The 107,927-nt window shown below is 37.4% G+C and overlaps 5 protein-coding genes and 1 non-coding gene across 14 annotated transcripts; 2 read left to right on the forward strand and 4 right to left on the reverse strand.

Moving 5' to 3' along the window:
* Positions 1 to 3,195: 3,195 nt before the first annotated feature.
* On the forward strand, positions 3,196 to 7,968 carry LOC130727892 (catalase-4). Its single transcript, XM_057579169.1, has 8 exons — positions 3,196 to 3,356; positions 3,620 to 3,716; positions 4,383 to 4,660; positions 5,508 to 6,284; positions 6,517 to 6,606; positions 7,293 to 7,360; positions 7,451 to 7,544; positions 7,650 to 7,968. The coding sequence occupies exons 1-8, from the start codon at positions 3,342 to 3,344 to the stop codon at positions 7,707 to 7,709; spliced, it is 1,479 nt and encodes a 492-aa protein (XP_057435152.1). The 5' UTR covers positions 3,196 to 3,341; the 3' UTR covers positions 7,710 to 7,968.
* Positions 7,969 to 19,644: 11,676 nt separating this feature from the next.
* Positions 19,645 to 25,168, forward strand: LOC130727893 (protein NLP4-like). Of its 6 annotated transcripts, XM_057579172.1 has the most exons (6): positions 19,647 to 19,802; positions 19,914 to 20,066; positions 20,584 to 21,743; positions 22,490 to 22,537; positions 22,618 to 23,524; positions 24,194 to 25,168. In XM_057579172.1, exons 3-6 carry the CDS (start codon positions 20,847 to 20,849, stop codon positions 25,054 to 25,056), a joined length of 2,715 nt encoding a protein of 904 aa, XP_057435155.1. In that variant the 5' UTR covers positions 19,647 to 19,802; positions 19,914 to 20,066; positions 20,584 to 20,846; the 3' UTR covers positions 25,057 to 25,168. The 6 variants fall into 6 exon arrangements, with proteins under 6 accessions (XP_057435153.1, XP_057435154.1, XP_057435157.1 ...); XM_057579170.1 differs by having other exon boundaries at positions 19,645 to 20,066; XM_057579171.1 differs by having other exon boundaries at positions 19,645 to 19,934.
* A 1,007-nt stretch (positions 25,169 to 26,175) lies between these two features.
* LOC130727894 (uncharacterized) lies at positions 26,176 to 46,150 on the reverse strand. Of its 2 annotated transcripts, XM_057579176.1 has the most exons (39): positions 45,984 to 46,149; positions 45,505 to 45,584; positions 45,074 to 45,173; positions 44,839 to 44,946; positions 44,143 to 44,259; positions 43,733 to 43,883; positions 42,935 to 43,182; positions 42,616 to 42,804; positions 42,396 to 42,472; positions 42,196 to 42,313; positions 41,364 to 41,447; positions 40,803 to 40,898; positions 40,631 to 40,732; positions 40,454 to 40,522; positions 39,700 to 39,795; positions 39,509 to 39,616; positions 38,968 to 39,081; positions 38,724 to 38,807; positions 33,369 to 33,497; positions 32,979 to 33,177; positions 32,466 to 32,609; positions 32,230 to 32,273; positions 31,735 to 31,818; positions 31,537 to 31,605; positions 31,378 to 31,454; positions 30,378 to 30,447; positions 29,948 to 30,097; positions 29,401 to 29,463; positions 29,152 to 29,296; positions 28,976 to 29,040; positions 28,833 to 28,898; positions 28,505 to 28,598; positions 28,213 to 28,249; positions 28,012 to 28,069; positions 27,728 to 27,838; positions 27,303 to 27,370; positions 26,883 to 26,949; positions 26,738 to 26,806; positions 26,176 to 26,559 (listed from the first exon to the last, which is right to left on the reverse strand). In XM_057579176.1, exons 1-39 carry the CDS (start codon positions 46,029 to 46,031, stop codon positions 26,479 to 26,481), a joined length of 3,879 nt encoding a protein of 1,292 aa, XP_057435159.1. In that variant the 5' UTR covers positions 46,032 to 46,149; the 3' UTR covers positions 26,176 to 26,478. The 2 variants fall into 2 exon arrangements, with proteins under 2 accessions (XP_057435159.1, XP_057435160.1); XM_057579177.1 differs by lacking the exon at positions 38,724 to 38,807 and having other exon boundaries at positions 45,984 to 46,150.
* Positions 46,151 to 60,168: 14,018 nt separating this feature from the next.
* On the reverse strand, positions 60,169 to 63,429 carry LOC130727895 (probable serine/threonine-protein kinase PIX13). Of its 2 annotated transcripts, none has more exons than XM_057579179.1 (6): positions 63,112 to 63,429; positions 62,543 to 62,817; positions 61,712 to 61,847; positions 61,486 to 61,625; positions 61,134 to 61,257; positions 60,169 to 60,893 (listed from the first exon to the last, which is right to left on the reverse strand). In XM_057579179.1, exons 1-6 carry the CDS (start codon positions 63,203 to 63,205, stop codon positions 60,487 to 60,489), a joined length of 1,176 nt encoding a protein of 391 aa, XP_057435162.1. In that variant the 5' UTR covers positions 63,206 to 63,429; the 3' UTR covers positions 60,169 to 60,486. The 2 variants fall into 2 exon arrangements, with proteins under 2 accessions (XP_057435162.1, XP_057435161.1); XM_057579178.1 differs by having other exon boundaries at positions 62,543 to 62,826; positions 63,112 to 63,427.
* Positions 63,430 to 67,331: 3,902 nt separating this feature from the next.
* Positions 67,332 to 71,349, reverse strand: LOC130727896 (probable serine/threonine-protein kinase PBL21). 2 transcript variants are annotated; one of them, XM_057579181.1, is made up of 6 exons: positions 70,844 to 71,349; positions 70,708 to 70,743; positions 70,397 to 70,593; positions 69,524 to 69,713; positions 68,057 to 68,448; positions 67,332 to 67,826 (listed from the first exon to the last, which is right to left on the reverse strand). In XM_057579181.1, exons 1-6 carry the CDS (start codon positions 70,932 to 70,934, stop codon positions 67,575 to 67,577), a joined length of 1,158 nt encoding a protein of 385 aa, XP_057435164.1. In that variant the 5' UTR covers positions 70,935 to 71,349; the 3' UTR covers positions 67,332 to 67,574. The 2 variants fall into 2 exon arrangements, with proteins under 2 accessions (XP_057435164.1, XP_057435163.1); XM_057579180.1 differs by having other exon boundaries at positions 70,397 to 70,611.
* Positions 71,350 to 79,933: 8,584 nt separating this feature from the next.
* LOC130734846 (small nucleolar RNA R71) lies at positions 79,934 to 80,040 on the reverse strand. The gene has a single exon (XR_009018185.1). It is a non-coding gene; the product is annotated as a small nucleolar RNA R71 (small nucleolar RNA).
* Positions 80,041 to 107,927: the final 27,887 nt, after the last annotated feature.

Consider the following 107,927-nt stretch of genomic DNA (forward strand, 5'->3'; position numbering starts at 1 on the left):
GACTTCGTGAAAGCAGAAACTTCACTGAGGCGGGAGACTTTGTGGAGACGGGAACCTTCGCTGAAGCGGGAGACTTTGCGGAGGCGTGAAACTTCACTGAAGCGTGAGACTTCGTGAAGATGTGAAACTTCATTGAAGCGGGAGACTTCATGAAGGCGCGAAACTTCACTGAAGCGTGAGACTTCATGAATGCGTGAAACTTCACTGAAGCGTGAGACTTCGTGAATGTGTGAGATTTCACTGAAGCGTGAGACTTCGTGAAAGCGTAAGACTTCATTGAAGCGTGAGACTTCATGGAAACGTGAGATTTCATCGTCGTTTACCCTAGGGCAAACGACAGGGAACATTTGTTTAGTTAGACACTTGTGCGTTGGGAGGACGATACATTGTTTGACTAACCTTATCACCTAACTTCATATGTTGAGATTTTGATGATTTGATATTGGTGAACGTCGTCAGGTTATTTGTTGAATTGTTGAGATATTGAATATTGTGTTGTTACTAAAGATTCGATAACATGCCATGTATATACCTTAGGGTAGGCAATGCAGAACTTATATGTATATATACAACATATATATACCCCCTTATTCTTCACATGTTGCTTGTATTATCTATCATATTCTGTGAGTTGACCCTCGCGCCTTGGCTTTGTGTTCATGTTTGTGTTTGGGCGGTCGGCCTGCTGCCAGACGTTCAACAGCTGATTCGTGATAGTTTGTCGTTCGGGGAGGACCCGAAGCGAAATGACTACTACTGAGCCTTCGACGTGGAACCGGACTTCATGCAGGATCGGATGAGGGTCAATGTTAGGGGTGTAGTATATCGGGTGTCGTTGTCATAGCTCTGATTGTCATTTCTTATTTTGGGGCAGGGTAGGTCCCCGACTATTAGCTTGTTGTGTGGTTCTCTTCCATGAGAATCACAGGGAGTTTGTCGGACGTAGGAGGTCTTTTGGAGGCCGTTATGGGCTGACTTACTTTCTTGGAGGACTGTATTTATAAAGGTTATGACTCTGACTATGGGTCACACTTATTTTCCTGCGGGCACCACTTTCAGTTACTTTCCGTCACTTGAGGACACTCGTGACGATGTTTTTAGTTGCAGCGAGGGCTGTACTTATATTGTATGTTAGTCGCTGTTAATCGCGATTGGGTTGAGTCTTTATTTCGACATGTCTTTTTATTTAAACAAAACGAAAAAAAATATACCAGCTTTTCCGCTTTATTTGATTTTTGGTTACTAAAGTAACGCCACCGAAATCGGGGTGTTACATGGTTGGTGACTATTGCCAAGGTGGCGCACAGAGGATGAGAGAGGGGTCGCGATGCTTGCAGGGGCATAGGTCACAAAGCCTACCCAGGCGAGGGTTCACAAAACATCTTGAGGAGAGGTGGACGATGAAGCGACCAATGGAGGGTGGCGGGGATGGCCAAAACATAGGAGAAAGAAAGAAATTAAAACTCACTTATTTCGGCAATAAACCACTATACTCACCTCACCTAATTTTTTTTGGGGGGGGGGGGGGGCTAAATAAGTAGGAGTGGAACCTCTTAGCGGAGGAAGAGAACTCGCTGGGGAGGTGGCAACATTGTTGTTTTTGAAGAGTCCTAGCAGAGGTGCGAAAAGAGTAACATATCCCAACTAGAAATAAGAGCATTATACATTTTTCTTTTATCCTTAAAAATTGACAGTTTTTTTATAGGCAAATGTTAGTTGTTAATTGTTAGAAAATTAATTCATTCACAAAGGTTTGGATTTTTAACCTTGCCCTTCATATCTCGTAACTCACCAAGTGAGATACCCATCTCACCCCAAAAGAAATTGACAACCTAAATATGCTTTGTTAAATTTAGGCAAGCCCAATGAAACAGTTGTAAAAAGCCCAAATAGCTTAACAATTACATCTAATTTCATTGTTATTTTCACAATCCTATAATTTTTTTTATTAGATTTTTTCACTTGTAAGTTTTTTATTGAGTGTGTCATTGAAGAACTCAATTTTCATAAGTAGAAAATTTGTGAAGTAAAATCGCTCATTTTAAAACTTGTATCAGTTTCAAATCACACAATTACAATGATGATGGACAAAAAATACAATCAAACATATGGATTCACATAGATATCCAAGTTAAAAACGAACACATGAATTCGGTTGAAATTTAGATGCCTCACTAATAGAAGGACTCAATTTTCATAGGTAACAAATTTTGGAAGTAAAATTGCTCATTTTGAACATGAGTTTTAAATCACATAATTGGAATAGATGGTGGATGAAAAATATGATTAACCCTATAAAAAAAAATGAAGCGTTTTTAATAGCTTCAACGTATGTACATGAATAATCATCATATCGTATACAGGTTTAGATGCAAGTAAGAGTATTTTTCTATGGACATAAAATCTCCAAAATGCTACTAGATCCACAAATTATCATTTCTTTTGTCATCATCATTATCACCCTATTTTCTAAACCAGCCGGGAAAATGGAAAATCATTCAGCAAATTAGATATCTCGATCGAACTCCAGTTAAGCTCCCATCAGTCCACATTATGTTGCCTTTGATTTCTTTTTTGTTCACAGTATGTTCAAAGATTATTTTTACATAGATAGGAGATCAGCTTATGGTGGGATAGCAAATGATATGTATGGCTCTATCGCATCCACTAATACTACCATCAGAATTTGTCTTTTACAATATCGCCATTCAAATTCATGAAAAACGCACAGGTGTCTGCTGGGGTTACCGCAAACTGATCATGAATATTTGTGATTACCAAAATGAGTTATTTTCTTCCCAATGTGAACAGAAAGATTCGACTATCAATCGTGAAGGTGCACACTGAGTAGCTGATCCTCATCTGAAAGGGCATGTAGTACCAAATAGGGAGGGAGGGAGGGCACACGTTTCTAGGACTTTAGTTTGCGTGACATGGTCATGCTGTACCAACAACAACCAATTGACTCTGGCCACGTAGTGAAGAAAACTCCAAAAACAAGATAAGGAACCATGAATGCATGACGTTCTCATATATTATAACGATTGTTTTTCTCAACTTAATCCATTCACTTCTCTTCTTATCTATCCATTTTATGCCCACCATAAATAAAATTAAATACTAACTTTATACTACCCTTTAATTAGTAATAAAAAAATATATACGAAAAAAGGATAAGCATTAAAAAAATAGGAAGAGAGAGAACGGAGGGAGTGGAGTGAGATTCTCTATAAATGATAAGGCGGTAATACTCAGGTCTCGCCTCGTGTTTATTCAATTCCCCTTTCTCTTCTCTTCAATTTCCATCTCTCTCAGTCTTCACCTTCACCATCACCATCACCATGGATCCCTACAAGGTAAGCTCCCATCGCTCTTCTCTCATCGCTCTCTGTATCTGATTTTGCATTTCATCGATTCCGTTCAACTCTATCTGTTTTTTTTTATAGATTTTTTTTGTTATCGTTGAAATTGTGTGTGTTTGAATTTTGAATTTGAATCTGATGAATCACGGTGATTTGAAATCTGAGCTTGATGGAGTTGCAATTGCGGTGTGGATCTATAACGAAACCGTGTTTGCTGACTAGTTTTGTTTTTTATTTTGTGTGTGATGATGATGCAGCACCGGCCATCTAGCGCCTTCAACTCTCCCTTCTGGACAACCAATTCCGGTGCTCCTGTATGGAACAACAACAACTCTATGACTGTTGGAGTTAGAGGTATATATCATCTTAACCATCTTTCTCTAATTCCAGGGTCTTGGTTGTGTAGGGAAGGATTTGAACTGTGATGATGTTGTTCTACTTTCTATTGGGATGAGCTTGCTATTTAACGTAATTTGATATGAATTTGGAGGGATATCATTTTGTTAATCAGCTATCACTGTTGTTAATTATTATAACCTGCTGAATGTTCAGATTGTAAAACCAAGCGGCACATTTATATTTTGTTGCTTCACTCATATTAGAGAAAAATATATATGTTCATGCATACTTTGGTCTTTTCTTCCATTTATCTATGATAAGCAGTGTTGTGCGGATACCGCGGTATAGCATAGCGCCCTTAGCGTTCTAAGGGCTCATTGCTACCGTCTGCGGTAACTGTTGTTTGATGCTATTTTCTGCTCTAAGGGCTAGACATAACAGATTTTTGTTTTTCCACGATCCGCGATTAACAAACTGGTGATAAGCAGAAAATAAAAACCCTTTTCTGAGCTTGTGTGAGAGAGGAGTATCTTGGTCAATTTGGTTTCCTTTTGTTGTTACCTTGGATTTTTTTGGTGCTGGAGGGGAGGGGCTTTTCTGTCTGTCTCTTGTAAAGTTCAGAGTGAGTGGGTGAATACTATTTAATCAGAAGTTTTATATTATTTTACCTCCTTTTGGCAGGTCCTATTCTCCTTGAGGATTATCATCTTGTGGAAAAGCTTGCAAACTTTGATAGGGAAAGGATCCCAGAACGTGTTGTCCATGCTAGGGGAGCTAGTGCAAAGGGTTTCTTTGAAGTCACACATGATGTTTCTCACCTGACATGTGCAGATTTCCTTCGAGCCCCTGGAGTTCAGACACCTATCATTCTCCGTTTCTCGACTGTCATTCATGAGCGTGGTAGCCCTGAAACCTTGAGGGATCCTCGTGGTTTTGCTGTGAAGTTTTACACCAGAGAGGTAGACATTTATAACTACATAGCATTAGCTTCTGGTGACTGAGTACAATTTCTGTTTTATTCTGTTTTAGTTGCTGAAATGCTGGCTTTTATTTTTCTAGTTTCAACACAAACCATACAAGTCTAAAATTCCTAATTCCTATTACAATTTAACTCCAAATATAGCATGTACAGCAAACAATTTTGTCTAGATATTGAGTTATAGCCTTATAGGATTACCTGGGAAGGATGAAGAAGATACATCCACTATTTGGTTGAGTCTAGCACATTCTAGTGAGGGAGAGAAGCTACCTCATTCCACAACAGTTTCTCTGTGTAAATATAATATTATGGACTATATGGACTAATCTCTCATCATAGTAAGCTCATACACATAACCAATAATATTGATTACTTAAGTTGGTCTGAACAAAATCAACTATATGTTTTAATTTGACATCTTGTTAATCTGGATTTTATAAATGTTATATGAATTATACTAGCTCATATAACAAATTTAACAATTCAGACCTCTGTCACTGTTTCTTGACTTCCATTCATGAGCACGGTATCCCTGAAACCTTGAGGACCTTTGACGTTTTTATCTGAAGTTTTGCACCAGAGAGATGAAGATTTGTGAGGCATATAGCATAATTTAAAATTATCTTCCTGTGACTGAATACAGTTACTGACTTACTGTATTAGTTTAAAGTTGTCTTTTATCTCTTCTAAAGTGGTTCCCACTGTAACTGAGGATGCTCATTAAGTTGCTGAAATGTTAATAATTTATTTAAAAAAAAAGAGGTGATTATGGTAGTGGTTGCAGTCTAGTGCTGTACATGATTCCCGTTTTTACATTGTGAACACAGGGTAACTTTGACCTTGTGGGAAACAACTTCCCTGTCTTCTTCGTACGTGATGGCATGAAATTTCCAGATATGGTCCATGCTCTGAAGCCCAATCCCAAGTCTCACATCCAGGAGAATTGGAGAATCCTTGACTTCTTCTCCCACTTTCCAGAAAGCCTTCATATGTTCACCTTTCTATTTGATGATGTGGGTGTTCCACAAGATTATAGGCACATGGATGGTTTTGGAGTTAATACATATACCCTGATCAACAAGGCTGGGAAAGTAGTGTACGTGAAATTTCACTGGAAGCCCACATGTGGTGTTAAGTGTCTATTGGAGGAAGAGGCCATTAAGGTGGGAGGATCCAACCACAGCCATGCCACTCAAGACCTTTATGAGTCAATTGCTGCTGGTAACTATCCTGAGTGGAAACTGTTCATTCAAACCATAGATCCTGATCATGAAGACAGATTTGATTTTGACCCACTTGATGTAACTAAGACTTGGCCTGAGGACATTATACCCCTGCAGCCCGTTGGTCGCATGGTCTTGAATAAGAACATAGATAATTTCTTTGCTGAGAATGAACAACTTGCATTTTGCCCTGCCATTGTGGTACCTGGTATATCTTACTCAGATGATAAGATGCTTCAAACCAGGATTTTCTCTTATGCTGATTCACAGAGGCACAGACTTGGACCAAATTATCTGCAACTTCCTGCCAATGCTCCCAAGTGTGCTCACCACAACAATCACCATGAGGGTTTCATGAATTTCATGCACAGGGATGAAGAGGTAAATCAAAGTTTTCATTCTTTTATTTTCATGTTGATGTTTTGTATAATAAGCTGGTTGTCATGATAACTACCTAGTGCTGTTGAATTATTTATACACATGCTGACTTGGTCTTAATCCTGAGTATGGAATTGCATGCTATACTCTAGTTGGAACTTTCTATTTAGCAATGTACTTTAGTTGGAACTTGGAAATATTTTTTTCCTTTTGACTGAGTGCTGCCTATTTATAGGTCAATTACTTCCCTTCGAGGTATGATCCTGTTCGACATGCAGAAAGGTACCCCATTCCTCCTGCAATCTGCACTGGAAGCCGCGAACGGGTTAGTTCTGTTGAATAGCTTAATATGAAAATGCTTAATATAGTGTGACTAAATCTTCCAGCCCTCAGCTTCAATTTAGATTGCATTACTTCATTTCAATGGTTATTTGTCTCAGAAACCTCTGCATTTTAGAATTCTAAACAAATTTTCTTGAAGATTCAATGAGAGCATTAGATAAAACATATATTTATTGATGATGGGTAATTGGTGTTTTAAAACTTCTGCCATCATAGTAAACTCCAACCATTTTTGCAGAGGCTCCCCTTCTTAAAAGCATATCTTTCTTTGACATTCTTTTCTAATCTATTTAGTAAGATAAAAAAATTAAGCAAGTACAGTTGAAAGACGTTGTCCCGCAATTAGTAAAACATTCTTTTCTAATCTATTTAATGAGAGTATTAGATAAAACATACATTTATTGACATGATCTATACGGGAGCAAAGACATTGTCCCGCTACATCAGTTAAATATTTCCTAGTTGTTAATGAAGTTAGGCAGCATTTAGTACAAAGTTTAAGTAGTTATAATTTTTAACATCAATTTTGGATAGAAGAGATAGATTCATCATTAAATCGGTTATAAAACAAATGTATAAGATTTTAAAAAACAGTAAATAGCAGAAAAATATATGAAATGCTGCCTGTATTAGGGAAGTAATGTGTCAATGTCTCTTCTCTAAATGCAGTGTGCAATTGAGAAGGAGAACAACTTCAAGCAGCCTGGAGAGAGATACCGATCTTTTGCGCCTGACAGGTTCCTTTATGAACTACTGATATGATCAATATGAATATGTATGGGATGTCTAACGTTGGTTCTCTCTTCTGTTTCTTGACTTATTTGCAGGCAAGATAGATTTGTCCGCCGATGGGTTGATGCTTTATCTGACCCACGTGTCACCCATGAAATCCGCTCCACCTGGATATCATACTGGTCTCAGGTAAGATTTGGACATGCTATTTTATCACTACAAGAACTATAGTATCTAGTGTAAATGAATCTGCTCTTGTGTGCTAATATGTTCTTTGTTGGCGTTGCTACGCAGGCTGATCGTTCTCTTGGGCAAAAGATAGCATCTCATTTGAACTTGAGGCCAAGCATTTAAGGTTTGTTGCCAACTTCAGAATGATCACAAAGTTGCAAATGTGCAAGAGTATAAGGATATCTTCTTTATTTTTATTTTTGGGGGGGATCATTTGAAAGGAATAATGCATTTGTTGCAGTGTTATACAGTGTACCCTAAACCATGCATGCATCTGGTTGAGCTGTCTCAATAAATGTTTGTATGTGTTAGTATTTAACTATTTGTTTACACTGTTTCCATCTGCTGGTGCTGTTATAGAATTTGGAACTATTGTCTCAAATGTTTACTGTAGACCAGTTGGTTGCATTGGTCAGTGTTAAGTGGTTTGTGTTTAAAAGCCAGGGGTGTTGATCTTATCAACAATAAGACGCAGCGATCAATTTGTTGCTGCCACACCATTCTACTATTGAGGATAATAATCTTCTGCCCCAAATGATGCATCTCTTATCTTGGGAAATTAGAATCTTATGCCTTCCCCGTCACTCAATCTACTCTTCATGCTCTATCCATTACGTTTTATGACACACTTTGGCCGTGTGTTCATTTTCATTTCCGCTAAGCAAAGTAGCACATCCAGTTCTTTCAATTGTGTTTTCAATCTTAGTTGGCTAAATTCATGCCATCATTACCTTCCCATTTGCTTACCAAAACCCTTTGAGTTGAGAGAGTCCAGATTTGCATCAAGTGTATCTTGAGCGAGTGTTTTTATTATTTGGAACTGTGACTATTCACTTTAACATAGTCGATTATGAGGGTTTCTAATAAAAAAAGGACGGGAGAGTGATGAAGGAATGAAAGAGAAGGAAATATGTTTGCATTTGAAGGGACTAGGGAGTGTACAATGTGAGTTTACTCCAAGCAAAAGTAATTTTGATATTCTAATCTTGAACTAATTTAACCTCCAAATCCACCTTTTATTAAATATGAAGTGATAAAATGCAGCCTTTTTGTGTTAGTTTGAAAAATGTACACAAATTTCACAACCTTTCTTTTAAAAGCGAGAACATTCACACACTAAATATTTCAATTCAAGCATGTTACCCCATATAAAAATATAAAACGTGATTTTAAAATTTAATTACATTATTTAATTTTTTTTGACAGGATACATTATTTAATTGTTTAACCTTTTTTAACCTCATCGAATATTTATATTGGGAAACTTACCGTCACCTCCTTGCAGTTTATTATTGTTACACTAACAATCCACCTGTTTTTTAATAAAATACTAACACATTTGTTTTATTGAGAACATCGCGCTAAGTTGTCATGAAATTTATCATTGTTGCATTGATTTCCTAAAAAATTTACTATCATAATACTACTCAGGCACAGGGGATGTGAATGGAATCTCCCTTATGTTCGGTGCATCACACGCCACAAATGTGAGATAAGACTAATCAATGGTGAATATTCAATCGGGCCGGGCCCTCCAAATTACATAGTGCATGGTCCATTCATAAAAAAGTACATTTGCCAAAAAAGTACATCTTTATTGACAAAAATAATGTATCACATTCTTTAGTTTGTTTGGTCTCATGTTGCATCAGCAGTAGATTGTAGAGAACTAGCAGAGGAAAAATAACACGGTACGTGAAGAACTAGAGAAGTTACCCTGAAACAAGTAAACGAACCCTGGATGTCGTATACAACCAAACCATACCCTACATAACATACATATAAATATTATTGCTGCAAATGTTCTAAAAACAATTAGTGTTTCCCTTCTTTTGGTCTGAGCATTACTATTTTGATTCTGACGTCATGTTTATTTCCAGCAAAGAGAAAGAGACACTTGTTTTTTATATTGAGTGATTTGGGTTTGCCGTATGAGACCGAATATTGTACTCCCTCCGTCCCTAATTATAAGCTAAAGTTGTAAAAATCACACTTATTAAGAAAGCCTTAATTGATGCATTGGTTTTCAAAAAAAATGTACAACTTTCTATGTTTACCCCTATTTATGATAACACTTTTTCATCATTGTACTACTAATGGTGGTGCTCCACTACCAATAAATGCAAGGGTGAATATGGAAAGAAATATTAACTTTTGCAAGGTTAGCTTATATTTAGTGACACAAAAAAAGTCTCAATGTTAGCTTATAATTAGGGACGGAGGGAGTAGTTAATTATCAGATTTGTTGTGGTGGAAGGTGAATCTCCTTCGTTAGTGCCCTCATCACCTTTTGATTTTTTATCACGATCTCATATTTTAAGCGAAATCTCACAGGGAATATATGAAATATGTTCAAATGTACACACATTCTTACCTCTAAATAATTAATTATAATCAGTTTAATTACTGTGCACTGATCAACAAGGGCAGAGATAAACTGATATGAGATTATTTTAGCTTAATTAGCGGTCTTGGGTTCCAATCTCTATGAGTGTAATTGTGTTAAATATTGACAAACAGAGTTTTGTCGTCCATAGTGATCATATCAGCTTCGAATGTGATTAAAAATAAAATAAAATTGAGAAATGTGATTTGGTATGTTATCTACTACTTCTTAATCTTCCACTACTGTAGCTAAATAACATCCAATTACGTTCTGACACGTGTCCTGCTTTGACTCAATTTTAGTTTTGTTTTTTTTCCCTCGCCAGTTCCACATACGACGTCGTTTGCACTTCGACACTGTTCATCACCATCTCTCATCAACCCATTGTTTTCGCGTGTTCCTCTCCCTCTCTACCCACTCCGTCGTACCAGTTGTCACCCTCTGATTTCGTGAATTCTCTTCCACAGCCTTCTTTTTCTTCACATCAATCCGAAACCTTAGCACTGATTCTGTGTTTTCGTTCCTCTTTCCACCCACTCCTCACCAATCCATCAATTCTGTCTTCTCCGATTGCACTGCTGCGCCGATTCGGTGGCTCCATTCATGGTCCAACACCTCCATGGATCTACTGTTGCTTGCTCATCCTTCTCTCTGTATTGGAGATTTCATTACAGTTCCAAGGAGTAAATCCTGGCTGAATCAGTAAGTAGTCTAATTCACCATAAATTTCCTTTGATTCTTTCGTACCTTCATTCATCTGTATTTGAATTCCCTTCATTTTTTGTTTTAAATTGCATTTTTTAAGACACATGTTATAGACTCAAGTACCTACAACTGATAGAGTTGTAGTTCTGCCAGCAAATTTGTTCAATTTTGCTATAAATACTCCATGTTGTGAACCCATCATTCATCTGCTTTCCCATATCCCATTTGCCCTTCTCTTAAACCATCCCTTATTTCCACTGATTTCCCCAATGTTTGCACCTTATAATTCAATTTGAAGCTTATGCCTTGGGAGAGAAGCATGGAATATCAGAGCAAGGTTTATTATGAAGTGGGAGATGTTTCTAATGGTGAACTTACTAAACCATATGCCTTGCAACCTGTCCTCATTGATTCTAAGGTTATTTGTTGTTCTCTCAATGTTTTGTACATGTGCTTATCAATATCAAGTTGTAGTAGATTGTAACAAAAGCATGCCAAATCTCTTTAATCTTGAATTAAGTACATTTATTTCACAGGATGATTCTAAGATTTGCTAAGCTTGAGCACAAACAAGTTCTTTTTAAGATGGCTGTCAGTTTTTGTTTTATGTCATCATTTCACTCCTCAAGTTCATCAAGGTCACTGATTTTGCCGCTATGTATCTCGCTTGCTGGAACCAATATATAATGAATTACTCTCATGGTAAAATGGCAGCCTTCATCCTCACCGATAAGCATGATAAATAACTAAAATATTGTGTTTTATGTAGTTTTTAAACTTCAATCCCTTTTGCAATCAGGGGTAAATAATGATAAGTAGGAAATTCTAATTTGGTTTTATGCTGAACATGATTAGATTTGTCATTGAACTTCACTTCTTTTCCTTGCTTTCCAGGTTCTGTGACTACTTTGTGTTTTTTCTATCCAACAAATTACTCTTACCTAAAAGTTTCAATTTTTTTCTCAATTGGTCTCAGGCTTCGGTGATCATGGAATTCGAGTACTTGGCAAATTAGATTTTGAGGGGTTCTGTATAGCTGCAAAGGTAAGTTAATGAAAAAGAAGATCATGATTTAAAGAAACTTTGGAGATGGAAATGTGATTTCGGATTGATGCGAGAATGAAATTTGCTTCTTCCAAAGCAAAGTTTTGAAAGCTACTTCTTCTATGCCATGCTAGAGGTCAGAAGTTTGTTTCTTTCCAAGACTGCCTGATGCCAAATATCAGGTTTTCTCCGTCATGATAAAACCCTCTCAAACCCTCGAGCGTATCAGGTTTTAAGATGCTTTTGTTTCTTTCGTTGGTTTCCAATCTCTATATTTTACTACCTCTATTCATGATGTATGTTCCACAGTTTATCTATTTAGTTTAATTTATGTACAACTATTTGCTAATGTGTTTCACCTTTCAAGGACAGTTCTTTGAAGCTGCTGTTTCTAATGCACAAACTCTGTTTTCTGGAATTCATTTTTAGCGTACATTTTTCTTCTGCGATTTTGATTCTCTTTGCACCTTTTTTCACAAGACTTATTAGCATACTTTTTCACTACGTGAAATAAAAAATCATATGTAAATTAACTTGAAGGGCTGTTTTGTCCTGGATTATTATGTTAAGTGTGTTTGATTATGCTATGCTCTATAAATTTGTGTTCATCATTTTGTATCTGGCTTGTGGTGTAGGAAAAAGACATCATTGAATCCTCTACCATTCTATTATTCATTGACTATTAAAATTTTGGATTTCATTTTGTTTGTGGTCTTTAGCTAGGAAGTGCAGCTACTAACTCCTAAACATGTAACTAACACCAATAAGACCACTAAAAGCTACATCATATTCTCCTACAAAATTGAGCAAATATTTGTAACATTAATATATACATTTTCAGATTCTTAAGGTTAACAACTATTAAACTAATATATTTTATTGAAAGTATATTAAATTGATTTAAAAATATTTGAGTTTTCCCTCTGTCTACATCCTGTTCATGATGTTTTTTAATGAGATTTTTCCTCCATATTTTTGTGAGTATAGCATAGCTGATTTTATGCGTGGGAAAGCATGGAATGTATCACTACGGTACCTAAGTTGAACTGCTTTTAGTGCAGAATTTTGTAAGGCTGAACTGCTTTTAGTACCTAAAATTTATGCAAGATCAGTGTTCTAAATTTATGGTATTTGTCCTCTTTTGACCTGTAGTGCAGAGGAGCATAATTGGAATAGAGGGCTCTTGGGCAGATTTTGTTGATTATTTTGCAACTTCCGGAAGATCTCAAGCTGGTAGAGGTGAATTCAAACTCATGGTAGCTACTACTCTTATTACTCCTACTCTTTGCTTCCTTCTTTTGAAACTTTTTAAAGCAACAGTATTACAGGGTATGTTATTTATGAAGACATTTAGTTGCTAAAGTGTGTAACCATAGCCTTATTTATTTCTTATTTTCAAACATACACTATCTAATCCATGAGACTCTTTGGGCTGAGGAAATTGATGAATTGTGACCTTGGCATTGTCCATGAGACTCTTAAAGTGATCTCTTTTTAATTTAACACGAAACTGGTTTGAACTGTTTAATTTGAAGATGCTTACTCCCTACTTTTTAAATTATTTAATTATTTAAGAGTATTTTATCCTGATATAAGTGAGCATTGTAAAAATCATGGAACCTGATACACACAGTTCACGTTCTCTTTATGAGTTACAATATATCATTTATGTGCTTTCATTATTTAATTGTGAAACTTACAGAGTAGGTTTGTTGATCTTGAACAAATCTTAGTAGTAACTGGAATTACTGAAATTGCAGATTTCATGCAATATGATTGTAATAATGTAATGTACTTTTTGGCAATACAAAGCTAAACAAGAATGTTGATACTTTTTTGGCAGATTTCATGCAATATGATTGTTGATCATTCTTATCTTATACAAATTTTCAGGTGACAGGTCTTTTGGAGGTCCTTGGCTATTGTGGGTTTTGCTTCCTCTTGAGGGCAAGTATGTTGATATGCTTCACTGCCTCAACGATGCATTTGCAAGGTTTGACAATGTTTTTTCATCTGTTTTTCCTACCAGAACCCCAAGACATGCCCTTATGTGTTGTTTGTTAACTCAAGTTTTCTCCTTTTTCTTCTTTTTTTCTCCTTTTGAACTCAATACAGTAGTAATTTTCTGTTTTAACATTGAACAAATTGACAAATTTCATTTTAGGATGTGATGACTTCTCCTATTTACTTTCATCAAGACTTTAAAATTGGTAAAAATTATGATTTGCATAATGACCCTTGCTCTGTTTTAGGGTAAGTCCTCATTTGAATACCCCCCTGTGATTATGGACTTAGGCCCAGTTTGGAAGAGCTTATTTGAGCTTATCTAACAGCATAAGCTCTTATGCCAGTGTTTGGGAGAGCTTATGCAAACAGCTTATGACCTGTCATAAGCTATTTTCAGCTTATTTTCATAAGCTACTCAGGATAGCTTATGAAAAACAGCTTATGCTTATATACAGCTTATTTTTAATTTATTTCAATAAATTTTCAAAAATAGCTTATGAATAAGCGCTTATGACATAAGCGCTTATGACCATAAGTGCTTAATTAAGCTGTTTTTCCAAACGGGGCCTTAGTTGGTTGGGAGCTGTTATTCAAGGCTGAGAAGGCAGCTGATCATGGTGTACGATTTGATGATTCTTTCCGCGTCAAAAAAATATGTGATCATTTTAGCATCATTGGAGCATTTAAGGACAAGGCCAAGGTTCAGACTCCATAGAAGGTTTGCAATATCTACATTGTATAATTCTCATATGTTAATTTTATCTAATGTGCCTACTTTTTTTCAGCTTAATTTTATCCAAGGATGGTGATATGTCTGATTTAAATTGTGAAAGTTCTGCCAACCTTTCTGAAATGAGCCCACATGTTCCATCCCTAGATGATATTTCACCACATGAACGCTCCGCTGTTTTCTCATCGATTGGTAGTATTAACAGTGGAGAAACAATCAGCAGCTCAAGGACTTTAAAAAGGCTGAAAATAAGGAGTGTTAAGTTAGATAGGTAGTATTTGTATATTTATACCAGAATGACTGGGACCTGGTCTGATTTTGTCACAGCTTTGTGTAAGGTGTTAATTTTGTTGTGCTATTGTTGTCATGTTAAGTAATTATTGGGATATCTGGGCTATGGTCAGTGCTACCAGATTCAAGATTTTATTTTCCTTTTGCTTATGTGGGTTTGTCATGCCCTTTATGTTGGAGTCTATTTTAAATGTACTCTATGTTTGTCTCAATTGTATGTTACATTACATATATTGTGTTAAATTATGAGCATGACTTTTGGACAGTCATTTCAAATTACAAGAATCTTATTTATTCACATTATTTTGGTTCACACAGTCATCTCAAATTACGACCAGAATCTTTCTGTCATCTTTAATTATGAGTGTATCTTCATTCTCTCAATCAGATTTTAATTCACCCAATTGACTCTTGGTTAATTTTTCTTTGTTGAGTCAAATATAATTATCTTCCATTCATGTCTAATGACGGAGAAACATGATAGTAGTTTGAACTATATATGTCAAGTGATGTGAACTTGATCTGAGAGTGTGGCCACTGAGAGTGAACCCTGGTCCCTCTGGGTGATACGAACCATAAGCATTAAGCTTTTTATGATACTATAAAGAATTTTACATAGATATTGAATTATTATTTGTTTGGTACATCGAAAAGATAAATTGCACCCGCCAGGAATCGATCCCTGGACCTCGCCCTACCCAACCCATATATCCTCCAGCTCATATTACTGATGTACTTTCTTTATAACCTACTTTGATAAAAACCAAAACACCCTAATTTTTCAGGGACATGGAACATATTTAACTTTTAATTACATTAAAGTTACAGTATAAAAAACTCTCATGGGTCGGGGTTTGCACTACAGAAGACATTGAGATAGTGTCAAACACAGTGAACATTTGAAACTCATCTAATTTATACTATAACATATAAATATTTAAAAAATTAAAATAAGATAACAACAGTTGAGGTCGTAATAAATTATATCACTTATATCACTCCATAAAGATCAAATATCCAATAATTGTAATTAACAGTTGAGTTCGTAATAAATTATCCGTGCACGGACAAACGGGTACTATACTTGTATATGTAAAACTTATTATCCTGATCATGAAAATAAATTAAATTCTTTAATTGTATTAAAAAATCATCAATTTAAATTCAATACAGATAAAGTGTAAGTTGATTTCAAAAAGAAAAAAAGTACAAATTTTGTTTACCTAAACATCTAATTATTTTCAGGTAAATTAAAAAATAATAGGTTATTTTTATTAAGTTAAATAAATGCAACTGTTGTTCTTGTGTGACATACATAGCTCACACGACATAGCTGAATGTCACTGTAAAGCTATTTTAAATGTGGTTGTCTAAATTATCTTTGATAAAATTTAGGTTGAATTATTCTAGTTCTAAGTATATCATTGATATTTAAGATAAGTGAGACATGAATGTCACCTTTTATCACTTATCTTAAATAGTATTGATTTACATGAGATTATAGTGATTTAACTCAGACTTTGTTTAGGGTAATTTCAACTATCGCATTTATCTAAATAACATAGATAAAATTTGAGCTGTGCTTGGGACTGTTGGTTGTCTAAAGTTGTCAATCGTCGGAAGCGATTCCCTCGTTGCGGTCAATTTGATTAATGAGGGTTGTTCAAACCTTCACCCTCGTGGCTCTATAGTGTTTCAGAGTAGATACTTAATGCAGAAAGTCTGAGAGACTCTTTATGTTCATGTTCATCATAAGGCTGATCAAGTGGCAAATTGTCTAGTAATATAGCTCATGAGTTAGCCTTGGGGTCTCATGTGTTCTGAGAGACTTAGCTCCTGGTTCTTGTTTTCTGACTGTTTGAAAACTTCTTTCCCAAATTTTGTCTGTGTGTAGTTATGTTTTTGGGCTTACTTCCTTCCAATAAAACAAATATCATATAGGAAAATGAATTAAATTTTTAAATATGATGTTAATCTTTTATGTTTTTTTTTTGAACAAATCTTTTATGTTAATCAAAGTTATACTCTATGTATATTTTTTATATTAAATAATTCTTTTTAAATAAACTTAAACTCGAATTAACAAGCTAATAATAGACGCATGTCAGTTTGACTCCAACATAACTTCTGTCAATTAAACATGTACTTTTTAAATGAATTAACACAACATTAGCCACCGAAAAAAGTTTATTGTGGTACCGTATGCATGTCTCGTAAGTTTGTTGATTTACAAAGGAAATAAACGGTGGATTAAGGATAAAAAAAGAGATTCATGGCAAAAAAAAAATATTGAGATATTTATGTAATCTTGAAATTTTCTATAATCACACGTCATAATCGACAAATCAAACAACTTTTATTAATTCTTGAGTTCTTTCAATTTGTATAGTGCATGACTGAGTCAGTGTAGGCTAGAAGGCTCTCTCACGTCATTGACAAAGCGAAATTGTTATTTTTATGATGATATGATAATGATACAGAGAGAGGAACTTATATGAATACTATTAGTTTTGATGATCTAATCAAATAAACAATTTTTTAACATGTTAAGTATAAAGTTAGATATTATTTAATTAATTTGGACTTGCACTAGCTATCTTTGGCTCTTGAATCTGCCTCTATATTCTTCTCTTTAGTAGACAGCATAGCTATATTCCAACCTACCAACTAATTAGTGGTCATAAACTTACACATGGTTGGCTTTTAAAGAGCCTATTTTAAATATGAGCGCCATATAAACAAGTGTTTTTACTTTTTAGTGAGATAAGCAGATGCAACTAATCTAAACTTATTTTATTTTCTTAAGTTGTTTAAATTAATTTATTAATAAATGCTTCTATGTACTTATAATTAATTTTGAGCTTATTTTAATAAATTTATTAAAGCTTACATAATTATAATGTACCGTTTAACCTAGTTTTTATTTTATAATTTTTTAAAGCTTAAAATAAGAGTCTTTTTTTTCTGATACATTGGAAAGATAAATTGCACCCGTCAGGGATCGAACCCTGGACCTTTCCATACCCAATCCATATGTCCTCAACTCCTACCACTTTAGCTATTTTACGAGGACTTAAAATATATAAGAGCTTAAAATAAGAGCTTTAAAACAAAAAAATAAAGTTGTTTGTCAGTGTTTTTTATTTGTTATCCCAGAGCCTCCGCCATCTATAAAAAAATTACTAATCTCATCACCGTAAGTGTTTGTATTAAGCGGCGAACGACTAACCACTAACTACACTCATGAATGATGATCGAACCTCATCCTTATGATAAAGAAACAAAAAGAGCTAACCTAAATAGTATTTAATTAATTAAGTAAACACACCTTATATCAAATAATCGTGAAATCATACTCCTTTCAGTTTCTCGCATTCATATTTTTACAACTTACAATTATCCAGAAAAGTTGACCTGTAAATTCATTACAGTAAATTTTCCAAACATACTTCACATCATTACTTGTGTTGTGCGTGCATTAACAATAACACACCCTAAGAAAATGTCAAGAGAGTTGAGGTCAGATTCTATAAACAAAAGTCAAAAACAAAAAGCCTCGGGTCCCATACCAACGTGAGCCAAGAGTTTATTTATTACTTATTAATTATTTTATTTTTTTGAAAGGAGTTTATTTATTTATTTTTTTGAAATGTTATTTATTTTCAATTACATTAACAAGTTTGTAAGTGAGACTTACGCACTCTCCTAACTTTCTTTTCAATATATTTTTATAATCATTCTACTTTTAAATATTTTTAAAATAAATATTTGAAAAACAAAACCAACCATAAATATATATAATTAGAGTAATTTTTTGTTTTGGAAAATGTTACTAACCTTAATTTTTGTTTTGTATAATTTTGTCCTCTTATGACATTTTGGGCCTTTGAGCTGGAACGGTGGGCCACCGAAATAAAACAAAAACAAAAAAAAGGAACAGGTATCCGCAAATTGCCAATTAAAGCGTATATGGTGGCAAACGTGGAACGATGCAACATAAACATTTTAAAATTCCACTTGCAAGGATTCTGATTCCACCGAATATAGTTTTATAATATTTTTTACTATCAAAATGAGAACAGGAGCAGAAGCTAATACAAAAAATATATAGAAAAACTATATTATTAACTTTTAGTTTGGTGGGTTTGTTTTTTTTCTTTGTTTTGTGTTTTATTTCACTTCTAAAAAACCTTCTTTGTTTTGTTGTTTGTTCACTTCTAGAAAAACACCCTAGTTAAGTGTTTAAGATAATTATTACTTATTGCATAAGCATTTATTTATAAGTTAGTTTAATTTTTTTATTGAAATATGCTGAAAATATATTATGAATAAATATAAGTTAACATAAATAACTTATAAAAGTAAGCTTATTTCTATTCCAACCTCTAGAAGTTTCGCCATGGACGTCCTCCCCCTCCTTCCTTTCCCATTGCCATTCATTCCACCACTGTCATTGCTAGCAATCTCTGGTAATATGGATTGTTAAACCAAAGTCATGGAGTATACAAGATGCATTTTGATGTTTTTTAATATTTTTTTCATATTTCCATATTTCATATTATTTTAATAGAGACCCGATCATCTGAACTAATACAACCCGAAGTTCATTAATTTGATTTGAGTTTGAAGAGAACTATAGGTAAAATCTAATCCAAACAAACCCGAACAGTTTTGATTAATTCAACTTTATTTTTGTTGAAAATTCATCCAATTCAACCTATGAGCCCCGGACATGTCTGAATATTTACAATTATAATATTTTTTCTATCGGTTCCTATAGGAATTGATCTATGAACTTTTTCATCTCCAACATATATATATCTCATAAATCTTACTAATTAAGCATTAAGAGATTCCATCTATAAAATGTCATACACGAAAACAAACTATAAGAAATGAAGTGTGCCGGATGGAATAAAATAAGAGAGGATGATGAATCATAGATAGAGATAGAGGTTTATATTGGTATATGGTGAGGTTTGCTTAGCTTGTGGTTTGACTTTACCGGGAGAACGAGACTTACAAAGCCTCACATAGAGTTTTGTGGTGTGGGGTAGGAATCCTCATCAGTATCTTCTTTTTCCCTTTTGCTTAGATTGGAATCATCATCATTATCATTCTCTGCCTCCTTCTACTAACAACACTGTCCCCCTGCCTCCTACAGAAAGAGCTTCTTCACTTCTTGGTTGCTACTGCTACTTGCTCAACTTCTTTCTAATTATGAGTATCACTATCATCACGAACCTTTCATGTTTCTTTTAATTATTGCTTGCTACTTGCTCAAATTCAGAGTTTCTGGCCTTTATTTTCCTTGGAGGTTAGCTTGAATTATTATTATTATTATTATTTTGGTGGATTGGATTAGCATGAACATGAATGAACTGGAACATTATAAAACAGTTCAAAGTTCAAACAACAAAAAAATTAAAAAATAATAAAACCCATACTTGGTATCTTCAAGAATCTTTTACATGAGGAGGAGCTATCCATATTCTTTTTCTCCTCACCTTTACCAGTCCAAGTTTGATTCCACATGCAAAAAGATTAATTGCTTTCATCCACTAGAACTATCATTTCCTGTAAAGTGTGTATGAGGGTATCTTTCTGGTCCAACTCTCTTTCTTTTTGTTGGATTGAGACTTTGTAGTCATCCAATTTTTTCATGGAATATATTCTATTTCTGTGTGGGAGTGAAAATTTGAGTCCGTTCAGCAAAAATCACATCTTTTCCTATTTTGAAGATCTAATATAATCATCATCATGTTGTTGTTTCTCTGTTTCTTATTCTTCCTCCAATATCATTACTTACTGACATCATTGACAACTTTGGACAGACAACAACGTTTGGAGACTGAAGACTGAAAGGTTCCTCACCCTTTTTGACAAGGTTTTTCAGATCTGTTTGGTAGCTGAAACATGGGCTTAAAGATTCTAGAAGCAACTGTGTGAGTTTAAGGGTTGAGAAAGAAGTAGAAGCAACCATCATGGCAGGTTTCTAAATTGCGGTTGGCAATTGCAATTGCGGTCGTTTCAACCTGCATTTGTCCGCAATTCCACGACGCAGCAGTGACAACAAGTGCAATTTAAAACCCTGATTATGGGGGATGGTGCTGTGACAACAACATCTGCAGCCATGATGGAAGCTCCAACAAATGAAACCTCGATGGATTTTGAATACATGAGTGATCTTCTCTTAGATGGTTGCTGGTTGGAAGCTTCTGCTGATGGATCAAATTTCTTGCTGCAGCAAAGTCCTCCTTTTTCAAGTCCTCTATTTGACCCTTCATTCTCATGGCCTGCTTTAGAAACCAATGAGCCAACCCATGTTGAGGATCAACATGAATCACAAGAAGCTCCTCTTGGCAACACCCAATTAGTGAGCCAGAGCCAGAACATGGTTAATGTTGTTGATGGTAGGTATAATAATCAGTCTGAAACTGAAACTCATTCAGTTGTAGAAGGTACTTCTGATGGGGTTAAGAGGTGGTGGATTGCACCTACATGTAGTCCTGGACTTGGACCTTCCATAATGGAGAAGCTGATAAGGGCCCTGAAATGGATCAAACAATTCAATTGGAACAAAGACATGCTCATACAAATTTGGGTGCCAGTTCCTCGAGGTGATAGGCCTATTCTATCAGCTAACAATCTTCCATTTTCACTTGATTCTGGGTCTGAAAACCTTGCAAGGTACCGAGAAATCTCTGAGGGGTTTCAGTTTTCAGCAGAGGAGGACTCCAAGGAGTTGGTGCCGGGATTGCCGGGTCGAGTTTTCCGGGACAAGGTTCCTGAGTGGACTCCTGATGTGAGGTTCTTCAGGAGTGATGAGTACCCGCGTGTCGAACATGCTCGAGAGTTTGACATATGTGGAACATTAGCAGTGCCAATCTTTGAGCAAGGTAGCAGGACTTGCTTGGGTGTTATTGAGGTTGTGATGACTACACAGCAGATCAATTATGTCCCTCAACTTGAGAGTGTTTGCAAGGCACTTGAGGTATTTCTCCTAGCTTTTTTTTGCATAAATTTCTGTTGTGATGTTACCATCTTTAGAATAAAGAGAATTTTGGGTTTTAAAACAGTGGAATTTTAGGATGCTTTCAATATATGCTTGGTTTCGCGTTGCTCATCCACAGAAACACTTCTAATCTTCTTTGACGTGGTTTTTCATCAGAACATGTTTAGGTGAAATTCTTAGAAGCATTTCAGGCTAAACAAAAACATGATGGGACCAAAGCAAAAAGACCAAGATTTTGAGTTAACATGATGATTTTAGTTATTCTCACAATAGATTCCTATTATTTTCCTGTTAAAATCACTTTTACAGTAAATGTACCCAAAAATAAATCACATCAACTTCTACTCACTTTTACCATGATCAATTTTTCTGAGAATCATTTATATCCAAACTTACTTCTCCTGACGCTAAACCAAACATGTACTTAATGTGCTATTTGCTGTTTCTGAAGGGGTAGTAAACTGCATTTCTTCCTTATGGCTCAAAGCATTTTCTTACTACATCACTTTTGTACCTTAAAACCCTCAGCCCCCTGCAAAATATCCTCTTTTTCTGTTTGTCAATCCATATTTTTTGCAATAATCTTATGTTTTTCTCTCTTGTAATTGAATTGTTTTATCTGTATAAATGCTTATGGCAACGAATGGTTTAATATGTCAAATATGAAGCTCATCAAAACTCATCTATTTTAGTTTAATAATCGGGGGAAGATTTTTACCTTGCAGGTTGTTGATCTTACAAGCTTGAAACATTCAAGTATTCAGAATGCAAAGGTAAATGGAAAATCACCTCAGAGGAAGATTTTAGTGAACTTAAGTTCTCAATTTCCTCATGACTACTGGTTTTATTTTAGCAGGCACGTGACAAGTCGTATGAAGCTGCACTACCCGAGATTCAAGAGGTGCTGAGATCTGCATGTCATATGCACAAATTACCTTTAGCTCAAACTTGGGTCTCGTGCTTTCAACAAGGCAAAGATGGGTGCCGGCATTCTGAAGATAATTACTTACACTGCATATCTCCTGTGGAGCAAGCTTGCTATGTTGGTGATCCCTCTGTTAGGTTCTTTCATGAGGCTTGCATGGAGCATCACTTGTTAAAAGGTCAAGGTGTTGCTGGGAAAGCTTTCATGATAAATCAACCATTCTTCTCAACCGACATAACTATGTTAAGCAAGACAGACTATCCACTGTCTCATCATGCCAGATTGTTCGGATTGCGCGCTGCAGTTGCCATACGCCTCCGAAGCATCTATAGTAGTGCAGATGACTATGTTCTAGAGTTCTTCTTGCCTGTGAATTGCAATGACAGTGAAGAACAGAAAAACATGCTTATATCATTGTCCATAATTATACAAAGGTGTTGCCGCAGCTTGCGGGTTATAACAGATAAGGAATTGGAGAGAACTAGCTCATCAGTTGAAGTGATGGCCCTTGAAGATAGTGGATTTGCTAGGACTGTGAAATGGTCAGAACCCCAACACATAACAAGTGTTGCCTCATTGGAACCTGAAGAAAAATCAAGTGAAACAGTGGGTGGAAAATTCTCTGATCTAAGGGAACATCAAGAAGATTCTATTTTAAAAGGAAACATTGAGTGTGATAGGGAGTGTTCTCCTTTTGTTGAAGGTAACTTATCAAGTGTGGGAATAAGTAAAACCGGAGAGAAAAGGCGAGCCAAAGCAGATAAAACTATCACTCTGGAAGTTCTTAGGCAATATTTTCCTGGAAGCCTAAAAGATGCTGCAAAGAATATTGGTGGTAAGCCTAATACTACACGAGCATATCTTCATGTTATGTTTTTGTATGCAAACACTAAGGTAGCTTTTGGCACACCCGAATAAATATGAAAGATTCTGTCATGTTCTCCTTGCTTCCACCCTTTTTAGCAGAACTAAGATGTACAATTTTCTTTTTTACCTTATCTCTTGTTTTGTTCTATTTTTTAAATCAATCAAACATAAAGTAAAACCTTATGATTTGTTGTGTCCATTGACTTCATTCTAACACATCTATCAAATACAGTGTAGTTTGAGAGACTTGCATTTCTATGTCAATACTATGTTTCTTATAGCTCAGTTTTCTTACGTTAATTTCATACAAGTAAGATTATTTAGTTCTACCTATATGGCCAACAAAGAAAAAAGCTTTGGTTACGGTTGCACAAGTATCTTATATGTTGGATTAGGATTCTCTTATGTCACTTGACAATGTGATGTGAAATGTGGTGTTTATCTCTCTTCATAAACTTTTAGAGTTCCACATGTTTTATTCATATAAAGAGAGATACACACAAAATTTTAACATGGCAAGGTCATGTGAAGTTTAACATGAGAGCATTCTGATCCCATATATGTTAGTTGTTTCATTGCATATCTATTACTATTTGAAAGTCTTTCATTAAACCATCTTTTGGATTAAATTTTGCAGTTTGTACTACAACTTTGAAAAGGGTATGCCGACAACATGGGATAAAGCGTTGGCCTTCTAGAAAGATCAAGAAGGTTGGTCACTCCTTACAGAAACTCCAACTTGTCATTGACTCAGTTCAAGGTGCCTCTGGTGCATCATTTAAAATTGATTCCTTCTATTCGAACTTCCCGGATCTAGCTTCTCCAAATTTATCAGGAGCCAGCCTGGTCTCAGCTCTGAATCAAAGTGAAAATCCAAACTCATTAAGCATACAACCTGATCTTGGCCCGTTGAGCCCAGAAGGTGCAACCAAATCACTCTCTTCCTCATGCAGCCAGGGTTCCCTTTCAAGCCATTCCTGTTCCAGCATGCCAGAGCAACAACCTCACACAAGTGATGTTGCTTGTAACAAAGATCCTGTGGTTGGTAAAGACTCTGCTGATGTTGTGTTGAAGAGGATCAGAAGTGAAGCAGAGCTTAAAAGCCACAGTGAAAATAAAGCAAAACTCTTCCCCAGATCTCTAAGCCAGGAAACACTTGGTGAACACACTAAAACCGAGTATCAAAGTTACTTATTAAAAACCTGTCACAAAGCAACTCCAAAGGAGGATGCTCACAGAGTAAAAGTTACATATGGAGATGAAAAAACCCGGTTTCGGATGCCAAAGAGTTGGAGCTATGAACATCTTTTGCAGGAAATTGCTAGGAGATTTAATGTGAGTGATATGAGCAAATTTGATGTTAAATATTTGGATGATGACTTAGAATGGGTATTACTAACTTGTGATGCTGATTTAGAGGAGTGCATTGATGTTTGTCTATCTTCTGAGAGTAGTACCATTAAACTTTGCATACAAGCTTCTAGTGGTATGAGAAGTTAATAGAATTTAGGTAACACTGGCCTTTTAAGATTGTATATTACTAAGTTTAAGATAAGATCCTTTGTATGTATATGAAAATCATTCTTATCAAGTTTGTAGTTTGAAGACACAATTCTTTTGTTTATCATATATACTCAAAGCAATAACCAGGTTTTCTTTATTATAAGTTTCTAACAGTTAAGCCTCAGTCTGAGTTTGTCCTATTCAAGTGTTGCGCAACATTCTAAATGTAAATAATCTTTATTTAAATAAGTTTTGTTGAGGGATATGATACTTTGAGTTTGGGGTTTCATTTGGAAAAGCTAGCCAAATGCAAACATTAATCATCATTTATTTTAACTGAAACTCAATTAGATTCGATAATTGTTGTTTCCAAGGTTGCAGTCATGTGCCTGTGGTTTCCATTACTTGTCTCCCTAAGACTTATCTAGATCCAAGATGCACATACTTTTTTTTTTTTTGGTTACATACGAAATATCCAAGATGCACTTACTATGGATTAGGGATTCTACGCAACAAATTAATTAATTATTAAATTCAATATGTTTAATTAACTTAACTATCGTAGTGCATTATTATAGGCACAAGTGCGCAACTATCATATTATAAATGTTATTCATTTTTGTTTATAGATGCATGCATCACTTGTAAATTCGTGGCTGCTGACTAGTATTGTATTGTCTTTGTCTAGATGTGGAGTTTTTTTAATATCTTATCTTAAATTAGCGATTGTAAAGTCCAGTCGTACATCTTTACGTCATGGAATCTACTGGACCTTCTATCCCTTTTTAAAGGGTGGAAATGGCTTCAAGTTTGACAAAGAAAGCAAAGATGAAAATGACTACGAGTAATTCAAACCACTTATCCTTGTTATCGTCTTCATTAACAAAAAAAAGGTGCGTGAAAACATTAAGGCCAAATATTGCATACATTAAGTATAGGAACATAACTAAGGTGTGAAAAAACATTAGACGAAATTGGTGGTTCACTCTTAAAACATTCATAGGTATGTTATCAATACAAAAGGCTATATTTACTCGATCACAATCATAAAGTTAAATAGCAGTACATCATTATTTTCCTCCTGTAACTAAAAAAAATAGCAGTACATTATAGAAATAAAGGAAAGATAACTTGTTAAAATGAAAATATCAATTATACTTAATACATGTTAAATATTTGACTGTAATAACTAATAATTACACTAACGTGTTACAGAACTTTCTTTTTCTTCCACAGTCCTACGATTTAAATTTGTATTTCATGAACTTTCACCGTAGCCTTACAAGCAAGAGATTACTAAATGGATTCCAAAGGGTCATATATATAAGTTTCGTAGCGAACATGTCAAAACTGGTATGCTTCCTATCTTCTTTTCCGCCTAAAGCATCCTGTACTTTACAGATGATTGAAAGTTTATAGCTATGAAGAAGTTGATGAACGATTTTCCTCTTGTTCAATGATAGTACATCTTGAAGGTGGACCAAAGATGCTTAATACCACCTGCAGCAAAAAAAAAAGAGTATAATATTATGCTTTCAGCCACTAGAACAAAGTTCAAAGATGGAAACCCAACACATATTAAACAGTGCAACTCAGCTGCAATTCTTCAGCATTGTATCTTCTACTTGATGCATTTTCATATATAAAAAACGAATTATACGAAGGAAATGTCACTGACCGGCAAGAAAACAAGTCCGTGCAGAAAACCAAGAAGTACTAACGACAAGTACATCTGAAAGTAATAAATCTGCAAAACACAGGCTAGTTATCACAAACATATATGATGTATTAGTCTGATCATAAACTAAGGATGAGTTCAATACCACAAAAACTTCTGTTCTTGAGAAGTAAAGAACAATAACTCCAACCAATTTTGTTAGTGTGATACCACTGCAATCGCATAAAAAAGAATGTATTGTTTAGGAAAGATATGATACATAAATATAAGACAAAATAATATGTGGATGCGCAGATGCAGATGTGGCACAAAAACCATGAAATGTGTTGAAAATTAAACTGGAGGGAATAAATTCCCCATAGTTTTGTAAGGTGGTCAAGAAAGATCATGTATGCTCCTTCATGAGTTCATATCTAAAAATTGATTGTCCATCAATTCCTTCAGAGAATTAGTAGCTACACCAAAGAGTAGCTTGGAGAATATTGCTTCTACATTGCTGCTTCCATGCAAGTGTGCAAGTCAAGAAACCGAACACTATATTTTTTCTAGGCTATCACAAAATCACCTGAAGACTGAAGCACCCATTGTACCCAGAGCCTCCTTAACACGTTGATCTTTGTCCCCACTTGCTACCTGTAGCAAGATTTGGCCATGTGAAATTGACAGAAACTAGTTCATAAATAAATCAAGATAGTGACATGTCTTTCAAATATTTTGCAGATTTATAACTTTTTTTTGTTTTTTTTTATAGGCGCAGATTTATAACTTGAAAGTGCACCAATAAACAAGTAGTCATTTTCAGCATTTATTTTGTCACCAGAAACTATAACACCAATTCAAGTTTTATGGGAAGTTTTTACAAAGATAATACAAGATAGAGAATGACAAAAATATACAAAGATATATTTCTCACTAAATTTCACCTAAATCAAGAAGGGAAGAAGTGATAGATCTAAAATTTTAAACAAGAAATATAGGTATTATACTGACAGTGAAAGAATGGGTGATGTGCACACAAAACTCGACAGCAATGCCCACTGACATAACTAGGTTGACCACCGAGACAGCATTCAACTGGATATTAAGAATGGCCATCACACCCTACAAAGCATAATAGTGCTGGTAAACAAATTAACTAGATAATTTGATAATTGATATTCTAAATATCAAGAACCAATAAAAATATGGAACTACATGTCAAAGAGCTATTTTATGTATTTTCAATCAGAAAGAAAGTGAAAGGTCTAGTAACAGTTAAAAAGAAGGAAAAATACCAGAAGATCAACAACAATCATAGCCAAAACCAACAAAATGATTGCTGAACTCCACAAACTGCATAGAGGTTAAAGCAAAGGAGGATTGAACCAAGAACAGATTGATTCATAAGACAATAACGCATTAATGCTTCTATATAATTCAGGAAGTTAGAAGGAAGAAAAAGCTTAAACCATGTTCTTAAATAAGCTCATCCTTACCTGCATGTGATAACCAAGCACACAATAAATACTGCACCTGTTACATCATTGTTAGATTGTGTTAATATTTTACAGGCTCAACATCAACAGGCATAATGAATAAATTGTAGAATGTAATCATTAAACATTTAAATGAGTGATTCAAATTTTGCTCAAAATTTCCCAATATCACCCATTCACCCTCACTTCCCCCTCAAGCTAAAAGTCTTTTCCATGACATTGATCATGCATTTTCCCCATGAAATTAACAATGTATAATAAAATACACAGAATTCTAAGTCTCAATACTGACCAATAGCTATAGCAAGAGTGACCAGTGCAGTCTTCCATATATTAAGGTATTGCTCAAAAAACATATAGAACACTGAATATGGGAAAATCTCAATCTGCGGCAGAAAAGGATTGTTAGTTTGGATATAATAAATGTGGTAAAAGCATAGTCACCTACTTCATTCTTTTAAACTGTAATAATTGCAAGAGAATGATATATTTCATGGAGTGCAAGAAACAAGCAAGTCAACCCTTTCACCTCTAATTAGTATATTATCATTTGTTTCTACATTTTATATCTAATGACTAAAAAAAACTGAATCAGCAAGTAGGACTGAAAGATACATTACCTTCAAAGAATCAGAAACTTTTGAACTGAACTCTCGAGCAGCCCTCATGGAATTAACATAGTCAACCTAAAATAGTTTCACAGTTAAACCTGGAGCCCTTTGATATGATTGTAATCATTAAACAAACAATACAGAAATACAACCTGCTTGTTGAGTGGGGTGTGATATGTACGGAACGATGATGCTTGAATAATGCCACTGTCATAGCCTGGCAACCATCACATATTCAATATCCTTACCAAAGTCAGATGATACAAAAAAAATTGAACAGGACTTAAAGGTGAATATACAAAAAAAAAGTGTGCTTAGATCAAAGAACCTTTCAAATCAACACTGCTGGTGTACGCCCCATGACCACCTTTTGCACAATCAGCAGATGGCAAAGCACTAAGAAACCATGGGAGTTTGTCCCTAAATTGCATTGTAGATGTACGATCATTACGAAGATCTGAGTGACGGAAACACTGCAAAACTTGCAAAGTGTTTGATTAAGGCCTTAGAACAGTAACAAGAAATTATTCAAAGTGAAACAGAGTGAGGAATGCTGAAAAAACATTTGTTTAATTACCGTTGTGCAATCTTTACATGCTCCAGAAACACAAGAGTCATCTTCAGGAGCACAACATGGAGGCTGGAACGAACCAATAAAGCTCCATCAAGAACTCATAAGCTTGAATACAGAAAAATCATATCCTCCATCTTATTTTCTCTCATAAATTTTTTACAGAAAGAAATTTATCAAGGAAGAAGAGACTTCTCTTTCATAAATTCCATATACCAATAAAACAAAATTCATTCTCTTGGCAATCATTCCATTTTCTATGCTATTAATTAATTCTTTTATAAAATAATCCTAGATTATACAACTAATAACAAAGATAAAATAAAGTAACTACATGAAAATCTTAGGTACAACACATCATAAAGTAAATTGATAAATCCTAGCAATGATCATTAATTTTCTTGTATTATTGAGTATATTCTCCATGGTCGTATAATTTTCGATTAAGTCAGCTTAAAAGTATAAATGTAAGAATGCTAACATAAAACACAAATTAGGAATACATTAAAACAGAATTGAGATTTAATACATAAAACAGTATTGTGCACCAGACCTGATCATCAGGAGGGCAATAACTCCCATTTGTGAACTTCCTGCAGCATCCAAATGCTTCTGGAGATATCCACACAAGAAAATCATCAAGCCACGAGGCAGCTGGCTTGGCAATATAACTCGTCTCTGGTACTAGAGACGCCTTAGATATCTACAAGGTAAAGAGACAGAATCCATAACAAGGAGTATCCAAGTTATCACGAATATGTAGGGAAAAGAAAATTACTAACTAATGCAAAGAAGCTGATGAATAGTATGGACTATAGAGTACCTCCTTAAGACATGAAAAATAACTATGGAAAGTAAATGGATGTCTTATTAAGAAATGATAGATTTGTAAGGTCAAATATTCCACAAATTACCAAACTGCATGTTTGGTAGCATTCATATATAGATCACTCAGCCAAAAAAGCCTACTGCTAATGGTTTACCTCATTTAAAAGAGAGTCTGAATTGCATTGGCTAATGGAGCAAAGCTGATTTGTATGAGTTGATTCTGAGCTGAGGAAAGGAAATAACATTAGAATAAATCATCCCTAACATCAGAAGTACTACGACAAGGTTTCACATTTCCTTTCTAAAAATATATGCACTATGAAAAAAATTCCAGTCCCCCTATACTGTATGTAACTCCTGCACCCCCTCAGCTAAAACAAGTAAAATGAAACAATCTATTTGTTATTTATCTTCTTTTTTTAGAGGTTAGTGGAAGGAGAGTCAAATTGTGGGTAGATATTTTTTGTGGGAGTAGATACTACAGGAATACTGAAAATCCTCATTGCATCATATATTATGACTTATGTAGCTGAAAAACAAGCAGATCTTTAGAAAGTGAAGAATTCACAACTAGCTTTAGTGAACTTTAGTCAGATAAACAACTTGAGATCAATCCCACCTCAAAACCAAGGAGGATGTATTTGTTTTTTCGAGGTAAAGGAGGATGTATTTAGTTAAGCACAAGTTAATATGATCATGTTGAAACTTGACAGTAGTTTGTTTTATATCCGTTCATATGCCTATGAGCAAGAAAGATTACAAAGAAAAGGGTAGTAACCAATAATATCAATAGAATATGACAAATAGTATTATGACTAGATGTGGAGGTTCAATAAATTACATTATATCATGGTTTAAGAAATTTATCCTTTAGTAGTTCTGGACCACAACTGGCATTGACAACAAAAATTCAAAAAATAGCATAAAAAAATTTACCATAAAAAATACTAAAACATAAAACATTATATTTTGGTGCATATTGCATATATGCATAACCGGACTGTTTTGGATGTCACTAAACTACAAGATGCACTAATGTTCCTAACACTAACACATGCACTGCACTAATTCATCCCTGCAAATTTAAAAACTCAGTAAAAATAAATTCTCAAACATAAAGGTGGATTGCAGAAAAAAAATGATAAACAAAAATACCTGTAGTTATAGTTCTTTACAACAAAATACAAAGGTGGTCCAATTCTAAGATATTCTGAAACATTATTGAAATAGCCCTGCAGTAAGACATATACTTAGTTTGAACCCTAGCACGTGGATAAAAGAAAACATGAACGATGCAGAGACAAAATATTAAACCTGAAGATACGAATCTCGGGGAAGAACAATCTCCTGCTCTAAACCAGGTTCAATTCTAGTGCTCAATGCCTTTGTGGTTAAAATTAAGGCAAAATAAAACGGGGGAAAGAGAAAAAGAAAGAAAACAATGCATTAGAAGCACAAACAGCTACAGTTGAACTAATGACACAGCCATAGAAACAAATCCAAAAAACGTACAATGCTAGCCAATGCAAATGCCACAAAAATAGCGATGACAACTATTTTTACTCCCCAAATACTAAGAATGGGAGCATGAACCTCCTGAAAGGGAAAATAAAACAGCATTATCAGAAACCAAGTAAAGCCGATGAAATAATGAAGTCAACAACAAAAGTTGGATAAAAGATGTTAATGAATGAAAAAGAATGCAAAGATAACTAAACAAACACAAAATGTTAGCAGAAATAGAAATAGAAAGACCTAAACTTTAAAGATACATAAAATTGTCTGCTGAGTGCTTGACACAGAACTGTACCCTCCATTACTAGATTACAACAAGGTTAGCATACTAATTTCTCTCTTTTTATAACAGTACAGCAATTTTGGCTAGATTAAACTTTGAGTACTTCATAAAAGGGGCTTTGCAAAATAGTAAACAATGTTGGATATGCTGTCCTCTATTAGGTATCAGCAAACAGTTTTACTAAAAAGGATAGTGCTAATTAGTATTACCTTCATATATCGAGCCAATAAACCAGGTTTCCTTTGTCTAATACCTGAGAAGTTATGAAAAGACAAACTTCAACAGAAATCATCAAAGCTTTCAATATTTTTGAGTAAATAACTCTTTTGGTCAACCAAGATATAGTTATTAAAAAGGAACAAGGTAAAAGCTTACAATCAATTTGAGAAAAAAATGCAGTGATAAAGTGTGGAAGTTTCATGTCAGAATAAAATTTTACTTATACCTTTATCAGGGTCTGCATGAAATGAATGCACTTTTATGCATGGAAAACAATCAACTCTCTTATCCTCTGCTCGCTGAGAGTCAAGAACTATCAGAGCTACAAAAGCAGTAACTTGCAGGACAAAATCCAAAAGAACTGCCAATGCTGTGAAATAAAGTGTGAAGGGAAAGCTGTTAGGAACCCAGTAGTGAGAATTGAAATAAGAGAATAGGAGAGAAATCTCCTCCAAGGGTTACCCTTTTACAACTGAGTCATTGCTCTGTTTTCCCAAGTATACAACTGAATCCATACTCTCCAATCTCACACACCCATATTTATGTATCTAACTAATCCCCTCCTAATAAATACTACCCCTAAGTACTACAACTGCCCCTAACTACTATAAAAGCCTCTAACAGTCAAACTAATTTTCCCTGCTTTTACATCCTAACAGAAGCTAAGGATTAGAAATTGACACAAGAAATAACCAAGACTATAGCAAAGGTATAAAATTCTGAAAGCATATAAACTTACCAGCAAACATGGAAAAGACACGGCATGCAGGCATGGAAATAAAGCTTCCAACTGCAAAAGCTAACACCTCTGACAGACTAGCCAGTGTTATTGATGGTCCAACTTCCACAAGCGCATTGCTTATTCTTCCTTCTAAAGGCAATTCCAGCGGTTGCCTTTTCACAGCATGAACTAGGATGCACATATTATCCACCCCAACCTATGATAATCAAAATTAACCGTAATATGATCTTGTCTTTTATTGTTTCTTAAAATAAAATAAAATAAAATGGTCAATCTAATTTCCTTATCTTTCTTCTCCATCTATTCCAAATATTCTACCACCAGCATTACAATTATATATATCACTGATAGCTATCATCTCAACTTTATAATCAAAAGCAAACTTACAGCTAGAACAAGAAATGGGATAACTTCCATAATGATCAGAGTAGATTTTACACCAAGGGCACTAAAAATGGCAACTGATCCAAGGACAGACAGCATAACGAGAATTACTCCTGAAAGACCAAGCAATACCTGAAATCCAAACTTGTAAGATTAGATATTTATGTACATGATAAATATCTATCTCCATAATATTAACTGCTTAAATCAAAACATAATTCCCTGGTAGTAATGAAGGATTAGGGAGGAGGGAAGATAAAGAAAAAAGGAAATGGGTAAGAAAGATATTTTCTGATAGGACAGAAGGTTGAAGAAGAAGAAGAGATGAAGAGAGAAAGAGAAAGAAACCAGAGAGAAGGAGAGAAAGTTTATTCACTATTCAACATGATTACAATTGATTAGTTAACACCCTTTATACTAACCTCAACCGTCTAACAAACTAACCAACTCAGCTTAACAAACTAACCAACTCAGCTTAACCAACTAACAACCCAGCTAACAGTAAACATCTGTAACATATCCCTCCCCTTAACAATTTCCTTGTCCTCAAGGAATAACCCGAGAATTCTCAGGGACAACAACAGTAGTATCAAATGTAGGGTACTTCAGTTTGAGGTTATACAGAACCTCCCAAGTAGCTTCTTCCTCCATTTCACCTAGCCACTGAACCAGCACCTCAGTGACTGCCTTGTGCCTGCGCTGAACCATTCGTCTCTTGAGGATCTTAAAAGGAGCCGTTGGCTGATCCAAATTACCCCACTCTAAAGGAAGTGGTACATGTGGCATAGCCGGTGAAGGGCATGGCTTCAGCAGAGAAACATGGAATGTAGGATGGATCTTGGACTCAGGGGGAAGGGCCAGAGTGTAAGCAACCTTGCCAACACGGTGAAGCACCTGATAGGGTCCAAAAAATCGTGGAGATAGTTTTTCAGAAGCCCTGTGTTGAGTGGAACTCTGCCTATAAGGCTGGAGTTTTAACAAAACCCAATCTCCCACAGAAAATTCCCTATCTGTTCTATGCTTGTCAGCCTGTATTTTCATTCTGGCTTGAGCCCTCATGAGATTGGCATGAAGCTTCTGAATCATTTGCTCCCTAGCTGTAAAGCTCCTGTCCACCGCTTCCACAATAGTGCTCTGAGGACAATAAGGAAGATGGATTGCTGGTGGCTGACCATACACCACCTCATAGGGAGTAGTCTGGATAGCTGAATGATAAGTGGTGTTATACCACCACTCAGCTAGTGGCAACCAGGTGACCCATTCCTTAGGTCTTTGCCAAGTCATGGCTCTAAGGTAATGTTCTAAACACCTATTCAGAACCTCACTCTGACCATCAGATTGTGGGTGATAAGCAGTGGTGAGGCTTTGAGAAATGCCCAGCTGCTGTAAGAAAGCAGTCCAAAATGTACTGGTAAACAGAGGGTCCCTATCACTGACAATGTTGGAGGGAGCACCATGAAGCCTATAAACCTCTTTGATGAAAATCTCAGCCAAAGTAGAAGCTGTATAAGGATGAGTGAGGGGAATGAAGTGAGCATACTTGCTCAACCTATCAATGACAACCCAGATAGCATCCTTTCCATGAGACTTAGGCAATTTGTCAATAAAGTCCATAGCAATGCTCTGCCAAACGCCAGCAGGTATGGGGAGTGGTTGAAGTAAACCTGGACTAGCAACTCTCTCATACTTACACCGAAGACAAGTCTCACACTTTTGGATAAAATCAGCAACATCCTTACTGAGTCCCTTCCAGAAAAATAAGGACTTAATCCTAACAACAGTAGCCCTTATACCAGAGTGCCCACCCTGATGAGAAGAATGCAGCCATTCCAAAATCAATGTTCTGACTTGAGAATTATTAGGAATCATCAACCTATGTTTCCTAAACAAGAAACCATCCACTACAGAATAGTGAGCATGCAGTTGAGGTTGGGCTAGGACTTGAGAGATGAGCTGCTGTAGAGCCTCATCAGCTGCATAAGCTTGAGTGAGTAAACCCCATAATTCTGAGGAAATGGAAGAAACTGAGAGCTGGAACAACTCTCCATGTGAAGCTCGAGAGAGAGCATCAGCCACCACATTCTCTTTACCCCTTTTGTACTGAATCACATAAGACAAGCCCATCAACTTAGTGACCCATCTGTATTGAGCTGGTGTGGATAATCTCTGCTCCAACAAAAACTTCAAACTTTGCTGATCAGTAAGAATAGTAAACTGCTGAATAGCCAAATACTGGTGCCATTTAGTAACTGCATGGACCAAAGCCAATAGCTCTCTATCATAAACTGATAAGAGTCTATTTCTGGGAGATAGGACCTTACTAATAAAGGCCACGGGATGCTTGTCCTGTAGAAGAACAGCACCAATTCCAGTACTAGAAGCATCAGTTTCCACTGTAAAAGGCTTCTGCAAATCTGGAATAGCAAGCACAGGAGCTTGGACCAAAGCATTTTTGAGCTGGAGAAAAGCTGCTGATGCTGCAGCTGACCAATGGAAACCATCTTTCCTCAAAAGATCTGTCAATGGGGAAGCCAGAATGCTATACCCTTTGATAAATCTTCTATAGTAGCCTGTAAGCCCTAAAAACCCTCTCAGCTGCTTAATAGTCACAGGTTCTGGCCAATCCTGAATAGCTTTGATCTTTGTGGAATCTGTAGAAACCCCTGAAGCTGAAATAAAATGGCCTAAGTACTCAATCACAGGAGTAAAGAAAGCACATTTGCTCCTTTTGACATAAAAGGAATGCTTCCTAAGGACAGCAAACACCTCTCTTAGATGCTGCAAATGAGCCTCAACTGTAGCACTATACACTAAGATATCATCAAAAAATATGAGCACACTCTTTCTTAGAAATGGAGCAAAGATAGCATTCATAGCTCCTTGGAACGTTGAAGGAGCATTTGTGAGTCCAAAGGGCATAACAACATACTCATATTGCCCTGAATGTGTTTGGAAAGCTGTTTTTTCCACATCCTCAGGCCTCATCCTCAATTGATGATAGCCAGCTCTTAGGTCCAGCTTAGAAAAAATTTTAGCTCCACCCAGTTCATCCAATAAATCTTCCACCAATGGGATTGGGAACTTTGCCTTCACAGTCATGTCATTAAGTTTTCTGTAATCTACACACATCCTCCAACTTCCATCCTTCTTTTTGACCAAGACAATTGGTGAGGCAAAAGGAGAAGAGCTAGGCTGAATGACCCCTGATTCCAGCAGTTCCTTCACCATTTTGTCAATGACATCTTTCTGTGCAGGGGGATATCTATATGGCCTGAGAGAGACAGGATTTGACCCATCTTTAAGGATGATCTTATGATCATGAATGCCCCTAAAAGGTGGCAGCTGAGCAGGTTCCTCAAACACATCACTGTAGTCCTGCAAAATTGCTTCTTTATGAGCCTGCAACTCCTCATTCCCTCCTTCTGAAGATAGTCCAGAATTCCCTGATTCAGTGGCCTTGATGGTACAGCAAGCCACTTCCTGAAAACAAGGAAGAATCTGTAGTAGGAAGCTAAACTTATCTTCCCCAACCATATGGTGTAGTTTGGCAGCAGTGACCAACTTGTTCTCTTTTTCCTCCATGGCCTGCAATCTGACCATCTCTGTTCCCACAGCAAACTCCATAATCAAGTTGGTAAAATCCCATGATATTTTGCCCCTTTGTCTAAGCCATTGCATACCCAAAATGAGGTCACAACTACTTAGAGGAATAGCAATTGCATTATCAGTAAAAGTGTAACCCTGCATTTTCCATGAAATTCCCTCACACCAACCAGTGCCTTGTATGATTCCCCCATCTGCCACTGTTATTTTTACTGGTTGCAAACACTTAATCTTGCTCAACCCCTCATGGCATAATTTTTGGTTAATAAAATTGTGTGTACTTCCTGTATCTATCAACACAAAAATTCTCTTCTTGCCTAGCCAACCAGTCAATCTCATCATAGGATATTCTGAATCACCATCCAAAGCATCTAAAGAAATTGAATCACCATGCAAAGCATTAAGAGAGACTTTAGGAACATTTACCTCAGGTCGAGATTCTTGTTCCACCTCCTCCAAAAGCTCTTCTGACTCAAGACCATCTACTGCCATAAAGAAGACCTGAGACTTCTTTCTTTGGGGACAATCATGCCCTGGAGTGTACTTTTCATGGCAAAAGAAGCACAGATTCTGAGTACGATGTTCATCCATCTCCTTAGGAGTGAGTTTCTTCTGGAATGTGTAATTTGGCTTGCCCAGAATACCTTCCTGGTTGTTTTCCCTAACAGTTTTCCTCTCAATCGCCTTCTTCTCCACTGTTACAGGTGCTACTCCCTTCCTTTCACTCCAATTGCTGTAGGTTTTGGTCACTGAATTAGATTTCTTATGCAACAATTCCAAACTTCTCTCTTGCAATTTAGCAATTCTCATTGCTTCCAGCAGAGTGCGAGGACCAAACATCTTCACCCCAGTACATAGCTCAGGATTGAGGCCTCCAAGATAACACTGAAGCTTCAACGACTCAGAAAGCTCTGTTCTACATGCAAGATTGTCAAAAGCTTCATGATATTCCTCAAGATTTCCCTGTTGCACCAATCGTTTGAGCTCCTCCATCGGCGACTCAAATTCAACCCCAAATCGTGTTCGCAGCGCCGCCGCAAACTCCGGCCAAGTCACTCTTCCCACCGTACCTTGCTCCAATCCCTGAAACCACCTGAACGAGCTCTCGTCCATGGCGATACTGGCAACAGCGACACGCTCGCCTTCAGGAGTGCCATCCAACGCAAAAAACCTCTCGCACTTAGCGATCCAAGAATCGACATCGTCCTTGCTGAATTTCGGAAAATCCAACCTCGTGAGGCGAGTTGGCATCCTGTGATCTCCATCGCCTGGTGTTCTGCTACGTCGTGCAGAAGCCAAGTCGGTGACCTGCAAACCAATTCCACGCATAGCTTCCTGGAAACCATTGAATTGCGTCTCGAACCGAAGTTCCAGTTCACGCATGTGGCGGGCGATGCAAGGATCCATCGCTGCCATGATTCGCTCCTCCGCTTCACGAATCGAACTCTGAAACCTTGTTGCTTCAGCCATGGCGGTTCCGTGAATCTTAGGGCTCTGATACCAATGATAGGACAGAAGGTTGAAGAAGAAGAAGAGATGAAGAGAGAAAGAGAAAGAAACCAGAGAGAAGGAGAGAAAGTTTATTCACTATTCAACATGATTACAATTGATTAGTTAACACCCTTTATACTAACCTCAACCGTCTAACAAACTAACCAACTCAGCTTAACAAACTAACCAACTCAGCTTAACCAACTAACAACCCAGCTAACAGTAAACATCTGTAACATTTTCAGAATACAATTGAGACTGCACCTTTGAAGAAATATAGAAAGAAGAAGGATGGGGTGTATCTCCTAAAGTAAGAGATATATAAGCAAACATCACAAGGTAGCTAACCTGCAATAGAACCCGGTACAGGGATTAAACCACAAACAGAAGATATTGAAAAAAGTTTGGAATACATGGCATAGAATCATAATAACATAATCATGCCTTAAAAAATATTGAAGCATTATTGAAAACACACGTTTTAACATAACAAAGAAGGGGATATTACCAATATAGTAATAGCATCAGCAGTACTTTCTCTTTTCAACTCTTCCTCAATGGAGCTTTCAGACGAAAAAGCAAGCGTCAAATTCCTTGATTGCGCCATTGGTAACAGTTCATCCTGTGGCAGAAAAAACAGTAAATACAGGAAATTATGAAAACTAACAGAATGATAGGAAAGGTAATGGGCTTGTTCCAGGATACTTGATCACATCACATTATATAGGACAAAGCAAATACCAGCTTGAGATATTGTACGACATCTTTTTATTGCTCTTTGTATAAGGCAGGACCCTAGACCTAATTATGGGATGAGAACATTAAGCTGAGTATGAGTACTAAGACTCATTGGGAATCAACCAGGTGTCAAGTACTTCCTAGGGATGCATGAAACTGCAGCAACCTTTACACCGTTCTTTTCTACGAAAGCAAAGTAGTTGCTACAGGTTATAATATAAAGTTGACTAACTATACAGGACAAGTATCTAAGCTGTGGCTCATACCCAGATAAAAGACTGAAGTCAAAAGTATAAATACAAGATACAAACCTTCACCAACTGAATAAAGGCCTTCTCCCAAGCAACTGCTTTTGCTGTTTCATTACCTTCTTCATCAATAGCATTATTTACCGGATAAGTTACAATAAAAGCGGATGCCTGTCTTGCATAAATCACATTATAGTTATCATGTGCTCCACAAAATACAATTCATTCACAACCTAAAAGAATAGAGAAAGTACCCCAGAATAGTCTTTCCCAGAAAAACCTCCTAACACGGTGCTAGGATCAAGAGGAGCTTTAAATGCGCTCATGCATTGATCTGCTGAGGAATATTGCTGAATAAACAAAACATTAGAAAATAAATAGGTCGTTTTGAAACTATGCACATCACCATTATTGGGTGTCATGAATGAAGTTTCATATTGATTCTTCTAGATAGTTAAGAATGGGAAAACACCATATAACCGATACCAAGAAAAGGGATAAAGTCTTTCCCCCAAGCTATAAATCTAAAATCTCTTTACAAAAATTTGATGAGATGATGGAAATGAAGTACAAGTCAGAAACTTCCCTCAATGCCATCTACACCCTTTTCTCAACTCCCCTATGATATAGAAAATCCAGTAACATTCAAGAGAATTTTGACCAAGATGATATCCTTCTAAATGCATTTATCAAACATTCATATCAACCACTTGATACAATGATACATATGTTTTGAACAGAGAGTTTTGCTGTATCATCTTAGAATACAGAAGAGACGCATCCAAGCCGGTATTCCACATAGGATGATCCAAAACTTTAATTGTTTCATGCAAGAAAATAAAGCTAGCAGAAAATGACATCATTGATCATTGGATATAAGTGTATACTGTAGTGTGGCAGGAGATCTTGGGCATTTTTTTTCATATCAATAAACATACAAAACAACAGCAGAATTAAGAAAATCTAAAGCTACAATCAACTTCAAGATGTAAACTTAAAATTTGGTACCTGGAAACAGTAATTGAGATGCTCAACTGCCCCACTATCATCAAAATTTCTAGGGTCCATTTTGAAGTACTGTCAATCAGGAGAGGAAAATTGTAAATTCAAAAGAAGCTAATACCATGCAAATTTACAATAACAACAATGAATTAAAATTCTCTGCCTGCAAATAAATAACTATACCTGCAGGACACTTTGAGTGGCACAATCTTTGTCTAGTGGCTTCATACAGATGTCTTGGAGAGATACCATTAAGCCAGAATAATTAGCACGAATTGCGTCAACCTGACAGAAACTCCTTCAATTTAACATAGCCATCAAAATATTTTAGTAGTACTGTAGATGGAACACTCACCTTCTTTTGTACTTCGAACAGAAATCTGATGTTGTCCGCAGATACAATTCTTGGTGATGTGCTATTCATATGATCTGGGACTGTTGCCAGTATGAGCTGTAAAAGAAAGATGACTGTTTGTCATTCATCAAGATAAGTGAGCAAAAAAGCTTGCCTGAAGAATATTACAAATTGACACGCCTTGCAAAATGCATAGTGGAGTTGACTTATCAGGGAGATCAAATAATATTAACCTTAACACTAATTTATACAAGAAAAGTTGACAAGAAAACTTTGTGTGGATTACAATTACAACTATACTACTTTATTGCTTCCTGTTATTTTCTACAAAAAAAGTTTGTCTTTTGGTACATTATATGTTCTGAAGAATCAAGCAGGGAAGCCAAAGCAAGAGAAAGAAGAAAATCCTTTTTTATTTAAGATGAGGAAAGAAATCACTGAATCAAATAAAAAATGAGATTCATAAGCCAGAGTTTTTGCAGAGATTATACCAATTATGAACTTGAAAAGTTGATCTGTCTTATGGGGAGAAAACAAAAATAAATTGGACAAGGCAAGAACCTGTTCAATTCTGTAAAATGGAGCAAGATGGCTATCAAAAAACTGCTTCTCTTGTGCTGCTTTACTCCCAGGTCCAACCCAGAGCTGAAAAGTAGGAAATTAGTTTCACAAACTCAACTAATGTACAGAACTGTATCAAGAGAAGATAAGAAAAGAAAATGTTCAGAAGTCAAGCATCCTAGACATAAAATCACTAAAGCACGACAACAGAATATTAAAGCTTATTATTCCTGGCCCAAGAACTTACTTATTCCATTAGATTTCAAAATTGTAATGGTTCATTGTACTTCTTGATACTCTAATCAGACAATTTGTCAACAAACAAATTTCTCCCATTAAAAACAATTCTCAAATAGTGTCACCAACCTTACTTTCATTCATCCATAAAATGATAAGTACAGAATACAATGGGATCTTCAAAACAAAACCAAACTTATGCAAATTATGTCCACAAACACAAAAAAGGCCAGTCTCTTAAAGTAAAGTAACCCATCTCTAGAAGCTGATAATGGCAATAAAGTGAGAAGTCAAGTGCGTGGAGGTATCAACAGTGAAAAGATCAGAAAGAAAAACCCACACTGCATACACCAAGAGCAATGGAAGTCAATGAACAAAATTAGACTCTAAAATTTTTAACCCAGGGGTACAGCCAATTGCTGAAGTTTCAGAAGTGAGATGAAAATTTTATATCATATGTCAAAATTAAATACACCTGTATCACGTACAGAACAAAATTCTTATTTACAGGTGGATACTTGTTCAGAAAGATTAAAAGATAATAGAATTAAACAGAGCATTTTAAACAATAGAGTAAATACTGTGTGATACTTACTTTCTCAGGCCGTGTCTCAACCTTGAATCGAATTAGACCAAGACAAAGTAAAAGAACTATAGCCAGAGTTAAAGCCAAGACGTTAATTGGATGTCTAGCTACAAGTGATCCATATTTCCTGATCATAATTGTTAATATGAGGTCAGATATTGTTCTGTGAGTTGATATACATGTAACAAGTTGATAGCATAGATAGTGACCTGTAAAAATTTGACATGTATCCTTGCACAACTGAGAGCCGGACTCCATTTCTGTTTTGTGGAACATCTTCAATCATCTTATAATCATCAACATCAGTCGAAACAAAGTCAGAACTAGACAAGCATGCATAAGAAAGGAAATGAAGAAATTTTTTAATTAAAAAAGGGAAGACAGTTCTCAAACATGTTTAAAATAAAGATATAGCATACTATAATGAACCTGCATTGGGAGGTTTTCATCCTTCTCCTGATTACGAGCATACAACACACCACCACTAATGACATTGGACACTGGTTCTGTTCGATAGGTCATCTTTCTTTCCCTTATACGATGATACAGTGCCCAACCCAAGAACACACAAATTAGTATTATGTATAAGACTGCCAAAATAAAGTCAACGCACTTCACCTACGGAAGTCAAAAGGTAAAAGCATGTTAGTTAGAGAATACACAGAAGGCTTAAATCAAATTTTGTTCATCATGAAAGTAAATAAATGTACATGGTTAGTATTAAAATCATTATCATATGCTCCCTTACCGTTAAACTCCCCACTTTTATGGAGCAGGAATTCGCCTTATTGATGGTAGTTGAAGCTGAATTAGAGCATACTGAAGATGAAGGACAGTCACCACAAGAACAGCCAAGAGAAGTATCACTGCATGAATAAGCTGAAACATTCATAGGTTTCATCCCAGATGACTTGGTTGCATTAGGCCGGAACATAATCGCATATGGTGAACCGGGACTATTAGGGGCTGCTTTTCTACCAATAAAAGCAAACCACTCTGCCAAAAGCAATCTCAGTATAAGTATCAAACTTTCAAGCAATTCAATAAAGAATAATCTTATAAAGAAACCCCTATCACAATGAACCTTTATGTTTAAAATGTTAATACTGTATGGAGTGTTAGTTAAATTACCAAATGGCAGCAACAATGGTTTCTTGAACAGAGAGGGGAAATCGAGCAATGACACCATGAAAATAAATATAACAGATTATATGTCTGACAGAACCAATTGTGTTCTACTCAAAAATTAAAATGCAAGGTTTATTTTTATCATTGCATGCATTCTAATTTCCTAGAGCTAAAAACAAGCAAACAAAATATTCATAAACCAAGATTTCGATGCACCCATCTACTTCCCACTTCATGCTGACATACACTACATATTAAAATTGCTATTTCAGTGACAGGCTTTACCATAAAAATCTGAAGAGATAATTTTAAATGTGTTTCTAACATTCTATAATTCACCACCGCACCATGAAATCATAGATAAAAGACATGAGAAGGAGGATGCGTATTTGGTTGAAGATTTAAAAGTACGATTTACCTTTAAAATTTTGAGCACCGGCACCAATAAATTGTATAGCTCGAGAGTTCATGCTGCCAAACTTCACATCCTTGCAGGACTCATATAACCCTTCACCAAAAGCATCACTTACAAAATAATCAATCCCACCCACTGTCGAATTACCACCAGCCTGAACATTGTATTAATTGGAGTAAATAATTGTATTGTAAAAGTAATAGAGTAGCAAATAACCAGAGGACTTGCATGCGCATCTAAAAATACCAAAGAAGAAAATCTTAATATCTTATTCTTGTGGCAACTAAGACATATATTAAAATAAATGTCTTGATGTTTTAATGAATGATAAATAACAAAACTGCATATAGAAAATTATAATATTATAGGCAACATGATTAAATATAAAATGAACGAATTATGCTCGATCTTACCTTGTCAACTGAAGTCACATTGATGAATAAACTCTGATTTGGAGAGCATGTAAGCTCACAGAACAGATTCAAGAAGTTTCTTAAGCAAGCTGGACAACCTACAAGAAAAGGAATTGCCTGCCAGAATGTACAATGAGTTAAAGGCATATTCAGTAGACTTTCAAAAGGCTGGTAATATTGATTGAAGAGCAAGATGTAGAGACCCATAAAGGCCAACCATTACTAGTCAGTATGTGATATAAAAAGACCTCCAATTAGGAGGGTCTATGAGATGAAACAGAGGGGAGCTGTAGGGAATCCAATCCTTTAGATGTCATCGTCAATGCAAAGCTAACTAACTAACAGTTGCTGTGAAAGAGAGAGGCAGCTGGAGGAAAAAATAGAGGGTGATTTTTTAGACTGAGAGGTATTTGAATCGTCATTTGGATTGGTAGTAGGAAGGGATGAAGCTCTCGAATTCCTAAGGACCTCATTGTATTCTTTTTTTTACCCTTATATGGGGCCTGTCTTCCATGGAACAGATTTGGGCTTACGCAATAAAAGTCATTCTTTCTCTTACTTTTGTTGAGAGTTTCTGTCACTATGTTAGTATCCATAAGAAGGACAGAATGAGGAAAGGAGGGGAAAACCTGAGGATCAACTGAAATTTTAAGTTGCAGAATGCATCAATAATATAAAAATCGATAAACGATTTACCTGTTGCACTTGTGTCTGCAATGTGTCAAATTGAGCTTTTGTACAGCAAACGTTCCCAGTAATTGTTGGACACATACTTTGGATCTTAGACGAAAGCAAATCATCTGGCTGGGAAAAGAAAGAGTTCACGAGATCATGACAACCTTTATACATTTAGAAGTTCAAACTAGAAGATGTGATGCACCAATTCTGCTTAAATGAGCTAACAAATAATGATAAATTCCCTCAAATATACCTTTACAGCTGGGGAACCAAATGGACAGTTCAATACTTTACCATCGCTGCGTGTTCCACAAATGTCATACATTGCACAATAATCCTCAGAATGTCTTTCCCTGTGTGTTTAAAAAAATGGAGCTAAAATTTTCAGTTTTCCAGATCGGAACACAGACATTCAATTTCTATCCAGTATGTACTACTAATACAGGCATGGAAATTTCCTTATCACTGTAGATATATACATTACCAAAATTTTCGGTTTTCCAGATCGGTGCACAGACATTCAATTTCTATCCAGTATGTACTATTACTACTCATACAGGCATGAAAATTTTCTTAGCGCTGTAAATATATACATTACCAAACATAGCTGTGCATGAATCAATTGATTTTCACTTTTCAGCAAGAGACTAACACCTAACATTTTAAGGTATAAAGAAGACTTACCCTGGCGTTTCGGCATTGGATGCCAAAAGAAGCCTTGTGGATGAATCGTCAGCTTCTACAGAAGATAAAATTAGCCAAACCTGCAAAATATGAACCGCAAAAATCATCAACAAATTTGAAGAATCATGAAGCTGAATTTAGTAACCAGCAAAAAATCATCAACAATTTGAAGTCCTTGATCCTCCTCCACCGTTTCCAACTCTCAGAAAACTGAAATTGAAATTTCACTTTACTAAATTGCTCTCTCTGCTGTCACTTTCTCAGTCTCTTCCCCTTCCATTTTCGCGGTAAACCGAACAGATAAGAAAGAAAAATAGAGAAAACAGTCAAAACACCAAAAACAACTTGCATCCTCTGAATCTGACGAATGATGATGAGTACTCGTGCATAGAATTCGAATTGGAGTGAAGCTGAACAGAGCAAACTGAGAATTGTGTGTGTGTGTGTGTGTGTGTGTGAGAGAGAGAGAGAGTCATTGCCTGTAATAGAGAGAGCGAGGTGAGAAACCCTAGCCGGAGAAGGTCCATTGCGACGGCGAGAGCTTTCGGTTACGGTGGAAACGGTTGTGGTTGCTGAGAGGAGTGTTGTGGTGTGTGCGCCACAAAGAGAAAACCGTTTGCGGTTGAGTATTGTGATAGTCAAAACTGCATTTTATAGTCACAGCTCACATGACTCATCACTCATATCGAGCATGAGAAACATTGCTTTCGGGAGTGACGTAACCACCCTTCGCGAGGTAACGTTTTCATTCCGACCGAAAAAATTAATACGAGTTAAAGTTGACTTTTATTGCAGAATCCATAATTAATACTATACCAGAATTTTTTTTTATGTATTTTCAAGTTTACCAATTACTGTGAAAAGTTGTTTTTGTTTATTTTAATATATATAATATTATTATGTAGAAAATTTATTAGGGAGTGTTATATTAAGTATTTTAGTCCTCCTCAACTTATTTTGAATAGTTCAAGTCCCTTGTTTTTTTTTTAAATGTAAGCTATTGTAGTCATTCCCAATTACATTAGAGCTGTTTTTATATAAGTAATAAATGTTTTTAATGATGCATTATTGGGTTGTCTGATTTTCAGTTGTAAGTCATATTCGGCATAGAAAAATTTGAGAATGTGCATTATCAGGTCTTATAATGCATGAAATGTGAAAACAATTTTGGATTTTCTTTTATAAGGCCTTAGACGTTTGGATTTAACTTAAAATCAAACATGCACTTTTTTTTTTATACAAAAGCAAAGAAAGAAAAAAGAGAAAGGAGGTTAGACCCTCATGAACGAAGTACCCATGAGATCAGCCCTCAACAAATCAGCTACACCATTCACAGGCTCATCCCAAACCAAGCTAGCTGAAGTAGACGACGCTCCGAGCTTGGCTAAGAAATCCGCCACAGCATTCCCTTCCCGGAGAAGGTGATGTCTATGAACAATCCAATCTCGACGGAGTAAGCATTTAATCTGATTAATGATAGCTGCATAGGAGTGGAAGACCAGTGGGTCCTTAGACAGCAGACTCAACGCCAAAGTAGAATCCGAGAACAAATCAACACGTCGAAAACCACGATCCCAACAAAGGCGCAAACCATGAAAAATAGCCAACAGCTCCGCCCGGAGACAATCCGAGATACCAATAAAACCAGCAAACCCAAAAAGCCAAAGGCCATGTTGGGACCGCACGACACCACCATAACCAGAGGGTCCTGGGTTTCCCAAGGAGCTCCCATCCGTATTCAAAGCGACAAAACCCTCCTGTGGTGGTTGCCAACGAACCCAACGCTCAACCGTCTGAGAAGAAGGGCGATGATACACGCTAGCTATAAGGACCCATAGTGACCGAGCCTCCCGAACCACCTGATGCACAACCTGCACCTTCTCTGTGAAAATGAACCGACAACGGGCCTTCCAGATTATCCAAGTTGTTGCTAGCACAATGACTAAGCTAAAGCCATGGAACATAGACAGTACATCACTGAACTGAGGCATCAAGAAGAACTGAGGAGGGAGAACGAAGCCGATGGCGTGCCAAACCCGACGTGCTTCAGGACAATCACGAATGGTATGTAAGAGAGTCTCGTCGGCTCCATGACAGCGAACACAACGACCATCATGGCCTGGGAGGTGGCGGCGCGCCAGGAGTGCCTCAGTTGGCAAAGAATTATGAAGGACCTGCCACATAAAATACCGAATGTTCTCAGGAATCTGTAGACGCCAAATCGTTGCCCAGTCATGCAAAGGATCTACTGGTGGACCTGGTTGCGCTGCGTTCTGAGTATCCCGCAGCCAAGCATAGCCCCCTCTAACAGTGTACAACCCATCCAGAGTATGGCTCCAAATCAAACAATCTGGTGTAGATTCATCAAGGAAAATATTCGTGAAACTGAGCAAGTAATGGGCCACCACCTCTGGAAGAACTGTGTACAAAAGCTGTAAATTAAACCGTCCATCAGAGATCAACTCCCTTATGATGAAACAAGTATCGTGGATATCAACATAAGATACCAAATCACAGAGCCTACCCATAGGAGACCAACTATCATACCAAAAAGAGGAGCTCCCATTGCCAAATCTCACTGCAAACCCACCTTTTAATATACTCTTAGCTTTCATAATTGATCGCCAAAAATAAGACCCACCCGCATTTTCACAAGTGAGAATGGAATGTCCAGCCACATGGTGATGATCCTCGATAATCTGAACCCAAAATTTATCCTCATTTTGCAACAGACTCCAGAGCTGTTTCCCCAACATAGCCACATTGGTCATACGAGCACTACGGACGCCAAGACCTCCCTGACTTTTTGGCCTAGTGATCATGTCCCATCCCACCAAAGGAATACCTCTGTTGTTCCCATTCCCCCATAGAAACCGTCGAACAACAACATCAAGCTGGTCACAAACACTCTGAGGGAGCCAGTTAAGCTGCATTACATACACCGGAATGGCCGATAAGACTGATTTAGCAAGCGTGAGACGTGCAGGCTTGGTCAACAAATTAGCCTTCCAAGAGGCTAGTTTAGCAGTCACTCGGTCAATGATAAAAGTGAAATCCTCCCTCCTGACCCTGCTTTGGTGTATTGGGAACCCCAAGTACCTCCCAATATTATCTGTAAAAGGAATGGATGTAATGGAAGTAATACGTTCTTTCAATGCACCATCCACACACCAAGAAGCAAATGCCCTTGATTTTGCCACATTAATCTTCAGACCCGAAGCCCCACAGAACTCCTCCAATACACGATGAATAATCCTGATCTGCGAGACCTCGGCCTTGGCGAATAAAAGGACATCATCTGCAAAAAACAAATGAGATATACCTGGCCCCCCTTGCGAGATCTGAACCGGCTTCCAACGACCATCGTTAACCTCATGGTGAATCATATGGGCAAGACGCTCCATACAAAGCACAAATAAATAAGGGGAGAGGGGGTCTCCCTGCCGAAGGCCTCTCGTGGCACCAAAAGGAGGAAGGCGGGCCCTGTTCCAAATAATAGAGAGGGATGAAGAGGACACACAGTGCATAATCAGGGTGACAATAGAAGGGGGAAAACCAAACTCCACCAAAGTATCTCGGAGAAAAGTCCAATCCACCCGATCATAAGCTTTTTCCAGATCCAGCTTAAACACTACATTTCTACTCCGCCGCCTTTTGTTACGCATAAAATGTGCCACCTCTTGGAAAATTATTGCATTATCGGAGGTCCCTCTCCCAGGGATAAAGCTACTCTGCAACGGCCCCACAATATCCTGCAGGCAAGGTCGAAGGCGAAGGACCAACACCTTTGTAATGATTTTATAGAGGACATTACAAAGGCTAATGGGGCGTAGCTCACGAAAAAATGAAGGGACATCTACCTTGGGAATAAGAGCTACCAGAGTGTCCGAAATAGACCTATCAAAGCTCCCTGTTGCAAAAGCGTCTCTCACCAAATGCCAAACACTATCTCCAATAATGTGCCAACAAGATTTAAAGAAGATAGCCTGGAAGCCATCTGGACCAGGCGCCTTGAAAGACCCCATAGTGGAAACAGCCTCCCAAACCTCCTGCTTAGTCACATGATCCGCAAGCCGAGCAACATGATCAGCACCCATCTTAGGACAAATGTATCTGGAAGCATCCAAAGGACACGTGGTAGAAGAAGAGCAGAACAGGTCCTTGAAGAAACGAATCGCCTCTCGCTGCAAAAGCTGGTCATCTCTGCACATCTCTCCAGAAGGTAAAGCAAGTGCATGAATCCTATTCCTCCTCCGTCGAATGAGAGTTTTGGTATGGAAATATCTTGTATTCCGACTCCCATAGAGAGCTTGTTGCTCCCTAGACTTCTGAAACCAATGCACCTCCTCTTGAGCAAGGGTATGCTCTAGCTCCACCTGAAGCTGATTATGCAACAAGGAGAGAGAAGCGGAATCCACCCTATCCAACCGAAGTTGGATCCCCCGAATACGTGCCTGAAGGATTCTCTTCCGCTTCATAATATGCCCAAACACGTCAGTATTGAAAGCTAAAGAACGCTCCTGGACCATGCGAAGGTTGGTAGGGAGGGCCTCCTGCTGGGACCAAGCACTAGCCACAACCTGCTCATAATCCGAATGAGACAGCCAAGCCGCTTCAAACCTGAACGGACGCAATCCTGTAAAAAGAGGAGGGCCCCCACACCTAACCAACACCGGAGAGTGGTCAGAATGGAAACGAGTAAGGTTTTCAGCAACAACATCAGGGAAGAGAATAGTCCAATCAGGATCCCCAAGGCACCAATCCAGCTTTTTATGCATGACAGGGATACCACCCCGTTTTTTAATCCAGGTGTACTTGAGCCCAATGGTGTGAACAGGAACTAAATTGCAGGTTTGTAACATACCAGCAAACAAATTAGCCCTAGCCTGAGAAAAGATACCGCCACGCTGATCAGTGCTCAGCAACGAATCGTTAAAATCACCAACCAACATCCAAGCCTGATTCACTTGCTGCCGAAGAGAAGCAAGATAATCCCAGCAAGTTACACGAGATGAGGGAATCGGGCTAGCATAAACTCCCGTGCAAACCCAAGAAGATCGACATGAGCGCACTTGCACCGTGATTGTATCCTCCGAGGAAGCTATCATGGTAAATTGAGAGGCATTCTGAATTGGCACAAGACACCATAGGCCACCGGAGTGACCCCGTGCTTCAACGACGTGAACCGCCACAAAACCCAAGTCATCCCAAAAGCTCTTGACACTCTGAAACTGGACATGAGTTTCCATTATAAACACTAAATTTGGTTTAAATTTCTGAAGAAGACTGCATATATGCCGCTTCACTCTAGCACTCGCCGCACCACGAGTATTCCACGCCAAAATAGAGAAGTCGGTGTCAAACATCATGGAACACATTAAAGGAGTGGGTGCGGGCAAAGAGCCCTTCACTGTTGCTGTTGTGCATCCGGAGGCTCATCCAAAGGAACCTCCCCATCCTCCAATTCTGGTACCGCACCCAACCCATGCTGCGGGACAGCGACATCGGCGACGGAACTCACCGCTTTGAATGCAAACTCATGTCCCTGTTTAACATGGAACAAGCCACGAACAGCTTGTGTCTTGCCTCTTGTTGTAGCCTTCGTGAACGACTTCTTCGAACCTGATTTCTCTGCAGCAGACGAAGACTTAATTGTCACCGGCGTGCCTGCGTCCCCACGGCGGCGCTTGAGTGGTGTTTGAGGTGGGGATTTGTCGGTTTCAAAAGCTGCACTAAAAGGATTAGTTTCAATGGTTTGCTGACCTGGATTAGTTGTGCTTACCTAGCCATCATTGATCACAATTCCCTTACTTTTCTCAACAAACTTTGCTGTCCCTGAATTAACGTTATATATATTCCCATTTAAACCAGATTTTTTCTGATTTTTCAATTTTGAATTCTTTCCTTTTACAACCGTCCAGCCATCATTGCTCTCAACGACATCCTTGCCATGATTTGCGCGAACGTTCCCCTTCTTTCCCTCATCGGCGGCTGGATGTGAATGGCTAGGGTTTGCATGTGCTTGCTCGTGCACGGCGGCCGTCACCGCCGCTGCATTGTGTTCACAGTTCCTTGCGAGATGCCCGAAACATCCACACTTACTGCAAATCATGTGGCATCCTTCGTACGTCACAGTTATCCACTGTTCTCGAAACCAAATCTTGGTGGTAGCTGGCTTGCAAACGTTCACCTCGACGCACACACGTGCATATCGCCCACGGTGCAGCCGTAACGTGTTGGCATCCACCTTCACCGGTGTTCCTACCGCCGAAGCAATAGCCATGAGAAAGTTCGCCTCATAGAACGCCGGGTTGAGTCCGGGGAAGCACAGCCAAACCAAGGACTTCAAGGTAGAGGATGTGGAAGGCACAAACTCAGGGTTCCATTGTGCCACAGCAACACAGTGATCAAATATCATCCATGGTCCCCCCTGCAACACCTTGTCTTTGTCCTCCTTGCTATCAAACTTCACCATGTAAAACCCATTATCAATGATGATAATATCAAAGCCTCCCACAGGCTTCCAAAGGGCCTTCAGTTTTGCTTTCATGATGTTGTACCCTAGGTTCTTTCCAATGAGCTTTACCACCAAAGCATCCTTCCAAGGCCTGCTTAGCTCTTCCACAATAGAATCCGCTGCATAAATCTTGGGGAAGCCTCCATCATCATGTTCAATGCGGACAAGTTTGTGAGCAATCAAGTCCACCGATGCCTTGTTCCCATCCCCCGCTGATTGCCCGAGAACCATATCCCAGAATGAACGTCGTTTGCCATCCCATGCCCCTTGTTTCGCCGTCGTGTCCGTCCCCGGAGCTTGGACCGGAGAGGACGTCATCACAAAAGAGAGAAAACTTATCAAAACAAGAACTTAATATGCTGATTGAGGAAAAAAAAAACATGCACTTAATTAAATATGAAAGGAAAATTTCCCAAATGAAAAAAAAAAATAGTTGGGGGTGCAACTCCCAAGTTTTGTGAGTGAGGAAAAAAAAATTATTGGCTAACCCCGATATCACTTAATATGCTGATTGTGGGGCGGGAGATTAATCTCACAACTATCAATTATAAAGACACATTGGTTAAGATAAATATTTAATTCAGAAGTTATTACACATGAAAACTCTAAATTTTATCTAATGCTTTTTAAAATAATTACTCACATGGATTGCTCAATTGGCAACACAAAGGAGAGCTTGTGTGAATAATTGTGATAAAGGAAACATTGATCTATTGGTGTAACTTGTGTCTTGTTTGATAGGCCCAAGAGAAAGAGTTCTCTTCTTATTTGATAAGAATTAAATGGTAACGCATTGTTAGTGTAAACATTTTTTTTACGCAGACAGTCAATGATGGGCTGCCAAATTAAAATATAAGCTTTAAATTTAATTAAAATAAAAAGGAACATAAATGCTTTTAAACACGTAACATTCAATTATTAGACGTCTGTGTAAAAATATTTTACGCTGATAGTGCACGATCATTAAACTCATCTTGATAAATAGTTCTCTAAAAGGATCCATATAATAGAATTGTGTCACAATCATCCTTAATTAAGAGTTAGCCCTAACAATAAACAATGATACCAAAAGTTTCAAATGAAATACCACAAAAAGTTGAGCATGAGTTTTTATTTTTCTAGTTTGAGGTTCTTGATATGATGAGAACTTTCTACCAAACACTCGTGTTCGGTCCACATACAATACACTCGGGGAGGGATAGAGAACATTAATTATGACTAAATTTTGAATCTAAAATAGTCGAGATCTGAAGAATGATCAGATATTGGATGATTAGTTTAGGCCGTTATTGACACGTCAAAATAAAGGATAGACTGGGTTGACCTAATTTACCATTTGGATTGAAAATCTCAACTCAACCAACATTTTAGCGGACTAACAAGATAGCCAACTTAAAGAATATAGCATAAAAAAGGTTTGCAATGAGAAAAAAAAAATAAAAAAGTGAGAGATGTAGACTAACACCAAGTTAATTAGCAACACTATGACACTCACACCAAATAAACAAACATAATTCAATCACTTCAAAGTATTATAAAACTTTCAATATCATAATATTACAAAATTAACCCTTATAATTTCGTGATTAACTTTAACTCCAAATGCATAAAGAAAAGAACTTTGAAGGAAAATCACAACAAACTTTCATTTATATTGCATACCTTCCATTTTCAATTTCCTATTAAACATTTTTCCAAAAGCTAATTTTATTACAAACGTTTGCTTAATTAACTGAAGCTCGAAGGCATGTAGTTAATAACAAGGGATTCAAGAGGTTTGAATTGAGAAATTTACTGCATATCGGGAATTAAAAAATAATATGGATTAGTAAAAACACTTGGAGTATGATAAATTGAGAATATTTGGTCTTTAAAATAAAAAATTGTAGAAAATAAAAAGACAAGGCTCGGCCGGCCAATCCGACCCAACCCGTTAAATGGCAGGCTCAAATGGTGTGAGTTATGTCAGGTAATGGGTCAATACCCCTAATCTAACCCGCCTAAATGTGTTGGTTGAGCGGACAAACCCGACAATTATCACTTATAGATTTCTTACCGTTCTTCTAATAAAATTTCAAATGGATATCACTTCCCAATTCCTATGGATTTTTCTTACTGTTTTTGCTATGAATTTCTACCACAGATTTTATAGGGAGTTTAATTTATTCACAAATTAATATTCCTATATTATCAGTTCCTCCCCTTTTTAAAAATGTTATTTTAAGAGTAAAAAACCATCAATTGATAAGAAAAAAATGTGCTGATCTTTCACTAGTGAAAATTTGTTCCCCATGAACATAGACATTAGACAGTGCGATTTGCATTTTGGAAGTGCAGTAGGTGAGGGAAAATGACATATCTTAAACAGAGGCAGGAAAAAAAATTAAAATAAGATCAGATAATAGAAAGACATACGTGTGAGATTTCTTCCTTATTAAACACCAGCTGCCAACTGACAACACTAACACTCTAGCACGACAAATTATGTTTTTCCGTTAATTGATAGAAGGAGAGGTCAAGGATTGGAAGTTTCTTTTATTAACTAGTAACGATTTTGGAAATTATATTTGAGCAAGTAATTTAGTGCTAATACTATCCTCCAAAACTATTTGAAATCAAGATGTTAAATATTTTCGATCGATGATAAGACATCTCCGTTTTAATTGAAAAAGAAATGTATAACATAAACATAACACTTATAGACTATTTGCAATACATTAGTGATATGTTAGGTAAGTCGGTAAAGACTAAAGACTCACTCTTAAGTAAGAGCGTCAGATGATCTTTCTGAAAAATGTCAACCATCAATTAAAATTTCACTAAACACAAAGGAATTCAAATCCACTATTCAATACTTTATGTTGAAGAGTTCTTAAAATGAAATTCACATCAATTGTTTTGGAACATCACATTTATACCTATATCCACGGTGGGAATCACTATATATTTTCAAAAAAAAAAATCCGTAATCATTTATAAGACCATTTTAAGATAATTATGATTATTAAGAAATTATGCAATGAAATTAATTAATATATTAATTTTTAAAAAATGTATCCAAATTTCTTTTGTTTTCCGATGAATCAAAAAAAGTTTATCCAATCTTTTATATTTATCCTTAATTAATGTATCAAGTACACACAAGGACAAAACATATGGAACTTGATCTCTTTTTTATCAGAGAGAAAGTTCAAGCTAAACAACTACATGTTAAACATGTTCCAGCTCAAGATCAACTAGCTGATGCTCTTACAAAACTCTTGTCTTCTTCTCAGTTTCAAGAGCTTAGACACAAGCTCACTATGCATGATCTCCACAGATGAGCTTGTGGGGGGAGTATTAGAGTACTATAGAGCAGGTTCACACTATTATTGTGGGCCTGAGTGTAGGCTAGCTAGTCTTTCTAGCTAGGCAGTTAGTTAGTGAGCTTTCTATATGTCGAGCTGTCACATGCAGTTATAGAATTAGTACTATATAAGGTAAATCAACCAATTGTAACAGTTACCCGAAAACATAATTATCAGAGTCAGTTTTCTCTCTCTTCTTTGGGTTCGCTCACTTTAAGTGGTAGTCAAAATTTAAGAATTACAAAAGCTAAATAAATATAGGGTATATTATATGGTAGAAAATACTAATAAATATTTCTAAAATCTAGTAGGAGATCTTATATTAAGGACATCAACAAAGTTTTTAAGAGTCTGAATTATAAAAAAGTGTCAATGGAGTAAGTGAGAATTAATATAATAAACTAGAAATAATACCCGTGCGTTGCACGGGTTGATTTATAATATTTTTAAAATTATATATAATTATTATAGTTTTAATAAATATAAATATAAAATATGTTTAATTATAAAATATGACAAATTAAATAATAATGGAGGTGAGACATTCATTAAATAGAATTAGAGTTCTCTAGATCTAAATAATTAATATTACTCAAATTAATAATTGATATTTAAAAAAATATTGAAACGCAATAAAAATGAGAACAATCTTCTCATTTAGATAATTACATTGGATCACAACAAACCCTATCTGTTGTTCTCTACCACACCCTTAATTTACCAAAAAGTTCGTCATAGTGTTTCCCTCACGCAATACATGCACCACACCAACACACTGAATTACAATTTCCATGACCTCCTATCTCCCCTAGACACTCACCCAACCACTAAGGAGGAATCACTCTCAACCACCACATTTGAAAATTTAAATTGCTGGAAAAATAACAAAGCATGTAACACTACTTGAACCTTCGTCAAAAGCTCACAACATTCCAGTTCCTTTTGCAAAGTAACCTAACACCTCCTCCTTAATCCCACAAAACCCCGCCAATACCACTTACCATTGGGTTCCCTTTCGTCGCCTCATCCACATTAAACTTCAAAATAGTGGCTGGCGGTTGCTCCCAACACACTGTTCGTGGCATCTTTTGTTTTCGTGGTCATTCGATACGCTCAAAGCCTCTAGCAAACTGTTCCAAATCATATGGACAATCATTCCACTTCCCCTTGACCCACCAAACACACAAACCAAGCAATAGTCTCATATATGTTCAACACAAACAACTTTATTATTAAATACGCATGCATTTCTCTGTAGTAATTGATATTAAATAATTAGCATTGAAGTAGACTTAAAATTTTATTCATTTAAAAAATATAGAAAATCATTATGTGAATTTGAAATATATGAAATCAAGTAATAAATTTTAATATCGTAAATAATTTATAAAGACATATTTTTTACACATTATATCCACAATAAATTAATTTTAACTTTTAAAATTATAATAAGAAATAATTTTATTAGTGTAAAGAATTATTTATTAAATTTAAACTTATTCAACTTTAGTCATAGTTATTTTACTCCGTTATTCTTTTTCAAGTAATTTCTACTAATATATAATAGATCAAATATTATATTTAAAGAATTTTTTCAATGAAGACACACATATTATAGTTAATGGTAAATACCTATAGAGCGCCACTTTTTTATTTAAAGACAACATTTTCTTAATTATTTTTTAATAAATATTATTTTATTATAATTAATTTTAACTCTCAATATTTTTTTGTGTATCAAGATATTACATAGTTGTATTTTAACTTTCTACCCTTCAATTTATGATTGATAATTAGTATTCTAACATTTTTTAATTAATACTTATAAATATTTTTTTATAAGTAACTGAAATTTATAATTAATAGTTAATACAATTAATTAAAACGGGAGTTTTTTATTATTTAATATATTTTCTATTTTTACTATTTAATATATAGTACTGCCATATGATTTAATGTAGTTTTTTTACAGTTGATGATTGTTTTCTTGAAATAATGAAATAATAAATGGGTAATGTAAAAAAAAACTCAAAATCTAGTTTATAATTTTATTATTTAGTATAGGTAGCTAAATTAATATTTATATTTAATTTATTTAATAAAAAATTATTGCATAATTTAATTCAAAGGTTACATTATATTGGCATGTGTAAAGTCAAAAAATAAAAAGATTGACATGTTTCAAAAGTTACATTATATTGAATGTTAAACAGAAATTTAATTTGATTAACTTCATTGTTTAATGTATTTAATACTTATAGCTCAAGTGAGCTTTATATATATATAAATTCACCTGCTGTGGCTGGAACCGATAGAGATTCACAAAAAATTCACTTCTACCAAGAATTTAATTATCGGTTCAAGTCAATCCATATAGTACTCCCTAGTACCTCCAGACTCATTAGTATTGTTGAATGTTGAGGCTATCAATAATTATATCGTATATATTGACTTTGGCTGTGTATGAATGGGTTGACTAATCGTTTGTGTGACATTAATTTGATCAAGTAGGGTTATATGCATGGTTATCCATCGAACTTACTTCAATTCCCTTACTAGGTACAGTCATTCAAGTATATATTAACTATAGATCAATCCCTTCCACAATAACTAGAGTAGTAGTGGCTAGTGGGTATGTAAGCGCTGTTAGATTTTGTGATGAAAGGAAGCCGAAGACCCCATCATGAAAAATCGATTACCATAATGAAATGGACCAGCCTGGTTTATCTTTAACACATTATGAACCTGAAATTCAAAATAATTTTGTGTAAGTAACATGCACGGCGCGCATGCAAGATTCCAAAACTTTATATTTAAATAATATTGCAAATGAATTAGTTCATTTATTACTAACAAGGCATGTGGAGTGTTAATTATATGGAGTACTTTTTATTTTTAATCAATATTCCATCATCTAAGGGTCCTGCAGGAAGGGGATGAATAAATGTTTATGAAGAAGGGAATGGTCAAAGCAAAACGGCTACAATGTGTGATGATGAGCTATTATGCTGTGTTCTGTACTACTGATATATGAAAAATGGACAAGTTGGTAAAAGAACAGGAAGAGAGGGAGTTTGAGAACAGACCTTTCAATCATTAAGAAGTGTTGTTAGAAGTTGAGAGGCGAGTGAGTGGGATTCATGATGATGCCTAGTGTGAAAGTGGATCCAGGCGGTGTAGGACCTTACACACTGACCCAAAATGGTGGGATTAGTGAACTCAATTTAATTTTCTTTTTTGAACTAAAACTCAATTTAATTTGGAAGAGAGGTTTTGGCGTTTGGTAAACACTTTTGATATATTTAATTACACCTCTTTTTTCTATTTCATTTTTATATATTTTCTTTTTTCTTTTTTATCGTCTCATACATCACTCATTTTTTTTCCTACTTTCACTAAGTAGAAGTGAATAGAGTGCGTAAAAATACAATTTTCTCGCAAGAAACTTGGTGGGTGTTGATTTCTTTACTTTTTTTCTCCATGTTGATTCATGTACCGCTATTATGTTTATTTAGATACTCAACACCTCTAATTTGTGACGTTTATTAACCAAATCACCGTAAATTGCAAAACTTATATTATTATTATTTCAGTAAAACACCTAACATTTATAATTTGCGGCTGTTCCTAAGTTCCACAAATTGCTGAGTTTATTTTTTCTAACACTCTATAAATTGTAGCGGTTAGAAACCATCTCAAATTGCAAGTGTCACAGCTTTAAAACAAATTGTAGTTCTCAAATCATTTTTGATTTTCTTTTACAGTTAACCGCTATTGTCAGGATTCGATAGTGGTAAAATTAATGTTTTGTCCCGCTGTCAGTCAACTTAATGATCAGAGATTGACCAATAAATTTTTTCTCTTTCACAAAAGTTGATATTCGAACTATTAATCACCTAAGAAATTGAGTGTTAAACAACTGTGTACACATTTGATTCCCCAATTTGTTTAGTGTGAAAAGGTGAATTGTGTGTGTAGTTGAGGTTTACCATAGTGGGCCAATTGGTTTAAGTAGGAATGATCATTGGGTTTCATACTTTCATATGACGTTGTGATTTCCGCTGAAAAGCTACACGCCTCCATCGATCATGCAATTTAGCTACACGCCTCAGAGGCGCATACGCACACAACACAACCGATCGAAGCCACGCCTCAATGGAAAAGCAGATTCTAGCTCTCTCGATCTCATAGCGTGATGAAGTCCTCAAAAGTCAAAAGTGGGTCTTGTGCCAGTTAGATTTGTCCCTAACATTTTCATTACCTAATCTAGCTAGTTGTGCAATTTAAAAAAAAAAAATACACCATTTTGATAGTAAGATCAAATCATGGAAGTTGGTCCCATTACAAGAGTAAGCGTCCTTATATATCTAGACAAGGAAAATAAATGGACTGAAATCTTAGGTTAACTGAATCCCAATAAAGTCACCAACCAACTTTCCATTAAGGATCCAAAGGTAAGTAGGAACCAATGAAAATGACTTTGGGAAAGTTGGACAAGTAATAGTACTCTTATACTTGAGAGATTCAAGAATATGCACACAAAAGATAAGAACCTTCTTATTTAATAATGGGAGACTGACTTGGAAAATAGCCCAAGAGCGTACAGGTGTGGCCTTTTAGAAGGATTATGTGGAGCACTTAATAAACCATAATGTCTACCATACCTCTATATAGACTAAAAATTCCTATCTTAATCTATAACTATAAGGATTGCTTTGAGTGGAGTGGAGACACATGAATAAGTGTTAAATTGTTTTGTTGTTTCATTTATCAGGTGAATAAAAAGAAAATTGTGCCACATGCGACAAAATAAGCTATCTAAACATTAATTCTAAGAGAGTTTACATCTAATATAACAATTATATGTGCACATATAGTAAAGTGCAATTCAGGGGATGGATTGGAACTCATGTATTACTAATTAACAACATATAATGGTTAATTAAAGAAGACCTGTGGTAACTTTAGAGAGATCATCTGGCGCACCTACGCAAGAGTGAACTTTTATTGATCTCCTTAGCATGTCACTAATGTCCTGTCCTATAGTCTAGATGTGTGTTCTTTCTATTCTACCATATTCTTAACAAAAGAAAACCACATGTGGTACATAGTAGATTACTATTGAGGGGAGTGAGTTCTTGATTTGGAGTAACCATTGCTGTAATGAATTGGTTTGGGCTGCTCCTTATTTAGTGCTTTCTTCACTTTGGGCTTATGTTTGATGCTTTGGGCCTTCTCTAAGGTACTCAAAACATCCTCCATAGAAGGCCTGTTCTTTGGGTCAGATTCCAAACATGTGAGTATAAGCTGAGCTATTAGAAGTGCTGCTTTTATTGAATACTGTTGGTCCATCTTTGGGTCCATTATCTTTTTTAGACTCTTTTTGTCACTTAGAGATGGCATCGCGTAACCCACCAAATTCTGCTCATACGTGGGCCGGTTTTTGTCCAGTGCTATTAGGCCCGTTAATATTTCCAGCAGAACCACACCAAATCCGTACACGTCACTTTTCACGTAGAGATGACCTGTCAATTTCAGATGTATATTTATGAGTCATTATCTATGCTAGCTTTTCTGAAAGTTCCATTGTTGTTGAGGAATTCTTCATGAATAAGTCAACAAACTAGTTTTGCAACAAAATAATTATCAAGTCCACCAATGATCTATAGACTTTTTCAATTTCAAACACACATCAAAGGTGTAAGGAATCAATTTAGCGCATGTTTAGATATACGGTGAAAAATCACAGTAAGTATGGTGTGTACCTGTGGCCATGTACTCAGGGGCTGCATATCCATAGGTGCCCATGACCCGCGTGGTTATGTGAGATCTTCCATTGATAGGGCCAAGCTTTGCCAACCCAAAATCGGAAAGCTTTGCATTGAAATCCTAATCATGAAAAGTTATAGCAACAAGAAATTGCTACACAGTTAATGATGAACATTCTCTTGGACAAAGAGTTTTACAACTTGCTCAGAATTCAAGTCACATTTATTTAGAAGTTAAAACTTGTAGCTTCTAATCTCAAGTAACTTTGGACTCTGAAGCATTTCACCGTAGAACCAAACACGTTATTGTTGTCTCTATTCAAAGAATTGAACATCATTAATTACATACCCTATCAAGTAAAATGTTGGAGGACTTGAAATCTCTGTAGATGACAGATTTTTCTGAATTGTGCAAGAAAGCAAGGCCTCTAGCAGCTCCTATGGCTATCTTGAGCCTTATATCCCAAGAAAGGGGTTCTGGACCTTCTTCTGCAATTGCAACAACAATATTATCATATAGACAAAAAAGTCTTAAATGTCACAAATCACAACACACAGTTACTGCAGTTTCCTACTTCTGAATAGGTGGCTTTCCAAGCTCCCCTTCTGCATGTACTCATACACAAGCAAGAAACAACTTTCCTCCCAGCAGTATCCTAGTAGTTTAACCAGGTTTGGATGAGAGAACTTCCCCAAAAATTTCACTTCACTCTGCAGGCACACAAAAACATTGTAAAACCAATCTTCATTTGAACCATTCAAACTAACAGTAAAACAGTGAGTCAAGCACTAGCTAGCTCAATTAACAAAATTTCACTTCACTCTGTTCCACATGATTCTTAATTGACATTTATTAAAGCTTTGAAATACATTACCCTCTATGTTAAGCAAATTACACACGCATTCATATTGTTAGGCTTATACTAATTAAAAATGCACCTGTCATATATCAGATATCATTGATTGTTTATCAGTACTATAAGTAATATCCATCCATACACAAATGACAAATCCAGTAATGTTAAATATGTATTTATAATTTCTTATATAGTATATTCAGCATTCGGCAAGAAATCTTTCTAGAATCACTTTAAATAGATATACACTATGCAATGAAAATCGAAGAAGTTGATTAAAATGAAACTCTAAATGGATGAGATTAATTAGTGCCAACTTCAATCATGTCTTTTTCTTTTTGGTCACATATACATTGAAACTTGAAAGTAACAATGACACAAGAACTGCCAAACGCATAAATCAACTGGAGTTGGGATGCTTCTAACTTAAGCAGGTATGTTGGCTTTGCCGTCCATAGTGACTCTAGCTACTAGGCTTGAACAAGATAGGACACACAAATGGTTTAAACAAAAAAAAAAATGGCAGATAGAGGAAGGAAACAAACGTACCTGCCATTCTTCTAAACCTTGGAGGCTGTCAGAGCTAGATTTCTTGACAGCAACAGGGATTCCAACACCAACTCTTGAGGGCTTGAAGGTCTTGGGATCGATCCATCCTTTGAAAACACGCCCAAAACCACCCTCTCCGAGAATCGTGTCTGGTTTGAAGTTTCTTGTGGCAGTTTTCAAATCATCCAATGGGAACATTTTCAGATTCGGCTTCACGATCTTCCCGGTACAAGGTGCCTCTAGTGCTGCAGTAGCATCATGAATAATGCTACATTCTACGGGTGCTACGAAGGAAAGTTGCAAAAAATGCTGATAAGTCAAAATTAAACGTAGGAAGAGGTGGATGATATAGCTAGCTACCACTTCCTATGTTTCTTATACTAACATTTTGTATTTTCAGGTGTTCTGGAGCGCATATTAATCAAATATTTCATCTCACTAAGCTACATGTACATATGTGTGTGAGTTGAACATTCATATTAATTCATATTTTGTAATGATTTAAATAAGTAAACATAAAGGGCACACTTGAATATACACATACACACATGTGATCGTGATTACAGTACCTGTAGCAGGGGATGTGCGTGGTTTATTGGTGGCTGCAGTAATCTTCTTCTTAACCTGATCATCATCACCTTGTTTTGCCAAACAATTTCCCATGATTCTGGGAAGAAAACTATAGCTGCAGCAACCAACCAAACAAGTGAAGTCTATCTAGCTAGTTTGGAATTGGAAGCTCACATACTTGTTTATATGTTATGCTGTGGGAATTGTTCCAGGAAGGAGAGGAGAAAGTGTCAAGAAATATCAAAGGCAGAGAGATGTATGTATGATACGAAATGGATGAACAGTGACTTCTTGACCTTTTCCATGGATTTATTTATGACTATGCCTGTCTCTATAAGTCTTGACTTTAATTTCTTGTTTATAGTATAGTCATTGGATTCATCGGAATTTGTCTTAGTGCCACACGTTGCTTTTATACTAGCTCTTCTTCTTGTGTTGAAATTATTGAGGTATACGCAACGTCGAATTCAAAAGTGACGTTAAAGTTTCAATCCGCTCCTCAAATCAAACATCATGGCCGGGCCCTCCTCTACTATATATGGTCACAAATCTAATATAATTTAATAATTGTGCAAGTTGATAAATCATGAACAACCGCGTAGATTAATTTGTAGATTAATTTGTGCTGCAGAAATCAGAAATCTTGAATTCGAAACTGTGGATATAGTTACACTGAATACTTAGTAAAAAGAATTTTATCGCCTGTAATGATTGTAATCGGCTTGAACTCGATTGCCATGCAGGAGGTGAAGCAATGCAAACTATTGCAATGCAAGGAGCCAAGGAGACAATGCCATTTTGAGGGTCAACGGTTGAGGTTGAGTTGCTAATTCACTCAACTGTAACTAGTCTCGACCAAAACAATTCATTAATGGACATGGACTAAATCAAACACTTATACTTAGTAAAAGAAGAAAATTAAAGGTGAATGAATATGAACATGGTGATCACATATCTTTGTGCCATTTGCTCTTAGTACACCACATTTGAGATTGGTTAACATCTCAAAGATAGAATTCCTAAGAAAACCACTATCCTTTCTTGTTTTTCTATAGTAAGTCCAATAGAGAAAGAAAAATTAAAGTGGAATCATGGGGCCGCTATGCATATTCAAGAAGGAAAAGAAGAAGAAAAAGACTATGGGGCCAACATAACATTTGTTTAACCCATCTGGCATCCAATGGTTGAAAGAGCTGCAGGAGAGAGACTGGAGACACAAGTGGCTGGAGAGGATCTAAATCCATAGGGCTAGGATATATATATATATATAGTGGGTCTATTAACAAATCATCATATAGGTGGTTAAGATTACTAAAAATGAAGACGGATTTGTTTTGCAAGATTTTGTGACACATTTAAGTCCCCGTTTTCTTTATTGTATTTGAATTGTTGTTTAGAGAAAAAAAAAGTATGATAAATCAATCTATTTTAAAAAGTTGTAGGAAGAAAAGTACATGTTAAGAACAAAATTGCAATTTTTTTTAGGTGGTTGCTATGAAGTATATTTTACCAAATAAAGATTTATCATACATAAATAGATTCAATTATGTATGTTTATTACCAACATGCATCCCTAAGCAGAATAGTTTCAAGTTAGTGAAAAAAGGAGTAAGTCTCAATGGTTTGATTTTAAGTTTTGAGCCTTCATTTCAAGAGTTCTAAAACTATGGAATGCAAAGACTATTGGTCTAGCTACAGAGAAACGTGGAATTTTGGAGAAAAAAACAGAAACAAAAGAAGATGAAATGGCAAGGAAAGGGAATTTACGTGTAATTATCATGGAATAGGTGGGAACGCTGCATATGAATCCAATTTACTCTGCTGCTGACTTTGGTGATAGTAACAGACTCAATTTTTTCTTTCAAGTAGGTTGGCATGTTCTGAATAGTCAGTGCAGTCACATTAGTATTTGACATTGATGCATTTATTAGTTAGCCATTTTGGATCCGACAATCTTACTTTCTTCACTATTAATTCTATTATCACATGATTCACATCTACACCCTCTTTCAGTTATTGTCAAAGCATGTATAATCAAATTAAGAACATCAGAACCATAAATGGTTAAATAAACATATGATAGCCGTCTTACCAGCAGAGCTTGTGAGTCATGCGTGATCAACAAGAAAAAATAGATGTAGAATTTTATATACACGCTTGCAGCCTGCAGGTTGCTTGTTAAGGCAAGACTTCATATGTTTGACATTCCTGAGACTTACGGTATTTTTTTTGTACATCGGAAATATAAATTGCACTTGTCAGGAATCGATTCTTGAACCTCTCCTACCCAACTCATATGTCCCCAGCTCCTATCACTTGAGCTATCCTAGCAGGTTTTGAAAATTTTATTTAAAAGCTGTTTTTCAAGAAAAATTATTTGAACAACATTAAAAAATTGTAATCTGAGAACTAAAATCTAAAACAGAAAATATATTTTAGCTGTTTTGGTATTTTAGCTTTAAAAACTGAAATTGAGAACTGTTTTCGAAAACAGTTTTTGAAAACAAATAGGTTTTTACATTTTTTTAGTTTTTAAAAGCAGAAAACAGTTTTTAAAAACTGTAATCAAACATACCCTTAGAGTATTATTTTTGGTTACTGTTTCGTAAAATATGTTTGAATTTTTAAAAGCAGAGAGAAAAGGAAAAACTCGTTTGATATGAAAAACTTTCAAAAATTGTTCATCAAAACGGTACTTATTTTCCGTTTTTTACTTTGAACTCTCAAAATATGTAGCAGGTTTTCCGTTTCAATCTATAATTTTAAAAAAACTACTAGTAAAAAGGGAATCAAACAAGCTCTCACAGAAGAGATGACAAATGGTCGGCAAACACTAATGTTCATTCAAACCTTATATCACCATCCAAATAGTGAGAAAGAAATAAATGAAAGAAAATGAGAAATATGTGAGGCAATGTAATGAGAAAAGAAGAAAAAGAAAAAAAAGAAAAAATTAAAAAGAAATTGGGGTGAAAAAAGAGAGTGAGAATGTATCAAATTGATAAGTAGCCAGTAGCCTAGTCCTTTGATGACGACCCAAAAGACAAGTTGAGTATATTTAATAGGCTTAATTGCAACTTTGGTCCCCGACGTTTACCAATGCCACGATTTTGGTCCCCCACCTAATTTAATTACATGGATGGTCCCCGACGTTGTAGGCCGTGTGCAACGTTAGTCCTACCATTTATTTCTTGATGGAGGAGGTTTACGTGAACGTCCAGTTGGAGAGAGAAATGATGTATGAGGAGAGAGGGAAGCACGTGAGTATCACGTGACCCTTATCTGAACCCATTATACCCAAACCCCTGACCTCCCTGGAACGAAGAAGGTAACGCGATTTAGATCCCTAGGGTTTCAGATTTGGGTATAATGAGTTCATATAAGGTTCACGTGAGTTCACGTGATACTCACGTGCTTCCCTCTCTCCTCAGATCTCATTTTTCTCTCCAACTAGACGTCCACGTAAGCCTCCTCCATTAAGAAATAAACGGTAGGACTAACGTTGCACACGACCTACAACGTCGGGGACCATCCATGTAATTAAATTAGATGGAGGACCAAAATCGTGACATTGATAAACGTCGGGGACCAAAGTTGTAATTAAGCCTATTTAATACTATCTCGGAGCAATGAAAATAGTATCAGCACAAAATAACTTCAAAGCATTTTTCTTCTCTTTCTCTCTCACTCTCACTATTAAAAATATGAGATTAATTTATATGCACCGACGGTGTAAATAAGTTTTACACCATCATTCAATCACATTCCTCCATTTTGTTAGCTCACAATTAATTTTGAATTTAATAATATCTAAAATAGAAAATGGAAGGTTGTGATTGAATGATGGTATAAAACTTTTTACACTGTCGGTGCATAGAAATTAACCTCTTAAAATATAGTCAGAATGATATAACCTTACTTAATATCGTTTAGCAACATGTTGCAAAATGGAGATTGGGAAAACCAAACAACATAAATTTTTCACAATCAACAAGAGAAAACCCTCTTCGCCTACCATCGAGCATGTTTGGATATCATTTGATTGAACTCAAAAAATCACATTTCCCTCTTTCTAATGCAAAAAAGCCAATGGAACCAAATGGATGGATTGAGGGAATGTGCTCTTACTTTTTTCAACTTTTAAGCAAACACACAACCTCATTTGGTTGAAATGACAAGAAACATGTCATAGGGGCCTTGTCGAAGTTCAAAGACTAAATAAGCATAAACTGGGGTCCATTGCAAATTGATAGATCCACAAGAATAAATGTTCACTACTGCTATAGCAAGAAGTTTATCTTCAATAAAGCTATGCCAATAAGTTATCTAGAGCAATGATATTTAACATTTAAATAGGGCAGTTGATTTGATTGCTTACACTGATGAAGCTGATAAGGAAAATCTGTACCCAAAATCATATACAGAAATGGAACTCAAGCTATGAATCTGGTAACTGTGAAAATTAATTTCTTTCCATCCTCGAAGGTCGTTGCTGCACACCATATAGATAATGGGCTTCAGGGCTACCCTGAGAAGCTAGGTATTCCAGTGCAACAACAATGTCGGTGATAAGTGGACGGAATTTTGGTTGCTCCTGGAGACACATAGCAGTTATAGCAATTGCCTGATGCAAACAGCGCGATGGGAAGCGTCCTTGCAGAAGAGGGTCAACCATGTGTCCAAACCTTCTCCGGTCACTGAAATATGGGCGAGCCTGGAAAAAAAGAAAAACAAAAGGTTTAAGAATTAGTCTTAATGCAGATCAATCTAGATACAGTTATCTACAAAGCTAAAAGACATGTGGAATGTTAAAGAATCCCATGTAAGGATAACTACTATCACAAGTCAATGCTTTTGTAATGATACATACTTTCAAATTTTTTCACACTCGAGGAATCTAAAAGGAAACACTTTATAACATAACTATACAATTCAAGTATTTACCCATGAAACTAAGTTTTGCTCTCCAGGTCTTCTGCTAGTATCTATTGCTCGGCGTCCAGTGAGCAACTCCAGCAAAACCACACCAAAGCTGTAGATATCAGATTTAAGAGTTAACTTGCCACTCATAGCATACTCTGGAGCACAGTAGCCATATGTACCCATCACTCTGGTTGAAACATGAGTGTTGTCTCCAACAGGTCCAAGCTTAGCAAGCCCAAAATCAGACAGTTTCGGGTTGAATTCATTATCTAATAAGATGTTTGCAGATTTCAAGTCTCGATAGATAACAGGCGGATCTGCTGTACAATGGAGATACTCAAGGCCACGAGCAGCTCCTACAGCAACCTTCATCCGAGTACTCCAATTTAGGGGCTCTTTGTCATGGCTAAGCTCTGAAATGAGAAATATGTTATGACATAATGCGTGGGTTTGATAATATAAAGTTGGTACCAAAAAATATGACAAAGGAGAATATAATTTTGGGACGTATTCTCAGAGGAATTCCTAATGAGGTAACCAAATCATTGTTTGTCTCATAAATTTTACATTTAAACCAATATATTTACTTCCTTAAATTGTACCAAATGTAGAGCTATACAAAACAAGTGGGATCTCTTTTAGTTAGCATAGAATAATCCAAATTTCAAAATCATGCCAACTGAAAATCCAGAAGCTGCTTAGGGCACCCAACACTAAATAGCAAAATCCCAAAAGAAGGAAATAAATAACAAGGTTTCTCAATTTTTTTCATCTTTTAAAGGGAGGGAAAATTATTGGGGTCTAAACTCGTTCACATATTGCATTCATAAAAGCAATCAGGAACATTTTTGTCATAGGCAAAACTTAGAAGGAAAAGAATGTCACCATTTCAATCCATAGTGGACTAAGTTCATTGGCATAAGACTCCTGACATAATTAATCTACTGTCCAATTTATACTCAATAACAAAGAATTGTTCATTGAAGATGCAAGTGGACAAAAGCTATTCATTCTAAAGAGTGTGGTTGATGGGAACCAAATATCAACAGGCACTCATGATACATACCTAAACTTAAAAATAAGCTTGCAAGGCAAAGATAAATGAATTTTTCTCAGTAAGAACAAAATGAGCAACCCTTACAGTTGCTTAGACTCTTGATAGATTTCTAATCCTATACAAAGATTAAAAAATAAATTATGTCTTAAAGACACTTAATCCACATAGAAAGTCTGAGTTTGTATTACTTGCAGCAGTCAGAGTTTTAATTCAGGGTAAATATAAATGAATTATTAGAACACCCCAAGAAAAGGGAAAGTGTCAAGTCAAATTACATCACCGGTGTTGCTACACGAAAGCAAGTACATGTATCAAGAACAGAACAAACTATCCAAAACAATTAATAGGAACTTCTAAAGCCTTGAGTTGTATATTATAACTGACTATTCACGATCTAAGTGCAGGAGAGAAATAAACAATCAAGACATTACCAAAAAGATGATCTTCCAAGGATCCCATGGGCATGTACTCATAAACCAAAAGCCTCTGATCACCATCAGTGCAGTAACCAATTAACCTAACAAGATTGGTATGGTGCAGCAGGCTTAACATAAGAACCTCCATCACAAACTCCTGAAAACCTTGACGACCATCATGACTTAATTGTTTTACAGCAACAGCCTGCAGATAATATTTTAGGTCAGAATAATAAGACAACAGAAAATTCCATCAGTTCATAAATTTTGGGAAGTTGTTGTTCTGTCTGTGTGTGTTTAGTTCCACATTTGAGAACCTTATAGAGCCTGTTGTCATTTCTCATCCCTCTTTCCGAGGCACACAAAACCCCAACTCAACCCTCTTATTCTGTCCTTTAAACTTTGGTTGTGTCAATAGAAACAGGCTCGTAGTCGATTTTAAAAGACCAGAATCACTAATAGGTGATAATATAGGTGTTTGTCAATCGACTTAGAGAATCGAGTTCAGTTCAAAATCAATTCTGCTGAGAAGCTAAAGAGAGTAGCTTCTGCAAAGGACATAATCAATTACGAGATTTCCTAACTCGATTTCACAACATTATCATTTAGAAATCACATTTCGCATCCTAAACATAAATCACTTCACCCACAACTCACTTTTACCAAATATCAATTCTGAAAACAGTGATCCAAACACGCACAATCATTTGAAAAGTGAGCATTGACAAATTCAAGCTTTTCCTATCAATACATTTACATAAGTGACATCATCGTACAAACGTCAAAATAAACATACACTAAAGACAACAGAAAAATCCAACATTTCATAAATTTCAGGAAGTTGTTATGTGATCTCAATTGATAGAAAAGTGAAAAAGCAAAACTTGCCTCGCCAGTCGTGAGACGACCCTTGTAAACTTTTCCAAAACCACCTTCTCCAATCAAATTGGCCTCCTTAAAGTTCCTTGTTGCATCGGCAAGCTCGCGAAAGCCAAAACTAGCCGCAGCAGTCTTGCCATTGCTGCTACCATTGCTACTACTCACACCCTTCCCCTTCCCCTTGGTCTCCCTCTTCCTCTCACCATCTGCAATCACCCCAATAACTAAAATTAAACCAGAACCGCATTATTTGACATAAAGTTTCAAAAAATTTAACAGAATTTGACTAGTATTAATAAGATTGATTCAAAAACCCTTACCAGTAGCAGCAGCAGCAGCATTCACACCCCCATTCCCTGAAAATTCACACATCATCATCAATAATCAATAATAAATAATAAATAAATAAATAAAATGATATTTTTAATAACAGAGAGTGAAGAAGAGAGTAAGAACCTGAAGAAGAACCAGATCGAGTGGCATTGTCATCAATTTCAACCCTGCTTACATCTTTCCGGCGAGAAAACAGGCATGAAAAACAACTCATCTCGTATTCTCAGAAAATCACACACGACACAACACAACTGAATTCTCTCTTCTCTCACAAACACAAACAAACAACACAGACAAACTAAAATCTTGTTTTTTTTTTTTTGTTAATTTAAATAGAAAATTGAAAAGGAAAAAAATTAATGAAAATGCGTATCCAGATTCTAGAGAGAGAGAGAGAGTGGTTCCTCTCTCCAGAACGGAGAGATGAATGAAACCAGTTTTCGTTCCTAAACCCTTTAATCTTCCTTCTCCTTCCAGAAAATTATGGAAAATATTTGACTGATAAATTAACAAATAATAAAAAAATAGGTGAAATTAAATTAAGTAATTATGGGAAATGAAGGAGGAAAAAATTAAAAGACGCGTAGGAAACAGTTTGCATTTGCTTGTATGTGGAACTAGATTAGCGGAACTCACTCACTTCCCCAACACTGGTGGGATATTTTAGCGCGTCAGCAACATTTTCTTTCTAACACTTACTCTTTCATAGGTTAAAATTCATATAAGTCTCACTAAATTCAAAGTTGAAATTGTAACTCATGTAATTTAGTGGATTTCTCATGAATTTTTGACCGGTCAAAAAGAAATGTTATGAAAAAAATGTCTAAAAAATTGTAACTAGCATGAAATTTTGGTCTTTTTCATTAATTTAATTTGTTGATATTTTGATTTATTACTATCCGATTTCCACTTTGGTTGCATTAACGTCTATGGCGTGATTGCTGCGAGTCGCTATCTTTGTTTCCTTATCGGCTTTCTGCGCATTTATAAACGTTACGGTCCCACCCGTCATCACTTACCTCGTTTTTTACATCTTTGCCCTCGTCTTTCCTCTTAATTTGCAATGCTACCCTCCACGTTCCAATCCAATCTATGATTGTTAGATTTAAAAATGTCATTATAATCTTAAAGGTTCATGATTTTTTCTTACCCTTTTTACACGTGAGTACATTTCCATATAAGAGAAAATTATGTTATATTTGGCAATAAATCACATAATGGGAAGTAAATTAGATTATTTAAAAAATAACATTATTTGATACATTTGGTAACATTTGATATAAAGAAGAAAATACTTTCAAAATATTATGTTTATGTTAAATTTATGGTAAAGTTTTTATTGAATTGAATTTGATTTCATGCATATGATATGATATTAATTAGTTGTTGTTTTTTTTGAAAACGATATTAATTAGTTGTTGATAACCTTTAATATTACTAATTATATTAAATATTAATTGTAAATTGTACAACTTTTTCAATTTCTCATATATAAAAATAAGTATTAATATTATTATCATAATAATTATTTTTAAAAATTATAAAATAAAACTAGGTACTATAAAGTATTAAAGTTCATTATTGACCAGATGCTATTAGTTAATAATATACTATATATAAGTAGAATTGACTTGACCTTTACATTAATAACAATTTTATTTTATTATTAATAATATTTTATTTTGTTAACTATATTTTTTGGAAAAGATTTTGTTAACTATATTAATTACTAGTGATTTGGGTCAAAAACAAAAATTACTTGTGATTTAAAAAATTTCTAATTCTCATTTACAAAACAAATTATAATATTATTTAAATAATAATTATTAATCGCAACTTAAGAAATAAATTAAAAAATAATATAAAAATATTTTTTTTGAAAGATAAGAACTACTAGTATTTTATATTAAAAAAATATTAAGAAAAATGTATTATTGACTAGATGCTATCAGCTAATAACTATTTAAAAAAAAGTATTTTAAACACATTTAATGATATATATATATATATATTCTTTCAAGAAAATGATATATGTATATTCTTTCAAGAAAATGATATATATATATATATTAATAAAATTGATTTCACCAATTATAAGATGATGAATTAGTTTTTTTCCTTTAAAGTTACAAATATTTAAATAATTTAATCAATGATATTTTATATTAAATATATATACATATATATATAAATTATTTTAATTTCAAATGTAAAATTACTCTATTGCTTAATTTATATAAAGGTGAAAAAATTACTCTATTAATCCATTAAATTAATAAAAATATTAATTATTAATTATTAAACTTATATAATTAATCATGTAAATCACTAACTCTACAACTTTTCAATTTCTCGTATATAAAAATGAAATATTATAATTTTATTATTTAAAAAAAAATTAATCACAACTTGATAAAAAAAATTATTACTTTTTATTTATACCAAATTTATTAAGAATTAAGTATTGAGTTTAAGAAAAAGGTTAATTATTGACTAGATGCTATTAGTTGATAAATATTGCACAAAAAATTATTTTAAATACATCTATTGGATATTTATATATGTTTATTAATAAAGTTTTTAAATAAGAAATATTAAAATGGATAATTATTTTTGTCTTAAGTTACACATGTTTAAATTTTATTAATGATATTTTTCTTTAAATTATTATAATTTTAAATTTAAATTTTCGCTTTTGTTTATAAAGTGTTTTTTTGAAAATTGTTTCTAAAGTGTTAAAGCAATATCATATATTAATAATTAATACTTCATTTTTAAAATTATAAATTCACTTAATTTACTTTTTTCCCGGTTATGTGGGTTGGATGCTATTTTGGATCAAATGGCTCCGATTTGTTGGCCTTGTGTAGACGGGAGAAGTTACAACTTTGGGCTATCCAGATTTTTTAATAAACAAGCTCCTTTAGGATAAACAATGAGCCTCATTCATTGGTCTACAACTACTGAGAATCTGAAGTCAGAACCCATTTGACAAAAAAAAAAAGTCAGAATCCAATGATCAATCTTCCATAACCATAAACTACAAGAATTGGCATAATGCTGCAAAACTTAGGTCATTGATAAAGGAGAATAGATTGAAGAAGGTTAAAGGATGTTCAAGAACAAGTTTTTTTTTCTCTTCGGGGTAGGAGCTTTTCTCTCTTCCTGGTAAGAGATCTTCACTCCCCTTCAATGGTAGAGTAATGATTTTACTTCACTACTCGATGCAGTGGTTGGAGCATTTATCTCACCACCCCCCCAATCCGCTTCCACCATAATCTTTGTCATTACTTCCCCTTCTCACCGACACATCCCCATACACATTAATGCCTTGTTTATCCACAACCCCATTTATATTCACCAACACCAATACCCACCAACCCTAGATTCACTATTTATTCCCCAACACACTCATACGTAAATGCCTCACAATATTCAACCACTCCGTACTCACACAAAGAACACAAATACTAAACCTTTCTCTTGCAAAATCTACTACCCAGAAAGCTTCCTTCCCCTCTCTACCCCCGTTACTAACCCCCATAATCCCGAGAGATGAACAACCAATGTCCACTTGATGCAGATGGAGCCACTGTGGAGTTTGACCTGGATGAAGGAAGTCAATCTTTGAACACGAAGGCCTCCCTCCTTGGAGAAATCCTGGCGGACAAAACCATCAACAGAGTTGTGGTCGGAGAGATGCTGGAGAAGGCTTGGGGAAAACCCACTGGACTGATGATAACAAATCTTGGCCCTAACCTCTACCTCTTTCAGTTCCCCAACAAAGAGGAGGCCCTTAGAGTTATAAAGGGTTCACCATGGCTGGACCTGGGCTAGCTCCTGAGCTTACAACATTGTACTCCAGAAATATCCCTTAATGAGGTCAACTTTGACCTTATCCTCTTCTGGGTCCAAATCCATGGAGTACAACTATGAATACCAGCAACTCTTCCAGGATTGCAACCAACATTGGTACTATAGTAGAGGTGGAGAACCCGTGCATCAACTCCCAACTACTGAGAAGCTTCCTAAGGGTTAAAGTCCTAGTAAACACCAAGCTCCCCCTCTCTTCCGGCGTCTGGGTCCCAAGGAAAAATCAACCCAAAAGCTGGGTGCACTTTAGGTATGAAAAATTGCAAGATTACTATTATAATTGTGGTTTAATAGGACATGATCTGCGTAAATGCCGACAGGAATGAGTTGTTGCAGCCTATGATAAATCCAAGCCAAGATATGGTCCCACATGCCAGATCCTTGACTTCCATCGTTGCTGGAATGCAGCCGGAGAAAGTTGGTACGATGAATGCGACCCCAACAGAGGAGGAGAGTGATCCTGGGACCACAACCATAAATCCTGACTGTACTACACCACATAATACGAGGTTTGAGACCTATCTCCTAGCCTCCCTAACCCTGAACAATCCTACCACTGCACCCCCTTTCTACCAACCAATTCCTGCCACGAATCAAGCTACTAATCCCACCCTATCACATCAAGACCCTACCATACGATACGAGGAGGAAACAACCTGTGCATGTCACTTCCAACGTTCCCCACCTTGCCACCTGATAAGTGCCAATTTTACGTATTTTCACTCTTATTTTGGGCACTTATCTGACGAGTGTGCTTCATTTATATATCATTTAACCCTCATTTTAGTAGTTTATTATAAATCTAGTATTAGGTTAGATTTCATGTCAAATACTAGTTTAATCCCTATATTTTGTAGGAAAGCATTGGTTCCTTGATACTTGAAGTTTGCTTGAAGCAGTGAAAATACAGAAGTGAAGATGGCTTAAGCTTGAAGCTTGCTTGAAGTAGAGGAATTACAGAAGGGAGATTGCTTATTGCTCAAACAATGCTTGAAGCAATCATTTTACAGCAAAGATGTTCTTTTCCAGTGAAGATTGCTTGAAGCATGCTTGAAGCATTGTTAAGACGGTGGAGAATTCTTCACCATGAAGAAAAGCATGCTTGAAGCCGCTTGGAGCAATCTTGAAGCATCTGAAACAGCCATAAACACTATAAATACAGGGCACTCGAATTTTATCAAAAAGCTGGCCATTTTTCTTCATTTCTACACATACCTGATGACCCGGGTTTATATGATGTTTTTAGGGTTTTTCCTTGTAGGTTTTGAGTCTTTTTCTTGTGTCTCATGTAGTGTTTCATGCATTCTCATGCATTTTTACTTTTATTTGTGCATTTGCATTAGTTTAGTAATTATGTAGTTTTATAAGGACTTTAGTTGCATTTTAGTATAGTTTTGAGTCTTTTGTTAATTGCTATTAGTTTTGAGTCCCTTGTGCAATTAAATGGTTGGTATTCTTGATATTTTTCCTTGAGCTTTGATGAGAGTAATCAGGTCTGAAACTGAAGAAGAAGGAAGGTCAAGAAGCTTGGTGAATTGAAGGGAGGCTTAAAGAGGCATAAAGAGGAGTTAAAATGAAGATCAAGGGACTTTCTAGCGAGTCTGAGCGCCTAGGCATGCTCCATTGGCGCCTAGGCGCCAATTACCCTGTTCCAGAAATTGGAATTGGCGCCTAGGCGCTCTGAATTGGCGCTCAGGCGCTCTGGAATTGGCGCTCAGGCGCTCTGAATTGGCGCCTAGGCGCCAATTACCTTCCAGAGGCACTTTTTCAGCATGGAATTGGCGCTCAGGCGCTCTGAATTGGCTCCTGAGCGCTAGGAACAGCCCAGACTCGTGATTTTTTCCTATAAATAGGATTTTAGTAATTTTCTTTTGGAATCTTGGATACTACTTTCATTTTTACATAAACTCAGAGGTAGAGGAGCATCTAGGAGAGGGTGAGAGGGCTTCTAAGCTTGTAATTCAGGTTTTTAGCCAAGCATGGCTTGGCTAATCTCTCTTCTTCTGCTTTGGATTTCTTTGTAAGACTTTTTATATTTGAGTTATAATCTTAAGTTCTTTCCCACATGTTCTTCTTCTTCCCTTGAATCCCATTTTCTGAATTTCAATCTAAGCTTGTATGTATGCTTGCTTTATACTATTCTATAATCAGAACGGAAGTTTGTTATAGATTAGGGAACCGATTTGGGATTACCCCTTCTATACTTGCTACTAGGAATTGCATGATCTAAAACCTCATATAAATGACTAAGTACACAAGGAATTGGGCTTAGCTTTTAGTATGGGAGAATTGCTTATGTGAGGAATCAATAAGTGAGTAACTAGGCTATATCATCAAGGAGAGATTCATGAGTTCATGTGCTTAGAATGATGTGCTTAAATTGACTAGTTGAACAAGAACCCAAAGCATGTTATTTTCTGAATTGTCTTTTTATTTTTCCTTTTTCCTTATTACTACTTCAACATATCTCTTTTTCAATAAAACCAACCTTCAAACTCAAAGCTTAAACTGAATTTAGTCACTCACAATCCCTGTGGTTCGATATTTAAAACCGGGTGGATTCCGTACACTTGCGGATTTACCAACAATACCCAAATAGAGAAACACTTGAGAGACAAGGAGAAAGGCTTAGGAGGCTAGAGAAGAAGCTCCGGAGGTCGGATTCGGCGGTGAGACATCGCGACGGTTTCGGTTCTTCTCATTCTTCTTCTCTATTTGTAAAGCTATCCATGAAAATGGATAGCTAATCTCTCTTTTGTTGGGATTTGATGTAGTTGTATGATACTTATGCTCTCTATGTGATTCTCTTCAATATAAAGCATGTTTAGTTGTTGAATTAGTGGTTTTCTCTTGATCTTCATGCTATATCTTAGATTGATCACCTATGGTATTTTGTTTGATTCAACTTGTGAGCGAAAGCTACAACGTTTGAGTCCGAACTAGAGTTAATCACCTAATAATCCTAATTGCTAGACATAGAGTTAGGTTTGTTAGTCACTAAACACCCAAACTTTATGATAACTTTCTTTCTTAATCATGTGAGACATCAATGTTTAGGATTAGAGAGTTATTGATATCCACTCATGCGAGACATCGATGACGTAGGGTTGAATTGGTGTAGATGAGTCATATGCTTGAACATGTTATGTATTTGAATCACTAGAATGCAAAAAGGTCAAACAATGAAGTCTAATCCCAACAATTCCTCATACCTGTTGTTTCTCCGTTAGTTTATTTGCTTTTCATTTAGTGTTATGTTCAAACAATCAATCAATCTCATTGTGTAATCATCATTTAAGTTTGTTAACTATTGAACGACATAGTGTTACTGATGACCCTATGTTAGTAGTGGTTTTAGGGTCATTTCTTTGACTGTTTTGAGTCTTTTTCTTTGTCTCATGTAGTGTTTCATGCATTCTCATGCATTTTTGTGTTTATTTGAGTTTGAGTCAAGTTTTAGTAATTTATGGTTTTATGAGGGTTGTTTTTGCATTTTTATAGAGTTTAGGACTTGCATGAGTTTTGCCATGATTTTGTGGGGACTAAGGTGGTTAAAAGCCCTTTGAATTTCTTGATTTTACTCCTTGTCTTGGTACTTTAGTGCTGCAGCAGGTAACTTATGGAAAAGGAAGGCCAAGATGCAAAGGAATTGAAGAAAGCATTCAAAGGGGGGTTACAAAAAGCTGAAAAGCCACCAAGAGCGTGCAGCTGGCGCTCAAGCGCCCTCACTTGGCGCTCAAGCGCCAACACTCCATAAGCTGGAGTTTTGCTTCTGCCTCATGGGCGCTCAAGCGCCCCAGGGCAGCGCTTGAGCGCCCCAGCTCGACCATTTTTGCCTATAAATAAGGCTTAGGCCATTTTGTCAAGAACTTCTGATTTTCTTTGAGATTTTTACCAAGTATTGAAGCTTAGGGATTGCTTTTGGGGCTTGTGAGAGGCTTCCACCTTGTAATTTCCACGTTTCATTCACATTTCTTGTATGGATTCACTAGCCATGAGTGGCTAGTACTCTCTTTTGCTTTGGGTTCAATGTGAGTTCATGAATTTCTAGTCTTAATTCCTATCCCTATGCCCTTGTTCTTGAATCTACCTTATTTTTCAATTCTTTTATGCATGATAAGCTTGGGTGCACCCTTGCTTAAGGCTAAATTGCAATCATATTGGAAGATTGTTGTAATTTGGGGACTTGGGTTGGAATTGACCTCTCTTTGCTTGCTTCTAGGAATAGAGTGAGGGATTGGTTTTGTTGGCCTGAAAATTGCATGCTTATAAACCTCATATAAATGACTAAGTACACAAGGAATTGGGCTTAGCTTTTAGTATGGGAGAATTGCTCATGTGAGGAATCAATGAGTGAATATCTAGGCTATAACAATAAGGGAATAATTCAAGGTTTCAATTGCATAGGGTAGGTTGTCTAGGAAGGATTGGATGAACATTAACCCAAAGCATTTTCATCAATTGATATTTTCATTTTCTTTACTATTGCTTATTTTGCAAACTCTTGTCACAAACAAACAAATCCAAGAACTGAATTTTATTTGCTTTCAAACTCACAAGCTTTGAGCTTAAACCACAATTCTCACTCACGGTCCCTGTGGATTCGATATTAAAACCCGGAGATATATGTGCACTTGCAGATTGACCCTACAAGTTTTTGGCGCCGTTGCCAGGGACTGTTTGTGGTTTTCGGTTTAAGTTACAAGTTTGTAGTTTTTCATTGCATTGAACAGGTATTACTAACCTTTCTTTGGTTGTGTATTTCAGTTTATGCAAGGTAGGCTTGGCACGGATCCATTGGAGTTTGATCCGGAGCCTGAACGTACCCTCCATCGTCGTCGAGCTCAGCAAAGAGCTGCTGAGATAGCCGCCATGGCTGCCCATATGATGGAGGAGGAATTGCAAGCCCACATTGAACAAAGAGTGAATGAGGCTATTGCTCAAAGACTTCAAGAGCAAGAAGTGGAGAATGTCAATCGTTCTCTTAGAGGCCTCACCTCGGCTGCCATGAGCTACGATTATCCGGGCAGCATAGTTTCCCCCGATGGCACGGGAAATTTTGAGCTGAGGCCGACATTCATCAATTTGGTGAGCCAAAATCAGTACGGTGGAGGTGCTCTTGAAGATCCTCATGCACACATGGAGCGGTTCATCCGCAATTGCAACACCTACAGAGTTCAGAATGTTTCAGCGGACACCATCCGCTTGAGTTTGTTCCCTTTTTCATTGAGGGATACTGCTGAAGAGTGGTTGAATTCACAACCCCAAGGTAGCATTACATCTTGGGAGGACTAGGCTGAGAAATTCACCACAAGGTTTGTTCCAAGAGCCCTCTTGAGAAAGCTCAAGAATGACATCATGACTTTTGCTTAATCCACCGATGAAAATCTCTATGAAGCTTGGGAAAGGTTCAAAAAGCTCTTGAGGAGGTGTCCTCAACATAACCTCACCCAAGCGGAACAAGTAGCAAAGTTCTATGATGGTCTCCAATATTCTTCGAGGTTTGGCTTGGATGCGGCTTCAAACGGTGAGTTCGATGCCTTACTTCCACAAGTGGGGTACGAGTTGATTGAAAAAATGGCTATAAGGGCCATGAACTCAAGTAATGAACGCCAATCCCGAAGAGGGGTCCTAGAGGTTGAGGCTTATGATCAGCTCATGGCCTCCAACAAGCAACTCTCCAAGCAAATGAATGAGATTCAAAATCAAATGAAGACTACCAAGATTGGTGGTCGAGTTGCCAAATTGGAGTGTGTGACTTATGGAGGGCCACATGACAGCGAGGAATGCACAGAGACTAGACCGGAGGAGGAAGTGAAGGCCATGGGTCAGGCTCGGAATGACCCATTTTCAAATACTTACAATCCAGGATGGAGGAATCACCCTAATTTCTCTTGGAAGCAAGGTAACAATGGGCAAGGAAGTGGCTTTCAAAGGCAATTTCCTAGCCAAGGTTTCCAAGGCCAAAGCTCAAGGCAGCCACAAGAGAGAGTAGAAGGTTAAAGTGGCGGTTCCAAGAAAAGCTTAGAAGAGTTGGTGGAGACTTTCATCAACCGAACGGAGAATAATTACAAAAATCAAGAAGCGGCTATTAAGAACTTAGAGAATCAATTTGGCCAGCTGGCCAAGCAAATAACCGAAAGACCTCAAGGTAAGTTTCCTTCCGATACTATCCCCAATCCCAAACAGGAGAATGCCTCTGTAGTGACTACTCGAAGTGGTAGGGTGATGAGTGAATTGAAGAAAAAAACAGAGGGTGAAAAAATTGAGGAGATAGTTGAGGGAGAAGTTGTGGTACCCATCAAGACTAAGGAAGTTATAGACCCCACTCCTAAGGTTAGCAAGGTCCCTTTTCCTAAGGCCTTGACTAAGAAAAACATAGACAAGAAGTTCTCAAAGTTTGCGGAGGTTTTCAAGAAACTCCACATTAATATCCCTTTTGCCGATGCATTGGAGAAAGTGCCCATGTATGCTAGGTTCATGAGGGATATCTTGTCTAAGAGGAGGAGTTTAAAGGGGGTTGATGAGACGGTAATGTTGACAGAAGAGTGTAGTGCTATCTTGCAGCGTAAGATGCCAATGAAAAGAAGAGACCCCGGAAGTTTCACTATTCCGGTGGAGGTTGAAGGGATGGCAGAAGTAGAAGCACTTTGTGATTTGGGGGCGAGCATCAACTTGATGCCGCTTACCATGTTTGAGAGGTTGGATCTAGGAGAGGTGACACCAACAATGCTTTCTTTACAAATGGCGGATCGGTCCCTCAAGACACCATATGGGATTGTGGAGGATGTTATGGTGAGGGTGGATAAGTATGTGTTCCCCGTGGATTTCGTTGTGCTTGACATGGAAGAAGATGAGAAGATTCCGCTCATTCTTGGCCGACCTTTCTTAGCTACTGGTAGGGCTAAGATTGATGTCGACAAGGGTCATCTCATCCTTCGTGTTGGTAAGGAAAAAGTAAGATTCTCTGTTTTCAATCCCATGTTAGAGACTAACCATGTTGATGACTTTGTCTGTGATGTGATCAAAAGTGTTCCAAAGGTTCAAGAAGAGACCCCCAAGGTGGAAAAGAAAGATGACGAGCTTCTTTCGACTCTCATAAAGCTTGTGAGTGGTAACAAGTATGGGGGGTCAAAGTACGAGAATCTCCATGCACATATGGTGAAGTTTTCCCTAGCATGTTCTCTTGGCAAGAAGGAAGGAATGAGTGATGATGATTTGAAAATCAAACTTTTTCCCCACTCCTTGACCAAGGGAGCAAGAGCATGGTTTGATGAGCAACGAGACATAACCTCATGGGAGGATTTGTTTCGAAGGTTTTGTGCCAGGTTCTTGCCTTGCGATTGTGGTAAGTCATTTGGAAGTAAGGAATTTCCTTCCTAACATCAAAGGAAGGAGAGTCTACCTTGGACTATAACAAAGGGCTGGATGGGAGACAACCCATTGTTTTATTTTTGTTGAAAATGCTTTAGGATAGTTCTTTTATTTTAAAAGAAAGGAAAAAAGAAAAAAAAACACACATTTTGCACTGGGCAGGGCGCTCAAGCGCCCTGGGCTGGCGCTCAAGTGCCAGCCTGCCCGTAGCTTCGAGCTAGTAGGGGCACCCAGGGCGCTCAAGCGCCCCATCCTAGCGCTTGAGCGCCCAAACACGCACACACACACAGTTTTTTCATTTTTAAACACTCCTAACTCTTCATTTTCCCACTTTCTAACTTCCCTTTCTCTCTAAAATCGCCCTCTCTCTACATTTACCCATTTTCTACTCTCCCCATCTCACTTACACACACTTTTGCCCACTCTCATCTTCCCAAGTTTGCACTGCATCAAGAGCATCTCACTTGCACCCACTCACTCCAAGTTCAAGGTAAGTTCCAATTTTCCACTTCCTTCCATCTATGTTTCATGGGTTTGCAAGTTTATAACTCTTGGGGGTTATGGGTGAGTGGTTTTGAGTTTGTGTAAGTTGAGTTTGGTTTGTTTTTTCTTTTCATGGGTATTTTGTGCCAAATTTAGTATTGGGTATGAGATTGGTGAGAATTGGGTAGTTAGGTAGTATTAGTGTAGTTTTAGTTTTGTTTTGTGCCTTCTAAGTGTTTGTTAGAATGCTCCAATGAGTTTTTCTAGTCGATTTTGGGCAAGTGCTTTGTGGTTTATTTCTTCTCCTTGCCAATTTCTCTAGAAAACTTGATTGGGTGCTCTTAGTGGTTCAAGTTTTAATTTTTGTACATACTTTTTATTTATTTTTTACTAACATGACTAATGGTTTTGTGCGGCTTGGGGTTGTGCTAACTTTTGTGCAGATGCCTGCTAAGAGAGCAAGATATCCCACAAGGGCCGCGTGGTCCTCTTCCACTTCCCAGAACTTTGACCGCTTCCACTTCCTTTCGGCAAAAAAGGAGGAATTCTATCAATCTGTCCTAGCACACAAGGGGTGTGTGAAGGAGCGAGGAGTATTTTATAGGGATGGAAGGAGAGACCCCCTCGGCATGCAAGAGGCCATGGAGACAAGGAGGTGGAAGAATTGGGTGGATCCAATTCCTATTGCTTGTGAAGTCTTGGTTAGGGAATTCTATGCGAATACCTACTGTGATGATCAAGACGACAAACCGGATCCCCCCACCTTCTTGTCATGGTTTAGAGGTGATGTGGTTGACTTCGGAGCGGAGAAGATTCGGGGCTTCCTAGGCCTTCTTACTGAGCGTGAGGAGGAAGCCATTTTCCCATGGGGGAATTCCGCTTACCATGACTTGCTTTCAGATCGCTCTTCTGAGTTCTTGAGGGATTTGGAAGTAGTGATGGTTAGGCCTGGACAACATTAGGATAAGGATGATAAAAGTTACCCCACCTACTTGCTGAGACAAAACATGACAACGCTGGCTCGTGTGTGGGATGAGTTTTTGCAGGATTCCTTGTTCCCTAGCTCCCACAAATCTGAAGTGAGAGCGGTGGTCCTAATTGCAATTTATTGCATTATTAGGGGCCATCCCATGGATGTGGCGAGGATCATTTCTGAGAAGATTTACTCACACTACAATGTGGGTAAGGAGAAGCCACGTCCTATCTTTCCTCACTTGATTACTGCTTTGATTCATGATGTTCGGGAGAAGGCTAGGAGACCCACATTTCCTGTGCAGCAGAGGTTGTTGGTTTCCCCCATTCTTAGCAAGGATCGGGTGCACCAACTTTTTCAAGATTGGATGTCTAGGATGCCTCGGGAGGATGAGGAAGAGGAGGATCCGACAGAGCCAGCGGAAGAGGAAGAAGAAGAAGAGGAGATTAATGAAGTGGTGAATGAGGTTGTTACTCCACCTCATGCTGATCCTTCACCGGCTTGGATGGAGGCCGCTTTCGGGCGGATGTTTTTGAGGCAAGATCGCCTTCACCGGGATCTTGATCTCCACTGGAGGGGAGGAAGCACCTCAGATCCTGGATACCAAGGCCCAATGGATTTCAATACATTGGAGCAGGGGATAATCGACTTGAGCTTCATGCATGATGCTGGCGTTCATCCGGATCATGGTGATGGAAGGGGCGATCATGGTCCCATGGAGTGATTTTAATGAGGTAATTTTATCCTTAGTTTAGGTCATGCATGTTTAACATATTTTTCATTTGTAGATTTTGTTTTCTTTTTATCATGCATTGTTTAGTAATTGTTTTTATTTTTGTTTTTGGGTCTTATACTTCCCTATACTCACATGTTTCTGCCCGCTAGTTGTGGTTCCCTACTTGTGTCGGTTTTGGAAAATTTGTTTCTTGTGGATACTCATGTTGTTTTGGGGATGAGTGATTGTATGTTGGGGAAGAGAAGAGGAGACTTCGGTCTTCTGAGTGTTTCTTTAGAAAGGAGTTGGTATGAGTCCATAAGGGTCTACCTTTGACCCTTCACCTTAAAATTTTCCAGGAGGATCCTGACTCACTGGCAATTCTTGGTTCTGTATTGATTTCACACTTTGCATGCTTTGTGATACTTGCACTATTCATGAGACTAACAGTTTTTGAACCTCAGAGTTTTTCTTGGCTTGAATATTTGTCCCTAGTTGTCCATTTTGAGCCTATTGGAGATTTCTTTGTGAACTAAATGATTGGGACGGATGTTTGGTTGGAATATTGGGGAGTGATGGTCCTTGGTATGTTAGTGTGGAGCTGAAAAATTATGGAATAGTCTCTTGCCCCCAAAAAGAAAAAAGTTTAAAAAAGAAAAAGAAAAAGAAAAAGAACTCCTAAACAAATTGGAGTTGAAAAAAGAGGAAAAATTGAAAGAGGGTGCAAGAGACTTGTGCTAAAAAAGTTTGTTGTTAGAAGCTCCGGGGTTGTTAAAAGAGGACCACACTCAACGTGCTTTGAAGCCTAGATTTTCCTTAGGGACCAACCACCATCATGTTTTACCAAGCCAACATTTCAGCCCTTTGAAAGTCTCTTTGAAATTCTGTATGTTTGATCTTTGTTGCTGTTGAGTGAATGACATTCAGGACCTATGAACTTGCTTGTGTGCTCAGTGCACTAAATTATATCTCATCCTAGGATTTCAGATCTATATGCTTCTCATGATGGACTCTATACTCTTCTCTTTTCAAAAAGTTGCATGAGGTGGGTTGTTGGATCTTTTCTTTTGGAACCAGCTGTAATTACTCTTTCCCCTAGTTTTGTGGTTAGTATCCTTTGCTTAGGCACTTGTTTGGGAGCATTTCTTGCGCTTGAGGGCAAGCGAGTGTTTTCTACGCTCGAGGGCGAGCTGTCGTTGAGTATAGTGGTGTGATGACCCTATGTTAGTAGTGGTTTTAGGGTCATTTCTTTGAGTGTTTTGAGTCTTTTTCTTTGTCTCATGTAGTGTTTCATGCATTCTCATGCATTTTTGTGTTTATTTGAGTTTGAGTCAAGTTTTAGTAATTTTATGGTTTTATGAGGGTTGTTTTTGCATTTTTATAGAGTTTAGGACTTGCATGAGTTTTGCCATGATTTTGTGGGGACTAAGGTGGTTAAAAGCCCTTTGAATTTCTTGATTTTACTCCTTGTCTTGGTCCTTTAGTGCTGCAGCAGGTAACTTATGGAAAAGGAAGGCCAAGATGCAAAGGAATTGAAGAAAGCATTCAAATGGGGGTTACAAAAAGCTGAAAAGCCACCAAGAGCGTGCAACTGGCGCTCAAGCGCCCTCACCTGGCGCTCAAGCGCCAGCACTCCAGAAGCTGGATTTTTCTTCTGCCTCATGGGCGCTCAAGCGCCCCAGGGCAGCGCTTGAGCGCCCCAGCTCGACCATTTTTGCCTATAAATAAGGCTTAGGCCATTTTGTCAAGAACTTCTGATTTTCTTTGAGATTTTTACCAAGTATTGAAGCTTAGGGATTGCTTTTGGGGCTTGTGAGAGGCTTCCACCTTGTAATTTCCAGGTTTCATTCACATTTCTTGTATGGATTCACTAGCCATGAGTGACTAGTACTCTCTTTTGCTTTGGGTTCAATGTGAGTTCATGAATTTCTAGTCTTAATTCCTATCCCTATGCCCTTGTTCTTGAATCTACCTTATTTTTCAATTCTTTTATGCATGATAAGCTTGGGTGCACCTTTGCTTAAGGCTAAATTGCAATCATATTGTAAGATTGTTGTAATTTGGGGACTTGGGTTGGAATTGACCTCTCTTTGCTTGCTTCTAGGAATAGAGTGAGGGATTGGTTTTGTTGGCCTGAAAATTGCATGCTTATAAACCTCATATAAATGACTAAGTACACAAGGAATTGGGCTTAGCTTTTAGTATGGGAGAATTGCTCATGTGAGGAATCAATGAGTGAATATCTAGGCTATAACAATAAGGGAATGATTCAAGGTTTCAATTGCATAGGGTAGGTTGTCTAGGAAGGATTGGATGAACATTAACCCAGAGCATTTTCATCAATTGATATTTTCATTTTCTTTACTATTGCTTATTTTGCAAACTCTTGTCACAAACAAACAAATCCAAGAACTGAATTTTATTTGCTTTCAAACTCAGAAGCTTTGAGCTTAAACCACAATTCTCACTCACGGTCCCTGTGGATTCGATATTAAAACCCGGAGATATCTGTGCACTTGCAGATTGACCCAACAGTTACACCTCCCTGTGGATACGACAAAACCCTTTACTATACTACAATTGAGTCTTGAAAGATTCGAAAGTAGAGGGGTAAAATAATCTTTCAACAAATTGGTGCCGTTGCCGGGGAGGTGTGCCAACACTTATTGCATTGCAATAGTTTTCATTCTTGAATGATTGTGAATATAGTGTATAATTTTTGTTTTCAGTTTAATTTTCCTTGTTGTTACTGATCTCTTGTGTTAGCTTGTGCTTTCGTTTTCATTCAATCGGCTAGTGAAAGAGAAACGAGCAACAAGAAGCTTCTGAGTCACTAACTTCCAAACATGCAACAACCATCAGTAAGAGATCAGGTAATGTGGTGTGATATTTGTTTTAACACTCACTGTGTGGATTATTGTCCTTTTCAGGAAGTACAGATATTACCACCACCATATCAGCCATATTATTCCCTAGAACAGGATAGGATTGCTAAGCTTGAGGATACCTTGGTACAATTCATGCAGATTTCAATAGTTAACCAAAAGAATACCGAGGCTTCCATCAAGAACCTAGAAAATCAAGTGGGGCAGCTAGCACAACAAATAGCTGAATATGGTAATGTTGTTGTGGAAGCAAATGAAATTGAGAAAGAAAATGAGGAAGAAAGTGAGGAAGAAGAGAAATAATCAAAAAAAGAAGAAAATGGTCCGACCCTTCACCACTTACCGATTCCTTCAAGCCCTCCAAAGGTAAAACGTGAAGAGGATGAGGTAAGCTTTGAAGAATTTGATAGTATATCACATCACCAACACAATGATGAAATTCTTAATGTTGAGCATATAGACGTTGTATTTGGTGATAGGTTTGATGAGCTGACTGAATCAAAATCTTCAAAGAATTGTAAATTAGCATTCATTCTTATGCATGTAAATAGCTTGGCATGTGATTTGAATGTAGGTGAATTAAGTTGGACCGTGAAAAGAAAGAAAAAGAAAGAATTTTTGATGGCTTAAAAGGCTTTTGGTAGAACATTTGATGAAATCCAAGTGAAACGGCCTAAGAAGCGGAAGGGGTTATATTATAACCCTTGTTTATGGTCACCTTGATTGTGTTTGCGTCAAGCTAATGACGCTAAACGAGCGCTTACTGGGAGGCAACCCAAGGTTTTGTTTTGTGTTTTTAGTGTTTTGTTATGTTTTCGTTTTTTATGTGTTTTAGGAACTATGTTAGTGATTTCGTGAAGCTTTGAGAAAAATTATCAAACTTTATGCTTCACAAGTCTTATTTACTATTTGGAATGTGTTCATGGTGATTTGAAGCATTAGATTTGATGATTTCAAAAAAATTGGTCATTGACTTGTGAGTTTGCTTGATCTTGTGTGGAAATTTGGAACCTGTCATAAGTCTGCATATAATCTGTGTTTCTAAGTTTGAACATGTCCATTTTGATGCATCCAATGCATATGGCATGATGGAAAGTTGGTTTGTTGAGTATTAAAGATTTTGGGTCACGAGGTTGTGAACTTGTGATGAAAAACATGTCCTTTTGTGCACAAACCTGCATAACTCTGCATAATGCTTCTAAGACTCATGAATTCAATCTTATTTTGTAATGTTCTTGTGGTAATTTAGTGTGCTTATGCCTACGTTTCATATATTGGTAAGTTGGTATGCTATTATTTAGGTTTAACATGTTTAGTACTAGTGTTTTACATGTTTTAGTGTGTTTAGGTCTTAGGAACCTAAGTCTTGACTTGTGGAATTCATGATGAATTGTGTAAATTTTTATTCTCCACATATTTTTCTTGATGATCAAATGTTGTTCAATCAAAATTTGGGTTCAAACTATGCTTACAGTGATGTTTGGGGGTATGACTTGCAAACTTGGTGAAAAATACCTTGTTTCTGGTTTCTGGTTTTCATGCTTCAAGCCAACTCCAAGCAACATGTTATACACTGAATCTGGAATTTGCTTGCTTCAGCAATGCTTCAAGCAAGCTGTAAAGGGAAAACACACCTTGAACTTAAAATTTGACCCTTTAACATGAAAAAGGTGTTACGGTTCATTATCATCATTCTCATTCCTATTCTTTTTAATCTAACATGGTTTTGAAGTGATTCTAAGGCAGGTTCATGATGATTCTTATGTTCTCGGCCTGTGGACAGTCCAAAACTCTTGGAGGTGGTGAATGATCAAGAATCTGAGGCTGAAACCCAGGATTTGACTGGAATTGAACACCATACATCATGAGGGAGTAGTCTTGACCTTGTTTTAGTTTCTTTTAGTATATATTAGTGTATATAGCACTTTTGTCCTATATTACATGATTAACTGATTGTTTTCAGCACTAGCATGACTATCATGAGAATTGCTTGATGTTTTTCTCTAAAAATGAATTGAGTTGATTGAATCCATGACTGAGATTGTGTTTGCACTCATTATGCCATGACTTGATATTATTGCATGATCCACATGGTACTCATAGGCCTAACATGAAAGTTGCTTAAAAATCAGGGAAATTTTGAACTTTTTAGCCTGTGAGGGAGTGTTCCTATACACTGTGAGTTGAGAGATCATCAGTGAATTACATGGTTGATTTTGTTTGAGTCTCTTGTGATCGTTGGTTGCATGGAATTGATAAGAAATGATCAAGGCATGTTTTGTTCTTTATATACAGCTACTTAGCCAAATAACCGACCTTTTTCAAGTGAATTCCATAGTTACCCCATTTGAGCCTAAAATTGAAAAATCATGTATTTTGTTCTTTCTTATAACCCTTAAGCCTCAAATAAAAACAATGACTTTCCTAAGCTTGATAGGCTAAGAGAGCATCATTAGTGTGGGTTGTATGCAAGTTGGGGGGAAAGACTATTATGGTTTGTGTAATTTATATCAATCTCTTTGTATATACTTTGAAAAAGTGAAAAGTGTAAAATTCAAAAGCGAAAAAGAAAAAGAAAAAGACAAAAAAAAAAAGAGAATAAAAGAGAGATTGATGGAAGAAAAGGGTTGAGTTGAATTGAAAATGGTGAATGGAGTTGGTTAAAAGCAAGAATGAGAGTGAATATCATGAAAGTAAGTTGTGATTGCTCTCTTAGGCTTGTTGAGTTACTTTTCATATCTGAAAAACCAAGTTCTTTGAAGCCTAGCCTCATTACAACCCAGAAAAGTCCTTAGTGATCTTTAATTGAACATGCAACTTTGATGTTTGTGGAGACAGGTAACAACTTTGACTTTTGTGATTCAATGATGAAAAGAATTAAACACTTACCTTTCTTGATTCTATTGATATATCTCAGGTTGTTGAGTGATTGAATGGAATGCTTATTGAGTTTCATGTTGGATAAGCAATTGTATCTTTGTTGTGCATTCTATTGTGGGCATCATATTTATGTTTTTGGATCAATCATTCAATCTTGGTGAAATCTTGCAATTGAAACTTTCAAAATATACCATCCATGCTTGTTGAAAACAGTTTTGACCTTTTGTTTGAGGACAAACAAAGTGCTAAGTTAGGGGGAGTTGATAAGTGCCAATTTTACGTATTTTTCACTCTTATTTTGGGCACTTATCTGACGAGTGTGCTTCATTTATATATCATTTAACCCTCATTTTAGTAGTTTATTATAAATCTAGTATTAGGTTAGATTTCATGTCAAATACTAGTTTAATCCCTATATTTTGTAGGAAAGCATTGGTTCCTTGATACTTGAAGTTTGCTTGAAGCAGTGAAAATACAGAAGTGAAGATGGCTTAAGCTTGAAGCTTGCTTGAAGTAGAGGAATTACAGAAGGGAGATTGCTTATTGCTCAAACAATGCTTGAAGCAATCATTTTACAGCAAAGATGTTCTTTTCCAGTGAAGATTTCTTGAAGCATGCTTGAAGCATTGTTAAGACGGTGGAGAATTCTTCACCATGAAGAAAAGCATGCTTGAAGCCGCTTGGAGCAATCTTGAAGCATCTGAAACAGCCATAAACACTATAAATACAGGGCGCTCGAATTTTATCAAAAAGCTGGCCATTTTTCTTCATTTCTACACATACCCAAATAGAGAAACACTTGAGAGACAAGGAGAGAGGCTTAGGAGGCTAGAGAAGAAGCTCCGGAGGTCGGATTCGGCGGTGAGACATCGCGACGGTTTCGGTTCTTCTCATTCTTCTTCTCTATTTGTAAAGCTATCCATGAAAATGGATAGCTAATCTCTCTTTTGTTGGGATTTGATGTAGTTGTATGATACTTATGCTCTCTATGTGATTCTCTTCAATATAAAGCATGTTTAGTTGTTGAATTAGTGGTTTTCTCTTGATCTTCATGCTATATCTTAGATTGATCACCTATGGTATTTTGTTTGATTCAACTTGTGAGCGAAAGCTACAACGTTTGAGTCCGAACTAGAGTTAATCACCTAATAATCCTAATTGCTAGACATAGAGTTAGGTTTGTTAGTCACTAAACACCCAAACTTCATGATAACTTTCTTTCTTAATCATGTGAGACATCAATGTTTAGGATTAGAGAGTTATTGATATCCACTCATGCAAGACATCGATGACGTAGGGTTGAATTGGTGTAGATGAGTCATATGCTTGAACATGTTATGTATTTGAATCACTAGAATGCAAAAAGGTCAAACAATGAAGTCTAATCCCAACAATTCCTCATACCTGTTGTTTCTCCGTTAGTTTATTTGCTTTTCATTTAGTGTTATGTTCAAACAATCAATCAATCTCATTGTGTAATCATCATTTAAGTTTGTTAACTATTGAACGGCATAGTGTTACACCTCCCTGTGGATACGACAAAACCCTTTACTATACTACAATTGAGTCTTGAAAGATTCGAAAGTAGAGTGGTGAAATAATCTTTCAACACCACCCTAAAGGGTCTTTTAATCAGCCACCAACAGAACCTACTAGGGTGGACCTCCAACATGGAAACGTCAGAGCTGGACTGGTCCCACTCCACATGGACTCAGCGAATATTGGGCTCTCTAAGCTCATAATCATCATGGACTACCCTAGTCCAACTTTCTATGGATCAAGCCTCTTTGGGGTCAGACTTAGTGAAGAAACAGTCAAGAAGTGCAAGATGATAATACAAAAAAGCAACATGCCTGCAACTAGCCAGGGAACAAGCTCACAACAACACTCCTCCCACAGGGTCCGTAACAAGAATTCCTCCACCATTCCCAAATACACAGTCGAGTTCCCAGAGGAGGATTCAAGTGAGGCAAACCAACCAGCCATGCACTCGGAGGGCAACCACGAAAGGCAATCTGCCATGAAGGTGGAGGCTAGAGCCAACCTTAAGCGATGTAACCACCTACTCACAACCTCTGGATCCTCAACCACTACAACTAGGAGGAAAAAAATGAAGGAATACCAGGATGCCCTAGGCACTGCCAAACACTTACACGAGTTGTTCCCACATTCAACTCGATTCCCAAGAACACTTGACTTCACGACTGAGGAGGCGGGCCTTAACTTGCCCCCCAAGGGGCCATGAAGATCCTCAGTTGGAATTGTCGTGGTTTGGCGGCCGCCACGACAATAAGAGAGCTAAAAGACCTATAAAAAAGGCTTAATCCTCAAATTGGTCTCTGTCTTTGTCTCGCCGTCTGATCTAAGTCCCTCACCAGAAAAATTTGTGGAATAAGTCCTCATTTTTGCAAAACGTGTGGAGTCAGTCCTCGCCGGAGCCCGAAACTCTAGCGAGTGATGAAATGGCAGGCTGCCTGGGTTAAGTGTGCTGACATGGGCATTAAATAAAAAATAAAAAATAAAAAATAATTTACACATAATATAATTAACATAATTAAACCTATTTCTAATTCTAATCCTAATTAATTAACCAAATTAAATTCCCCCCAAATTGATCCTAAATCATCTTCATCTTCATCAAAACCAAACCCATGTTCATCTTCATCAACCTCCACCACCCAGAAATCCATACCAAACAAACAAAACCAAATCCATGTTCATCTTCATCAACCTCCCATGTTCACAGCCACCTTCATCCTCTTCATCTTCAAACCCAACCATTTCTGGACTTTTCCCCAAAAAGCACCCAAATTTTCCTCAAAGCACCAACCTTTTCTCCTCTGTTCCCTGTATTTTCTCCAGTCACCCTTTCCCCCTCCCGAACCCCACCTTCTCCTCCCACTCCCTTCCTCTTCTCCGCCATCCCTCCACCGGTTCCCCTTCCCCAATCCCGAACCTCATTCTCTTCCCAGATTTGAGAAACGTCTACACCTGAAAGTGGAAGAGAGGGGGTAGATAGGGTGAAGGTTTTGGTGGTCAGATCTGCACCTGCTCCATGGGTTTCGAGAAAGTTTCGAACTTGGTTGCTCTAGCAGTAAATGGTAACCACGCTCAAGAAGCCCTGTTAAGACCACTCCCAGGAGGATGGTAAAAACCCGTTTTTGAGTGAGGGGAGCGATGAAGATGAAGCTCGTGGACCCATTTGCCTTGGCTGTGGAGTGTTTATGCAAGATAAAGATCTGAAACTTCCTGGGTAATACCAACAAAGGGACGTGAAGTGGAAGAGTTTTCTAAAGAGGATGATGGGTTTGATGATATTGATGATGATGATGTGGGGGGAGAAGTGGAAGAATATTGAAATGGGGTTTTGGATAGCAGTGAAAGTAGGCACCGTAGCTTGATTGGAATTCTGATAATTGGGGATAGGCACCTAGCTTACTGGGTTTATGGTTGAGTAAGTAAAATTATTAAGATTGAGGTTTTACATCTTGATTTTTTAATTTTGGTATTGAAAAAATGGGATGAAGATGATGAGATGGAGAAGATGAAGATGAGAAGGAGGAAAGATGTTTTGATTTTCTGGAAATAGAAGAAATTTTATGATGGGCAATTTAATTTGAGTTTTTAATTTAATTTAATTTTTTTATGTGTAATTTTTTTTTTTAAATCTATGTCAGCACACTTAACCCAGTCAGCCTGCCATTTCATCACTCACCAGAGCTCCGGGCTCCGGGGAGGACTGGCTCCACACATTTTGCAAAAATGAGGACTTATTCCACAAATTTTTCCGGTGAGGGACTTAGATCAAACGGCGAGACAAAGACAGGGACCAATTTGAGGATTAAGCCAAAAAAAAAAGATCGTCAATCTTGTTTCTTATGGAGACAAGAGCTAAGAGGAACAAGGTAGAATGCCTCAGAATCAAGTTAGGTTTTCAAAATGCTTATGTAGTTGAACCTGTGGGGCTATCTGGAGGCTTATGCCTCATGTGGACCAGGGAAGTGGAGCTGGAAGTGGTAGATGAGTGCCAGAACTTATTACACACTATTGTCACTCCGAAACATGATATAGTAGAGTGGCAGTGCACATTTGTGTACGGGGACCCCAATCCTAGAAAGCGGGAAGACCTATGGAACAACATTACTTCACTTCATTGGAGGAGGTCCAACCCGTGGTGTTGTATTGACGACTTCAATGAAATCTTGCACCAACATGAAAAAGAAGGTCTAAGACCTCAAGCTAATAGACGTCTAGCTATCTTCATAAACTTTCTAGATGCTGCTGAATTGATGGACATGAATCTAAAAGGAGCAAAGTTCACTTGGCAAAGTAACCCACATAATGGCTTCATCACTAGAGAGAAGATTGGCCGGAAACCACAATAACATAGCGGACGTTTGTTCATATATGAAGCTTTTTGAGATGAGCATGAAGATTGCAAGAACTTTGTGTTAGGAGGCTGGAATAGTGCAACTAATTCAGGAGGTACCTGGGAAGAGTACATGGCCAGAAGCAAAGCATGCAAAAACCATCTCATCTCTTGGCATAAGAGCACCTTCTTAGCAGCGTACAAAGAGATCTCCAAGCTTAAACAGGAGCTGGCCATTCTGAACAACAAGCCACATGACAATGTTGATTGGGAACAAGTCACTACATTGAAAGAGAGGATCAATCAACTTTGGAAGCAAGAAGAGATGTTCTGGGCATGAGGTCAAGAGTTAAATGGGCAAAATAGGGGGATAAAAATACTAAATTTTTCCATGCCACCACCATTCAAAGAAGAGATGCCAATAGACTTGAAAAGGTCAAAGATGACGGAGGAACTTGGCTAGAGGGACAGGACAAGGTCATGAAGATCTTTGTAAAGCACTACCAAGACATCTACACAAGTGGGGGCTCTCAAGGGATAGATGATTGCTTAAAGGACGTTAATGTGGTGGTACCTCCTGCCCTTAATGAGGAACTTTGCCAAAGTGTCACCAATGAGGAAATCAAAGAATCGGTTGATTGCCTAGGAAGTTTGAAGGCCCCGACGGGTTGAATGGCTTATTTTATAAGAACCATTGGGACACAGTCCATGAAGTCTTTTGTGAGGCGGCGCGTTCCTTCTTCTCCACGGGACACCTCCCTTCAAAAATAAATGAAACAGTGGTAACCCTAATCCCAAAAGTCCCAAACCCGGAGTCCATCACTCATTACCGGCCTATAAGCTGTTGCAACTTCACCTATAAGGTAATCTCGAGAATCATAGTCACAAGGCTCAAGGGTGGGCTTAATCAACTCATCACCCTCAATCAAAGCGCCTTTATAGGTGTAAAAATGATCCAAGACAACATCATGATAGCACAAGAGGCTTTCCACAACATTCTTCGCAAAGGAAGAGCTAGCAAAGAACATGTGGCCCTCAAGCTCGATATGAGCAAAGCTTATGAAAGGGTTGAATGGAGTTTCCTCGAAAAAAACCCTCCATGCTTTCGGTTTTAAAGAGGAGTGGATTAATCTGGTCATGTGTGTAAGACCCAAGATTTTAAGCTTAGAATAAATTAGTGAAATTTCCGATTCACGAATAAGTTCGATGTAACGTGAAGTAAGGAAGCTGGATAAACATTTATTAAATGGAATAAATGTATGGAGAAGATATTTCACGAGAAGGTTAAGGACAAGATTCGAATCGACGGAACTTATGACGCAAGCAGTATTCGCTTAAACCTAGGACAAGAACCTTAGGAAAAGATTAATTCCAAAGATCTTCCACCCTTGAAACACTATAGGAATTAATTCCAAAAAATCTTCCACCCTTGGAACACTATAGGAATAAATTCCAAAAATCTTCAGAGAAATGTTAGAACTTCTCTTAATCCTTATATAACAAGCGTTTCAAGGTGAAACCCTAGGATCTACGAACGTCTGATTCCAATCATCGGAAGTTTGCCGAAACTAAAACCCTGATAGTTCAAGAACCCTAAAATGAAATGTCGAGGAAGACTTTTTCTATTCGGAGCTTCAGATGAAGATTCCACACGCGAATGCCCAATCTAATCGACGTTCCAAATCTTTCTTCAGAAGGAAGTTTCTGCATCCGAGGTCAAAATCATAAAGTGCATAAAGTGCATTTTAAGCCGGTAAACATTAAAAAAACAAGCCTCGAAAACCAAAAATCATACTGATATTTCATTGAAGAATTAGAAGATTCAGCGGGAAGAATATCGTGTCTAAAATACGTTGGAATCAGTAGGAAAAATCGAAATCGCGAAATAATCATTTTCTCACGTTTTCAATTTCCTATAAATAGGACTTCAAAAACTCAAAAAAAATCACACCATCCTTTTCATTTTCTTTGTTGGCCGTGGGTGAGCTTCTTGGAGGAAAAGGAGGAGATTTGATTTTTTCCAATTCTTGACCGATCGTCGTTCTGTTCGTTGCTACGCGTAGGCCTCGAGGTACTGATGTTATTTCTTTCTTCTGATCTTAAATTTCGTCGCTTTTTGTTATGTCTTTCTGTGCTCCAAGTTTTGAGCTTTTTGTAAAACTGTCCAAATAGGTTGATTTTAGTGTCTAAATATATTCTCTTCGTACCCAAGAGTACTTCTAGCGGATTACATTTTGCCGAATGTCGCCGAAATGCTGCCGGAATTCATTTCTGTAGGAAATACCCATTTTTGGCTAAAGTTCCGTCCTTTGGGCTTAAAACTCTCGACTGAGCTTAGCGTTAGTAGGATTAGTCGTCATAATCGTCGTTGGTGTCGACCCCATCTAATTTGTTTTTCGAAATTTTGATTTTGAGTTTCCGAGCTAAAAATATTGACCAAAATACCCCTGTGACAGTTTTCGATCCGATAATTTTTCTGAGAGTTTCCCTGGCCTAGATATCGCCTAGGAATACCTAGGAATTGATTTAGATCGAAGAAAAAGTTCGGGAACCCTATTTTACATAGTGGCCGAAACCTATTGCTTAGGGTACCGTGTCCAAAAATAATTTTTGGGTCTCTATGACCTGAGCCATTGAGTAGCTATTTCGATTGTCGAAATTTTGGCGCTGGTTTCGTGTCATTCCGAGTTCTGTAGCTCGAGTTATGCTCGTTTTAGCGAACGAAGTCCTCGTTGTCAATTTGTGCCTAAATAGGAACTCTGAAGCTTTAAAAGCTTTCTTTACGATTTCGATTAGTATTGTTAGATCGTGTTGCTTCTAGTGAAGCTTGTGTTGATGATTGTGTTTCCTTGTTCTTGGTTCACAACTTCCATGCCCAACTTCTACTCACGAAGGTAAGGGTAACTCAGTTTTAGAGCGTCTTTGAGTCTTGCCTGCTTTTATCGCACTGCCTGCGTTTGAGATAAAGATGTTTATATTGATTGGCATTGGATTATGATTATTATGCTTGCTTATGTTGACTGTTTCTGAGGCTTGTGCCAAATGTTTTCTGAAGGCTTCGGCCGAGTAAACTTATTGAGACGTGTGTCTCCGTTTTCTGAGAGGCTTCGGCCGTTTACTGGTTTCTGTCATTGAACTGTGTTGGTATGCAATTGAATTGAGTTATGTTCGTTGATAATATGAATAACATGTGGTTACTCCGAATTAATCATTGGTTTGGGGATTGTTGTTGACTGACTTGGCATATAGGCTTTGGTTATTAAGTGGCGATGAGGTGGGTGTGGTCCCACGTGATTGTCCCGTCTTTCGAGGCGTTATAAAGTGGCAATGAGGTGGGTGTGGTCCCGCGGGATTGTCCCATCTTTCGAGATGTTCTAAAGTGGCGATGAGGTGGGTGTGGTCCCACGCGATTGTCCCGTCCGGAGTGACGTTAAGTGGCAATGAGGTGGGTGTGGTCCCGCGTGATTGTCCCGTCTTGAGAGACGTTGCTGATCGATCCATTTTGGTAGAAGCATATAGTTGCATTATAGGGAACTATCACCTAACCCTATGTTGTTGGATTTTAGTTATTAGTTTATTGATATTTGATTTGATGTTATATGTTAGGTTGTCGATATCTGAATTGATGTTATATGTTAGGTTGTCGATATTTGAATTGATGTTATATGTTAGGTTGTCGATATCTGAATTGATGTTATATGTTAGGTTGTTGATATATGAGTTTAGTTATGTTGTTGGTTTATTTACCATGATAGGTAGTTAAATTTGAATAGCATGATTTTCTCTTTCATACATGGTAATTGTATGGAGTTAACCCTTTCTATTTGCTACTTGTTGTTTGGGCGCTTAACGCTATTAGGCGATGGAGAGCCTTCCGCTGAAGCTTAGCTGTTCAAGTTGGAGACCGTGATCGTGGGCGGTCGAGTAGAGGTGGATGAAGCAGTTGCTTCTCCCTTTTTGGTGGACTATGTCTGAGTTTCTTTTTCCTTCTGAAAACTCTGTTGTTTAAACCTTATATTCGCCACTTGTCTAAGTGAGCGTACTTACTTTGAAAACTTGTTCATGATGATGTATGACACTATTATTATTATGTCGGGAATGGGTTGTTGAATAAAGTCTATGTTATATATTCAATTATGTTCAGCTGTTTCGAAAAGGAAAAAAAAATATATTGTGTTTTCTCAGGATTAAGAAATAGTCCTTAGACTTGTTAGGTTACTAATGTGACTCCTCAGTTGAGAAACCGGGGTGTTACAATTGTGGTATCAGAGCTTTGGTTGAGAAAACCAGAGCTTTTGGGTAGAGTGTCTGCTTAAGATGTTTGAACTCTGAGACCGATTGATGGGGTGTCAATTGGAGGAAGAGTGTGCTTGATTACTGTTTATATAGATTATCTTGAAGGTTGTTCATAGGTGAATAACCTTATGCTAGTTATCGTTAATTATACATTTGATATAAGTATATACATAGTTAGTTATTATAGAGCCTCGTGTTGTTCTGGCCTGAGTATCTGTTGTGGTCTTTGACTGTTCATGAAAACAGGAACAGGAGGTTTCCACAACTGGACGAGACTCAAGGTTCAGACAACATGAATCCGATGGAGCAAGCTATTGCTAACCTGACTGCCCTTATGGCACAACAAGTTACCAACTCCGCTGCAAGGGAGGAAGCTGAAGCTCAACGTGCTGCTACTGCTGCTTTGGTGGCTGCACAAAACCATGCTGAAGAAAATGCTCGTCGTGTTCAGCGTGAGGAGCGTGAACAAGCTGCTGCTCAGACCAGGGGTCTGAACGATTTCAAGCGTCAGGATCCGCCGAAGTTATCTGGGGGCTTCGATCCGGAGGAAGCTGACTTATGGCTCCAGGAGTTGGAGAAGATCTTCACCTTTCTGCGTACCACTGCAGAGATGAAAGTGGATTATGCGACCTACCTGCTGACTGGTGAAGCTGAGTATTGGTGGCGCGGGGCTAGAGCTATGATGGAAGCCGACCATCAAGCTATCACTTGGGAGTGCTTCCGGGGAGCTTTCCTGGACAAGTACTTTCCTAATAGTGCTAGAGCCGCTAAGGAAGCACAATTTCTGAGACTCCGTCAAGGAGGCATGACCGTAGCTGAGTATGCTTCTAAGTTGGAGTCGTTGGCGAAACATTTCCGCTACTTTCGAGGACAGATAGATGAAGGCTATATGTGCGAGCGCTTCATTGATGGGCTGAGTTATGAGCTGCAGAGGGCGGTGCAACCACTAGGACTGAATCGCTACCAAGTGCTGGTGGAGAAGACCAAGGGGATTGAGGCCATTGATAATGCAAGGGGCAAATTCCAAAGTCAGAACAAGCCTAACCAAGGAAATGGAGGTCCGGCTATGACTAATCAAGGAAGAAATGACAAGGGTAGGCATTACCAGAAGAAGCCGTATGTTCGTCCTCAGGGTCAGGGGACAGCTTCTGGTTCTTTTTATCCCACGGGTGGGAATGCTATTGCACCGAGACCTCTAGCAGTAAGTTTGGACGGTGTGACATGCTTCAAGTGTAACCAAAAGGGACATTATGCCAGCCACTGTCCCGAGGGTCCTCTGATGTGTTGGAACTGCAACAAGCCAGGCCATCTCGCTAGGGATTGCAGGATTCCTAAGGTGGAGGATGCTGCAAATGTTGCTGGGGCTAGGAGGCCCACTGCTGGTGGAAGGGTCTACTTCATTAGTGGAACTGAAGTTGATGAAGACGAGGGTCTAATCCACGGTAACCGCGAGATCCCGGGTAATTCCCTTATCGTACTATTTAAATTATGGTGCTACACCTTCTGTTATAGACTTAGCTTGTGCGACGTGGTTAAAACTAGATGTGATAGAATTACCATTCGACCTGATAGTATCTACTCTTGTTTCATAAGGATGAAATAGTAGAAGGAATAGAAGTTAAGAGACGGATTCTGATGAGAGGTCGTATGAGTTCTAGGAGTAGGGTAGTATCTTTTGCAAGGAGTGTGAGAGAGCGAAAGGATAATAGAGGTCCAAACTTATTAAAAGTGTAGTAGACCTTAAAGTCTGAGAATTCTTGTCCTAAGTGGATAAAACCTGGAGACTGTCAGACTTTGGATAGTAAACTAAGGATTTGATTGACATAGGAGTGACAAGGTTAAGGACGGAAAGTTCTAGCCTTGAGTTGCAGACTGGAGGTTGTTATTGGTGAGAGAATCACCAAGAACCTAAGGGCAAACGAGACCTAGAGGATAACTTAGAAAATGTTATGTGAGGGAATGACACTCCCGAGTTCCTCTGACACCAAGTTTCGAGGACGAAACTTTCTTTTTGGGGGGTAGTATTGTAAGACCCAAGTTTTTAAGCTTAGAATAAATTAGTGAAATTTCCGATTCACGAATAAGTTCGATGTAACGTGAAGTAAGGAAGCTGGATAAACATTTATTAAATGGAATAAATGTATGGAGAAGATATTTCACGAGAAGGTTAAGGACAAGATTCGAATCGACGGAACTTATGACGCAAGCAGTATTCGCTTAAACCTAGGACAAGAACCTTAGGAAAAGATTAATTCCAAAGATCTTCCACCCTTGGAACACTATAGGAATTAATTCCAAAAAATCTTCCACCCTTGGAACACTATAGGAATAAATTCCAAAAATCTTCAGAGAAATGTTAGAACTTCTTTTAATCCTTATATAACAAGCGTTTCAAGGTGAAACCCTAGGATCTACGAACGTCTGATTCCAATCATCGGATGTTTGCCGAAACTAAAACCCTGATAGTTCAAGAACCCTAAAATGAAATGTCGAGGAAGACTTTTTCTATTCAGAGCTTCAGATGAAGATTCCACACGCGTATGCCCACTCTAATCGACGTTCCAAATCTTTCTTCAGAAGGAAGTTTCTGCATCCGAGGTCAAAATCATAAAGTGCATAAAGTGCATTTTAAGCCGGTAAACATTAAAAAAACAAGCCTCGAAAACAAAAAATCATACTGATATTTCTTTGAAGAATTAGAAGATTCAGCGGGAAGAATATCGTGTCTAAAATACGTTGGAATCAGTAGGAAAAATCGGAATCGCGAAATAATCATTTTCTCACGTTTTCAATTTCCTATAAATAGGACTTCAAAAACTCAAAAAAAATCACACCATCCTTTTCATTTTCTTTGTTGGCCGTGGGTGAGCTTCTTGGAGGAAAAGGAGGAGATTTGATTTTTTCCAATTCTTGACCGATCGCCGTTCTGTTCGTTGCTACGCGTAGGCCTCGAGGTACTGATGTTATTTCTTTCTTCTGATCTTAAATTTCGTCGCTTTTTGTTATGTCTTTCTGTGCTCCAAGTTTTGAGCTTTTTGTAAAACTGTCCAAATAGGTTGATTTTAGTGTCTAAATATATTCTCTTCGTACCCAAGAGTACTTCTAGCGGATTACATTTTGCCGAATGTCGCCGAAATGCTGCCGGAATTCATTTCTGTAGGAAATACCCATTTTTGGCTAAAGTTCCGTCCTTTGGGCTTAAAACTCTCGACTGAGCTTAGCGTTAGTAGGATTAGTCGTCATAATCGTCGTTGGTGTCGACCCCATCTAATTTGTTTTTCGAAATTATGATTTTGAGTTTCCGAGCTAAAAATATTGACCAAAATACCCCTGTGACAGTTTTCGATCCGATAATTTTTCTGAGAGTTTCCCTGGCCTAGATATCGCCTAGGAATACCTAGGAATTGATTTAGATCGAAGAAAAAGTTCGGGAACCCTATTTTACATAGTGGCCGAAACCTATTGCTTAGGGTACCGTGTCCAAAAATAATTTTTGGGTCTCTATGACCTGAGCCATTGAGTAGCTATTTCGATTGTCGAAATTTTGGCGCTGGTTTCGTGTCATTCCGAGTTCTGTAGCTCGAGTTATGCTCGTTTTAGCGAACGAAGTCCTCGTTGTCAATTTGTGCCTAAATAGGAACTCTGAAGCTTTAAAAGCTTTCTTTACGATTTCGATTAGTATTGTTAGATCGTGTTGCTTCTAGTGAAGCTTGTGTTGATGATTGTGTTTCCTTGTTCTTGGTTCACAACTTCCATGCCCAACTTCTACTCACGAAGGTAAGGGTAACTCAGTTTTAGAGCGTCTTTGAGTCTTGCCTGCTTTTATCGCACTGCCTGCGTTTGAGATGAAGATGTTTATATTGATTGGCATTGGATTATGATTATTATGCTTGCTTATGTTGACTGTTTCTGAGGCTTGTGCCAAATGTTTTCTGAAGGCTTCGGCCGAGTAAACTTATTGAGACGTGTGTCTCCGTTTTCTGAGAGGCTTCGGCCGTTTACTGGTTTCTGTCATTGAACTGTGTTGGTATGCAATTGAATTGAGTTATGTTCGTTGATAATATGAATAACATGTGGTTACTCCGAATTAATCATTGGTTTGGGGATTGTTGTTGACTGACTTGGCATATAGGCTTTGGTTATTAAGTGGCGATGAGGTGGGTGTGGTCCCACGTGATTGTCCCGTCTTTCGAGGCGTTATAAAGTGGCAATGAGGTGGGTATGATCCCGCGGGATTGTCCCATCTTTCGAGATGTTCTAAAGTGGCGATGAGGTGGGTGTGGTCCCACGCGATTGTCCCGTCCGGAGTGACGTTAAGTGGCAATGAGGTGGGTGTGGTCCCGCGTGATTGTCCCGTCTTGAGAGACGTTGCCAAAAACTTGTTGGTAAATCCGCAAGTGTACGAATCCACCCGGTTTTAAATATCGAACCACAGAGATTGTGAGTGAATAGATTCGGTTCAAGCTTTGAGTTTGAAGGTTTGTTTTATTGAGGCAAACATATGACGAAGTAGTAATAAGGAAAAAGAAAATATAAATTCAGAAATGCAACAGAAAATGAAAAGAAAGAGTGATTTACTTTGGGTTCTTGCTCAACTAATCAATTCAAGCACATCATTCTAAGCACATGTTCTCATGAATCTCTCCTTGATGTTATAGCCTAAGCAACTACCTATCGATGCCTCGCATAGATAATTCTTTCAAACCAAAAGATAAGCCCAATTCCTTGTGTACTTAAACATTTGTTTGAAGCATAAAGATTATAAAGTTCAGGCCAACAAACCCCAACCCTTCCTCTATTCCTAGCAGCAAGTATAGAAGAGGTAATCCCATAACAAGTCCCTAATCTGTAACAAACTTCCGTTCTATTATAGAAAAGCATAAAGCTAGCACATGTTCTAACTTGAAACATAAAGCATGGATATGGGATTCAAGGAAAGAAGAAGAACATGTGGGAAAGAACTTAAGATTATAACTCAAAAGGAAAAGTCTTACAAGAAAACCAAAGTAAAAGAAGAGAGATTAGCCAAGCATGCTTGGCTAAGAACCTGAATTGCAAGCTTGGAAGCCTTCTCTCACTCCCCTAGATGTTCCTCTACCTCTGAATTTTACAAAGTATCCAAAATTACAAAAGAAAGTGACTAAAATCCTATTTATAGGCAAAATAAACGAGGTTGGGCTGTTCTGGGCGCTCAGGCGCCAATTCAGAGCGCCTGAGCGCCAATTGCATGTTGAAAAACATGCCTCTGGACCTAATTGGCGCCTAGGCGCCCATTCCCAGCGCCTAGGCGCTTAAGCTCGCCTGAAAAGGACTTTTTGGCTTCTGAAACTCCTCTTTTCAATCCTCTTTAAGTCCTCCTTCAATTCCATGCTTCTTGGCCTTCTATTACCTTCAGTTTCTGCTCTCCAAACCTAACCAACAAGTCAAGGAAGAATCTAGAAGCTCAAAGAGCTCATTAGCACAAGAGGTCCTTCATAAAACAAAAGAAAATCATGCAAGTCCTAAACTTAACTTAAAATGCAAGAAAACTCCCTATAAAACTACAAAATTACCAAAACAAAACAAAGACTCAAGAAAAGATAAAAATGCATGAGAATGCATGAAACACTACATGAGACACAAGAAAAAGACTCAAAACTAACAAAGAAAAACCCTAAAATCATCATATAAACCCGGGTCATCAGGTTACTAATGTGACTCCTCAGTTGAGAAACCGGGGTGTTACAATGTGCTTGGTTAAAGGAGTCATATACAAAATCAAAATCAATGGATTCCTCTCCCAAAAAATCACTCCTCAACGTGGTCTCCGGCAAGGAGATCTGCTTTCACCTTACTTGTTTGTTCTTTGTGCATATGTTCTCTCCCATATGTTGAGGCAAGCACAAGCAAGTGGCAAAATTGAAGGAATTAAACTTTCTCCCTCGGCCCCAAGCCTCACACACATTTTCTTTGCGGATGATCACTCATCTTCACGAAAGCCAATCTCGGCGAGGCCTATCAACTCATGCAAATACTCTGCACCTTCTCACTTGCATCGGGGCAACGCATAAATTCTTAAAAAGTCAGGTCTGATTTGCAACAAGTCATTGGCTCACAACCTTAAGAGGCAGCTTGCTCATACCCTCAAAATCCAGATTTGGGACTCCCCGAGGGTCTACTTAGGGATACCAGCCATATGGGGGAGGAACAAGACCCATTCCTTAAGCTGGCTCAAAGAAAGAATTTGTGGAAAAATGGCCGGTTGGAAGGAGGTACTTATCAATCAAGCCGGTAAAGAAGTGTTAATCAAGGCGGTTATCCAAGCTATTCCAACATATGCAATGGTCATTATCAAGTTTCCCAAAGGCTTTTGCACTTCCCTCAATTCCTTGGTAGCAAGATTTTGGTGGAAGGGACAACACAATCAACGAGGGATCCATTGGAGAAAATGGGACTTACTTACAAGAACGAAACACGAGGGTGGCATTGGCTTTAGAGATTTCCAGCAACAAAACATTGCCCACCTTGCCAACCAAGTATGGAGGATTGTGACTAATTCGGAAGCCCTTTGGGTTAAAATCTTAAAAGCTATGTATTTTCCAGGACATGATTTCTTTGAGGCAACTAAACCTGGAAACTCCTCTTGGATGTGGAACAGTATACTAGAGGGCCGCGACTTCCTCAAGAACATTGGACGCTGGGTTGTCGTAAAAGGGAACAAAATCAACGCTTGGAAGGATGTTTGGCTATGGAATTGTGAGAGCTTAAGTCAATGGGATAATGGACATGATCTTTTGGTTTGTGAGCTTATTTTTTCCTCCACGGGCAGATGGGATGTTGACAAAATTAGAGCCCTACTCCCAAATGCACAAGCTATGGTGGCCTTTTACCCAAAGACCTCATAGAAAGGGAAGACAAATTTTTTTGGCCCCATCATCCCTCTGGAAAGTATAGCGTCAAGTCTGGTTACCATATAGCCAAACAAACCTCTTCCTCGATTGATACCTCGCCTGGACCTTCTCATGCTATTCCTAATGAGCTTTGGGCCTCGATTTGGGGCAGCCCCGTACCGCCTAAGGTAAAACACTTTATTTGGAAGGCATGCCATAATGCCTTAGCAGTCAAACATAATCTCAATCTCCGTAGAATCTCCCAAAATGATCTTTGCCATGTTTGCCAAGGTGAGTCTGAAACCATCGAACATACCCTCCTACTTTGCCCATGGACTAGAGTTGTTAGGTTTGGCTCCCCACTCTAGATCATCATCAACCCAAACATCTCCTTCTTTTACCAATGGCTTACCCCTACTGTGAACAGGCTCAATGGCCGCAACTCACCTGACAAAGGAGTCCCCCTTTTATTCTGTACACTCTGGGGAATTTGGAAGGACAGAAATAAGACCACCTTCAATTCTGAGCAACCTAACCCAACGATGGTCATCAGGCATGCTCAGTTTGCTAGCGCAGAAATACGCAAGAAATGCTTAAGAAAATCCTTCTCCCATTAGAGGCATCTCTGCGGGAGCAAGGACCAGGAACCGAGGTCCATGGAAGGCACCTGAAAGGGGGGTGATTAAAATTAACACGGATGCAACTTGGAAAAGAAGCCTACATTCCAGTGCATTGGAAAGTGTTGCCCGCAACCATACGGGTCTCATTCTAATTGGAATTTCCATGAAGGCCCTTTGTCCAACTCCACTGATGGCTGAAGCTACTGCTTTGAGAGAAGCCCTCATACTTGCCACCAATCTGGGCTGGGGAAAGGTGTGGCTAGAATCTGATTGTCTACAACTTATTGAAGCAAGCAACAAGCAGAGATCAATAGGGGAAATCCAAATCATCGTTGAGGATATCTTGAGACTTAAACATAATTTCCAATCCTACAAGCTTACCTGGATCCCTAGAAGAGTGAATCGCGTTGCTCATACCACGACCCAACTCCATAGTAGAGGCCTCCTCCCTCTGAAGTGGTGCTCAGCTCCGACACCTTCCCTTGCATCTGAGCTGCAATCGGACAGGGCACCCTTTCTAAGAGAGCCAGAATGAACCACGAGCCTGACCATCTTCTTGCTGAAGGGACAACATGTTACCTGCATGATCTGCTCTTGGATAGGAATTGCACAATTGGAGCTAGGATATGATTTGGGTTTTACTTTAAGTGGTTTTCATATCCTTGTTTTGAGCTTTTACCACGACCTGGTTCTCACCTTGTAATTTCCGCCCTTTTCATCCTAGATTTCCACAGTTGAATGGATAGCCTAGTTGTTAGTGTATGGTTTACCTTTGTAGTGGCTTTTCCACCTCAGCGCGGATACTGTCTCCCACTACCTATGCTTAATTTGTAATTTCCTGTCTACTACAATTGGCTATTGTTGGTAAATCCGCAAGTGTACGAATCCACCCGGTTTTAATTATCGAACCACAGGGATTGTGAGTGAATAAATTCAGTTCAAGTCTTGAGTTCAAAGGTTTGTTTTATTGAAATAGAGATATGTCGAAGTAGCAAAGATAAGATAAACAAAAACTCAGAAAAGAACATGCTTTAGGTTCTTGCTCAACTAGTCAATTCAAGCACATCATTCTAAGCACATGTTCTCATGGATCTCTCCTTGATGCTATAGCCTAATTACTCACTTATTGATTCCTCACATAAGCAATTCTCCCATACTAAAAGCTAAGCCCAATTCCTTGTGTACTTAGTCATTTATATGAGGTTTTATATCATGCAATTTCAGGCCAACAAACCCTAACCCTTCCTCTATTCCTAGTAGCAAGCATAGAAGGGGTAATCCCAAATCGGTTCCCTAATCTATAACAAACTTCCATTCTGATTATAGAAAAGCATAAAGCAAGCATGCATACAAGCTTAGATTGAAATTCAGAATATGGGATTCAAGAAAAGAAGAAGAACATGTGGGAAAGAACTTAAGATTATAACTCAAATATGAAAAGTCTTACAAAGAAAACCAAAGTAATAGAAGAGAGATTAGCCATGCTTGGCTAAGAACCTGAATTACAAGCTTGGAAGCCTTCTCTCACTCTCCTAGATGATCCTCTACCTCTGAATGTTACAAAGTATGAAAAGATATCAAAAAATACAAAAGAAAATGACTAGAATCCTATTTATAGGCAAAATCACGAGTCTGGGCTGTTCCGGGCGCTCAGGCGCCAATTCAGAGCGCCTGAGCGCCAATTCCATACTGTAAATGAGCCTCTGGAAGTTAATTGGCGCCTAGGCGCCAATTGAGCACGCCTAGGCGCCAATTCCAAAATCCAAGAATAGGGCAATTGGCGCCTAGGCGCCAATGGAGCACGCCTAGGCGCTCTGACTCGCTAGAAAACCTTTTGATCTTCATTTTAACTCCTTTTTACTCCTCTTTA

Source organism: Lotus japonicus, chromosome 1 (assembly GCF_012489685.1).
Source record: "Lotus japonicus ecotype B-129 chromosome 1, LjGifu_v1.2".
NCBI lineage: Eukaryota > Viridiplantae > Streptophyta > Magnoliopsida > Fabales > Fabaceae > Lotus > Lotus japonicus.

Bases quoted from the DNA above. Each gene is read 5' to 3' on its own strand.
- LOC130727896 (XM_057579180.1), bottom strand. From the start codon at position 70,934: ATGAGTTGTTTTTCATGCCTGTTTTCTCGCCGGAAAGATGTAAGCAGG. The intron at 70,744-70,843 runs GTTCTTACTCTC...GTGAATTTTCAG, and splicing joins TCGATCTGGTTCTTCTTCAG to GGAATGGGGGTGTGAATGCT. The intron at 70,612-70,707 runs GTAAGGGTTTTT...GTTTAATTTTAG, and splicing joins TGCTGCTGCTGCTGCTACTG to TTATTGGGGTGATTGCAGAT.
- LOC130727895 (XM_057579178.1), bottom strand. From the start codon at position 63,205: ATGGGAAATTGTTTGGCAAAACAAGGTGATGATGATCAGGTTAAGAAG. The intron at 62,827-63,111 runs GTACTGTAATCA...TTTCCTTCGTAG, and splicing joins ACGCACATCCCCTGCTACAG to CACCCGTAGAATGTAGCATT. The intron at 60,894-61,133 runs GTACACACCATA...TGAAATTGACAG, and splicing joins CCCTGAGTACATGGCCACAG to GTCATCTCTACGTGAAAAGT.
- LOC130727894 (XM_057579176.1), bottom strand. From the start codon at position 46,031: ATGGACCTTCTCCGGCTAGGGTTTCTCACCTCGCTCTCTCTATTACAG. The intron at 44,947-45,073 runs GTATATTTGAGG...TTCTTTTCCCAG, and splicing joins TTGGTTCCCCAGCTGTAAAG to CCAGATGATTTGCTTTCGTC. The intron at 39,082-39,508 runs GTTTGTATCTTG...TTTCTGCCACAG, and splicing joins CCTTTATTCAGTTGGTGAAG to GATGAACTGTTACCAATGGC.
- LOC130727892 (XM_057579169.1), top strand. The intron at 3,717-4,382 runs GTATATATCATC...TCCTTTTGGCAG, and splicing joins TATGACTGTTGGAGTTAGAG to GTCCTATTCTCCTTGAGGAT. The intron at 7,361-7,450 runs GTTCCTTTATGA...ACTTATTTGCAG, and splicing joins CGATCTTTTGCGCCTGACAG to GCAAGATAGATTTGTCCGCC.
- LOC130727893 (XM_057579170.1), top strand. From the start codon at position 20,847: ATGGGGGATGGTGCTGTGACAACAACATCTGCAGCCATGATGGAAGCT. The intron at 22,538-22,617 runs GTAAATGGAAAA...GTTTTATTTTAG, and splicing joins CAAGTATTCAGAATGCAAAG to CAGGCACGTGACAAGTCGTA. The intron at 23,525-24,193 runs GTAAGCCTAATA...TAAATTTTGCAG, and splicing joins TGCTGCAAAGAATATTGGTG to TTTGTACTACAACTTTGAAA.